This window comes from Garra rufa, chromosome 20, assembly GCF_049309525.1.
Source record: "Garra rufa chromosome 20, GarRuf1.0, whole genome shotgun sequence".
NCBI classification, from domain to species: domain Eukaryota; kingdom Metazoa; phylum Chordata; class Actinopteri; order Cypriniformes; family Cyprinidae; genus Garra; species Garra rufa.
The window spans coordinates 39,974,927-40,119,105 of NC_133380.1; the positions used below are offsets into that span (position 1 = coordinate 39,974,927).

At 37.2% G+C, this 144,179-nt stretch overlaps 7 protein-coding genes across 7 annotated transcripts; 2 read left to right on the forward strand and 5 right to left on the reverse strand.

Moving 5' to 3' along the window:
- Positions 1-14,387: 14,387 nt before the first annotated feature.
- On the reverse strand, positions 14,388-16,233 carry camk2n1a (calcium/calmodulin dependent protein kinase II inhibitor 1a). Its single transcript, XM_073826213.1, has 2 exons — positions 15,630-16,233; positions 14,388-15,393 (listed from the first exon to the last, which is right to left on the reverse strand). The coding sequence occupies exons 1-2, from the start codon at positions 15,793-15,795 to the stop codon at positions 15,329-15,331; spliced, it is 231 nt and encodes a 76-aa protein (XP_073682314.1). The 5' UTR covers positions 15,796-16,233; the 3' UTR covers positions 14,388-15,328.
- Positions 16,234-22,613: 6,380 nt separating this feature from the next.
- Positions 22,614-34,246, reverse strand: LOC141293371 (trypsin). The gene is given in 6 exon segments (XM_073825402.1): positions 22,614-22,891; positions 22,979-23,245; positions 25,295-25,436; positions 25,830-25,989; positions 31,042-31,060; positions 34,184-34,246. Coding segments are annotated over 6 exon segments (846 nt in total). The 3' UTR covers positions 22,614-22,696.
- Positions 34,057-37,496, forward strand: LOC141293372 (trypsin-3). The gene is made up of 5 exons (XM_073825403.1): positions 34,057-34,108; positions 34,225-34,375; positions 34,469-34,610; positions 36,515-36,772; positions 36,883-37,496. Exons 1-5 carry the CDS (start codon positions 34,057-34,059, stop codon positions 37,036-37,038), a joined length of 759 nt encoding a protein of 252 aa, XP_073681504.1. The 3' UTR covers positions 37,039-37,496.
- A 1,069-nt stretch (positions 37,497-38,565) lies between these two features.
- cdab (cytidine deaminase b) lies at positions 38,566-43,841 on the forward strand. The gene is made up of 4 exons (XM_073826010.1): positions 38,566-38,843; positions 42,357-42,468; positions 42,558-42,615; positions 43,576-43,841. Exons 1-4 carry the CDS (start codon positions 38,672-38,674, stop codon positions 43,711-43,713), a joined length of 480 nt encoding a protein of 159 aa, XP_073682111.1. The 5' UTR covers positions 38,566-38,671; the 3' UTR covers positions 43,714-43,841.
- On the reverse strand, positions 43,832-67,725 carry dnajc16l (DnaJ (Hsp40) homolog, subfamily C, member 16 like). Its single transcript, XM_073826009.1, has 15 exons — positions 67,618-67,725; positions 64,136-64,334; positions 63,951-64,017; positions 61,907-62,228; positions 61,546-61,730; positions 58,890-58,994; positions 58,649-58,807; positions 58,429-58,559; positions 58,159-58,336; positions 55,408-55,590; positions 53,263-53,339; positions 51,153-51,233; positions 50,983-51,072; positions 48,621-48,791; positions 43,832-45,107 (listed from the first exon to the last, which is right to left on the reverse strand). The coding sequence occupies exons 2-15, from the start codon at positions 64,309-64,311 to the stop codon at positions 44,666-44,668; spliced, it is 2,367 nt and encodes a 788-aa protein (XP_073682110.1). The 5' UTR covers positions 64,312-64,334; positions 67,618-67,725; the 3' UTR covers positions 43,832-44,665.
- A 4,626-nt stretch (positions 67,726-72,351) lies between these two features.
- On the reverse strand, positions 72,352-95,165 carry itih3a.1 (inter-alpha-trypsin inhibitor heavy chain 3a, tandem duplicate 1). The gene is made up of 22 exons (XM_073826055.1): positions 95,012-95,165; positions 92,437-92,469; positions 92,077-92,100; positions 91,541-91,695; positions 91,361-91,465; positions 90,898-91,060; positions 87,135-87,245; positions 86,887-87,015; positions 86,653-86,769; positions 86,390-86,558; positions 84,808-84,933; positions 84,402-84,583; positions 83,054-83,242; positions 77,904-78,043; positions 77,565-77,722; positions 77,413-77,439; positions 77,207-77,281; positions 77,011-77,124; positions 75,224-75,425; positions 74,966-75,138; positions 72,917-73,028; positions 72,352-72,831 (listed from the first exon to the last, which is right to left on the reverse strand). Exons 1-22 carry the CDS (start codon positions 95,105-95,107, stop codon positions 72,693-72,695), a joined length of 2,739 nt encoding a protein of 912 aa, XP_073682156.1. The 5' UTR covers positions 95,108-95,165; the 3' UTR covers positions 72,352-72,692.
- A 186-nt stretch (positions 95,166-95,351) lies between these two features.
- Positions 95,352-113,503, reverse strand: itih3a.2 (inter-alpha-trypsin inhibitor heavy chain 3a, tandem duplicate 2). The gene is made up of 19 exons (XM_073825666.1): positions 113,349-113,503; positions 113,143-113,247; positions 112,870-113,032; positions 112,666-112,776; positions 107,357-107,485; positions 107,151-107,267; positions 106,902-107,070; positions 106,676-106,792; positions 104,419-104,600; positions 101,013-101,198; positions 100,792-100,931; positions 100,548-100,708; positions 100,352-100,378; positions 100,147-100,236; positions 99,919-100,032; positions 99,608-99,809; positions 99,249-99,421; positions 95,769-95,880; positions 95,352-95,675 (listed from the first exon to the last, which is right to left on the reverse strand). Exons 1-19 carry the CDS (start codon positions 113,486-113,488, stop codon positions 95,537-95,539), a joined length of 2,577 nt encoding a protein of 858 aa, XP_073681767.1. The 5' UTR covers positions 113,489-113,503; the 3' UTR covers positions 95,352-95,536.
- Positions 113,504-144,179: the final 30,676 nt, after the last annotated feature.

Below are 144,179 nucleotides of genomic sequence, written 5' to 3' on the forward strand. Positions count from 1 at the left end.
TGACCAAGAATCTAGAGAAAGTTGTCATGTCCATGGATGTTGGTGCTCAACAACAAACTAAAATAACCACAGCAAGTGCACAACAACCAATCAAATCAGAAACAAAGGGTAAATGCAAACAATGTATATCCCAAAATGTTGACGTGTGTACCCACTGTTTCCTGTGTGGTCAAGCAGGGCACAGAGCGGTGGGCTGTCTCATGAGAAGTCGAGCGTTAAAAGAGAGGAGGTCACTGGGGGGGGACCACCAGTGACCGCAAAAGATCTAGTGTCCCAACCTTCTTCCGGCGCTTCCAGAGGTGAGAAACCTGTAGCACAGAACATATCCAACAGAGCTAATGGGACAGTAGAGAAACGTGTTGCACAACTGATTGGCGGCCGCTGCATGATAACTTGCCATTTAAATGGTGTCCAGACTCAGATGCTTTTGGACAGTGGAGCCCAGGTCAGTATGGTTGGACGGGTCTGGCTAAAGAAAACGTTACCAAAAATCGAAATTCAACCTCTAGAATCTTTACTAGCGGATAGCCAGCTTTCTGTCATTGCAGCAAATGGGACCGCTGTACCCTTTGATGGATGGGTTGAAGTTTTATTAGAAATCTCAAATGGTGAACAAAACAACATTGCCATCCAAGTGCCCCTATTGGTGAGTCAGAAATGTATGGACTGTCCCCTACTTGGATTCAATGTAATTGAAGAGATCATAAGAGAGAATAATGATTGCGCAAACAGCATAAACCTAATTGATCTGCTATCTGAGACCTTGCACATGCAAAAAGATGCCACTGAAATCTTAGTGTCCACCGTGAATTCCAACCTCACCAAAGAATATACTACAAGTTCTAAAGTAAAGACTGGGAAGCTTGGAGTCACCATTCCCAGTGGTAAAGTCTTTGAGGTGAGATGTCGAGTAAAAGCATGGCACAAGGGTGGAACCATGATGTTTGAACCAGATTCAGAAAGTTTCCTCCCAGAAGGATTGGAGTTGTTTCCGGCTGTTGTAAATGTGCCCCCTGGTGCCTCAAAGACAGTGAGAATTCCAGTTCAAAATTCTTCAAATCATAACATTTACCTACCTCAGAGACTTGTGTTAGGTAATGTGGAATCCATCAGTGAAATGAGACCAGTATACTCATCCTCCAGCATTGGACAGTCAGGTAAACAGATCAGCAGTGCATTTCTGTGCTCATCCCAGATGCCGTCAACAGATGAAGTCTGTAATGGAGAAGAACAACATGAGCGAAGAGTGGGAGAAAAATGGCACCCGTCTGTTGATCTTGGACACCTCAATAAACAGGAACAAGATATTGTGCGAAAAATGTTGTTTGAGGAATCAGATGTGTTTGCTCAGGAGGATGGAGATATCGGATGTATTCCTGATCTTCAGCTGAAAATCAGACTATCAGATAACACACCAGTTCAGAGGTGTTATAATGCCATCCCAAAACCTATGTATTTATGTGCAAAACCTATTGAACAGAGGATGGATCAGAAAGTCGTCATCTTCATACTCATCACCAGTGGTATGCGTTCGAAAAAAGGACAACAGCTTGCGGTTGTGTGTTGATTTTCGAGATCTTAACCTTAAGACAATCCCTGATCGGCACCCTCTTCCCAGGATTCAAGATCTGTTAGACAGCTTAGGGGGGAATTCATGGTTTTCCATTCTGGATCAGGGGAGCGCATACCATCAGGGATTTGTGAGCGAGGATTCTCGACATGTTACCGCCTTCAACACCCCATGGGGTTTATACGAGTGGGTGCGTATCCCCTTTGGGTTAACGAATGCCCCAGCTGCATTTCAGCGATGCATGGAAGGAGTGTTGGAGGGTATCCGAGATGAATGCTGCGCTCCCTATTTAGATGATGTACTGTGTTACTCAAAGTCCTTCACTGATCATGTTGACCATCTCCGAAAAGTGTTTCAGAAAATGAGGGAGCATGGAATTAAGCTCCGTCCAAAAAAATGTGAGCTTTTCAAGAGGCAAGTGCGATACATTGGACGCTTGGTGTCAGGAGAGGGAATTCAGATAGACCCAGCAGACTTGGAAGCTGTCAGGACCTTGAAAAACAAAGAACCCCACACAGTGGGAGAAGTGCGGGCACTGCTGGGATTTCTAGGCTATTACAGGTCCTATATCCAAGACTTCTCCAGACTGGCCAAGCCACTCTTTGAGCTCCTCCAAAGGCCTCCTGGGACAAGTGAGGGTACTCAAAATCCTCAGGTGCTCAGGCGTCCGGGTGCATTAACACCAAAAGACAAAGGGCAACTTAACTCCAGGACCCCAGTCGTTTGGACTGCAGAACATCGCAGTGTGGTTTCAAAATTTGTAGACATGTTAACAAGTCCACCAGTGCTAGCTTACCCAAATTTTGACCTACCTTTTGTATTACACACGGATGCTTCCAATGAAGGTCTAGGGGCTGTGCTTTATCAACAACAGGGCAATAAACTCCGTGTCATTGGGTATGGGTCCCGCACGTTAACGCCAGTGGAAAAGAACTACCATCTACACTCTGGTAAACTGGAATTTTTGGCACTCAAATGGGCCATCTGTGATAAATTTAGAGACTATCTCTACTATGCTCCAACATTCACAGTTTACACAGATAACAATCCACTGACCTATGTCCTCAGCACAGCAAGGTTGAATGCGGTAGGGCAGCGCTGGGTGGGTGAGCTAGCGGACTTTCATTTTGACATCAAATACAGACCGGGTAAAGTCAACATTGATGCCGATACACTGTCGAGGTACCCCTTGAAACTGACAGACATTATGGGTGAACACACCGAAATTTTATCACCCGAAACTCTGTCTGCTGTTTGGCAAGGTAGTAAAGCGGTTGCTGACAGTGATGTTCCTTGGATTGCTGCCTTAGAGCTCAACACACCAAATAAAGAGGTGCTGTTCACTGAGGATAGTATCTCCACAGTCACCCCCGAAAAAATTGAAGCAGCACAACGAGATGACCCAGCAATTGGTGAGGTAATCAAGTTGAAGGAACAAGGCTGGACACCAAATGGGAAAGACAAGAGTCCTATGAAAAAAGAAACGAGGAAACTACTCTTTGAATGGACGAAATTGGAGATTGAGGATGGACTTTTGTATAGAAAAACAAGGCAGCACTTGCAGTTAGTTCTCCCTCCGCAGTTTAGAGCAATGGTGCTTAAAAAGTTGCACAATGAAATGGGACATGTAGGAGTCGAGAAAGTGCTCCATCTTGCTCGTGAACGCTTCTATTGGCCCTCAATGAGGAAGGAGATTGAGGAGTACATAACCACAAAGTGTGCCTGTATAAAACAAAAGCATCCGCATGTCCATCAAAGAGCACCCATGGGTTCAATTACTTCCAGTTCCCCATTTGAGCTGGTCAGTGTGGATTACTTGCATCTTGAGGCAAGCAAGGGTGGCTATCAGTATATTCTCCTGCTTGTTGACCACTTTACACGGTTTGCACAGGCATATCCAACGAGAAATAAGTCTGGCAAAACCGCTGCAGAGAAGATCTTCCAGGACTTCATTCCTCGGTTTGGGTATCCTGAAAAACTCCACCACGACCAAGGGAAAGAGTTCGAGAACCACCTGTTTCAGAGGTTACAACAGCTATCAGGAATAGCCCATTCGCGAACCACACCATATCACCCTCAGTGTAACCCTGTGGAGAGGCTAAATCGGACAATTCTGCAAATGCTTAGGACTCTAGAGGAGGAAAAAAAAAATAAATGGAAAGACTACCTGCCTCACGTCGTGCATGCTTATAATTGCACCCGGCACGAATCAACCGGCTACTCTCCATTCTTTCTTCGGTACGGCAGATCACCCCGATTGCCTGTCGACTTATTGTTTAACCTGAAAAACAAGACAGAGAGTTCAAATCAACACACTTTTGCACAACAATGGGAAGACAGAATGAGAGAAGCATATCAGATTGCAAAAGAGAACAGCCAAAGATCTTCAGCAAAGGGCAAGAAATACTATGACCGAGCAGTAAGAGGTGCTATCCTTCAACCAGGAGACCGGGTGTTGGTCAGAAACCTTTCACAGAGAGGCGGTCCGGGAAAGTTGCGTGCATACTGGGAAAGAGATGTACACCGGGTTGTAGAGCGCATTGGTGATGGCCCAGTGTACAAGGTACAACCAGAGACGGGTTCCAAGACTCTTCGAGTGCTTCACCGCAACCTCCTGCTGGCTGTCAATGACTTACCCTTGGAAGAGCCGATGGCTAGAATAAAGGAGACAAAGAAAGTAAAACAAAGCAAGAAAGTGAGAAACCAACCAGAGAATGAGTCTGAATCAGATGCCTCAGATGAGGAGGAACGTACTTACCAATATGACCTTCGTAAGAACATACCTTGCTACAAGTTTGTGACTATCCCACAAATGGAAGAAGAATCTGTAACCCCAACAAACCCAAACAATGCTCACCTTAGTCCAACTGCAATGGAATTCCATCCTAATGAAAGACGTGTTTCTCTGGAGAACCAGATTCAAGAGTTGGACCAGGAACAAGTGGAAATGCAAAGATTTGCTCCAAGCCCAAGGTCTGCGACACCAGATAAAGATGAGGAGAGGCTAAGGAATGAAGTAGAAGTAGTCAGAGATGAAAAAAATGCAACTGAAGTAATGGAGGAAGGAAATATGAGGAGGACACAACGAGTGGGAAAACCACGAGAAATGTTTACGTATGATGCTTTGGGTGAACCATCATATCGACCTTGGAGAGCAGAAGCCAAGGCACTTTGGTCTACCCAGCAATACATTCCCAGTGACAATACTCTTTACTACCAGTGTATGCCCCCTCGTCCTTGCTGTCATTGGTGTCATAATGGGTACTGAGGAGGGTTTAAAAAAAAAGGAGCAATATAACATGGGTTAAACATTCAGATGTCAGGAGCCATCTAAGAAAATAGGGGAGAGTGTAAAGGGTTGAAATCATAAATGTGTGATGTGGGCATGTAGGATGAAAAAAAACTTTTAACCCCCCTCCCAAAGTCCAAATTTTAAAGAGAAACAAGGGTTACTTGATGTCCAATTCAGTATTGACTCTAATGTATTTTTGGGTTTACCCTGAAATTGTTATTATTCGTGCCTCCTGTAGAGGGCGCTCAGCGCTATTGGGATGGTAAAACTGCGCAGCTCAGGTCAGAGTTCATTAAACATCATCAGAGCTCGCAGAGTATTCATGTGTTTCTCTTACTCCTCTGCAGACACTCAACTGTGCGTTCTACTTACCCTTTCGGGTGTCTCCAACCTGAGACGGGTAACACACACAGTGTGCAGATTTCTAAAAAATCCTTTCTTTGTATTGGTCTTAAGTAATATTCTAATTTTCTGAGATACTGAAATGGGGTTTTCATTAGTTGTCAGTTATAATCATCAAAATTAAAAGAAATAAACACTTGAAATATATCAGTCTGTGTGGAATGAATGTATACATTATACAAGTTTCACTTCTTGAATGGAATTAGTGACATCAACTTTTTGAAGATATTCTAATTATATGACCAGCACCTGTACATGAATCCTTTTTAATTTGTGATAATTTTGCACTGATAAGGGACAACACAAGCAACGAAAACATATTTTATTACATAAACAGTTTATACATAGAAAAAAATTAAATTTTTGATTCATCAAAATATCCACCATTAGCAGCTATTACAGCTCTGCATAATCTGGGCATCCGAGCCGTCAGTTTATTCAAACATTGACTTGATATATTACTCCAAGCCTCCTGAAGGATTGCCTAAAGATGATTCACACTATGCTGATATCGTCCAAAACCACACTTTGCCAGGGGTGTTTGCAAACTTTTGGAGGCCAGTGTATAGATTAGTTAAGCAACATGACACAAACAAGAGAGTGCAGATTTCCCTGAAACCCACAATTGTAAATTTGCCATTGATTTTATACAAACGAGTAGTTAATATATATTTTAGTACAATATTGTCAGCATTGACTGTTTTTGCTTGAGTTGGTTAATGAAAATAGAAAAAATAGTGGTTAATGAAAATATTCACTGTGTTTCGTTACTGAATGATTTGGCGTTTCTGAATTAATCACTTGAGTCAATGATTCAGTGGTCCATTCATAAAGACTCATAAAGACTCAAGATTCTTGAATAAACAAGCTTTTTGTGCATATATGAGATGTGTAAAGTTGCAAAGTCTTAAACCCAAAGAGATATTCTTAGCCACGCCTTCCTAAAACGGCTCATTTAACCCCCCCCCCTCTACATGTCTACATCACAGTGTGGGAAGATTTGCATATGTATACGCAAAGGAAAAAGGCATAACTTTTATTCTGTAGTTGTTGCAGCCACCATGTTGTGAAGACGCACTGTGTTTCGGTGCAAAAGTGAAAGTACTTTGTTTGGCCTTCTAAATGAGTACACAACTGAAATCAGTGGGTAAGTTGTATTTACAACATTGTTACAAAACGCAAATATTCGAGTAAATGCAGCGCATTTTACGGAGGACTGTTTCCTGAACCTGGGAGAGTAGCCTACAATGCGTCTTTAAACACTATAAAGTGGGGCAATTCCAACTTTGCAAGGACAGTCTGGCGCGTCTGACTCACAGCCTGTAAGTACGTTTTCATATGCTGGCTATTCATACGTGAGTTTTGAGCAGTGTATACTAGTGCTGCTTGTTTGTCATTTCTATGATCACAAATGCAGATGTGGTGTTATGTTTACACGGCGGGATGTAACGCAACGTGTAAAAAGACAGCATGAGTCATTATAATCAGTAATTATGTCCTCACTGGATACAACAAATACTTATACGTTGTTTTTGTCTTGTCGTATTGTGTCAGGACACGGCATCGCAACATGGTAATGGGCGTAACATCACAATGCAACGGATAGCTGGCCAATCAGAGAACACCTCGCTTTTTAGAGCGATGAGCTTTGTAAAAATCGCTGCGTTTCAGAGGAGCCACAATAATGTACAGTATGTGGAAAACCGTGTGTTTTTTGAACCTCAAACCGCATAAACACATTGCACACATTACAACAAATACAGAAAATAATGTTCTTTTTAGCAACATCATATGACCCCTTTAAGCAACATGACACAACCAAGACCTCAGCTTAACAGTTGCACATCTCTGAGCAACATACAGCGGTGTTGAATTCCTGAATGATTCAGCGTTTCTGAATGAATCATTTGAGTCAATGATTCAGTAGTCCATTCATAAAGATAGGCATTTCCTTCATTCTTGAATCAATCAGCCATCTGAACAAATCATTTGAAGGCATGACTCAATGACTCATTCATTAAGACAGTTCATAAAAACCACCTGTTGGTAGTTTACTTTCATATTTAAAGGGGTCATAGGATGCAAAACTCACTTTAACATGTTGAACATTAATGTGTGTTAGCAGTTTGTGTACACAACCACCCTACAATGATAAAAATCCACCCAGTGGTATATCCCCTTTTTAAAATCAGGTCATTCTCAGCTTTATGTTGGCGTGACGACACACAGACAGAGGCCACTCCCACGATAGTTGATTGACATGAGCGCCTTACCTTAGACCCGCCCTCACCGAGCTGAAACAGTCCGACTCCGATCGCCATTGTGTGACTCAGGTGCAGAGGAAGACAAGAATGTCTCAGATTGAGTGATTGAGGTGTTCTGTTGTTGGATGTAATAATGAACATAGCAGTCGTCATTTACTCCCGACATCTGAGCTGCTGAAGATGCAAAGGATTAATGTTACTTTTGTTTTTGAGAGGAAAGCAATGATCCCGATCTACATATGCTTCTATGTTTGTGCGAATCATTCGTGATGCAGCTTCACCCACAGCAGAAGTGAGGATAAGGGTTTTTATGCATCTTTGCAAATGGCCTTTCTTAATAATGTGCTAGTTAACAAGTTTCGCAGCTAAATGTGGCTAAAGTAAACATTACGGCTCATCATCCCACGGCAGAGAGGGGCGGGGCGAGCAGAGCTCATTAGCATTTAAAGGAACACTACCTCCTTGTTTTTTACACTACCTCTGATAAATTTGATCCAAAGTATGTTATAGACTTCTCATTAAGACCCTAAAGAATAAAAAAAAAATCAACTTGTGAAAAATGGGCATCCAATGATCCCTTTAAAAGTAGCTTATCTTTGCATTTTTTCCAATATTTTATATTTTTTATATATAAATAAAAACTGATTTTAAACAACAAGCTCATAACATTATTTACAGTGTTGCAATTTTGCAATGCAAATGCATTCATGCCACATTTTAGCTTCATTAAACGTATAAATGCATCTAAATGCCACTTCAACTGCTTGTGTTTCTTCTTCAGTGGAAAGATCGGTTTTATCAATACTGATTTCATTTGATTGGTAACAGCCCTATAGTGTCTTAGTAAACTAAGTGAAATTATTAATAAAATATAAGAATTTGAAATGAAAGATGATGCATGCATTTAATACGGTTAGAGAAGAATGCCCTTTAAATAGGCAAAGACCTGGAAATCAACCAAAATAAATTTTAGTTACGCAGTAACCTTAGTCATATTAAAATGTAATTTCCCAAACAAGAAAATTGTGGCCAGTGAAAATGCTGAGTGGCTAGTAATTTTGGAAGCAAGTGAGCAAAAAAAAGTTAATGTCAAGCCCTGATTGTAGTGGACTACTTTTTTTTTAGCAGAGGTTGATCTCCAATGATCTCTGCTGCATAAGGCCTAAATCTAAATGTTTGACATGTCAATCTTAAGAGGCGTTTGCATCAATAACATTGCAGCAATAACATGCATATTCAGACATTTACTCATTTTGCCTGTAAAAGTGAGGCGAACAACATGTACAGAGCTCTGACTGGAGTGACTGGAGCATTTCGTATCCAGCCGTGAGCGCTTTATTGTGTTAGCAGACCGGCAATCATTCTCCAATAACGTGTTTCTAGCACTGCCTTATTACGTTCTTAATAATACATTAGTTTCTTTATTATGCTGATACTCAATAGCTGTTTGGTTCCCTTTCATCTGGAAAAACTGCTTTTGGAATCTTGATTCATCTCTTCAAAATGTGATCATCTAGATGTTTCTTATTTGAAGGACTCGTCAAAACGACAGAGAAACTTTGTGCTTTGATTCGCCCTCCTGAATGAAGTTTAAATCCTGAACGAGTCAGCGTCCTGACGGTCTGAAAGTCCTTTAGACATGTGGGTCTAATCCAGCCACCAATGGTGGATTTCCATCTGGGCCGCCAGCATATTTTATTCAGGAGCTTGACTTACACAGTTACCAGCCATGTTGCCCAGGGCTTTTACACAGTCGCTCCGCGCCGCCGAGAGACAAAGAGCCCACTCTGAAAGCGATCTCTGTGTAATCGCTTGCGAAGTGACCTCTAGTATTGTGCGTCTGCAGAGGAGCGTCGGTGAGGGGCGTGTGTTGAGCTGCGCACGGCTGATGCATTTTAAATGCTTTTCCTCAGAACCTCTGAACTACACAATAGGGTTACATCATCCTCAGCGGAAAGCCAATCGGAGGGCCGCAGTAGGATTTTTTGATATTTTAATTAGCAGCTGTAGCTCTGTTACATCATATCTGCCATCGCAGTTCGGTTTCAGAGACCGGCGGTCGCCGAGACTGAAAGATTTCCACGGAGAGCCGGAGGCGATTATTCGCATTCGAAAACAAATGCAATGCTGCAATTGTTCCGAATGCTTTCTTTTGAAGCCTCTGCACCAAAAATCACTCTCTGAAACATTCTTGTACACTTCCACTGACGACTTTGCGGTAGCAAAGAGAGCAAAAACCTGTAATGGTAACCATGGAAACAGTCCAGTCAGCCAACAGTGTATGTAGCCTTCTGGTGTGCATGGTGTACATACTGAGTGAGGCTCTCTGACTCAGACGCCCAACAAAAACACAAGCAGCCCTCCAAAACAAATGCACAACAACTTCCAGTATATGCAGAATGAACACCAGCGGATCACCTTGATGGCTTTGATAAGAGATTCTATCAGACACATCTGACCTTGTCAATCATTTAACTACTATGATATACTGCACTGTATGATATAATTATATAACAATGCTCAAACTTGATTGAATTATTATTATTATTATTATTATTATTAATAGATAATGTGTTATATATTATTAATAGATAAAAAAAATGATACATATATGTAACCCTATGACCCTGGACCACAAAACTAGTCATAAGGTTGAATTTTTGAGATTTATACATATTTATAGATTTAGATTTATTATGATTAAATAAGCTTTTCATTGATGTATGGTTTGTTAGGATAGGGCAATATTTGGCTGAAATACAACTGGAATCTGGAATCTAAGGGTGCAAAAAAATCTAAATATTGAGAAAATCGCCTTTAAAGTTGTCCAAATGAAGTTCTTAGCAATGCATAATACTAAACAAAATGTTTCGATATATTTATGGTAGTAAATTTACAAAATATCTTAATGGAACCTGATCTTTACTAATGATTTTTGCCATCAAAGAAAAATGAACATTTTTGCCCCAACAATGTATTGTTGGATATTGCTACAAATATACTCATGTTGCTTAAGGTGAGACACTGCAGGTAAATAGGGTAAAAATTAACTAATAGTTATCACCTTACTTACCCAGTTGATTGTAATAATTGCAAACATTGTTTTGTATTACAAGTTTTCTAAAATGTTAGGTTTAAATATGAAAATAATGATTATTTAATGAAATTTCATTTCATTTAAATTTCAAATTCATTATTTAATGAAAAATGCCCTAATTTGCATACATTTCTAGTACAAAAATCTAAACACTGGATGAAGTCAGTTTCAAAATTCTTGTTTAATTTTTTTTAACATATTAGAGTCAAATGTTTTTACAGAGGGGACTTTGGGTATCTCATTTTGTCACTCCATAATTAAAGAACTTTGAATAGACAGAAAACGATGTATTTTTTTTACCATTTTTGTGGGAGTAAAATGTTGTATAAAATCAAGCTAATTATATATGAACAAATCCCTCTGTAAAAACCTTCAGGATATAGACAGGAATAAAAATGTAAAGTGTGGTGTGTGTAAGTGCTACTGAAGTGGAGATTTATGGCTCAGTGTGAAAGAAAAAACTCATTTTGAGAAAATGGCCTTTCAAAATATGTATTGTAATTGAAATCTATTGACACAAATAGATAGAAGTGCTATAAAAGAAACACTTGACAGTGTCTTTCGGGTGTTTTCTTTCCACTAGTCTGAAAAAACAGTTTATGAAAAACCAAAAAGCCCAAAATCTCAAATTTGACAGGTGCATGAAAAAACTGCGATTTTGCCTGCAGTGACTCCCCTTAAGGCTGGTTTTGTGGTTCAGGGTCACACATATATATATATATATATATATATATATATATATATATATATATCATAAGTTGCATATGCATGTATATTTATATATATATATATATATATATATATATAAATGTTAATTTTAACAAATTAAGAAGGATTATGAAAATAACATATTTTTTTATTTAACACTGTCCTGAATAAGCTATTTCACATAATATAACAGATGTTTATATATACTCCACAAGACAAAAAATTACTGAATTTATAAAAATGACTCCATTCAAAAGTTTACATACCCTTGAATCTCAATACTGATGAACAACATTTTATGTTTTGGATAGTTGTCCATGAGTCCCTTGTTTGTCCTGAACAGTTCATCTGCCTGCTGTTCTTCAGAAAAATCTCAAGCTCCTGCATATTCTTTGGTTTTCCAGAAGCATCTGCATATTCAAACCCTTTTCAAAAGTGACTGTATGATTTCGAGATCCATCTTTTCGCACTGAGGACAACTGAGGGACTCATACTTAACTGTTACAAAAGATGAAAACATTCGCTGCTGATCAAGAAAGCAACACAATGCATTAAGAGCCGGGGGTGTAAACTTTCTGAATTGGGTGATCGGGGTAAATTGTACTTATATTGTCTTCTGGGAGACATGTAAATATGTATGTAGCTTCTGAAATGCAATACTATATGAAAAAAAATCTGTAAACTAAATTTAACACAAGTTTACACACCCTGGCTTTTAATGCATTATGTTGCCTTTTTAAGCATCAGTAAATGTTTTCACCTTTTGTAATAGTCATGTATAGTCCCTCAATTGTCTTCAGTGTGGAAAGATGGATCTCTAAATCATACAGTCACACTTGGACACAAGTGTTCAAATATACAGAAGATGCTGGAAAAACCAAAAACTGTGCATGAGCTGGAGGTTTTTTCTTCAGGTAGATGAACTGCTCAGGACAAACAAGGGACTCATGATCTCATATATATATATATATATATATATACAGTGTTGGGGAAAGTTACTTTTAAAAGTAATGCATTACAATATTGAGTTACTCCCTAAAAAAGTAACTAATTACGTTACTTAGTTACTTTTTATGGAAAGTAATGCGTTACGTTACTTTTGCATTAATTTTTAAATCTGGGCAGGGCTTGCTTGTTTGATTTTAATATAAAAAGTTATATTTTTGTCAAATGTAAAAGCCTTTTCACACCAAAAGCCTCAGGCTTAGAGAAAAGTAAATTCATGTCTCTACAGTAGACCACAGAAGAAAAAATGTCAACTCTTCCATAAAAAAAAGGTTAGATGATTGAGTAGATTGAGTAATTTTTGCTTATTAGTATGGATGAAATGGATCTTCGAAAGTCGGCAGCAAAGACATTGTTTAATAAAATGGGATTAAATATATATATATATTTAATTATTGCAGGTTTGTGTTGAATTTCAGTGTTTTTATTCATTTTGAGGAATACTGTATCTGTTTTTTTAGTGAGTGAGATGAATTAATGCATGTTCACATTTATTCTAGAACTAAAGTAACATCTTACTCACAATTTCTCTCAACATGGGGACAGGAGAGCTTTTAATCAATAAATGGGGGGAAAAAGTAACTTGCGTTACCTATTAGAAAAAGTAACTTAGATATTTTCTTGTCAATTAAAAAGTAATATGATACTTTACTAGTTACTTGGAAAAAGTTATATTATTACGTTACTTGTACTGCGTTACCCCCAACACTGTATATATATTCTTTTATTTATAAATAACTACATGTAAATGCATAGTATGATTTAATCATTTATTTAATTGCTGATTAAATCATTTTAATTATTTAAATGTAACAATATTTTAAATGCACTTTAAATGCAGTAAAACATTGTTTATATGTATATATACATCAAATAAAAAAGATAGATTTCAAAATACTTTAAATAAATGTTATCTGTTATATATGTATTATGTAACGTATATGTATTTTATGTAGCCTATATTTTATTATGTACATGTTTAATTATTCACTTTTCATTGACTGTAGTGCTTCACATAATGTCTTTTTTGGTAGTTAGACACTGACTGATCAAACACTGATAAAAAAAAAGTATTTCCATTAGCATAAAAAACAAATGAGAAAGTTTCGGCCTCTGACCAACGACGTCAGCAACTCAAACATTCCAAACGGTCCTTTTCATACGCAACCGATTACAGCAACCTCGGTTTTAGAATTCCAGAGAGCTTCCATTCCCAAAGCCACCACAAAATTTGCCTATTCTGATCATGCACAGGCCTCTGCAGGCATCTATCTGAACACATGTGAGTCATATCGTCTTTGGTTTCGGAGCCCCCTGCCGAAACCAAAGCAAAACATAGAAGCAAAATGCAAATTGCAGCAGGAGCCAGATTATTTGCATGTCTCTACCGAACGCACACCAGGCCGTGCCGCTGACTTCCCTTGTGCGTTACGTAACGCGCTCTGATGCGAGCTAACGTTATTCGACATTTATGTCATGTCTCAATCTGAACTTGCTTTTTAGGAAATGCCTCTTTGTCTCCAACTGGAAGGAGTGTCCTCAAATGCTTTCGGAGGATGGCTTATCTTTGTGCCATAGTGCTGAATAGGTAGGCCAGACTAAATGTGACCAAGTGCTTTCTGTGAGCCGAACAATACATCTGGATAGATGCTGTAATATTCCTCCAGGTTGTCAGATCCTCGGCTGTGGTTTCCCTAGTGGACACAATGGAAATTTCAGAAGGGCTGAATCTGTTTCCATGGCAGCCCATCCGTCCAGCCAGCGTTTCTAATGAGCGTTACCTCCAGACTGGCAGGAGAGGCTCTCCAAAAGCCCCCGGTACAGTTTGCAGATAATATTTGCTCTGACACGCCACGTGATTCCTCGGCGGAGCGGATTTAAAACGGTGCGCTTTGACGAGGCTCGTCCCAAACCATGAATCATTTAAAGCTCGTGGCAGAGGCGGAAATGTCACGTCCCCTGGATTGGAGCACGCGCGCCGATTTAACCCAGGCTAAACGCAGCGTTAGAGATGTGTCGGGGGAAGAGAAAAAAGGAGCGGCGTCTCAGTTGAATGTTTCTCAAAATCTTTATTATAACAGATACTCTGTAGAAATGTTCTGTGAGATAAATACGTATAGTATATTCAAGAAGACGTTCTTGAGGTCTTGAGGTTCGTCATGCATGACTAGAATACATCACAAGTAGTATGAAAGAGCCCTGTAAACATGACCACCGAATATTAATAAACCTGTGCGCGTGAAGAAAGCACAGCAGTATATGTTTCAGTCAGGATCAATTTGGCACATCTACAGTAAATATGCTTTACAACAATAAGGTTAACCGTCCTCAAACTGACATTCCAGATCCAACCCGAACATCGAATGAATGAAATGAAACGAAGCAGATCACGAGAATCACAGTTAAGCTACATACAAAACATTTATCCAAAGCAAAAGTCACTTCTCGTCGTCGTTTCCATATAAAACGGTTGCTCGACCTTCAACACTGCAAAATATGTATCCAAAGATTTAATAAATAGCTTGTGTTTTTTTTCGTTTTACATACATAGTGGATTTGCGGATCCACTCTGGAAGAAAAGCTTGACATTGCTAATATACCATTAACACCTCCAGTGGGCTACTGGGTTAAGCGGGAAGATACTGGTTTGATGTTAATGGTAGTCTTTGCTCAGTCTATCGAATTGCTTCATTAGAACCAAAACCAAAAAACAAAACAAAAATGAGAGTCCGGTCTCTTTCGCGAGACCGGACCCCGTCATTGCACATATCTCGGAGTATAGTTTGGAAAACACAGTATTCCTTCAAGCCCCTGGGCCGCTCTTCCGGACCGCCGCTTCAGTCCCGTCACGCTGTAAACCCTGGACGATGGAGTTTGGGAGATCGAGAGGAGAATGTGTGGAGTGCTTGTCGCCAGATGGGAGAGAGTGCCTCTTCTTCACAACGTCTTTGGATATACACATCAGAGAGGTTAAGAGTCTTTGGCTCCGCTCACGCCGACGACGACTTCTCTGTGCTCTTGTCCAGCGCTTCGCCATCGTTGTCTTCTTCGATGACTGTCAAATGAACACAGACACAATGAGAGAGCAACTCACACATCCTCTCTATTGTCTCTAGCCATGCACTGGCACAAAGATGGAGATTCCATGTTGCCATGAATTTTAATACATCAGAAATGGCGCAATACATCACCGTATCCGTATTATTTTCGTGCGTAAAAGCATAACATGGAATTTCGCATCATGTGCGCATGCATGTTGTTCGCGTGATAAACAAAGGCTTTGCCCCTCACCTCGTTTGCTTCTCCCGATCTGCCCGAGCTTTGGTGGTCGTTTATTCTGGTTGCCACCGAAAAAGTTGTTGGTGTCTTGGAGGCGGCAGGTGAAGGAAAGGTGTTCCTCGTCCCCGTCGTTGCCATAATTCATTTTGTCCTCGTTATACGGTAATACATCCGACATGCTGTATGAAGTGACAGCGGCTACTGTATGTGTGCTGTTGAGTCGATGGCGCGAGTTGGATTTCGTCGAGCGAATCTTTCGGCTGTTTACCTCTCTACCGCACGTGTCTCCGCGAGTGCTTGTCGAGGACGCGGGGCGAATGCATGTAATTTCCTTCGCTCAGCTCTTCGCCCGCTCCACTGAGTCCGAATTTCCCAAACGCTGGAATGCTGGAGACGCGAATGCACGCTGGCGGAGGAATGCGCCTTTGCGCTCTCGGGGCTTTTCGGCGGCTGGAGCGAGCGTCGTATGGAAAACCTGAGAAACAAATGCAAATTGGGAAGCGATGCAAAACAAAGATCCCTGATGGAGAACGAACGTCACTGAGGCGCGGGCTTCCTCTCCAGCTCTTTCATTGCAGCTATCGCCAATATTAATCTTGGGAAATTTCCAAGCTATTTGTACGTGGAACAGAATGCTTCCGTGTGGCATTGACAAATAAAGATGTCTGAGATGATAAATCTTTCATTATTTAATTCTAGTTTGCAATCTATCAAACATGCAACATTTTTTTTAGTCGTTTTCAGACAGCGTTTATAACATTTCACACAACATTTCTTATTTGATGACTTATTAAAACCACTTCCCCACAACTTGAGTGTGCAAAGTCTATTTTTCCAAGTACTTAACCTTAGTAAAACCACCTTAACCTTGAGACATAGTGTCAAGGATCTAAATTTGGTGATAATACCTATTAAAACCTACAAAAACTGGAAAAATAAATAACATTTGTATTATTAGTAGTATTACTATTACTACTATTAACTTTGTTAAGGTGAATAATGCTATTATAGTACATAAAACACATCTAAAGGATTGAGTTATTATTCATATATAGGCTACATTTAATTTCTTGTTAAAAGAAAATCATGTCAATTTATTCCAGTTGCTTTCATATGAGCAGTCATGGTTTGCACCAAAGAGCTAATATTGTTATAGGTTTCTGAGTGCTGAAATCCTGAAGCAGTGAAGTACTGCACATTTTTGATGTCTCTCTTATGTAATACACCTGTGTCCCCGCGTTTGCTCATTTGTAGCGGATCCAAGACCTGAACTGGGTAGACATATGTGAATTTTACAAAGAATTTAATTATTTATGCAACACATTTCATCACCTGTGATCATATACAATGCCTTGCAAAAGTATTCATACCCCTTCATTTTTTTTCACATTTTGTTTTGTTGCAGCATTGTGTTAAACTGCTTTAAATTAGTTTTCCCCCACATCCATTTACACTCCATACACCATAATAATGACTAAGCAAAAGCCAGATTTTACAAATTTATTAAAAATAAAACACTGAAATAAGTACATTGTATAAGTATTCATACCCTTAACTCAGTCCATAGTTGAAGCACCTTTACAGTCTTTTTGGGTCTGATGTGACAAGCTTTGCACATCTGCATTTGGCAATTATCTGCCATTCTTTGCCTCACCTTTTCACCTCTCCATCTCTGTCAGACATTTTCTAGAGTCCTAGTTGTTCCAATCGTCTTCCATTATGGAGAATGCTTCTGTCAACCTTCAATGCAGCAGATTTGTTTCTGAACTCTTCTCTAGATCATTGCCTTAACGCAAGTCTGTCACTGAGCTCTACAGGCAGTTATCTTGGTTTTTGCTCTGATATGCATTTTCAGCTGTTAGACCTTTTCTGAGAGGTGTGTGTCTTTCTAAATCAGACTCATTCAAATGAATTCGCCACAGTTTAACTCCACTCCAAGTGTAGGAACATCTAGAAGCAATATGAATGCTCCTGAGCTAAATTTCGAGTGTCCCAGAAAAGGGTTTGAATACTTATGCAACGGGATCTTTTCAGTTTTTTATTTTTAATACATTTGCACAAATGTTAAAAACCTATTTTTTGCTTTGCCATTATGGAGTAGGGAGTGTAGATTGATGTGGGGAAAAACTAATTTAAAGCAGTTTAAAATAAGGCCACAACATAACAAAATGTGAAAAAAATGAAGGGGTATGAATAATTTTGCAAGGCACTGTATGTAACCCTGGGCCACAAAACTAGTCATAAGGGTCATTTTTTTTAAAAATTGAGATGTATACATAATCTGAACACTGAATAAATAAGCTTTCCATTGATGTATGTTTGTTAGTAGCCTATTTGGCTGACATACAACTATTTGAAAATCTGAAATCTGAGGGTGCAAAAAAATCTAAATATTGAGAAAATCGCCTTGTTCAAATGAAGTTCTTAGCAATGCATATTACTAATCAAATTTTAAGTTTTGATATATTTATGGTACAAAATTTACAAAATGTCTTCATGGAACATGATCTTTACTTAATATCCTAATGATGGCATTAAAAAATGCACAATTTTGACCCATACAATGCATTTCTGGCTATTGCTACAAATATATCCATGTTACTTAAGACTGCTTTTATGGTCCAGGATCACATATATTAGATGATTTCCATCATAGTGAAATTGAGGGGTTATTTAGGAGTCAGAAAATGAGCAAATCAGAGCTAGGCCTGATTTTTAATATGCTAGCAAAATACCCGTTTAGAAAACAGTTAAAGGGTTAAGCCACATAATTGCGTAAATTAAATAAGGACTGACTCGGTTTAATAACATTGAGAGCCATCTGCATTTTGTAAGACTTCATATCCTCATCCTTCATATCATAGTTGCAGAAAGAGCCCATCTGTTATTTTATTCGGTTATTTTATCCTTATTACATTCTTTTTCAGTTAAAACCCAACCAAACAGAATAAGATATTAAAACACGCCTGTAAATCACAAGAGAACGCAATATGGGATGTTTTTCTCCCCTCTCTGTGTATGGGTTTTCATTTCGGAATATCAGAAGCTGGAGTGAGGCTGAACTCATACTGGCACAATCTGGATATATGAGCTGAGGGGGTTTGCTCCTCTGTCCAAGATTTGGAGAGCATAATCTTCTGCACCAGGCACACTCATAACCTTTCCAGGATCGAGCAGCAGACACTGTCACTCGAAACGAGCGGGATGGATGCGAGATGCACCGCTTCCTCCCATCTGTGAATGAGAGGCCATTTTGTTCTGTTCTATCTGATCTGAATAGCTGAAATGGGAAACGCACAGAGACAGTTGAGCTTCGCCTCGGTTTGCTAAAAACCAGCCTGTTTCTTTCAAGACAAGTCATTTGAATGCTTAGGCTTCAGACAGTTAAATATTGGGCGGAATGATGAAGATGAGCTGAGTGTGCTTGGAAATGATGTGTTGACAGACTACAGATGTTTCTGAGAGCGAGACTGAATCTAAACACTGCAAAAAATTATTTTCTTACTTAGATTTTTTGTCTTGTTTCCAGCCAAAATATCTAAAAATTCTTGAATCAGGAAGGATTTTCTAGATGAGTAAAAATGAGTGTTTTGTTTTTAGTAAAAACAGGTCAAAATTAGGTGAGTTTTTGCTTGAAACAAGCAAAATAATCTGCCAATGGGGTAAGAAAAATAATCTAGTTGTCTGCTTCAAATAAGATTTTTTTTCTTACCCCATTGGCAGATTGTTTTGCTTGTTTTAAGCAAAAACTCACTTCATTTTGACTTGTTTTTACTAAAAACAAGATAACAATTTTTACTTGTCTAGAAAATCCTTCCTGATTCAAGATCTTTTAGATATTTTGGCTGGAAACAAGACAAAAAATCTAAGTAAGAAAAGCATTTTTTGCAGTGAAGGCAGCGAATGTGTTTCATCTTTTCTTTTAACCCTCATGTTGTCTTCTGGTCATTTTGATTTAGAGAGGATTTTCTTTTTCCTGAAAAGATACACTCTTAAAAATAAAGGTGCTTCACGATGCCATAGAAGAACGCTTTATGTCTAAATGGTTCCATAAAGAACCTTTAACATCTGAAGAACCTTTCTGTTTCACAAAAGGTCCTTTGTGGCGAAAGAAGGTTCGTCAGATTATAAAAAGATAAGGAAAAGATGGTTCTTTAAAGAACCTTTGACTGAATGGTTCTTCTATGGCATTGCTGTGAAGAACCTTTTAAAGCACCTTCATTTTTAAGAGTGTAGTTAATGTTAACAGACTGGACTAAAACTTACTCAAACTTACTGCCCACTCAATTTTTATACGTTTTTGGGATTTTTCCCCCCACACTGTTACACTTGTGATGTTCTTGGTCAAATAGGGCTTGCCTACAAAAAATGCTTATATATCTCTTACATTCAGTGTAGGGGGTAATGCATTGCAAGTAACGTCCATGACAAGCATACAGTAAGAAAAAAAAATATTTGATCCCCTGCTGATTTTGTATATTTGCCCACTGACAAAGAAATGATCAGTCTATAATTTGAATTGTAGGTTGATTTGAACCGTGAGAGAAATCCTGAAAAATGCATGAAATGATTTGCATTTTAATGAGTGAAATAAATATTCAAACCCCTATCAATGAGCAAGATATCTGGCCCCCAGATGTCTTTTATACAGGTAACAAACTGAGATTAGGAGCACTCTCTTAAAGGAAGAGTACCTGTATAAAAGACACCTGTCCACAGAAGCAATCAATCAATCAGATTCCAAACTCTCCACCATGGCCAAGACCAAAGAGCTGTTCAAGGATGTCAGAGATAAGATTGTAGACCTACACAAGGCTGGAATGAGCTACAAAACCATCGTCAAGCAGCTTGGTGAGAAGGTGACAACAGTTGGTGCGATTATTCGCAAATGGAAGAAACACAGAATAACTGTCGATCTCCTTCGGTCTGAGGCTCCATGCGAGATCTCACCTCGTGGAGTTTCAATGATCATGAAAACGATGAGGAATCAGCCCAGAACTACACGAGAGGATCTCGTCAATGATCTCAAGGCAGCTGGGACCATAGTCACCAAGAAAACAATTGGTAACACACTACACCGTGAAGGACTGAAATCCTGCTCAAGAAAGCACATGTTCAGCCGTCTGAAGTTTGCCAATCAACATCTGAATGATTCAGAGGAGAACTGGGTGAAAGTGTTGTGGTCAGATGAGACCAAAATCCAGCTTTTTGACATCAACTCAACTCGCCGTGTTTGGAGGAGGAGGAATGCTGCCTATGACCCCAAGAACACCATCCCCACCGTCAAAACATTAGACTTTGGGGGTGTTTTTCTGCTAAGGGGACAGGACCATGTATCTTCAAATATTTGGTAAGAACCATTGAAAATGGGTGGTGGATGGGTTTACCAGCATAATAATGACCCAAAACACACAGCTAAGGCAACATAGTGGCTCAAGAAGAAACACATGAAGGTCCTGGAATGGTCTAGCCAGTCTCCAGACCTTAATCCCATAGAAAATCTGTGGAGGGAGCTGAAGGTTGGAGTTGCCAAACATCAGCCTCGAAACCTTAATGACTTGGAGAGGATCTGCAAAGAAGAGTGGGACAAAATCCCTCCTGAGATGTGTGCAAACCTGCTGGACAACTACAACAAACATCTGACACTGTGATTGCCAACAAGGGTTTTGCCACCAGGTTATTTCACTCATTAAAATGCAAATCAATCTATAATGTTTGTGAAATGCGTTTTTCTGATTTTTTTTTTATTCTCGTTATTCTGTCTCTCACTGTTCAACTAAACCTACCATTAAAATTATAGACTGATCCTTTCTTTGTCAGTGGGCAAATGCACAAATGATCCCCAGATCCCAAATGATACTTTAAAAGTAACGTTTCGCAAAACTGCTCATATAGTAAACAAATATTTGATTATTAGATTAAAAGTCAGGTCATTTTTGACCATGAACACCAAACTAGGATTTTAAAGCACAGCACAAGGATTAAAAGTTTAGCATTTAGTATTTGTTTTTTTCCTGTTGACCCTGAACTCAATAAGCACACCAAGATCCTAAATAACTAAATGACAAACAAATATACAAAATATTTCATGGTACAGATAATAAAATGAATCTTGGCCAGCCTAATAAAAGTTATTTACTATTAGCATTGTCCTTTAGTATTTGCTCATTTTTGCATGGCATATTCATTCACAATGCCGTTCCCTGTGGGAACATGCTGTTCCGTGATTTATTTCCCATGAAACTCTATTCAGAGATCCGTCAGATTACTCCTTTACAGCCAGACATGTTAGCAAGCCTCCTCAAAAATGTCATTATTCCCATATGACCTGGATTGTTAGTTGGTTTAACCTTTACACTTAATGTTACCCATTGTTTTTAATTATGTAGGTAATGAACGATGCCCCAGATACATTAAAGTTATTATTATCAAACAGAGCTTTTAGGATGCATTCATAAGATACACGCATAAACCGTGGCGAATCATTGTGTGTAGTTTGTGCGGCGATCATCTTACATGTGGTGTCATGTGCAGGCAGTGAAACCAAAAGCTCCTGGAACTGATGCCACCTTCAGAGAAAAGTAATTGCAGACACACCCAGTCCTATTAGATGTGCAAACATCCTTTGTTGCAAGTGCAGTACAACGTCAAATCTTTTTATGGCTTCCCGTTCGCATCAATTGAACTAAACAAAGGCAGTTTTTCTGTATGTTTTCGTGAAACCTTTTTTCCCTCGTAAACAAGCAATTTGAAGGGAGGCTGTTTATTATTACAACTATGCAGAACGTTTAGCTGCTAACTGATATAAAAGCATGCATTGTCATGCATATTAATCACATTACTTTAAACTTTGTAAGCATATTGTACACTGTAAAATGTAATAAGTTGACTTTACTTAGAAAAAGTAAAGGAGAAAAGAAACCGGAAGTAAAGGAAGTATGGCATCACTGTGAGGAACCTTTTAAAGCACCTTTATTTTTAAGAGTGTATGGCAATCAAGTAAAGATACCTAACTATATCTAAGTAAGGTAAACTATTGGATTTTACAGTGTAGTTTTAAAAGGCATTCACATGGAAATTTAGCCTTCCTTTCTGAAAAGAGCAGCTGACTTAAGGCATCGTGAATATGGGCTGTATATGGTCTGGTCAATCCACCTGCGGAACCTGGAGACAGCCGTATAAACCCCTGGAAACCTAGGATCTCCACAGCCATTTCCCCAAGAGACCAGGCCGTAGACACGTCCATCACACACCAGTGGCCCTCCGGAGTCTCCCTGGAACACCAGAATGCCAACGTCAAGCAACGATAGAGCATTTGAATCATGGAGAATGTCGTTATTGCAAGTGTTTCATCACAGTACCTTACATGCGTCTTTTCCTCCCATGCTGGACCCCGCGCAGATCATGTTCGCTGTGATGTTTCCGCTGAAGGAGCTGCTGCTGTTGCACCTGGAGGTGGAGACGATGGGGAGCTTGACCGTACGCAGGGTGAGGGGCGTCAGACCTCCGCTGTGGCTGGTGGAGCCCCATCCAGAGACCCGACACATCCTGCCCGCCAGTAGCCCTGCGCTCTGTTTGGGGAGTGGGGCGAGGGACACGTACCTGTTCAGCTCTACAGGTGCACTAAGCTGAAAGAAATCACATCCAGAGACAGATATACAGATCAGGGTCTGTAGAAAAGCACTACATCATCTTGCTACATCAAACTCAATATAAGCAACATGTATTTTAGAAATTGTAAATAAAAGATAAAAATTTGTTTTGGAAGAAAATACTATTCCAGTCTTTGTACTTTTCACATTTTGCTAGCAATTTTGGTAACACTTTAGTTTAGGGACCAGTTTAGTTTTCACTATTAACTATTATTATGCATTACTATTAATATCGTACTTTGTGTTTATTAGTACTTAAAAAGCACATATGTGACCCTGGACCACAAAACCAGTCATAAGGTTAAATTTTACAAAACTGAGATTTATACATCATATGAAAGCTCAATAAATAAGCTTTCTATTGATGTATGGTTTGTTAGGATAGGACAATATTTGGCCGAGATACATCTATTTGAAAATCTGAAATCTGAGGGTGCAAAAAAATCAAAATAGTGAGAAAATCACCTTTAAAGTTGTCCAAATTAAGTTCTTAACAATGCATATTACCAATCCAAAATTACATTTTGATATATTTATAGTAGGAATTTTACAAAAAAAATCTTCATGGAACATGATCTTTACTTAATTTCCTAATGATTTTTGGATTATTTTGACCCATACCATGTATTTTTGGCTATTGCTACAAATATACCCCAGCGACTTAAGACTGGTTTTGTGCTCCAGGGTCACATATATTATGCTTAAATTTAACAACTACATTACTAACTGTTAATAAGCAGCAAATTAGGAATTTGAGGCAAAAGTTGTAGTTAATAGTTAGTAAATAGTGAGTATTGGTCCCCAAAATAAAGTGTAGCTGCAATTTCTGAGTGCAAATTGTTTCAACACTTTTCTCAGTGTAATACTGCCAGTTGTTCATGTATTTTTGATCTGTCAAATTGTATGTTAAAAGCAGAATCTACCATATTTCCGAGTAACACACAACAGTGGCATTTGATTCCTGAATGAATTAGTGAACAAACTGACTGAATGAATGATTCAATGACTCATTTCAGACAGAAACAGTCATTTTGAACAAATATGTTGAATGAATGATTCAATAACTAATTTTTGAAGGATATCGCATGCTCTCTGAGTAGGCACTTCTTTTGAATAAATACTTCATGACCATTAAAAAAAGTAGGTTCTATATAATGAAATAATGTAATCCAGAAAATACTTAGGACAGACAAAAAACAATATATTTTTGCAGTTTTTTTGGGGGGAATAAAATGTTGTATGAAATCAAGCAAATTATATATGTGACCATGGACCACAAAACCAGTCTTAAGTCGCTGGGGTATGTTTGTAGCAATAGCCAAAAATACATTGTATGGGTCAAAATGATTGATTTTTCTTTTATGTCAAAAATCATTAGGAAATTAAGTAAAGATCATGTTACATTAAGATTTTTTGTAAAATTCCTACTGTAAACCTATCAAAATGTAATTTTTGATTAGTAATATGCATTAATTTATTACTAAATTTGGACAACTTTAAAGGTGATTTTCTCAGTATTTTGATTTTTTGGCACCCTTAGATTCCAGATTTTCAAATAGATGTATCTCGGCCAAATATTGTCCTATCCTAACAAACCATACATCAATAGAAAGCTTATTTATTGAGCTTTCACATGATGTATATATCTCAGTTTTGTCAAATTTAACCTTATGACTGGTTTTGTGGTCCAGGGTCACATATAAGCAAATCCCTCTGTAAAAACCTTCAGAATATAGACAGAAATAAAAATGTAAAGTTTGGTGTGTGTAAGTGCTACTGAAGTGGAGATTTATGGCTCAGTGTAGGAGAAAAAACTCATTTTAAGAAAACGGCCTTTAAAAATATGTATTGCAATTGAAATCTATTGACACAAATAGATAAAGTGCTATAAAAGAAACACCTAACAGTGTCTTTTGGGTGTTTTCTTACCACTAGTCTGAAAACCCAAAAAGCCCAAAATCTCAAACTTGACAGGTGCATAAGTGAGTGTGTAACTATAAGAGTCAAAGAACCAGAATGTCGTACCTTTATGAGCATGATATCTGCATTATTGGTGCTCCTGTTGTACAAAGGATGTGGAAAAAGCAACAGAGGCTTGGAGTACTGCTCTGTCCCTTCATAAGCACCTAAAGTATAATCTCCAGCCACCACCATCATCTGATCCATCCTTAAAGACAAACAAAAGTACAGTCAAATACTCCAAAACTATATAAATACATAAAGAAAGAGTTGTTCAAATCCTATTCATAAGCTTGATATCTGATTTCTTGATCACTTGTTATACTCAGTGACTCTTTGTAGAGGACATGAGTTGAATGACAATATTTCTCGCTGTTAGCAGCCTGATTCGTGCCAAGCAGAAGATAAGCCAGCATTCATTAAGTCCCACACGGTGATGACGGGTCAAGGTTAGCGCGTGTCCTGTGTGCCTGTCTGCTTGACTCTGGCTTTCGACTCGCCCACGGATTTGGCCATACTGCCATACTGTTTATCCTGTAAGTTTTATAAACAGCCTGTTAGGCAGAGAATGTATTTAAAGACTAGGTGAACAATCACGCACCCAATATTGCAATGGGCCGCTGTAAGCACCCAGTACTTGTGGACCAGAGATCCGCCGCAGAAGTGCCGGCCCTTGGAGCTCTGCAACGACACCATGTACTTGATTGAATTTGGCGAGGGGGTATATCCTCCAACGATGCGCCCCTGAACAAAGTCCAGACCTGGAGAACATTATAACAAACAGTTGAAATAGCTCAGAACTTCAGGTGACAGTGAAAGGACAATGAAATAAACCTCAAATCTCATTTGCATTGAGTTCAAACTGACAGCTGACAAAATCAAGCTCGACACTCTGTGTATCCCTGTTAAATAAAGGTCATGTTTTATTCCAAGACAGGAGATACAGGCTGATAAAGCCTTCTTATGGGTTATAAAGTGATCTGATAATGGCAGTTTATGATTTACAACACACTGCAAAAATGCTTTTCTTACTTAGATTTGTTGTCTTGTTTCCAGCCAAAGTATCTAAAAATTCTTAAATCAAGAAGGATTTTCTAGACAAGTAAAAAATATTTTGTTGTTTTCAGAAAAAACAAGTCAAAATTGAGTGAGTTTTTGCTAAGAAAATCTAAATAAGTGTGGTAATGTGGTAAGCAGAAAATCAAACAGAAAACAAGATAATTTTTTTTATCCCATTGGCAGATTATTTAGCTTGTTCTAAGCAAAAACTCACTTAATTTTGACTTGTTTTTACTGAAAACAAAAAAATAATTTTTACTTGTCTTGAAAATCCTTCTTGATTTAAGAATTTTTAGATATTTTGGCTGGAAACAAGACAAAAATTCAAAGTAAGAAAAGCATTTTTTGCAGTGTACTTGATTTATTTATATACACTGCAAAAAATGCTTTTCTTACTTAGATTTTTTGTCTTGTTTCCAGCCAAAATATCTAAAAATTCTTGAATCAGGAAAGATTTTCTAGACGAGTAAAAATGAGTGTCTTGTTTTTAGTAAAAACAGGTCAAAATTAGGTGAGTTTTTGCTTGAAACAAGCAAAATAATCTGCCAATGGGGTAAGAAAAATAATCTAGTTGTCTGCTTGAAATAAGATTTTTTTTTTCTTACCCCATTGGCAGATTATTTTGCTTGAAAATAAAATCCTTCCTGATTCAAGATCTTTTAGATATTTTGGCTGGAAACAAGACAAAAAATCTAAGTAAGAAAAGCATTTTTGAGTGTAATCAGTAATCATATTTTATATTCAAATACTTGTCTTAAAATTTCTGATCATTTACATTTATTTATAAAAAGTCTAATTGTCTTTTATTTTAAGATTTACCGGCCTTTAAGATATTATATTATTAGCATTTTATTACATATATCAAATATTAATAAATAATGATAAAAGAATGTCCTAAACTACTTTATGCTTCATAATTTAATAAGGCTCAAAGAAAGTTGATTCATCCAGACATTTTTCACTGTTTGCCCCCTGTATTAATGAATGCTCATCATCCCAAAGTTGTATTCATTTAAAGGAAAGGATAAACATCATGCCATCAGACCAAGTAAACGTACAGCTTAAATACTGTAAGAGACAATATTTCCTCATTGGAAAGCTAAAGCTGTAAGTGCAAAGAAGAAATTCAGCTCCTGATATTATTCAGTATACTTACAGTTGGCGGGGATGAGTTTCAGCAGCACCAGAAACAGCAGCATGACCACAGCTAATGTGAGCGTGTAAAGCGGATCTGACGGTCAGCTAGACTGTATCAAGCAAACGCTGAGGAAATCACATCAACACTCTTCCTCAGGTTTCCGACGTTCTGATTTCAGTGCTCATGGGGTGCTAGGAATCAAACAATGTTTGATTCAACTGAACAAGCTGGGCTTTCAGCAGCATTGCCCTCTCTGACCTTCTCATAACACATAAAGTGTTCTCACTGGATCACTTGAAAGTAATGGACATGTATTAAGACAAGTTCAAACACGTTTGGTAGGTCTCCACAACTCTGTATGTGATAATTAGTCAGTCCCTTGTTAAAAATCCTAATGCTAAAATAATGCTAATTATAATATGAAACCATTTTAATACAGGCCTCAAATTAGAATCTTCCAAAGGTCCGTTCACACCAAGACTGATAATGATAACTATATTAGCATTGTTCATAATAATGCTTATATAGTTCTGCTTTGACACAATCTGAATTGTAAAAAGTGCTATATAAATATGGTGACTTGACTTGAATAATGGGTGATAAAGGGTTTAAAGCAGGGCTTCTCAGGTCTGACCCTCAAGGTCCACTTTCCTGCAGAGTTTCACTTCAACCCTAATCAAACACAGCTGAACAAGCTATTCAAGGTTTTGAGGATTGTTAGAAACAAAGCCAATTGACCATATGCACGGATTACTTCCTTGTTTAGACAAGCCAACTCAGTCTTTTCCGGTTAGCTGTACTGTGCTGTAATACGAGTGTCCTTTGCTTGTTTTCTCTACATAAGCCATTCACAATTGAAGAAAAGTTTTGGTTTTGCTAAAACCAGGCTGGATGATCTAAACTGGCTGGGCTGGTTTTAGCTGGTGGTTCCAGTTGGTCTCCCAGACAGACCAGCTAAGAAAGTGGCCAAAACCCCTCTAAGGCTGTGCTGACCAGCTAAGACCAGGCTGGATGACCAGCTAAAACCAGCCTAAACTGGTAGGCTGGCCTTAGCTGGTTTAAGCTGGAACTTGCTGGTTTTAGCTGGTCTCCCAGCCTGGCTAGGCTGGTAAGGCTGGTTTTAGCTGGTTGTTCCAGCTGGTCTCCCAGCCAGACCAGCTAAGAAAGTGGCCAAAACCCCTCTAAAACCAGCCTGCAGACCAGCTAAGACCAGGCTGGATGGCCAGCTAAAACCAGCCTGAGCTGGTTGGCTGGTCTAAGCTAGAATGAGTTGGTTTTAGCTGATCTCCCACCCTGTCTAGGCTGGTCAGGCTGGTCTTAGCTGGAAAGAGCTGGTTTTAGCTGGTCTCCCAGCCTGGCTAGGCTGGTCAGGCTGGTTTTAGCTGGTGGTTCCAGTTGGTCTCCCAGCCAGACCAGCTAAGAAAGTGGCCAAAACCCCTCTAAAACCAGCCTGCTGACCAGCTAAAATCAGGCTGGATGGCCAGCTAAAACCAGCCTAAACTGGTTGGCTGGTCTTAGCTGGTTTAAGCTGGAACTAGCTGGTTTTAGCTGGTCTCCCAGCCTGGCTAGGCTGGTAAGGCTGGTTTTAGCTGGTTGTTCCAGTTGGTCTCCCAGCCAGACCAGCTAAGGAAGTGGCCAAAACCCCTCTAAAACCAGCCTGCTGACCAGCTAAGACCAGGCTGGATGGCCCGCTAAAACCAGCCTGAGCTGGTTGGCTGGTCTAAGCTAGAATGAGTTGGTTTTAGCTGATCTCCCACCCTGTCTAGGCTGGTCAGACTGGTCTTAGCTGGATTTAGCTGGTCTCCCAGCCTGGCTAGGCTGGTCAGGCTGGTTTTAGCTGGTGGTTCCAGTTGGTCTCCCAGCCAGACCAGCTAAGAAAATGGCCAAAACCCCTCTTAAACCAGCCTGCTGACCAGCTAAAATCAGGCTGGATGGCCAGCTAAAACCAGCCTAAACTGGTTGACTGGTCTTAGCTGGTTTAAGATGGAACTAGCTGGTTTTAGCTGGTCTCCCAGCCTAGCTAGGCTGGTAAGGCTGGTTTTAGCTGGTTGTTCCAGTTGGTCTCCCAGCCAGACCAGCTAAGAAAGTGGCCAAAACCCCTCTAAAACCAGCCTGCTGACCAGCTAAAATCAGGCTAGATGGCCAGCTAAAACCAGCCTGAGCTGCTTGGCTGGTCTAAGCTAGAATGAGCTGGTTTTAGCTGATCTCCCAGCCTGGCTATATATAGGCTGGTCAGGCTGGTTTTAGCTGGTGGTTCCAGTTGGTCTCCCAGCCAGACCAGCTAAGAGAGTGTCCAAAACCCCTCTAAAGCCAGCCTGCTGACCAGCTAAGACCAGCTAAAATTACTTGTAAAACTTACAAGTAATTTGCCCCCCCAGCAACTATAGTTGCCACTTGAACTTTTGACTAAGTATACAAAAACTATAGATCTCTTATAAGATTTGTTTTGTTTGGAGGATTCTAGAGACCTTTATGATTATGTATATATATGTCACCAAAAAAAAATAAAAAAAATTAAAAAATACTTCTTAGTAATATGAAAATTAACTTTCTTTGGGAGGGTTTGCCTTGCTTCCTGGAAGTGTAGGGTAGGAAGCTAGCAGTCTCACGTGACGGGAAGGAAGTCAATGCCTTTTTAAAAAAAAATCCTTTATTTGGTTGTTTGCTTGGATGTCATTGAGACATAAAACATGGATACCATCTAGAAAAATACTCACAAAAGGAAAATGACAATTATAAACTTTGGCAACTGTAGTTGCTGGTGGGCTTAAATGAGTTAAGTAGCATGAGAATATTTGTAACCCAATTTTTAATTTTTCTGCCAAAAATCATTAGGATATTAAGTAAAGATCATGTTTCATGAAGATATTGTGTCAATTTCCTACCATAAATATTTCAAAACTTATTTTTTGATTAGTAATATGCATTGCTATAAGAACTTCATCTAGACTTTAAATGCGATTTTCTCAATATTTTAGATTTTCAAATAGTTGTAACTCGGCCAATATTGTCCTATCCTACCAAATCATACACCAATGGAAAATGTATCAGTTTTCAAAAACTTGACTGGTTTTGTGGTCCAGGATCACATTTAGCTTTGACTATGTTCACAATATAGAATGGGCATGTAAATGTAACCTAGATTATGTTACTAACTACAGTTTTCCTCATGTAATCTGTAATCAGTAACGGACTTCAATATGTAAGTACCTAGCTGTGGGTATTAACATTTATATTTTTATATATATATATATATATGTGACCCTGGACCACAAAACCAGTCATAAGGTAAAATTTTACAAAACTGAGATTTATACATCATATGAAAGCTAAATAAATAAGCTTTCTATTGATGCATAGTTTGTTAGGATAGAACAATATTTGGCCGAGATACATCTATTTGAAAATCAGGAATCTGAGGGTGCAAAAAATCAAAATACTGAGAAAATCACCTTTAAAGTTGTCCAAATTAGGTTCTTAACAATGCATATTAATAATCAAAAATTACATTTTGATATATTTACAGTAGGATTTTTACAAAAAATCATCATGGAACATGATCTTTACTTAATTTCCTAATGATTTTTGGCATAAAAGAAAAATCAAAAATTTTGACCCATGCAATGTATTTTTGGCTATTGCTACAAATATACCCCAGCGACTTAAGACCGGTTTTGTGGTCCAGGGTCACATATATACTCCTGTGTCATTCTGTTTATCCTGATGGGAAAATTCATCAACATTCAAGTTTCATTAATTCATAATTTCTTAACTGCTGACATACACTCGCGATGCCATAGAAGAACCCTTTTTTGTCTAAATGGTTCCATAAAGAACCTGTAACATCTGAAGAACCTTTCTGTTTCATAAAAGTTTCTTTGTTGTGACAGAAGGATCTTCAAATTATAGAAAGCTAAGAAAGAGATGGTTCTTTGTGGAACCAAAAATGATTCTTCTATGGCATCGCTGTGAAAAACGTTTTAAAGCACCTTTATTTTTCAAGAGTCTAAAGGTGTGGCTACATTTACTGTTGTTCAGTGCATTTTCCAGTCATTTTAATAGGAATCCATACAATCCAGACTTTTGCATGAGGGCAAAATATTTCCCTACGCAGATTTCGCAACAGGCTTAAATTGGTCATGCATGTTTGCGCCGCTGACCAACAGAAATCTGCTTGAGCTGACAGTGACTGTATGACAAAATTTCATTAATTTTCATCTTAAATGTAAACTCTTATCCTCTATGTTAGCTGCTCTCAAACATTTTCTCCATTCAGTTTTATTTAGGATACAGTACCACACATTTGCCTTCCCTTCGTCTCCCACAAGAGCATTTTGTTTCAGAAATACAAACCATGTTTCTGTGACTGCCCACGTCAAGGGAAAGACACAAAAAATCACAAAAACATGCTCTGGCTGGACTCCACAGTAGATCACGAGTTACATACAATCAAGACAATGTAGCACCAATAATAAGAATTTCATATTTGGTCTCTCAATTGATTTCCAAAGAAGAGAAATCAACATTATTTATTTCTAAACCAATCTCTCGAGGCGCTCTGAGAATACAGATTGAGGGTGGAGCTCTCCCCTGAGGATACAGAGGTGCATTTATACAGTCAAGGGATATTGGAAAGACCTTGTTCGCAGCTGCTTTGGTTACCACCTCCCTATTGCCCTTTCCACCCAATTTCACTGTCACCCGATCTCCTATTCTCTGACACACCGTTTTGTCAAATGAGAGAGTCTATAGGTATTTGATTTCCCCGTAGAGAGCAGCACACTGCGTATGAATCAAAGACAAGGTCTTAGACGTGATAGCTTCAAACAAGAGGAGGCGATCGCAGATATTGAGAGCTTTTGGGTCAGCCCAAGTCCTGCCGTGTTATCGTTTTTGTTCCCGCGAATAGTTAGAGTACAAACAAGACCATAAAACCTAAGGGACAGATGTGGTTACACTATAAAAGCAAAGACAATATCACAGCCAAGTTAGTGCGGGAGGAAGTTAGTGGGATTTAGCTGCTCAGGATTGAGCTTTCGATGCTCAGGGTGAGTTTTTATGCTGTGCATTTATGTTTCGGGTAGAAAACGTCATAAATATCACATATATGTTTTAGATATATATATAAAATAGTCTTTTATGCATAAGAAGTCTCTTATGCTCCCCAAGCCTGTGTTTATTTGTTAAAAAATACATTAAAAACAGTAAAATTCATGAAATATTATTACAATTTAAATTGCGTATTTTAATATTGTAACATATTGTAAAATGTAATTTATTTCTGTGATCAAAGCAGATTTTTCAGCATCATTACTCCAGTCTACAGCGTCACATGAACCTTCAGAAATAATTCTAATATGCTGATTTGCTCAAGAAACATTGATTTTCATATTTACATTTTTAACATTTTCCTGCTCAAAAGTTTGGGATCAGTAAGATTTTTAATGTTTTTTAAAAAAAAAAAGTATCTTATGCTCATCAAAGTTCCATTTATTTGATTAAAAATACAGAAAAAGGAATATTGTGAAATATTATTGCAATTCAAAATATACTTTAAAATATAATTTATTTCTGTGATGCAAAGCCGAATTTTCATCAGCCGTTACTCCAGTCTTTAGTGTCACATGATCCTTCAGAAATCATTCTAATATACTGATTTATTACCAATGTTGGAAACAGTTATGCTGCTTAATATTTTTTTTTAGAGCCTGTGATACTTTTTTCAGGATTCTTTGATCAATAAAAAGTAAAGTTAAGTTTCAAAATAGAAATATCTATTTTAAGTCTTTACTATTACTTTCTATCAATTTAACACATCTTTGCTGAATAAAAGGATTAATTTCTTTCAAAGAGAGAAAGAAAGAAAAAGTTTCATGACCTCAAACTTTGAACAAGGTGTTTATTGTTACAAAAGTCTTCTATATTAAATAAATGCTGTTCTATTTAACGTTTTATTGACCAAATAATCCTGAAAAAACTATCACAGGTTAAAAAAAAAATACTAAGCAGCTGTTTCAAATATTGATAATAAATCAGCATTTTAGAATGATTTCTGAAGAATCATGTAACACTGAATACTGGAGTAATGATGCCGAAAATTCAGCTTTGCATCACAGGAAAAAATTATATTTTAACATACATTAAAACAGAAAACCACTATTTTAAATTGCATTAACATTTCACAATATTACAGTTTTTTTTCTGTATCTTTAATCAAATATTGTAATGTATTAAAAAATCATACTGATCTCAAAGTTTTGCGTGGCAGTGTACAAAAAACAACAACTTTACTGCCCCTTTTGATCAATTAAACACATCCTTGTTGGATAAAAGTAGTGTATGTCATACACATAATTAACATATTAAGTTTAAGACATTTTAAAATCATAATGACTGATTCTTTGAAATAGTTTTATTAATTATTAAAAAAGAAAGTAACAGCTTGCCTAGGCCAGTTAAAGCCGAAACCATAAACCTTTTAGTCTCAGCTTTTAGCAGTTGGAAACTCACTGTGACATTCACTCAATATTTGACCAAGTATTATCTAAAATGTGATGGTTTTCTATTCAGCATCTGTTTGTATTTGTTTCTCGACCTCTAAACGTCCTCTGTTGTTTTAGATCCCTCAAACATGAAGAAATGCCTTGAATACACCTTGCTCCTCATCATCTCTACGCTTCACGGTAAAGCACTGCATTACCTGAGTATCTCATCTAAATATAATGCATATGTAACAGGAGGTTGCTTTCTGCGCATACGTTAGTTTATGTGGCTCTATCATTATTCTCCTCACCGACAGGCTCGCAGCAGCAGAGAATCATCGGAGGACAGGAGGTTGAGCCCTATTCCATAAAGTACCAGGCCTCTATCCAGTACAACAACTATCATTACTGCGGAGGAACACTCATACACCCACAGTGGGTGGTGACTGCTGCCCACTGCTGGAGACCGTGAGTACTGCAGCCAGATTGAAACATGCTTCAGTCTGTGTATAACGCAGGCCATGATGTGATCTTGTTGGATTGTGTCTCATCTGTTTGCAGGAACTACTTAATCAAAGTGGTTTTGAGTGAACATAACCTTTCTGTTAAAGAGGGTGTTGAGCAGGTGTTCAATGTGTCCAGAGTGCTGGTGTATTACCTGTACAACTACAGGACGTTTGATAGCGACATTATGCTCTTGAAAGTAAGTTTATCAAGCTTTAAACATAAATGCTGCATACATATTATTATGCCTGTTTGTAGTATCCTAGTTATGAAGTTTTATCTATCTAACAATCTGAAATAACATTTATTTATTTCACATTATTTATTTTATTTTACGGCAAGTAACACTTTTTTTTTAAAATTATTTATTTAATATGATTTTTGTTTTGTTTTGGGGTTGGTACTGTTTGATTTATCTATCTATCCAATTACAATTAACAATCAGAAATAACATTTATTTATTTATTTATTTCATATTATTAATTGATTGAATTGAATTGCATTTTAGGGCAAGTAACAAACTGAAATAACATTTATTTACTTTTTATTTTTTTAATATTTCTTTTTTCTATCTATCCAACAAGTAACAAACTGAAATAACATTTGTTTATTTAATATTATACATTTAATTCAATTTTATTTTATTTTACGGCAAGTAACAAACTGAAATAAAGTTTATTTATTTAATATTATATTTTTTTTTTTCAAAACAGTACCAACTGCAAAATTTATGACCAATAAAATAAAACTTTTCATCAATTTTTCATCAATTTTAAAAAATTTATTTCATATTATAAATCTTTATTTTATTTTATTTTATATTACAGCAAGCAACAAACTGAAATAACATTTATTTTTTATTTATTTCATATTATACATCTTTATTTTATTTTATGGCAAGCAACAAACTGAAATAAAAAAATTTTATTCCATATTATAAATCTTTATTTTATTTTATTTTATGGCAAGCAACAAAATGAAATAACATTAACTTTTTAAATTTTATTTCATATAATAAATCTTTATTTTATTTTAATTTATTGTATTTTATTTGATTACAATCAGAAATAACATTTATTTATTTCATATTATACATTTAAATTTTTTTTTATTTAATTTTACGGCAAGTAACAAACTGAAATAAAGTTTATTTATTTAATATTATATATTTTTTCTGAAATAACATTTATTTTTTGTATTTATTTCATATTATAAATCTTTATTTTATTTTATATTACGGCAAGTAACAATCAGAAATAATATTTATTTATTTATATTATATTAAAATGTATTTAATTGTATTTTACTGCAAGTAACAATTTAAAATTTATTTTTTTATTTATTTAATATGACTTTTTTTGCCATATGAAGTTTTAGGGTTGGTACGGTTTGATCTATCTATCCAGTTACAAGTAACAATCAGAAATAACATTTATTTATTTATGTATTGATTTAATTTAATTTAATCTTACTTTAAGGCAAGTAACAAACTGAAATAAAGTTTATTTATTTAGTATTATGATTTTTTCTGAAATAACATTTATTTTCTATTTATTCCATATTATAAATCTTTATTTTATTTTATGGCAAGTAAAAATCTGAAATAACGTTTATTTATTTATTTCATAAATTAAATAAAATTAATTATTAAAAAAAAATCTATCTATCCAATTACAAGTAACAATCAGAAATAACATTTATTTATTTATATTATATTTTATTTCATTTTATTTTACAGCAAGTAACAAACTGAAATAACATTTATTTTTTATTTATTTAATATGATTTTTTTTTTTTTTTTTTAAGTTTTGGGGTTGGTACTGTTTAAAATATTTTTTAACATATCTATCTTATTTTATTGTCCATATAAGGTTTTGGAGTCTGCACTGTTTTGAAAAAAAAAAAAAAAAAAAAAAAATTCAACTAAAAAATTATGTGATCAAAGCTGAATTTCCAGCATCATTACTCCAGTCTTCAGTATCACATGATCCTTCAGAAATCATTCTAATATGTTGATTTGCTGCTCATGTCACATTTCTGAACAATTAAAAAATGATTTTATAATATTTATCATTTCCATTCACTGCTGGATGTGTGCATCAGCTGGAAAAGCCTGTAGAGTACAATGCCAACATTCAGCCAGCTGTGCTGCCAACCTCATCCGCTCCTGCTTTAAAAGGGGGCACAATTTGCACGGTGAGCGGCTGGGGCGTCACTCAGGTCTACAGTTATTACCTGTCCCCCGTCCTGCGTGCTGTGGACGTCCAGATCATCCCTCAGTGTCAATACTACTACTACTACAGAATCACAGACAACATGGTGTGCGCCGGCTCCCCGCTGGGTGGCAAAGACTCCTGCCAGGTGAATCCCAGCGGCTGGGAATTGTATCCTGAAACACAAAACAGGAAGATATGCATAGCAAATACACTTTCCATAACACAAACATCATAAAATGCTTTGTTTGGCTGCAGGGCGACTCTGGTGGGCCTCTGGTCTGTAATGGGTATTTCGAGGGGATCGTGTCCTGGGGCATCAGTTGCGCCAACAAGTATTTCCCAGGAGTCTACACCAAAGTCCGCAACTACGTTTCCTGGATCAACTGGATAATCGAAAATGACACCAGCTAGAATGTTCTTTTTACAAAGGTTGTTGAACTGCCACACCGTGACGGTCAAAAAGACCCGGTATACTGAGTACGGCGGTCAGTGTCTGTTAGATAAGATAAATACCAGCATTCAAACTTGGTTTATTTCTTTGCGTTCTCAAACAAGAATGCTCAATTTGTGAATTAAAGAAAAAGCAAAGCAGGTTTTGGATATCACACTGCGAAAAATGATTCTGAAATTCAAACATTCTTGAATCAAGATTGAAGCAAAATTACTTAAGATATTATAAAAATTTAAATTTTGTTAGTTTTTGCTTAAAACAAGTACAAATATCAGACAATGGGCCAAGAAAAAAAAATTCCTTTTGAATTATTATTTGACCCATTGACAGATATTTTTTCTTGTTTTAAGGGGAGACACTGCAGGCAAAAACTGTTTTTTCATGCACCTGTCAAGTTTGAGATTTTGGGCTTTTTGCTTTTTCATGAAGTGTTTTGTCATACTAGTGGAAAGAAAACACCCAAAAGACACTGTTAAGTGTTTCTTTTATCTGTGTGTGTCAATAGATTTCAATTACAATCCATATTTTTAAAGGCTGTTTTCTCAAAATGAGTTTTTTCTCCTACACTGAGCCATAAATCTCCACTTCAGCACTACATTTATATTCCTGTCTATATCCTGAAGGTTTTTACAGAGGGATTTGTTCATATATAATTTGCTTGATTTTATACAACATTTAGTCCCCCTCAAAATTGTAAAAAAAAAAGTAGATTTCTGCCTGTTCTAAGTATTTTCTGAATTATGGAGTGACAAAATGAGACCTAAAATTCCCTCCGTAAAAACATTTGACACTAATATGTCAAAAAAGTTAAACAAGAATTTTGAAACTGACTTCATCCAGTGTTTAGATTTTTGTACTTGAACTGTATGCAAATTAGCACATATTTCATTAAACAATGCCTCATTGTAACATTTTCGAAAACTTGTAATACAAAAAATGTTTGCAATTATCAATGTAATCAATCAACTGGTTAAGTAAGGCGATAACTATTAGTTAATTGTTTTACCTGTTCACCTGTGTCTCACCTTAAGCAAAAACTAATATTTCGATAAATTTTTCAGAAAACAAAACAAGAATTTTGCTTCTGAAGTAAGTGTCTTGTTTAAAGAATGTTTAGATATTTGTAACAGCAAAAAAAAAAAAAAAGACAAAATTACTCAAGAAAATCATATTTTTTGTATCGGTTTAAATCAAAGTCAATTTCTATTCTATTTTTTACATTTTATTTCAAGGCAGAAGATTATAAAATAATAAATCAAATATTTTCCCAGCTTACTACCGCTGTCAGCCTATTTATGTCCAGCTGTCTGTTGTGAAAAGGCAGCACTTTTTCCTGGTTTATTCCATTGGGAATGTTACAGTATTACAGCGCAGTGACCTTTACTCCTCATCCTCGCTGGGGCTAAGGGAAAGGTTGCTAAGTCGACTCTGACTGGAAATGACATAACTTTGCAGCGTGACAGCATCACACACATCAAACACAGGACGTCAGGGAGGTGGGAGATCTAGAAAAAGGGGATTGCATGTGAAAATCTGAAAATATAAAGTCACAGGCAAGCCTGAAGAAACACTAACCACACACAGCACAGCAACATGGCAGATCAAAAGATGAGACACGAGCTTATTAACGGGTTAAATGAGCGCTTGTCAGGAATAAAAGAGTTGATTCGGAAATCCCTCGAGGCCAGAAAGTTCGCCTACTGCCCTTACAGCAAGTTCAGAGTCGGGGCGGCACTCCTGACACACGACGGGACGGTTTTCACAGGTGAGGGAACACCTGAAGGTGTGCTGTGAAAGTCTTTAAGTTCTACCAATTTCACAGTCAGTTCCCAGACTGTTTGTGAACTCAGAACTGATGAATAATGGATGAAGGCTGAATTCTAATGTGTGTTCAATTTGTTTTGCTGACTAATAACAGGAAACACTTCTGACACGTAAATGAGACTTAAAGGAACACTCCACTTTTTTTTTGGAAATAGGCTCATTCTCCAACTCCCCCCGAGTTAATAAGTTGATTTTTACCGTTTTGAAATCCATTCAGCCGTTCTCCTGTTCTGGCGATAGCACTTTTAGCATAGCTTAGCATAGATCATTGAATCCTATTAGACCGATAGCATCGCGTTCAAAAATGACCAACGAGTTTCAATATTTTTCCTATTTAAAACTTGACTCTTTTGCAGTTATATCGTGTACTAAGACCGGCGGAAAATGTTAAAATGCGATTTTCTAGTCCTATTTTCTAGTCATTTTTGAACACGATGCTATTGGTCTAATAGGATTCAATGATCTATGCTAAGCTATGCTTGAAGCCAACGCTATTTTCATGTTTCTCATACACTGCAAAAAAAATAAATAATATTTTCTTACTTGTTTCCAGCTAATATCTACAAATTCTTAAATCAAGAAGGATTTTCTAGACAAAAAAAAAAAAAAAACGGTCTTTTTTTCAGAAAAAACAAGTCAAAATTAAGTGCAATTTGGCTTGAAACAAGCTGAATAATCTGCCAATGTGGTAAGAGAAAAAAATCTTATTTCAAACAGAAAACAAGATTATTTTTCTTACCCCATTGGAAGATTATTTTGCTTGTTTCAAGCAAAAATGCAATTAATTTTGACTTGTTTTTTCTGAAAGCAAGAAAATAATTCTTACTTGTCTAGAAAATCCTTTTTGATTTAAGAACTGTTAGATATTTTGGCTGGAAACAAGTAAGGAAAGCATTTTTTTGCAGTGTATAAACACAACTGGTGTTAAAAATGAGCTCAGAGGACTTTAATATTAATAGGATTTTACTAAAATATTGTTGCAATGCTCATATTGTTAGATCAAGAGTTTTGTGTATTTTAATGGATAATTTTCACTTAGCGGAAGCTTGCTTTAAATGAAGGAAAGGAAGGGAAAGATAATAAGATGAGATAAGATAACATAATATACAAGTAAAATTATACTTAATTTCATTTCTGTGAAGGGTTCTGATGATTTTATTTTCTGAAAATATGGAGCCCCTAAAGTAAGTACACTCTTAAAAATAAAGGTGCTTCACGATGCCACAGAAGAACCTTTTTTTTTGTCTAAATGGTTCCATAAAGAAGCTTTGACATCTGAAGAAGCTTTCTGTTTCACAAAAGGTTCTTTTTGTACATTTCAAATGCTTTTGAAACTTTCATGAGAGAACGCAAAAGTTTTGCAATCTCTTGAGAAACTTTGAGTTTGCTCTCAGAATCTTTAGTTGGATTGTGAGCGAATACCACGTTTCTCAGAGGAATACAAAACTTTTGCCTTCTCTCGCACAAGTATTGCATTCCTATGCGAAACGAATGCAAATATTTATTTTAGAATATATTTGTAAATATATTTCAAAATTGCAAAAAATTGGAAAAAATATATTTAATAAAATACGTTTCAAAACATATTAATGTAAATATATTTTTTCCACAAATATGTTTTTGAAAATATATTTCAAAAATAAAGTTTTAGGTATTTAAAATATATGTATTATTATTATAAAATATTTTTCTCTTCATTTATTTCAATAAAAAAATAATAATAAAAAATACATTAACATGTTATATGCCCCTGAAATATATTTTAATAAATGAAGGTTGAAAGTAAACTTCAAATTTGAAAACTGTATTTCATTGAGCTTCACTAACAACCAGCTAATATATATATATATATATATATATATAAAAACACTGACCAAAACTGGTATTATGGTCAGAGGCAGACAATAAAAAGTATTTTTACTCTGCTTTAAAAGTACTTTCAGAATGTTTTTCTTTAGAAAATATTACTTCACAACATTCCAAAGCATAATATTGTACTTTTTACTGCACTACGTTTCATATTAAAGATAATTTAATATTTAATTACATTAAAAATCAATTACTTTCTTACTTTTACTCAAGTAAAAGTAATTCAAAGATTTACTTGAGTACAAGAAAGTACTTCATTTATAATGTTCTTAAGTATTAAATGTAAAACAAAAACAAACGTTTATGCATGAAAAAAAGTTTTCAAAAGAAAAACACTCTGATAAAAAAACTTATATTTACTTGAGTAAAGTGATAAATACTTTACTTTACCACCTTTGACTGACCTCTGGCATTCAAATGCAACACTGCAAAAAATGCTTTTCTTACTTAGATTTTTTGTCTTGTTTCCAGCCAAAATATCTAAAACTTCTTAAATCAGGAAGGATTTTGTAGAAAAAGTTTTCAGAAAAAGAAAAGTCAAAATTAAGTGTTTTTGCTTACACTGCAAAAAAAATGCTTTTCTTACTTAGATTTTTGTCTTGTTTCCAGCCAAAATATCTAAAAATTCTTAAATCAAGAAGGATTTTCTAGATGAGTACACATTTTTGTCTTGTTTTCAGAAAAAAAAACAAGTCAAAATTAAGTGCAATTTTGCTTGAAACAAGCAAAATAATCTGCCAATGGGGTAAGAAAAAATAATCTTGTTTTCTGTTTGAAATAGGATTTTTTTTTCTTACCCATTGGCAGATTATTTTGCTTGTTCTAAGCAAAAACTCACTTATTTTGACTTGTTTTTTTCTGAAAACAAGAAAATATTTTTTTCTCGTTTAGAAAATCCTTCTTGATTTAAGAATTTTTAGATATTTTGGCTGAAAACAAGGTAAAAAATCTAAGAAAAGCATTTTTTTGCAGTGTAGAACAAGAAAAATAATCTGTCAATGGGGTAAGAAAAATAATCTTATTTCAAATAGAAAACGAGATTATTTTTCTTATCCCATTGGCAGATTACTTTGCTAGTTTCAAGCAAAAACGCACTTTCTTTTTCTGAAAACAAGACAATAATTTTTACTCGTCTAGAAAATCCTTCTTGATTTAAGAATTTGTAGATATTTTTGCTGGAAACAAGACAAAAAATCCAAGTAAGAAAATCATTTTTTTTTTTGCAGTGTGATATCTACTAATAACACTTTGATCCTATTAGATAATGCAGTTGATTATTGCTCTTTCATTTCATGACACAGCCTTGAACTGCAGTGAAACAGCTCTTAGTGTTGTTTAATGGCCATAATGTTATTCACAGCAGTAACACAACAGTATCACGAGAGAGAGAGGAGGTTTTTACGTCGCAGAAAGTAAATAAAAACTTGGCTGCTGAGCTGACAAGCCCCTTCCAGACAAACCAATAGACATTTGGCACAAAACACGGGTACAAGATGTACCTTACATAATATTTGTTGTGTGTTCACAGTGTGATGTAACAAACTTGGACATTTAAACTTATTTTTTTGTTATTTCTCTACATCAGGCTGTAATGTGGAAAACGCGTGCTTCAACTTGGGGATCTGCGCTGAGAGAACCGCCATCTCTAAAGCTGTATCAGAGGGCTACCAGGATTTCAAAGCCATTGCTATTGCCAGGTATATTTTCAGTGAATTCAGCAGGCCATCTAGTGGATGACATTTACAACCAGTGCCATATTTGGAGACTCTTGCTTTCTGCTTTTTAGTGATATGTGTGAGCACTTCATTTCCCCCTGTGGTGGTTGCAGGCAATTCATGAGAGAGGTAAGTTTCATTTACCACTGTACTGCAAAAAATGCTTTTCTTACTTAGATTTTTTGTCTTGTTTCCAGCCAAAATATCTAAAATTTCTTGAATCAGGAAGGATTTTCTAGACGAGTAAAAATGAGTGTCTTGTTTTTAGTAAAAACAGGTCAAAATTAGGTGAGTTTTTGCTTGAAACAAGCAAAATAATCTGCCAATGGGGTAAGAAAAATAATCTAGTTGTCTGCTTGAAATAAGATTTTTTTTCTTACCCCATTGGCAGATTATTTTGCTTGTTTTAAGCAAAAACTCACTTCATTTTGACTTGTTTTTACTAAAAACAAGATAATTTTTACTTGTCTAGAAAATCCTTCCTGATTCAAGATCTTTTAGATATTTTGGCTGGAAACAAGACAAAAAATCTAAGTAAGAAAAGCATTTTTTGCAGTGTGTATTTTTTTTTTTTTAAATGCCTACACATATTTTCAAAACCTTGCCTATTTCTATCAAAACTTTAACCACAAATTCAAGAACTGCACACACAAAATGCCTCACATCTTTTGCAAAATGAAGCACTGCATTCAAAATATCACAAACACGCCTCACACCGCAAAAAAATGCTTTTCTTACTTAATTTTTTTTATCTTGTTTCCAGCCAAAATATCTAAAAATTCTTAAATCGATAAGGATTTTCTAGGCACGTAAAAATTGTCTTGATTTAATTGGCAGATTATTTTGCTTGTTCTAAGCAAAAGCTCACTTACTCTTGACTTGTTTTAACTGAAAACAAGAAAATAATTTTTACTCGTCTAGAAAATCCTTCTTGATTTAAGAATTTTTAGATATTTTGGCTGGAAACAAGAAAAAAAAACTAAGCTAGAAAAGCATTTTGTGCAGTGTAAGCAGTTGAAAAAAACTGTAATTAAACAAGCAGCATACTCAGGTTTCATCAAACATGTTATTTTGCTTTCACCTATACAGTTCGGTGCAAACTGGGACGTGTATTTGTCTAAACCTGACGGTTCCTATGTGGAGATGACTGTTGAGGAACTGCTGCCTGCGTCTTTCGGTCCAGAAGACTTAAAAATGAAAAAAGTGAATATTCATAATGAATTCTGAAATTTTTTGGACAGAAAAAGCTTTATGTAAAATGAATAATGTTGTATATAAATGTGCAAATGATATGTAAAAAAAAAAAAATTCAATTATTATTTTTGAATAAACACAGTCAATACAGTTAAAATGAACGCATGTTGCTACAGTACAAACTTTATTATTTTTAAACAATGCACATATGTAAACCAACCACAAAAAGTGCAACAAAAATAATGCCATTTTCTTAAAAGAAACGTTCTTAAATTCTTATCCTCACGGGGTAGTGATAATTCAGATGCAGTTAGAAAGCTCTATGCAAATAGATATGTTTATGAATGAAGGAATCCTAAGCAAGTCGTCAAAGTGCAAAACATGAAAGAAATGACATTAAAGAAAGTATGGGCTTTGAAGAAAGGCAGCACATGCACAAACGGCAGTAAAATCTAAATATCTTCAAGTCTTCAAAATGTGTTTTTTTTTTTTTTCATGCAGCATGATTTAGTAAATTTGTGTTAGATTTTGCATAAGCAGAGTAGGTTGACTAAACCTTTTCCCCACACTCAAACTTTTTCTAATTTCTCCTAATTATCCACATAGTGACCCTGACTGGAAAAAGGCAGAACGGTAATTCTATTACGAGCAGCTTCTGAAAGCCCTGGACGCATTTCTAAGGGTGGGTTATAGCCGCCACATACCCAGACACATCTAGCCCTGTCCGTAGCTACACAGAGTGGCTTTATCTGGGTATCGGCATCCAAACGATAATGAAACAAGCATACGAACATAAAAACAGTGCATGTTACAGATGGAAAGGAGTTCTGCCCCTAAAGCAGCCGACGAGCACATGGTGCTCTAAATCAAGAAAACCTCTACTCGTCACCAGTGCGTTTCACAGAATAACTTAATATGTTTTAAAGTAAGGATCAAAAGATCTTTCGGGTCACTACAGAACGCCTCTCGCAATGGGCCGTGAGTCTTATTTCTGTGGCGTTATGGTGTCCAGGCCGGGCCAGGCCGGAACATAGTGCCGCGGTAGAGTTCCCTCCATGAGCCTCTCCATCCACAGACCCAGCCGGTCCAGTTTGTGGTGGATCTCCAGAGTGGTGGCCTTCTGTCGGGAACTTGAGCGGGACCTGGAGGGTTTGCTTTGAGAGGCCGTCGCCGCGTCCTCGTCGGACCACCGACTGCGTTCGCCGTCCTCCCCAGTGAAGACGGGTCTGAATATGCAGAAGTACTTCTTGTGGCCGTTGAGCGCCAGGACGTGGCCTGTGTAGTCTGATTTGCTGGAGGGGGAGTCCTCTTCTTCCTCTTCATCCAAACAGTCTGACGGTCTGGCGTCAGGAGCCGACTCCATGAGGGAATCCATCCATTGGCTGTGCTTGTCCACATTTAAAAAGGAGTAGTGAAGAGTCTGAGACCTGCGGAGGAAGCAGGGATAGTTTTCTTTGGATTTGTTGGGTTTAAAGCAAAGGCTTATCAATACAGCTTCTGGAGATCTACTTTCTTGCAACGTTTCATTCCATGTACTGTAATGCTACTTTAGGAACAACTCGAGATCCGACTTGATATTCAAACAATGTTGCATTTGGTTTTCCAAATGGAGGTGAGAAAATTCCAGGTTGAGTTGTCTGGAAAGCAGCATTTTAGGAAATTGAAGTTTTGCAACTTTTTTCATAAGGAATAATTGAGGACGGGCCGTTGAATTTTTAGAAAATAATGCACACCCGAGGTGGTGATGCAGCCACGACACGAAGCACTGCAAAACATGCTTTTCTTACTTAGATTTTTGTCTTGTTTCCAGCCAAAGTATCTAAAAATTCTTAAATCAAGAAGGATTTTCTAGATGAGTACACATTTTTGTCTTGTTTTCAGAAAAAAAAAACAAGTCAAAATTAAGTGCAATTTTGCTTGAAACAAGCTAAATAATCTGCCAATGGGGTAAGAAAAAATAACCTTATTTTCTGTTTGAAATAAGATTTTTTTTCTTACCCCATTGGCAGATTATTTTGCTTGTTCTAAGCAAAAACTCACTTATTTTGACTTGTTTTTTTTTTTTTTTCTGAAAACAAGAAAATATATATATTTTTTTTCTCGTTTAGAAAATCCTTCTTGATTAAAGAATTTTTAGATATTTTGGCTGGAAACAAGGTAAAAAATCTAAGTAAGAAAAGCATTTTATGCAGTGAGCGGAGTAGCCCTTACACCTCGGGTGTTCATTATTTTGGACGAATTTAATGGACCGAAGTAAATTATTCTGCTTATACAAGACATGGATCAGATGATATATTTCAAGACATTCGTCCATTTTTTGTCCTTAAACCGCTATTGTGAGTAGGAATAATTTCGTACGCAGCTCATTCAACGCCTTCCTTGTTATTTCCAAAACGTCATTTTAGACCTTGACAACAACCCTTGAGCCGTTGATAGCAAACGAACGCAGTTAATAATGAAGTTTAGACAGACTGACAGACAGGAGAAGAGAGGGATAGAGACATTAAGTCATTGAGTTCCCTCTCTCAAGTCTGTGCGTCTCTCAAATGTGATTGGCAGCAGTGTTTCTACTAATAGTGAAACTTTACATTCATTTTCTTCAAGACCACGCTGTTGTTACCTCGTGTGTGAGAAATGTCATGTAGTTTTTAAGTGGTTAATCGTCATTACAGCACTAACAACATTAGCGCATATGCTAACGTGTGTGCAAACTCACAACACTTCATCGACCTCTTCATCCTTCAACCTCAAATGTGGCTTACCATTTGAAATACGCAAGTAGTAGCAACTTTACATGGCTGCTCAAACTAATGTTAACCTAGAAAAATGTGCACTATTCAGCGGAATAGTAGTGTGCTCACTTGCTCTTAAAATACTGGTCATACAGATACGATTAATAAATCTTTCGAATCTGTAAAGACTCTGTTTATTTGTGTGCGCTCACAATAACAACAAAAAATTGTGCTTTTGTAAATTAATGAAAGCAAACAGGATGTTTGGTCTCTGTGAACTTGAGCATGTCAAAAAAGAGAGTTTATCAATAAATTAATAAAATGTTAATGCAGCCTCTTTACAGTTTCCCCCTGACATATTCATAATCATTACATCTGCTGGAGTGCTGTGGCAAGCTTTATGCGTGTGCTTGAGCGCTTATTAGGCAGGGCTCTAGAGTGCGACCTAATTTCTCAATGGAAAGAAAAACTACTATGTGCGACTGACCCGATCAGCAATTTAGTATTTGCCTTTAGGGACCTTCAAAGGTTTCTATGTGTTTTTGCAACGTTGAGTAGTGCATCACAGACATATCTTACCAGTCCTTTCATATTGGTTGTGCAGTATAGAGAGCTTCGTTGATTATAATAGAGCTTTGCGAGATTGCGAACTAAGATGAGTGATGAGTGACAGCTTTTAATAATTTTTAAGGGAGTTTGTAAATGAGATATTGATTTAATACAACAGTTAAATAAACAAGAAGTGTCCGACTATAACACTATTGCCATATTTTGCTCTATTTCGTCGTCAAAATTGTCTGAAACTAGTCACAACTGCGATGGCGAATCATTTACAGATCCTGAGCATCACTAACAAGCATCTAAACTTGTCAAATGTGGTAAGTACTGCCGCTGTAGTAAAACGTTACACAGAGCGCGTACGATCGCAAATCTCAAAAGTGAAAGTAAAACGTTATCATGCATTCAAAACGGCAGTTTCAATGCCCCGCATATTAATAGCGGCTCAAGCTCTGTACTTAAATATATATTTTCCCCCATGTGTTTCCTTCCCGCTGTGCTGCTAAATGAGCCGCTCTGTGAAACAGCCAATCAGAGCAGAGCTCCTCATTATTATTCATGAACCTTCCAAATAAGGTAATAACAGACCATTTCATTCTAGGGACAAATCCTAGGGTTGTAAATGGGCTTGTAAAACTGTTTCTGCAGAATTTTTTTTTTATCTTTACCTAAGCCATATACATTCTATGTACATGTCAGAAAACAATTTAAAATATTGTATCAATGCATTCTATGGCACCTAAAAAAAAAAAAAAAAGCGAACATGTAAAACTGAGGTGTTAAATGCGATGCTGTCGAAATTTGGGTGCACCTAACTTTTGCGCTGGTACACCTAAGAAAAAAAAGTTAGGCGCACCAGTGCAACCAGTGCAAAAAGTTACTCTAGAGCCCTGTTAGGCTATGTTGGATTTTCAAATCCAAATGTGACCCTGGACCACAAAACCAGTCATAAGGTTAAATTTTACAAAACTGAGATGTATACATCATATGCGAGCTCAATAAATACGCTTTCTATTGATGTATGGTTTGTTAGGATAGGACAATATTTGGCCGAGATACATCTATTTGAAAATCTGGAATCTGAGGATGCAAAAAAATCTAAATGCTGAGAAAATCACCTTTAAAGTTGTCCAAATTAAGTTCTTAACAATGCATATTACTAATCAGAAATTACATTTTGATATATTTATAGTAGGAATTTTACAAAAAATCTTCATGGAACATAATCTTTACTTAATTTCCTAATGATTTTTGACATAAATGAAAAATCAATAATTTTGACCCATACAATGTATTTTTGGCTATTGCTACAAATATACCCCAGCGACTTAAGACTGGTTTTGTGGTCCAGGGTCACAAATGATTTCAAATGAACCCCATTGGCACAAACGTTCTCAAGGATCTACAGAGGCTCACAATATTTTTGGGAAAAGTTGCTCACAAAAGATTTGGAACATGCCTATGTAGTATCTTTGACTTTGGTTTAGTAGTACTCGATGAATGATGTGTGCATTGCAGGTGTGCTAATCATCAAGTGGCCTTCTAAATTGGGAAGTTTTGAATTAAATGGATCACAGCCTAAACTCTGTAAGAAGGTTGATCTCCAGAAACAGGTGTCAGCATTCTCTCAAACACAAAGGCCTCACTCACCCTGAGAACGAATATACTTCTTTGGCAAACTTCCTGAGCAGCACTTGCTTGGAAGCATCAGTGAGGATCAGCACAACATTGATGTGACCAGGCTTTAACCTGACTAGGTTACTCATGTAGGTGATGTCCGTCAGCTCCGTCACCTCCACAAAATTCTTCTTAGGCGGACGACTGTGACAGAATAAACCACTCTTAGCAATTCAGCTAATGAACATCTTAAAAGAGAAGTTCACTTCCAGAACAAAAAGATAATTTACAGATAATTCACTCACCCCCTTGACATCAAAGATGTTCACACTGCAAAAAATGCTTTTCTAGCTTAGATTTTTTTGTCTTGTTTCCAGCCAAAATATCTAAAAAATTCTTAAATCAAGAAGGATTTTCTAGACGAGTAAAAATCATTTTCTTGTTTTCAGAAAAAAAAAGTCAAAATTAAGTGCATTTTTGCTTAAAACAAGCAAAATAATCTGCCAATGGGGTAAGCAAAAATGCACTTAATTTTGACTTTTTTTTTTTCTGAAAACAAGAAAATAATTTTTACTCGTCTAGAAAATCCTTCTTGATTTAAGAATTTTTAGATATTTTGTCTGGAAACAAGACAAAAAATCTAAGCTAGAAAAGCATTTTTTGCAGTGCATGTCTTTCTTTCTTCAGTCGTTTCAGAATTTCTTTCCATTTGGTGGACTTTTATGGTCCCCCGAGTTTGAACTTCCAAAATGCAGTTTAAATGCAGGGCTCTTAACGATCCCAGCCGAGGAATAAAGTCTTATCTAGCGAAATGATTGGTTATTTTCTAAAAACATTTACAATTTATATACTTTTTAACCTCAAATGCTCGCCTTGTCTAGCTCTGTGTGAACTCTGTGTACTCCGGTTCAATACAGTTAGTGTATGTTGAAAAACTCCCATCTCATTTTCTCCTCCAACTTCAAAATCGTCCTACATTGCTACAGAAATACCGACCCAGTGTTTACAAAGTGAACATGCAAAGAAGATCAAACACCCTTTACAAAAAAAGTAAAAGCGATTAAGGGCGGTTTTGAAGTTGGAGGAGAAAATGAGATTGGAGTTTTTTGACATACCCTACACTGCAAAAAATGCTTTTCTTACTTAAATTTTTTGTCTTGTTTCCAGCCAAAATATCTAAAATTTCTTGAATCAGGAAGGATTTTCTAGACGAGAAAAAATGAGTGTCTGGTTTTTAGTAAAAACAGGTCAAAATTAGGTGAGTTTTTGCTTGAAACAAGCAAAATAATCTGCCAATGGGGTACGAAAAATAATCTAGTTGTCTGCTTGAAATAAGATTTTTTTTCTTACCCCATTGGCAGATCATTTTGCTTGTTTTAAGCAAAAACTCACTTCATTTTGACTTGTTTTTACTACAAAAAAAGGTAATAATTTTTACTTGTCTAGAAAATCCTTCCTGATTCAAGATCTTTTAGATATTTTGGCTGGAAACAAGACAAAAAATCTAAGTAAGAAAAGCATTTTTTTGCAGTGTAACCACACAGTTAATGCAGAGCTAGACAAGATGAGCATTTGAGGTTAAAAAAAGTATATGAACTGTACTTTTTTTATTTATTTTTTTAAATAACCAAGGGTTTCGCTAGATAAGACCCTTCTTCCTCGGCTGGGATCGTTTAGAGCATTTTGAAGCTTCATTTAAGCTGCATTTTGGAAGTTCAAACTTGGGGGCACCATAGAAGTCCATTATATGGAGAGAAATCCTGAAATGTTTTCCTTAAAAAACATAATTTCCTTACAACTGAAGAAAGAAAGACATGAACATGGGGATGACAAAGGGCAAGTGAATTATCTGTAATTTTTTGTTCCAGAAGTGAACTTCTCCTTTAACACATCTGTGATCTCAAAATCTGTTTGACTTGCTGTTATTATATGTGACCCTGGACCACAAAACCAATCATAAGGTTAAATTTTACAAAACTGAGATGTATACATCATATGAAAGCTCAATAAATAAGCTTTCTATTGATATATGGTTTGTTAGGATAGGACAATATTTGGCCGAGATACATCTATTTGAAAATCTGGAATCTAAGGGTGCAAAAAATCAAAATACTGAGAAAAACACCTTTAAAGTTGTCCAAATTAAGTTCTTAGCAATGCATATTACTAATCAAAAATGACATTTGGATAGGTTTACAGTGGGAATTTTACAAAAAATCTTCATGGAACATGATCTTTACTTAATTTCCTAATGATTTTTGACATAAAAGAAAAATCAATAATTTTGACCCATACCATGTATTTTTGGCTATTGCTACAAATATACCCCAGCGACTTAAGACTGGTTTTGTGGTCCAGGGTCACATATTTTATTCTCAAGCAAGCGGCGTCTCACCTTGAAGCGCTCTCTTGTCCTGGAGAGCTCTCTGCTGTCTTTGGTGAATCAGTGGCCTTTTGTTTGGCTGGTTTGTCTTCCCCAGCATCACTATTCATCAAAATAAATAAATAAATAAACATGCAACTCTTGTACAAAAGCACTACGATATAAAAAAAAAAATGTTTTACCTGAAGGCCTGAATGATTACAGTCCCGAAAAGGATGAAAAGAGCTGAGAAAATCAGAGAGAGGACAGGCATCATCTCACGCCTGAGGAAAGCAGAACAAGACATAAAAAAAATGATAGAGCTGCAACAGCTTATCAGTAAATTCAAAGGAAAAAACAATGCTAAAAAGCCATCCACTCATGTCATTTTTATTTAGTTGTGTCTACACTGAAAAAATGCTTTTCTTACTTAGATTTTTTGTCTTGTTTCCAGCCAAAATATCTAAACATTCTTTAATCAAGAAGGATTTTCTAAACAAGTAAAAATTATTGTCTTGTTTTCAGTAAAAACAAGTCAAAATTAAGTGCGTTTTTGTATGAAACAAGCAAAATAATCTGCCAATGGGCAAGGAAAAATAATCTTGTTTTCTGTTTGAAATAAAATTATTTTGCTTACCCCGTTGGCAGATCATTTTGCTTGTTCTAAGCAAAAACGCACTTAATTTTGACTTTTATTTTTTTTGAAAACAAGAAAAGAATTTTTTCTTGTCTACGAAATCCTTCTTGATTTAAGAATCTTTAGATATTATGGCTGGAAACAAGACAAAAAAAATCTATGTAAGAAAAGCATCTTTTGGCCATTTCTATTTAGCTTTTACACTTTTTCAGTCCATTTTATAGTCATTATAGTCTATTGCAGATTATTTCAATGATATTTTTTTATGTAGAATAATGCTTTTAAATAAATCTTTAACTACAAAATGTCTTGAGTCAAGAAATTCTTTAGCGAGTGTACAGTTTATAATGACTTCTATTGAGATGTCTTTGATTAGTTTTATCATAAAACAACATACAGTTTTAGTTTAAATCAATTTAAATCAAATTCTGAATTAGAACATCTTTTTATTTTTAGGAGTTATTACTTGTAACTCAAGACACACCGGGTGTCTAAATATGCCTACTTCCCTACAAAAAACTATGTGAAAAGAGTAGTATCACTGCAAAAAATGCTTTTCTTACTTAGATTTTTTGTCTTGTTTCCAGCCAAAATATCTAAAAGATCTTGAATTAGGAAGGATTTCCTAGACAAGTAAAAATTATTATCTTGTTTTTAGTAAAAACAAGTCAAAATGAAGTGAGTTTTTGCTTAAAACAAGCAAAATAATCTGCCAATGGGGTAAGAAAAAAAATCTTATTTCAAGCAGACAACTAGATTGTTTTTCTTACCCCATTGGCAGATTATTTTGCTTGTTTCAAGCAAAAACTCACCTAATTTTGACCTGTTTTTACTAAAAACAAGACACTCATTTTTACTCGTCTAGAAAATCCTTCCTGATTCAAGATCTTTTAGATATTTTGGCTGGAAACAAGACAAAAAAATCTAAGTTAGAAAAGCATTTTTTGCAGTGATGGCTGAAGCCATTTTTTCATAAAACAGTAGGCCAAAAGTTCTGAAGCATGCAACCCATAAAGCCACAGGTGAGGATTTGCAAATGGTGGTGAAGTGACCAAGCGACTGATCACGTGACAGTGACACAATGGCAAATGTAGTACATCCAAATTTCACTCATACTACACTGAACACACATTTTGAACAAAGTAAGTTTTGAACCAAATGTAGTACAACTGAGTCTGCAATTTTGGACAAGCAAACAAGCAAAATAATCTGCCAATGCGGTAAGAAAAAAAATCTTATTTCAAGTAGACAACTAGATTATTTTTCTTAACCCATTGGCAGATTATTTTGCTTGTTTTAAGCAAAAACACACTTAATTTTGACTTGTTTTTACTAAAAACAAGACAATAATTTTTACTTTTCTAGAAAATCCGTTCTAGTTCAAGAATTTTTAGATATTTTCGCTGGAAACAAGACAAAAAAATCTAAGTTAGAAAAGCATTTTTTGCAGTGCAGTTCAACACTGGAACCGGTTTGTTTTAGACTGGTCATAATAAAGTAAACAACACGTCACTGTGTTTATTTCTCAAATCTGTGGAAACACATGGCAGGATCCAGTTCGCCTGGTCCAGCACTGGTCAAGATTGTCCTCTGGCTTCAGAACGCAAACTATTCCGGCGGAAAAGAGCTAAGAGACTGCATGCAAACAAGACAATGAACTCTTTAGTTGTGCTCACCAGTTAGAGTAGAGAAGATCAAAGTAAAACTGAGCGAGGTAATCATATGCAGAGTTCATCCACTGAATCAGAAACATCTGGAATGAAAAGAAAAAAGTTATACTCAGGGATTGATATTAACTTTTTTTCACTCACCAGCCAATTTGGCTACAAATGTTTAAGTCACCAGCCATTCATAGCTTCTACTAGCCAAACAAAAAAAAAAAAAAAGCAACATTTTGAGGCTGTCTACACTGGACGTGACAAAGCGATAGTTGCAAATCATATCTCAATATTTTCTGGGATTTTATCTATAACGGTATTGATAAAGATAATTTATTATGTGTGGACAACTGACTTCTAAATTCTTTGATATTCATCATATTCTGTGTGGCTGCAGTGATAGAAATTAATCTTTTCCAAAGTTAAAATTTATGTTTACCTTTATAAAGCCATTTTTTTCTAAAAGTGTGCATCTTTTTACCAAACAAATGAAATAAGTATCAACAAAATTAATCTTTGCATAAAATGCATCTAAAGTGGCATTTAGATGTATTTCCACACTGTTTACTGAAGCCCAGAGGGACATGGAATGCTTTAACCTGCAGTTACAAATGCAGAAATAATGTTTTGATATTTTAATCATAAAACGTTAAATATTGATATTTGAAATTAGTTTAAAAATGAAAAGATACTTTAAATGTGAAATTAAAACCTTCAGTAGGTGACAGTAAGGCACTGTTAATAAGTGAGTCATTGCGATTGAAGCGAATCATTTAAACAGTTGATTAATTCAGGAAAGAAACACCGTCATGTTGCTCTGAGACACAAAACAGTGCTGTGGCTGTGTTTAGAATGATTTTTGTTTGCGAAATAGAAATTGAAATTGAAAGTCTCTTATTGTCTACATTTGTAACCATGCTGATTTTCAAAGAAAAATGATACACTGCAAAAATGCTTTTCTTTCTTAGATTTTTTGTCTTGTTTCCAGCCAAAATATCTAAAAATTCTTAAATAAAGAAGGATTTTCTAGATAAGTAAAAATTATTATTAATATTGGCACTGGCCATTCTTTTGCTTGTTCTAAGCAAAAACTCACTAAATTTTTTGTCATTTTTGTTTTGTTTTTACTGAACAAGAACATAATTTTTACTTGTCTAGAAAATGATGCTAGAATTAAGAATTTTTAGATATTTTGGCTGGAAACAAGTGAAAAAAAATCTAAGTAAGAAAAGCAATTTTTGCAGTGTATTAAAATTATATGAACTGATATATATATATATAAAAGTGACCCTGGACCACAAAACCAGTCATAAGGTTAAATTTTACAAAACTGAGATGTATACATAATATGAAAGCTCAATAAATAAGCTTACTATTGATATATGGTTTGTTAGGATAGGACAATATTTGTCTGAGATACAACTATTTGAAAACCTGGAATCTGAGGATGCAAAAAATCTAAATACTGAGAAAATCACCTTTAAAGTTGTCCAAATTAAGTTCTTAACAATGCATTTTACTAATCAAAAATTACATTTTGATATGTTTACAGTAGGAATTTTACAAAAAAAAAATCTATAATTTTGACCCATACAATGTATTTTTGGCTATTGCTACAAATATACCCCAGCAACTTAAGACTGGTTTTGTGGTCCAGGGTCACACACACATATATATATATATACACATTTTCTATGCCATATCTTGAATTATGTGATGGTTCTTAATGCATATTAATAGACTGATTCATGCAGTAAAAGAACACACTGTAAATGCACACACACACACTAAATTGGTCTAACCAGACTTCATCACATAGTCGTGAATGCATGCATTTCTGTAGGAGTGTTTTGTTTGTTTTTTCAACGTACTCCATAATGCCATGATGACTCACGAGTTCAGTATTTCCACTAAACCTGTGCAGATTTGGCGTGCATGAACTTCCCCAATAAATTCATTAGTGAACATACAATGCAACCAGCCAAAATTGGCTAGTAATTTGACAATGTTAGCCGCCACAGCTGATTTTTACCCGCATTTGATGAGTGATAATTTCAAACCTGTTTTAATTATTTCTCTCATTACCATTTTTAATGATTAGATATTTCTGACATCAATTTTGAGGTTGAACATCGCATTAATTTAACCCTTTGCATGACTTACAGAGGCGAACTCATTGTTGAGTTCAGGCAGCATGGCATCGTGGGTAAGATAGGAGGGGTCTCTTTGGAGAAGCTCAAGCTGCTCATGGAGGCGGTGCTTATCATCATCGCTCCCATTCCATCCACCCGTCACTGTCCGATACAACACCCTTCCTGTAGCGCTGCGTCTCTCCAGAATAATCACCTGAAGTCATAAGGACAAAAGCTATAAGTTCATATGACATCAAAGGCTGCGTTTACACTGGCAGAAAAAATCCTATATTTTTGCCCACATCTGACACAGATCGGAATTTGATGCACGCTTATAAACACAAATATTTGCACAAGATCCGTTTTTTCGTATCCGATCTGAGCCGTTTCCATATGTGATTGTAAATCTGATATTTGGACATCCAACCTATGTCTAAACACGCATATCCGATTCTCTGTGTCAATTACATAATCTGACTGTTCCACGACATTGAGGGATATGATTTTTTTAGATTTAGATTTTTTTTTAGTAATACAAATAATTTCGTTTAGTTAGAGAACAGACAGTACAATTAAAAAGTCACATCACAGGTCAGATTTAATTTAGCACTTGCAGAGAATGAGTCAAGCTGACTGACAAAGAAGACAGAGGTTAGAAAGACAAGAGGATAGATGATTTAGTTTCGAAACCAAATGCAAAAGCGCCTGTTTGGCAATATTTTGGATTTTAAAAAGCCTGTTGAGTTTTGCCGTTTAAGTAAGGCGATATTGGAAGATTTTTTTTTAAAACATTTGTTTAATTGGTTTCCCAGTTTTTGCTGATTTTTACTTTTATTTAAACTTAACTTGTCATTTATTTATTTTATTTGACATCAAGGTGTATCTCCAAGCTTTTATAGTTTTTGTTTTGCTGATAAACATTCTACGTTATTTATTTGGCGCCACAGTGTTTGCTTAGTTTTGTACCTATTTACACTTTGTGAAAGTAATTTGTTATTTTAGATTATGCGTAGCCTATAGCAATCATTTTGTTAATAAAAGTTATATGATTTATATATAGGCATAATAGGCTACATATAGGCTGTTGTATTTTGTTGTTGCTTGAATTGCATTAAAAGCGAAGGAAAATGAGGAAAAGAGGGAAAATTCAAACAAACTAAAAATGAACAATTGCTTTACGCCGAGTTGCCGGTCCCCATGGTAAAAGACGAGGGCGACACGTTTGCACACTGGGAACACTTTTCTCAGTTGGGTGTCTTATAACAGAGACTGTCAGGACATAAAAACTATAACCTTGTCTTGTTTATGCAAAAATTGTGTACCCATTCCTTTTCGTCAAAGGAATCAACTTGATTCCACTTCTCCTGTCTCATCATGGCCATAGCCAGCTATGAGGTCACTGAGGTCCGGACCTCGGTCATTTTTTTTCAAAAATAAAATGTTAAGCTCTCTGAATGATTATTTAGCCGTTTAAACCACCTCATATCACATGAGTGTTTGCAATTCATGTTGCTGCGAGAAGCTAAACGCAGTGAACGGGGCTTGAGAACGCAGTTGAGTGAGAGCGCGGGTTTGTTCCGTTTGTTGCCAGATCCACCTATTATACGTGTTTTTTGACTCGTTTTTCCAATTTAGTGTGACACTTTGGGACGTGTATAAAGTGGAAAGTTGAACGTTAGTGTTAGTGATATATTAAACTTATTTACAAAACACAAGCTTTGAACTTATTTCGGATATCTTTTTCTTTCTTTTTGTAATTGCTTGTTTTTCGTAGCAAAATCTGGCAACATTGTACATTCATAAAAAAGCTTATAGACAATCTGTAACTTGCTGACAGGAAGATAGCACAATCGGTAAGACAAACAGTGTTCATTGTTAATATCTGAAATAAATGTATAACACTATCAAAAAGAATAGCATACCAATCTGTTAAAGAATGAAATAGGCTACTATGCCAAATAACGTTAACGCTACTGGCCAGCAGGAAGACGTCTCATGCTCTTTAGTTAACCTTAAGTCGTCAAAAAACATTAATTAAAGAAGTGTTTCTCAACTTTTGGGTCGCAAAAACGTTTGGAGTGGGTCGCGGAGTGTGCAGTCAAAGAAACAACAAACCTAATTCTGTTTTTTTCTGACGCTATACTATTATTTTGAAAGATGTGCGTGAAATTCTAAAATTATTTTTTATAACTTCTTATAAAATAAAAATTCCCTCACCTATTAAAAAAAAAAAAAAAAAAACCTTTCCAGTCCTGTCCGTCATATTGTGCTCGTTGCGCGCACTCTTCAATTACACGAGCAAATTTACCATGATAACAGACCTTATTAGTGCTTTTGTTGGTGTTATTGTAGCACAATTCTTAACACCTTACTTCGGACCTCACTAATTTTCGAACCCTGGATACGGCCTTGTGTCTCATTGGTCTTTAACAGGGTAGCCGTGACACTGATGTAGAAAAAGCATTAACGCCGTCCTTATACTGAAAGCATTAACAGCCGTTTTGCCTTCTTTCTTTAATTATTTGCTGTTGAGATTACTTTTGCCGACTTTGGAAAAGACGAATAAGCAGAAGTCCATCCGGAATTCGAGGGTCAGTGGTTGCGCTCATTGTCATGAAAGCCAGTGGAACGATTTTAATTTGGACATTAGTGTAAACACGGATATCGGATACTAGGTAGGCCAAAAATCGGATATGGTGAAAAGTTTGGATCTGTGCATTAAGACTTGCAGTGTAAACGCAGCCAAAAAGGCGACTAAATGGTGCATGTTTTAGTCTCTGACCTGTGGAGGGGTTGTGTCGTCCTTTTTAAGCAGGGTGTCACAGAGAGGCTGTTGTTGCCTCTGATAAACATAAGCAAACCTAAGAACTTCTTTAGTATTAGAGGAAGCAAAGTCAAAGAAGGCCTCGTTCACAGACACAAACTGCTCCCCTTCGCCGGTAACCAGAAGAACACAGTACCTGTCAATGACAAAGACAAGGAGATGATGATGTTTTCTCAAAGACATAAGACCCCCAATAACAAATCTACAGTTTAAGGTGAGATTTCTTACTTTCTGCGACGGTGGAACTGTTTAACTGGACACAGCTCATCGAACAGTTTCTGATTCACCAGCCGCGACACCAAGAGAAAACGATTATTGGAGACAAACTCGTCAATTATCTGCTTTTTCATCCCTCTTGCCTAGGGAAGAAATTAAAAAAGACTGATTTAGCAAAAACAAAACAGCTGGTAAACAGTTTGTGAGAAAAAATGCAATTGCTGGGCCTCACCTGTATAACGTCAGCTGGTTTTTCTGTGTTCTCTTTGAACAGGAGCATTGTGGGAGCATACGTGTTGATGTTGAACCTCTGCACGACTTCGGAGGTCTCAGTCAGGCCCATGTCCACATAGCCAAACTTTACATAGTCTTTATAGGCAAACGCGGTGAGCTGCGAACAAGAGAATGTGTTTGTGTCAAGAAAGCAGATTTAAATGGCAGATGTTTGAACAGTTAATATAATAAACACTCACCTTATACAAAAGAGGGATATTAGATGCTACATCAAACATTAGCACTCTTGGCTTATTCTCCTCGTGCCAACTGTTCAAAAACCCGAGGTAGCTGCTATCTGTCACCTAAAAAAAAGAGGAAACAGACAAAGAATTAGGGAAAGGGGTCAAGGAAAGGGAATGAAAAGGGGGAGAAGAAAAACAAGGAAAGAAGAGAGACATAGGGAAAGGGGGAAAAGAGAAATGCACAGAAAAAGGGAAAATAGTAAGGGACAGGAAAGAGGGGAAAAAGATGGGAGAAGTCAGAAGGTAATGGGAAAGAAGAAAGAAATAAGGCAGAGGAACAGGAAAGGAAAATAAAAGGTAAAGGGATGATGGAAAGGAAAAAGGGAAAATGGAAAGGAATTGAAAAAGGACAAGAAAATTATAAAAAAAACGGAAAAGACAAGAAAAATGTGGGAGGAGGAAGGATGGAGGGACAAAGGTAAAAGATATGAAGTGGAAGATGAAGGGAAAAGGAAATAAAACAGGTAAAGGAGAAGGAAGGAAAGGGGGAAGCGACAAGGACAAGAAGACAAAAGAGAAAAAAGGAAACCAAGACATTGGAAAAGGAACAGGAATAAAATCAGAAAAAAGACAGGTTAAAAGGAGCAGAAATGGATAAGAAAAAGGATATGGACATGGAAAGAGAAACACAAATGAAAAAGAAAAGAAAGAGAAAAGAAAAAGGGGAAAGGAAAGTGAAATGAGAAGGGAGGAAATGGGAAAAGAGAAAAGTGGGAAAATGGACACAAATGGAAAAGATGAAGAGACAAGAAAAAGGGAAAAGAAAGGGGATAAGGGGAATAGGAAGGAAAAGAAAAGTCAGGAAGGGGAGAGGAAAAAAAATGAAAGAGAAAGAATGGAAAGGGATAAGGGAAAATGGAAAGGAATTGAAAAAGGACAAGAAAATTATAAAAAAAGGAAAAGACAAGAAAAATGTGGGAGGAGGAAGGATGGAGGGACAAAGGTAAAAGATATGAAGTGGAAGATTAAGGGAAAAGGAAATAAAACAGGTAAAAGAGAAGGAAGGAAAGGGGGAAGCGACAAGGACAAGAAGACAAAAGAGGAAAAGGGATACAAAGACATTGGAAAAGGAACAGGAATAAAATCAGAAAAAAGACAGGTTAAAAGGAGCAGAAATGGATAAGAAAAAAGGATATGGACATGGAAAGAGAAACACAAATGAAAAGGAAAAGAAAGAGAAAAGAAAAAGGGGAAAGGAAAGTGAAATGAGAAGGGAGGAAATGGGAAAAGAGAAAAGTGGGAAAATGGACACAAATGGAAAAGATGAAGAGACAAGAAAAAGAAAGGGGACAAAGGGAATAGGAAGAAAAAAGAAAAGTCAGGAAGGGGAGAGGAAAAAAATGAAAGAGAAAGAATGGAAAGGGATAAGGGAAAATGGAAAGGAATTGAAAAAGGACAAGAAAATTATAAAAAAAAAGGAAAAGACAAGAAAAATGTGGGAGGAGGAAGGATGGAGGGACAAAGGTAAAAGATATGAAGTGGAAGATTAAGGGAAAAGGAAATAAAACAGGTAAAGGAGAAGGAAGGAAAGGGGGAAGCGACAAGGACAAGAAGACAAAAGAGAAAAAAAGGAAACCAAGACATTGGAAAAGGAACAGGAATAAAATCAGAAAAAAGACAGGTTAAAAGGAACAGAAATGGATAAGAAAAAAGGATATGGACATGGAAAGAGAAACACAAATGAAAAAGAAAAGAAAGAGAAAAGAAAAAGGGGAAAGGAAAGTGAAATGAGAAGGGAGGAAATGGGAAAAGAGAAAAGTGGGAAAATGGACACAAATGGAAAAGATGAAGAGACAAGAAAAAGAAAGGGGACAAAGGGAATAGGAAGAAAAAAGAAAAGTCAGGAAGGGGAGAGGAAAAAAATGAAAGAGAAAGAATGGAAAGGGATAAGGGAAAATGGAAAGGAATTGAAAAAGGACAAGAAAATTATAAAAAAAAAGGAAAAGACAAGAAAAATGTGGGAGGAGGAAGGATGGAGGGACAAAGGTAAAAGATATGAAGTGGAAGATTAAGGGAAAAGGAAATAAAACAGGTAAAGGAGAAGGAAGGAAAGGGGGAAGCGACAAGGACAAGAAGACAAAAGAGAAAAAAAGGAAACCAAGACATTGGAAAAGGAACATAAAATCAGAAAAAAGACAGGTTAAAAGGAGCAGAAATGGATAAGAAAAAGGATATGGACATGGAAAGAGAAACACAAATGAAAAAGAAAAGAAAGAGAAAAGAAAAAGGGGAAAGGAACGTGAAATGAGAAGGGAGGAAATGGGAAAAGAGAAAAGTGGGAAAATGGACACAAATGGAAAAGATGAAGAGACAAGAAAAAGGGAAAAGAAAGGGGACAAAGTGAATAGGAAGGAAAAGAAAAGTCAGGAAAAAATGAAAGAGAAAGAATGGAAAGGGATAAGGAAATGGGAAAAGAGAAAAGGAAATTCAATATGGAAAAAAAGTTGTATTTTTTAGTTGTATTTATATGAATGTTTAATTGGTAGCCAATATTTGTAGCAGCAAGAGCCAATGCTTGAATGAAGTTGAATATTACAACCTGAAAATGATAATAATACGCCTCAAAGACACTCAAAGATTTTTTTTCCTGGAGAACACAGTACAATCCTACCTTCTCAACCAGTTTCTGGGGCAGAAGGCTTTCCACAAACTGTCTCAAATGTTCCCTGACCACAGCGTAGTGGAAGAACGTGACTTTGCCGTTGATTAAACCGAGTATGGAAGGTGTGCGGTGGGCACCAAGATGATTAGCCAGCTGTCTCTCATAGCCAATGTCCACCACTCCAATACCAACCCCTTAAAAACAAATCAATTGGATATATTCTCAAAAATATTGACATCTATTATGAACCATTAGATTTAGAATTGATTAGATTTTACCCAATATTTGTGTCATGTCTTTATACGCTTATTAGAACATCAGCCAGTCTAACTCGAATGAAGTGTGAGGGTCAAAATCCTGAAGAACCTACCCAGCGGCTCCAGCTCTTGCACAGTGTCCTTCCATATGGGCTCGATATGGATGCAGGTGAAGCACCACTCTGACGTGATCTTGATCAAATAGGGCCTCTTGAAACTATCCGGCAGCACCTCGTTCATGTAGTGGTTGAAGTGAAGGAGGTGCTTGCTGTCTGTGAAATCACGACTCGTCCGAGGGAAGTGAAAGAAAGATTCGTCGAAGTAGAAGCTGTCATGAAAATGTCTGAAGCCCTGCGGAGCTCGCGCAAAGTTTTGATTCTCGTCCATTTGACCAAAACGGTCATAGTTTGCCCTTCTCTCCTCATTAGAAAGGATCTATGGGATGTAAATCACACGCAATTCAATATGCATGCTTATTACTGAGGACATATTCAAAATTGTACATGCACCTTACACTAGTTACTTAAAGGATTGCTTTGCAAATTTTCAACTAGCTTTGTATTGTTACAATATCAGTAGAAAAAGTAAATAAATTGTTTACATTTTTCTGTGTTACCTGCACACAGATATCCCTGTTTATTTTCCAGCAAAAGTCCACCGGATTATACAAATTGTGTCATTTTTCTTTATCTGGCAGACTTTTGACAGCTCTTTGACAGGCTTTTGTTAAAACAACAAATCAAACTTCCTTTTTTTCTTTTTAATATTTGAATCAACAAACGTGCAGCGGCAAAATCAAAAACGGAAAATGCCACAAGTTGTAAACCTTTGAACAAGTCTTTATAATGAGAAGATATTTATTATCAGCATCTGTATACGTTAATGCACATTTTAAGAAAATAGTTAATTTACCAAATTTATTCAATAAAAAAAAATTCAGTCGTAACTTAAAAACTTCAACCACTGGCATGCTACAAATTATAGATATATATTGAATATAAAAAAAAAGGAAATTGTTACTGTAGAAGTGTAACAATGTATTTGCCATAAAATATATGTACAAATACATATATACCTATTTTATTTCATTTTCCATTAATAATTAATTGCATGTGAGTGACTATATACTGTATTTATTTTTTGCCATTTTAGCATTTTGCACAGATAAACATACTCCTCTGAAACTTTGGAATGGTAGTGTATACAGACACATATAGGCTACCAGTCAAGATTTTTATTGTTTATAAACAAGTCTCTTCTGCTCACTAAGCATTCATTTGATCCAAAGTACAGCAAAAACAGTAAAATTCTAAAATATTTCCACTATTTAAAATAACTGTTTTCTATTTGAATATACTTTCGACTGTAATTATTCCTGAGATTTCAAAGCTGAATTTTTACCATCATTATTCCAGTCACATGATCATGAATCATTCTTATATTTTTTTCGCTTCTGAAAAAACATTTATTATTATTATTATTATGTTAAAAACAGCTGAGTAGAACTTCTTCAGGTCGCCTTGATAAATAGTTCAGCAGAACAGCATTTACCTGAAATAGACATCTTTTGCAACAGTCTTTATCACTTTTATTCAATTTAAAGCATCCTTGCTAAATAAAAGTATTAATTTCTATTATTTCTTTCCCAATTATTAATATATTTTTCCCAAAATATACTGATTTGATGAAGCTTTTGGTTGGTATACTGTATAATGTTACAAAAGCTTTTTATTTAGGATAAATGCTGATCTTTGGATCTTTCTATTCATCAAAGAATCCTGAAAAAAAAACTTTTAAATATTGATAATAATAATACATGTTTCTTGAGCAGCAAATCAGCATATTAGAATGACTTCTGAAGGATCATGTGACACTAAAGACTAGAGTAATGATGCTGAAAATGTAACTTTGATGCAATAAATAAATTACATTTTAAAATATATTCAAAAAGAAAGCAGTTATTTTGAATAGTAAAAATATTTCACAATATTACTATTTTTTCTGTATTTTTAGATCAAATAAATGCAGACTTGGTGAGGAGAAAATATTTCTTTAAATCAAATTTTGACTGGTAGTGTATTAGGTCAAAATGACAAAAAAAATAAAGAGTGTTTTTGTCCTTTATTTTATTTTCTATACAAAATGCAACCATCCTACCTCATATGATTTAGTGATCTTAATAAACATGTCCTCTGCCCCTGGACTTTTGTTCTTGTCTGGATGCCTATGGACAAAGCATGAAAAAAAGTTTTTATTCAGACAGATTATGTGTCAGAGAGAAGAAAGCTAACCCAATGATTTCTACACTGTATCTCTATTGCTCTCTGATTGAAATCGCTCACCATTCTCTTGCGAGTCTCTTGTAGACTTTCTTGATTTCGGTCTGGCTGGCATGTCTGGACACTCCCAGAACTTTGTAGGGATCAAACTCAGATGAAGATGCCAGTGAATCTCCAAACAGAGCCACGAGAAGAATCGCCCAAACGCAGCAGGTCACAAACACACTCCAGCCTCCCATCTTGTGGTATGTGAACTGGCAGGCTAGACAAAATAGAGGAGACCGGGGCTAGTTGTCTTGTCACACTTTTTACAACAGTACAAGTTCCTTTGCAGACACAATTCTTCAAATCTGGGCTACAGAAAAAAAAAAAATGGTACTGGACATTTCAACCAGGGAAAAAAACACAGTTCAAAGGCTAGCTGTCAATAAAACATCCTATTTCGATTAACATTTATGAAACATAGAATACATCGTTAGAGCAAAAATATGCAAAGTAAACAAGAATGTCAAACCACTGTCTATCAGTAAACAGTAGTCACAGCTCTCATCCAGACATATGTTAAATATTATATGAAAATATGTTAAGGACCAACACACATCCTCCAAATACATCTACATAAACCCGCGCTTGCTCTGTCACGTTAGACATCATACGATGCCAAATTGGTCGACATCGCCTAACCCTAATATATACATTTATATATTTTTTTATTTACCACGCTGTTCATACTGTAATGCATTTGATAGGAAATGAACAGCAACACATTAAGGTTCTGAAAGCGCTGTAATTGTTTGTGTGACCTCTTGCTTATAGAAGGTTGTAAACAGACCCAAATCATCACTGCTGCATAGTTGCATTGTTTCCAGTTGCCAAATATGTTAAAGTAATAAATGTAGTGATTACCTCCATTTCTTGCACTATGTCAAAGAGGTTGACATGTCTCTAATAAAATCGGTCACAAACATTATCTCTGCACAATCTCACCTGCGGCATCTTATTAACTTACTCCATTGTGTGCAAAATATTTCTTTGCACTCCTCATGTTTTGTCAATGTTCTCCACTGCTAAAGAAACTCTTAAGCATCTCAATAGTCCTCGTCCGTACTCCTAACAATTTTGGATCTTAAGACCTCTTTTAAGGGTTAAGATGCTTTCTGAATTACTTTTTTCTTTAATTTTAAGAGGAAACACCCACATTTCTAAGAATTTTGTCACTAGGAGCCCAGGGCCCGTATTCACAAAACATCTTAAGGCTAAAAGTAGCTCATAACTTGCCGATTTAGGAGAAAATCTTAAAAATAAAGGGCATGTCAATCCTAAATTTAGGACTCCTCAATATTTGCTCTAAGAGTATTTCACAAAGCATTTTAGCACTAAAACTAGCTCTTAAATCTGTGAAATATTAGGAGTAGTGAAGAGGATTTCTAAGTCACTAAGACCAAATCACAAACTAGGCCTATCCTCTCTGCTGAAAAAAACAACCACAATCATCACAGATATTCTAATTGTTTCCACTACAAATACCATTGCAAATATTACAAAACCATTAAAAGCGTTAATAAATGGTCTCCTGTACTGTTTTTTGGGACATATTCCATTAGGATTTAGTGGCTTTAATAAGCCACCGATAGAAGGTGACCAATTATTAGTAGAGATTAACAGGCACCATTACAGTTACAATTAAAACCAGTACAATTTCTAAATTATCCAGTAAAAACCTTTTTTTTTTAGCAGGACTAAAATGGCTGTTGCCGGCTATCTGCCTCGGGACGTAAACATTTTAGGAACATGTTTCCTTTATTGGCACTCATATGTTTTCCTATGCATCTTTTTTGGTTTTGGAGGTTATCCATAATCCAAAATCCTTGTTTTCATTAACAGGTTTGGTAAGAAGCTGTTCTTGAGTCCAGTTCGGTTTTCTTTTGCGTTTGCATGTCTTACTATCCACCATGATTATTCTAGTCAATCAATTAAAATGTTGTTTATATGCATATCAGCTAATTGTTTATAAGAAGCACGCATGTAAGAGGCTGACAATTAGCTGAACATATACTTGTTTAATTAGTGACACTAATTGACATTAGTGGCAAGATCTTTATTTTTAAACCTTTATTTGAATATGGCAACATAATATCACCCCTACAATATTTTATGAATAAATCTCTGACAGAGACTCCTCCCCTATCAGCCAATCACTGTATTCATAGTTAATGAGCAAGCTGACATCATCCATAGCAACGAGGTCAACCTTACTCTTATCTTAAGACTTCTCTTTATTCCTTAAAAAAAGTAAAAGTTGGTCTCAGCAGCTTTGTGAATTGGTTTTAAGAGAAAACTCTTAGCTAAAAACTTTTACTGCTATTTAGGAGAACTCTTAGTGCTAAGATACAATGTTTTGTGAATATGGGCCCTGGTAAACAATTAGCTGATATGCATATAAACAATATTTTAATTGACCGACTAGAATAATCACGGCTGATAGTAAGACATGCAAACGTAAAAGAAAACCGAACTAGACTCAAGAACAGCTTCTTACCCAACCTGTTAATGAAAACAAGGATATGATCAAAGGAAAATTTGGAGTATAAATAACCTCCAAAACCAAAAAAAGATATGTGGGAAAGCATATGCGTGCCAATAAATGCAACATGTTCCTAAAATGTTTACGTTCCGAGACAGATTGCCGGCGACAGACATTTTAGCCATGCTAAAAATAATAATAGTAATAAGAAAAAACCTTAACAAAAATTGTAAATATTTTTACTGGTTATAATAGAAATAGTATTGGTTTTAAAGGTAACTGTAATGGTGCCTGTTAATCTCTACTAATCTCTAATTGGTCACCTTCTATTGGTGGCTTATTAAAGCCACTAAATCCTAATGGAATATGTCCCAAAGAAAACTGTACAGGAAACCATTTATTAATGACTCTAACGGTTAAAAGTTGATGGTTTGTAATATTTGTAATGGTATTTGTAGTGGAAACATTTATAATTTCTGTGATGATTTTTTTTTTTTTTTCAGCAGCGATTTGTTATTTGGTTTTATTGACTTAGGAGTCCTCTTCACTAGGCTACTCCTAATGTTTCACAGATTTAGGAGCTAGTTTTAGTGCTAAAATGCTTTGTGAAATACTCTTAGAAAAAAATTTAGTCCTAAATTTAGGATCGACACACCCATTATTTTTAAGATTTTCTCCTAAATCGCCAAGTTATGACTGAGCTAGTATTATAATTCATTTCATCTAAAGCGTTTCTATGGGAACCGAAGCGATCAATGCAAATAAATCAGCATCAGATCAGCTGCACGGTGTGATCATATGATCAGTGCAGTTCAAAAGCAAAACACATCGACTATTTACAGCGGACAAAAACACTGTCAGCGTCTGATACCACAGATATACTGAGAAAACAGAGTCTGATTTAATGATTTCAACATCAGTTAACAGAAGTCGCAGCTGCACGCCCTACTGAGGATTGACGCTTTAAAGAAACCACAGCAAACACGACATTAAACAGAAGAATCTAGAATCACTGTTATACCTCGGCACGACTCTTGTTGTAATCGTATAAATCCACAATTTAGTAGCAATCCATGTTCTCCCGATGGTAATGGGTGGACCGTTTCCCCGGCCTTCACCTGCCCGCTACTTCCGGTAGTGAGGGATTGTGGAGGAACACTTTCTATAATAAAAGTCCGAACGAATTCATCCCAAAAAGTATAATTTCTCAATTTTATCAGATTATATTTTATATATTTTATAATTTATTTTTTTATTTAAGGCGAGACACTGCAGGTGAATAGGGTAAAAACCTAACTAATAGTTATCACCTTACTTACCCAGTTGATTGATTACATTGATAACTGCAAAAAACCTAATGCAGTACCAGTCAAAAATTTTTCAACTGTTATGTTTTTAAAGAAAACCAAGCCTGCATTTATTTGATCCAAAATACAGAAAAAGATGTAACGTTGTGAAATATTTTTACTATTCAAAATAACTGCTTTCTATTTGAATATATTTTAAAATGTAATTTATTCGTGTCATCAAAGTTACATTTTCAGCGTCATTACTGCAGCCATCAGTGTCACATGATCCTTCAAAAATCATTCTAATATTCTGATTCAGATTTTTTGTATTTCAAGTTTTCTAAAATAGGTTTAAATATGCAAATGATGATTATTTAATGAAATATGCACTGATATGCATACATTTCTAGTACAAAAATATAAACACTGGATGAAGTCACTTTCAAAATTCTTGTTTAATTTTTTTTTGACATATTAGAGTCAAATGTTTTTACAGAGTGGATTTTGTGTATCTCATTTTGTCACTCCATAATTCAGAAAAAACTTACAACAGACAAAAAAACTATGTATTTTTTTTCCATTTTTGGGGGAATAAAATGTTGTATAGACGTTTTTCCTGAACACGGAAGTAAGTCCGACTCTTAACTGAAAGAATGCTTTGCATTTCCGGTCTGCATTGTTTCTAGTCAAATTAGGGTATATTCCGAGCTAATAAACTAATGTTAAACCTATTAAAATGTTTTTAAAAAGCACATGGCTCCATAGCGCCATCACTTGGCAATGTCGCAATGACCGTCATTTGTCAGTGCCTCACTTTAATGAGTGTGTAGATGACACGAAGCAGCGGACGTTAGCTACATTAAAAACAGATGCTATTTGAATGGGTTCCTATGGAAACCGGAACAGAAAAGCATTCAATCTGACGTTAGAATTCGTAATGGCGGCGCTCATCGTTTACTCAGGAAAAAGGTCTATAAAATCAAGCAAATTCTATATGAACAAATCCCTCTGTAAAAACCTTCAAGATATAGACAGGAATAAAAATGTAAAGTTTGGTGTGTGTAAGTGCTACTGAAGTAGAGATTTATGGCTCAGTGTAGGAGAAAAAAACTCTTTTGAGAAAACGGTCTTTAAAAATATGCATTGTAATTGAAATGCATTGACACAAATAGATAAAGTGCTATAAAAGAAACACTTAACAGTGTCTTTAGGATGTTTTTTCACTTTATGAAAAACGAAAAAGCCCAAAATCTCAAACTTGGCAGGTGCATGAAAAAACAGTATTTTTGCCTGCAGTGTCTCTCTTTAAGAGGTCAGTTTGTTTGCTGTAGAGAGGGATAGAGTGATGGGAATTAACAAAAGTAATTCTCTTAACAAAATAAATGATATTTAAGATCTTTATGGTGGACAGACATCAAGGTTATTATAGTTTGGCTTTTTTAAATTCATTTTATTTTAATATAGTTTTCAAATTTGCAATAAAATTTAGTTTCGTTTTTATTAGTTTCATTAACAATTTTTTTTGTTTGTTTTAGTTTTGTTTTTATCTTGTGAACACATTTCTATATCGTTTTTATATAGTTTAGTTTCAGATTAAGTTTTAGTTTTTTTTAGAGATCAAATAGAAATCACAATTCTAAACTAAGCAAAATATTATCTATTTAAAAGTGTTTAATTCATTTGAATAAATGATTCAACTTTTAATACATAATATATGTATTTAAAATATAATATTTTGTATTGGCCTAATGGTTAGAGAGTCAGACTTGCTACGAAATAATGAAGGCAAAGAGGTGTCCAACTGTCTGTGTTTTGAGGTGCAACTAAATCCTAATGTTTAAATGACTGTTGTGTGCTGTTCTGCCTGTATTTAATGAGAAGCTGTGGTCACTCAGTTTTTTACATAAAAAGGTATTTTAACTTCGAGTTATGGAATCCTCAGTGGAAAATTCTGTGTCAACCAAAGTCAGCATAGGAAATGACCAAATGTATTAGGCCTATTCTTATAAAAATTGTGAGCATTGTTATTGAGCGGATTAACATACGAACTAAAACATTTCACGTATAAAACAAATTCCAAGAGTCATTTACTGTACACTAGATTTCACATGCATTTATATTTTATATTTTTTATTTGCTAATTTACATTTTTTTTGTTTGTTTCATATACATTTATTTTAAATGTATATCCGCAATCTCATGTTGAAGTTTTAAAGGATCACTCGACTTTTTTTGGGAAATAGGCTAATTTATTTGTCCTATTTAAAACTTGACTCTTCTGCAGTTATATCGTGTACTAAGACCGGCGGAAAATGTAAAGCTGCGATTTTCTAGGCTGATAAGATTAGGAACTACACTCCCATTCCGGCGTAATAGTCAAGGAAGTTTGCTGCCGTAATATGGCCGAAGAAGGCGGAGTAATATCACGCAGCGCCTGAAGTTCGGTCACAATTTTTAAAAAGCCGGTCACATTGGCAGTTACCTATCTGGGAACTAAGAATTTGCTTTTGGGCAGGTACTCATATGCTATTTAGAGGTATGATAGAGACTATTCTCTCGATTCAGTGTCTTTTGATGTTGCTAAATCTTATATTGGTAAAATATGTTTTTCTTCAAACCTCAAGAATAAAAATAGAGCTATTCGTACCCTTTTCCAAAGAGAAATTGTTACTGTACCTTATGTTTTGTCTCATTGGGTCTCTTCATTGAATGGAAAATTGATTTGCTGGAGAAAAGTATGGTTGTTACCACAGAAATATCATCTTAGAAATAGGATTAAAGAAGTTTCTTATAAGCTTATTCACAGATTTTATCCAGCAAATCATTATTTACAAAAATTTAAAAAAGGAATAAATAGAAATTGTATGTTTTGTAACGAATATGAGGAAACTGCCTTGCACTTATTTTGGCACTGTACATACTCAGTTACACTGTGGTGTAAGGTCCAAAAATTTATTAGTGAAAATATCCAATGTTCAAGACCTTGTTCACTCTTATGGGAAAATGTACTCTTTGGATTTACTGACTATCTTGACAAAGAGGAACAGTACTTTTACTTAATTAACTTACTCATTCTATTGACCAAATTTCACATTCATAAGTGTAAATTTACTAGTAAAAAACCCAATTTTATGGTTTTGTTAACTGAAATAGGTATTTATATTGATAGTATTCGAGACTCTATGAATAATAAAGCTTTAAGAACTCTGAAAGCTTGGGAATTTTACAATATATTTATTTGATTTTGCATATGCATACATGTGTGTGTATTAGGGCTGGGCGATTAATCGAAAAATAATCGAAATCGACATTCAGAACCTATAATCGTTAAAATTTTTCCAGGAAGATTATTTCAATTACTTTCCCTTTAAAAAACACAAGCGCTCCGTTCCGTTATTCCGCCGACATGTCGATGGAGAGCTTAAACAGTATTTATACAGTAAAAAGTATTTACAGGATATACAAGGGTAATTTTATTTAGAGGAGATACTGCTTATTTTCTACTTTTAATATGAAAAACATTGAAAATTATTTATTTTGTTTCCAATAGTGCAAGTTATTTATTTTCACTAATTTAAGAAAAATGTGACTTTTCGTTTTAAGCAATGCTTGCTTTAATTTCAGTTGTTCAACACTGATGTTCAATTAATAATCATAGATCGTAGATAGTGTGTTTCCTTCAATTATTTTAAAATCAAGTAATGCACCCTTCATCCAAAAATCTCTCGCTTGTAATATGTGAACATATTTACTGTACAAAACTTGTCAGTGAACTATGAGGGCAAAAAATAATTATTATATAAATATAATTAAATATAATTTTATTAATAAATAAAATAATCGTTCATTAATCGTAATCGGGTTAAAATGTTCAATTAATCGAGATTTTGATTCTAAGCCAAATTGCCCAGCCCTAGTGTGTATATATATATATATATGTGTGTATTTTGTATTTTGTTTTTGAAGTGTAATACTTTCCTCCCCCTGGCAAGTATTTTTGTTTGTTATTTGTCTTTCTTTCTTTCTTTCTTTTCCTTTTCTTATTTCTGATAACATGTTATATGTTATTGTTCTTTGAATAAAAAAAAAAAAACCTATCTGGGAACTAATTTCAGGCGCTGTGTGATATTACTGCGCCTGCTGCGTCCATATTACGGCAGCAAACTTCCTTGACTATTACGCCGGAATGGAAGTGTAGTTCCTAATCTTATCGGCCTTGAAAATCACAGCTTTCCATTTTCCGCCGGTCTTAGTACACGATATAACTACAGAAGAGTCAAGTTTTAAATAGAACAAATACCGAAACTCGTTGGTCATTTTTGAACGTGATGCTATTGGTCTGATAGGATTCAATGATCTATGCTAAGCTATGCTAAAAGTGATATCTCCAGAACAGGAGAACGGCTGAATGGATCTCATATTTCATAATTATTAGAGTTTTAATTATTTTACTTTACGCTGTGTAGTAAAATTACAGTAAGTATCTTTTATTTTGGTTAAAAGTTATTGTGACAACAGGTTTACAGATGCTTTTCATTACAGATCTAATGAAATACTGTAATCATCTGTCCACAAATGTTACAAATTATGCAAATGTGAAAATAAAGCGTAAGTGGCACACATTACAAAGGTTTCAGAGATTGAGTTAAATGCATTTACAATGAATCAAGCTGCTCTGAGATGCTATATTAATGCATTTGTGATTAAATTAAATTAGTATAGATAGCTTTCCAATATTTTAGTTTTGAAAAATCAATATTTGGACAACACTAATTCCAAGTGTTTTTTCTGGCTTTCAGGCTCATTGTTAGACTGTCTTGAAGAGACCGGAGACGATGTAGTCTGTGTGAACTCCATCAAGCAGTCCGGTGCCATTATTATGAATGAACCAGCAGGGCACTTTTGCTCCTTTCTTCACATCCTGTCTGAAGTCTTTCTGCCAACCCCTGTTGAAACAGAATAACGCAGTATTATGGTATAATCAACCTTTTATGTTCAACCCTGCAAATGATATACAATGTCCTAATTAACCTGGTAACTACAAGCTCTTGTCCCTTCACAAACATCATAGCATCTGGTTTGTTTGGATCCTCTCCTGGAAACGTTTCGCTCACTTCAAACTGCAGTCCATGGTAGAACTGACCTAAAGAGACATCAGACATCAGAGATAATGCACTATAAAAGTAATATTTCAGACTAAAGGTCCTTGCATACTGAGTCTGAAATTACCGAAAATTTCACATGTTAACATATAAAAATGACCTCATTACACACTACTTCTGAAACTTTTTACATCATAAAAATTAAAGACAAATTTTGCTGAATATAAAAAAGCGCATACGAACAAATCTGATTTAGTGTGCATGGACCTTCAGAGTTAAGTGGACAGTATTTATGGCTTTGAGTTACAGTCAGACTCTTTGGTGACTAAACTTAAACTAGATAAGACAAACTTTGAAGTTGGCTTGAGAAAGCTGGACCAGAAAGTTTGAAAAGGTCTGAACAGTTCAAAAAAGTTTAAGAAGTTTAAAAAGTTTTAAATTTGAGGGTTTTCAGTCTGACATAGTTTGAAGTTCAAAGTAGTTTTAAAAGTCTAATGTTTCCTATAGATAGCTAGCTAGATAGATATAGGTATATAGCATGTTTTTAGCATGATTAGCATGATGGTAGCATGTTTTCAACATTAATAACATGTTGTTAGCATGTTTCTAGTATGATTAACATTTTACTAGCATGTTGTTAACACGATTACCAAGTTGCTATCATGTTTTTAACATGATCAGCATGTTTCTAACACAATTAACAAAGTTGCTAGTATGTTTCTAACAATACGCAAGTTGCTAGCATGTTTTTAACATGATTAGCATGTTGCTATCACGTTTCTGGCATGATTAGCAAGTTGCTAGCATGTTTCTAGCATGATTAGGAAATTGCTAGCATGTTTCTAGCATAATTAACAAGTTGCTAGCCTGTTTCTAGCATGATAAGCAAGTTGCTAGCATGTTTCTAACATATTTAACAAGTTGCTCACATGATTACCAAGTTGCTAGCATGTTTCTAGAATTATTAACAAGTTTATAGCATGTTTTAACATGATTAACATGTTGCTAGCATGTTTTTAGCATGATTAGCATGTTCCTAGCATGTTTTTAAGATTATTAGCAATTTGCTACTATGTTTCTAGCATGATTTGCAAGTTACTAGTATGATTCTAGCATGATTAACAATGCTAACAACATGCTAGTAACTTGCTAGCATGATTAATGCATGATTACCAAGTTGCTACCATGTTTCTAACATGATTAGCAAATTTGCTAGTATGTTTCTGACATGATAAGCAAGTTGCTAACATGTTTTTAACACAATTAGCATGTCGCTATCATGTTTCTAGTATGATTAGCAAGTTGCTAACATGTTTCTAGCATGACTAACAATTTGCTAGCATGTTTCTAGCATTATTTACAAGTTGCTAGCATGTTTTAAGCATGATTAACAAGTTGTTAGCATGAATAACAAGTTGCTAACATGATTACCAGGTTGCTGGCATGTTTGTAGCATTATTAACAAGTTGATAGCATGTTTTTAGCATGATTAGCATGTTGCTAGCATGTTTCTAACATTATTATCCCCATTCATTTCCATTGTTAGTGGCTCACTGTAACCATAATTTTGGATTTTAAAGAAGAAGAGGGATGAGTTTAAATTATTTTTGTTTAGCTTAAGTTTAGCTTAACTTCTACTCAACCTGGAATATTCCTTAAACCCTCTGGGCCTCTTCAGTCAAAATTTACAGAAAACTTTTATATTTTACATTTTAAACATTTTTTACTTCATTGGAATGAACACACACACACACACACACACACACACACACACACATAAACATTGGATAAGTTAAAGGGTATATTGCATAGTATCATAAAATCCTGTCAAAACTCTGAACAGTGATCAAAAATATTATTGAACAAAAATATATATCACATTAATTTTTACCATGAAGGGACCAAATGTGACCCAAAAATGAAGAGACCCAGAGGGTTAATGTGACATATCGTGTGGTAAGTTCTTTAGATGTTTTACCAAGCAGGCCGTGGACATTGCTTGAAAAGAGGTGACTGTCCAGAGTGTAGAAGCCGAGGTAGTCTTGATGAAACGGGTGCTTCTGCCAGACCTTGTGCAGGATAATAAGAAACTTGACTGAGTTTCTCAAAGTCACTGTTAAACTACGGCCTTTGATCACCTGCAGATCCATGCTGGAGAAAGAAGGAGAAAGTTCTGTCAGGAGTCTTTCCCCTGTCGATTTTTAAGGGTACACATTTCTGATATCCTACATCTTACTTGGGTCCTTTAACTGTGGCAGTATCAGTCCAGAAGAATTTAGCCTGTTTTCCCTGATCAGACACTGAGATCTCCTTTGTGCTCACCATCAGTCTGATACCAAACTTCTCATGAATGATTCCAAAGCGGCCAAAGTAGGTGTGCATCTTGTTTCCTGGGATGACTTTCTTATCCCCAATGGTTTGGCCATTGACCACGATACCTGTGGAGCACCAAGGAACCGAATATAAACTCTAGAACTGTAGACATTGTGGATATCCGTGATTTAAAATATAAGCAATTATAAGGCATTTACACACCATTTATCTGTTGGTTTCCCTGAAATGTCTCTGTGGTGCTTGACTGTCATTCGACAAATTTACAACGTCTCGTTTCATTTATTAACTATTATTTATTATTATTTATCATTGAGCTGAAGAGCAGCACTGGACAGCTTTAAACACCCTTACCAAAAATAAGTATAATTCAAGTTTATTTTATTATGTATACTTAAGTAAAGTTAAAGTATATTTTAAGTAAACTTTATGTTGTAAGTATACAAATATCTGTGTACAGTTGTACAGTACTTTTAAGTGTACTATTTCAATGCTCATTGGGACTAAATTGACCCACATTCTAGTATATAAAAGTATACTTTTAAGTGTACTATTTCAATACTCGTTGGGACTAAATTGGTCCACTTTCTAGTATATAAAATTATACTTTTAAGTGTACTATTTCAATACTCGTTGGGACTAAATTGGTCCACTTTCTAGTATATAAAAGTATACTCATAAGTTTTCTTTAAGTGAACTTCACATCATACTTTATGTATACTACTATGTCCATATTTAGGTATTAATTTGTATATATTTTGTAAAACAGAAAGGTTCTTTAGAGGTTAAAGGTACACTCCACTTTTTTTGGAAATAGGCTCATTCTCCAACTCCCCCTGAGTTAATAAGTTGAGTTTTACTGTTTTTAAATCCATTCAGCCGTTTGCCTGTTCTGGCGATAACACTTTTAGCATAGCTTAGCATAGATCATTGAATCCTATGAGACCAGTAGCATCGCGTTCAAAATTGACCAACGAGTTTCAATATTTTTTCTATTTAAAACTTGACTCTTCTGTAGTTATATCATGTACTAATACCGGTGGAAAATGTAAAGCTGCGACTTTCTAGGCCGATAAGATTAGGAACTACACTTCCATTATATTCCATAATAGTCAAGGAAGTTTGCTGCTGTAATATGGACGCAGCAGGCGCAGTAATATCACGCAGTGCCTGAAAGTAGTTCCCAGCTAGGTTAGCATTTGCACATGTGCTGCGTGATATTATTGCACCTGCACAATGGGAGTGTAGTTCCTGATCTTATCGGCCTAGAAAATCGCGGCTTTACATTTTCCGCCAGTATTAGTACACGATATAACTGCAGAAGAGTCAAGTTTTAAATAGGACAAATATCGAAACTCGTTGGTCATTTTTGAACGCGATGCTATTGGTCTAATAGGATTCAATGATCTATGCTAAGCTATGCTAAAAGTGATATCGCCAGAACAGGAGAACGGCTGAATGGATTTCAAAGCGGTAAAACTCAACTTATTAACTCGGGGGAAGTTGGAGAATGAGCCTATTTCCAAAAAAAGTGGAGTGTTCCTTTAAGGGTTCTTGATGGAACCATTTAGACCAACAAGGTTCTTCTATGGCATCGTGAAGCACCTTTATTTTTAAGAGTGTATGTTCTTGTGAAGCTATGCTGTGCTGAATATCATGGACTTTTCTGATGAAACAGCAAGTTGTTCTCACCTGTAAGTGGGTCTCTAACCAGGTTGAAGATGGTACCAGGTTTCTCATCGATGTTGAAGCACACAGCGTCGTTCTGATCTGGCATCTCAATGATGAAGTGTGGATCTCCATCAACTGTTAACATTGGCAGATTGTAAGAAGAGCACTGCTGATGTGACTTTACCAACATTTCACATTCAGTAGATGTTACATTTACCGTAATATGTGGGCATACTGCTGCTGGTGTAGCTGGGCGGTGCAAAGTTGTAACTGACCGGTGCGGCGCTGTAACCTGCAAATGTGGCAATGATTGAACTAATGATGTTTATGTATTTGCATTTTTTATTTTAGAAGGAGTGGAAACTGTGACCCGTGATGTCAGACTTTAACAACAATGTTAATATTTGCTAGTGTAAGGCTTACTGTATCTTTGAAGCTTTCCTCGTTCCTCTGTGAATCAATATTGAGAAAAGTGTGAGGGTCATGTAACCAGTTGCAAGTGTTTGTTTTTTCTGCTGTGCCATTTCCATGAGTTTTGGCAAACATCTACTTGCTGTTTGATAGTTTAGCCATACCTTCAGTCAGCTTGTCAGCAATAAAAGTGTCGTTTTTGGTCTCATCTTGAGGTTTAGTGACGACCATGGAGGTGAGCGGTGTAACAAAGTTGTACTTTAACGAAAGACTAAGAGCTTCTTCAGTGGCATTTCCTTTCTCCTCTGGGGTACCCTTGTCTCTGTCAGAAAATAGCCTTGTGTTATAATTGAATTTAATGCAAATGTTCTGGTTAGAAGATCACGAATGAGTAAAATCAAATCAGTAAATATAGACCAATTACAGTCATACTAGTCATTTCCACATTGAATTAAACTATATAGAGAACTGTTGATCACTAAAGAAAGCTATTTCAAGCAGACTTTTTATCCAAGAGCTCCTGGATGGTCAGATACGCCCAGAGACGCTCGGTGAAGTCCCCAAAGATATACTCTTCTTCAGGAAATATGGTTTCCCACTTTGGAGTATTTGCTTGACCCTTCAGCTCAAAGTTATTTTCGAACTGTTGCAAAACAAACAAAGTGGGATTCGTTTTATAAGTCTATTATAAGTTAAGTTAACACACCCCAAGGATATAAATGAAGCTACAGTTTACGGATTCATTGGTGATGCAATGTCTCCATTGTTAAGTTGGCTTGAGAACTTACCGAAATGCTATTTAAACTTACAGTTATTCTTCTTCTTCTGAAACTGAATTGATCAACTCTAACTCCTCCTAGAGCTTTAACTCTATAAACTCCAAACTCAGCCCAGATCTTCAGATTGATCTCACTGAGTGTGCTATATCTTTTCTAACTGATTGGACTAAAAATGACGACTGGAAAGATCCCATCGACTTACACTGAGCGAATGTTCAAATGAGCCAAGACTTTTCAAACTCCAAGAATCCATTGAGACTCAATTAAGCTTCCCTTCTGTGTACTATTTTTCTAATCCATTCAAACTCATTCAAACTGACTTGTTAATCATGTTTACAACATGCCAGTAACTTGCTAATCATGTTAAAAACATGCTAGTAACTTGCTAATTATTCTTGAAACAAGCTAGCAACTTGCTAATCATGCACTTGCTAATCATGTTAAAATCATGCTATCAACTTGTTAATCATGCTAGAAACATGTTCACAACTTGCTAATCATTTTAAAACCATGCTAACAACATGTTAATCATGCTAGAAACATGCTAGCAACTTGGTAATCATGCTAGAATCATGGTAGCAACTTCATAATCATGTTAAAAACATGCTAGTGTAACGCTCTGGCGGTAGAATGGAGGAGAAAGAGGCAAGAATATCAAATAATAGTTGTTTTAATAAAGTCCACGATGACACATACACGGTGATGACGATAAGGGTAGTTCCAATCACACGTAACAAATATGCACGTTCACGTTCACTTCAATAGCAGACAAAGGAAATGGGGATAACACAAGACTTAAATACTAGAAGGAATAATTAGGGAGAACTGAAACAGGTGTGTAGCAATTAATGAATAACCATGGGAACAAATGAGGAACTAAATCAACAGACAGGAACCAAGGTGTGACATGTCGCCCCTCCCGGAAAGGCGCGTCCTCGCGCCGACAAAGAGTCCAACAGAGGAGGGAGGGTGGGGGTTCAGGAGGCGGGCGTGGGGCAGGCGAAGGGCAGGTAATGGGAAAGGGGTAAAGTTCAGGAGGCCAGGGTGGAGTAGATGGAGGAAGGAGCCAGGGAGGAGCCCGAAGCAGGAGGAGCCAGATGGTAGGCCAGAGCCCAGCCAGGAAGACGCCCCAGGGCGGAGTCGAGGGAGGGAGGAGCCATGGTGGAGAGCTGGAGAACGACACCCTGGGGACGAGCGACGGAGAAGAAGCCTCTGGCGGAAGTGAGCCAGGTGCGGCCGAGCAGATGGAGAGGCAGGGTGACACTGCAGGTCTGGAGGGCCAAGGTGACGCAGATGGCTCAGGGGACCGAGGCAGAGCTGGGGTTCCGGAAGACCGCAGTGAAACCGGAGCGACAGAGGACATAGGCGGAGCTGGAGGGAAGGAGGAGCCTGACAGAGCCGGAGGGACAGAGTGACGAGGTGAAGCCGGAGGAATGGAGTCCTGAGGCGGTGGCTGGTCGACGACTGACCCAGGCGGAGCCGGAGAGACGAGGGAGCCCGGTGGAGCTGGTGGGATGACGGGCCACGGTGGAGATGAGGGAGCCAGGAGCCAAGGCGGGGCCGAAGGGTCGGAGGACCGAGGTGGAGTCCCGGACTCGGAAGATGTAGGCAGAGCTTTGGGAACGACACGCCAAGGCGGAGCTGGAGCCTGGATGTCCCATGATGGGTCCACACCCCTAGATGGTGCTGCCTGAGGGTGAGCTGTGGGACAGACTGGCTGTGGCAGAGACAGGGCTGAAGGACTGGCTGGCTTGAGTGGTGGCGGGAGAGGGAGACTGGGTGGGAACTTCGGAGACATTGCAGAACTGGATGGAACCAGCGGAGATTCTGAAGAACTGGATGAGACTGGCGGAGATTCTGGACAGCTGGATGGAGTTTTCGGAGATTCTGGAAGACTGGATGTGACTGGCGGAGATTCTGGACGGCTGGGCGGAACCAGCGGGGACTCAAGACGGCTGGGCGGAACCAGCGGGGGCTCAAGACGGCTGGGCGGAACCAGCGGGGACTCAAGACGGCTGGGCGGAACCAGCGGGGGCTCAAGACGGCTGGGCGGAACCAGCGGGGGCTCAAGACAGCTGGGCGGAACCAGCGGGAATTCGGGAGGACTGGAAATCATCTCCTCAGACCAGTCAATTAAATCCACTTCAAAAATTTCCAACAACTCATAATAGCTACCACAGCGCAGTTGTAACTCACCCTCAGGATTAGGAGTGTGGACGGGGCTTCCATCTAAGCCCTCGATCTCCACGAGAACTCCCTCGGTGATGCTAGCCGGCTCACACACCTGGTCAGTCGCGATGTCCTCTGTCGCTTTAAGTGCGGCAGATCGTGGCGCTGCGGCTGCGGTGGGCTCTGGCTGGTGCTCCGTGCTGCAGGGTGATGATAACTGGCTGGGCTCTGGATCGGGAGTGGGGCTGGAGAAGTCTTCCTGAACGGGACAGACGGAGGAATACAGTCTATTACTCTCCAGCACCCACTCCACGTAGGCGGCGAAATCCTCCCTGGGACCGTTCGCTGGTAGGCGTGCCTTACACGACTCGCTCAGGCTGGTGTGATAGAAAACCCTGAGCGAGCGATCCGGGAAGTGTGTAAGACACGCCAGATCTAAAAAGTCCCTTGTGTGGTCCTCCAGCGAACGGTCCTGTTGCTCCATGCAGAGGAGTTGGACTGCTGGCAGATCCATTCCGGGAGAGGGAAGAAAAACAAAAAGGAAAAAAACTGAAACAAAAGGAGGAAAAAACGCGGCAAATAAACTGTTGTTCGGTCTGCTATTCTGTAACGCTCTGGCGGTAGAACGGAGGAGAAAGAGGCAAGAATATCAAATAATAGTTGTTTTAAAGTCCACGATGACACATACACGGTGATGACGATAAGGGTAGTTCCAATCACACGTAACAAATATGCACGTTCACGTTCACTTCAATAGCAGACAAAGGAAATGGGGATAACACAAGACTTAAATACTAGAAGGAATAATTAGGGAGAACTGAAACAGGTGTGTAGCAATTAATGAATAACCATGGGAACAAATGAGGAACTAAATCAACAGACAGGAACCAAGGTGTGACAGCTAGTAACTTGGTAATCATGCTATAATCATGCTATCAACTTGTTAATCATGATAGAAACGTGCTAGTAACTTGCTAATCATTTTAAAACCATGCTAACAACATGTTAATCATGCTAGAAACATGCTAGCAACTTGGTAATCATGCTATAATCATGCTATCAACTTGTTAATCATGATAGAAACGTGCAAGTAACTTGCTAATCATTTTAAAACCATGCTAACAACATGTTAATCATGCTAGAAACATGCTAGTAACTTGGTAATCATGCTATCAACTTGTTAATCATGATAGAAACATGCTAGTAACTTGCTAATCATTTTAAAACAATGCTAACAACATGTTAATCATGCTAGAAACATGCTAGCAACTTGGTAATCATGCTAGAATCATGGTAGCAACTTCATAATCATGTTAAAAACATGCTAGTAACTTGGTAATCATGCTATAATCATGCTATCAACTTGTTAATCATGACAGAAACGTGCTAGCAACTTGTTAATCATGTTAACAACATGCCCGTAAATTGCTAATCATTTTAGAAACATGCTAGCAACTTGATAATCATGCTAGAAACATGCTAGCAACATGCTAATTATGCTAGAAGCTTGCTAGGAACATGTTAGAAACAAGCTAGCAACTTGCTAGTCATTTTAAAACCATGCTAACAACATGTTAATCATGTTAAAAACATGCTAGTAACTTGGTAATCATGCTATAATCATGCTATCAACTTGTTGATCATGCTAGAAACATGTTCACAATTTGCTAATCATTTTAAAAACATGCTAGCAACTTGGTAATCATGTTAAAATATGCTAGTAACTTGGTAATCATGCTATAATCATGCTATCAACTTGTTAATCATGCTAGAAACATGCTAGCAAGTTGATAATGATGCTAAAACATGTTAGTAACTTGCTAATCATGCTAGAATCATGCTAGCAACTTGTTAATCATGCTAGAAACATGCTAGCAACTTGGATAATGATGGTAATCATGCTAGAATCATGCTAGCAACTTGATAATCATGTTAAAAACATGCTAGTAACTTGGTAATCATGTTAGAATAATGCTAGCAACTTGTTAATCATGCTAGAAACATGCTAGCAACTTGGATAATGATGCTAAAACATGCTAGTAACTTGGCAATCATGCTATCAACTTGTTAATCACACCAGAAACATGCTAGCAACTTGATAATGATGTTAAAAACATGCTAGCAACTTGCTAATCATGTTAACCACATGTTATCAACATACTAATCATGCTAGAAACATGCTAGAAATTTGCTAATCATGCGACAAACCAGCTATTAACTTTCTAATCATGTTAAAACATGCTAGCACCATGTTTATTGTGTTAAAAACATGCTAGCAGCTTGTTATCTAGGCTTTTAAAACTTCTTTAAACTTCAACTTATTTCAGACTGAAACGCCTCAAACTTAAAACTTGGAAATCTTTTTAAACTTCTTAAACTTTTTTTAAACTGTTCAGACTTTTTAATACTTATCAAACTTTCTGGTCCAGCTTTCTCAAGCAAACTCTAAAGTTGGTCTTGACAAACTTTTTAGTCAAAAAACTGCAACAGAGGCTCAACCAATGGTCTGTTTAACAACAGGAGGCACAGAAGTTACGCATTCCTCCTAAATTGTTTGTAATGCTAAAGGCATTTTATTTTTATTTATTTATCAAGGAGATGTTATGCTTTTATGCTCATTTTATACATTGAACCACCAATGTCCACATTTATAATTTAGAGCTTTGAACTATGTGTACATGTGACAGGTTGGAGTATTTACTCACCCCTTGTGCAAATATTTCAATTGCAAAGTTGTCTATTTCATTTAGGTCATTAAGTCGGCCAGCGACCATGATCTCAGAGCCGTTGTATAGCTCTTTAAAACGGCTTCTTGTCAGCGAGTTAACCATGTGGTCTGGATAGCGGAAATGCACATCTGAGAGTAGAGGACTTGACACTTCTTCATAAAATCCCTTAAAAAAACATTAGAAAAACATTAGCAGTATTTTCCTGAAAGTCAGCTTTACTAATAAGGCCAGCATCTTACCATTTAAAGTATAATCACAATTGCACTAGATTGTTATGTGATTGATGGATGCACATTTCCCAATTCGATTCCAATTCACAAGGTTTCGATTTGATTTAATCATTTAATTGAATAATTTCATTTGGGTATATTTCCAAGGAAGCTTGTCACAGGAAAAATTTTTTTTATTGAAAATGACATTTAATGAAAACTTAACTTAAAAAAGGTAATTGCTTTTAACTTGCAGTTTATAACTCTCTCTCTCAAAAAAAAAAAACTTGCTATTTTTATCTCTAGACTGAAATGAGCTTCTATATATATTTCAGTTATAATGTCTATTTTGTTTTTCTGAAATTCTCTGGCAGCTATTCCGTCATTGATTCAGGAACCCTTTATTTTGGTATATTACAAAATACTAAAACATTATTTTCCTTTATTAATTTACATGAATAATAATAATAATAAAACTAAACTAACAACAGGGTCAAAACTATGCAGTTCAAAGGCCATTTATTTAGCAGATACATTAACCAACATTACCAAATTATAAAGTTACATCTCTTAAATGTAAAACCTGATATGTGACCCTGGACCACAAAACCAGTCATAAGGGTCAATTTTTGGAAATTGAGATTTATACATCATCTGACAGCTGAATAAATAAGCTTTCCATTGGTGTATGGTTTGTTAGGATAGGACAATATTTAGCCCAATATACAACTATTTTAAAATGTAAATTCTGAGGGTGCAAAAAAATCTAAATGTTGAGAAAATCACCTTTAAAGTTGTCCAAATGAAGGTCTTAGCAATGCATATTACTATTCAAAAATTAGGTTTTTACAAAATATATTCATGGAACATAATTTTTTACTTAATATTCTAATGATTTTTGCTATAAAAGAAAAATCGATCATTTTGACCCATACAATGTATTTTTAATATTCAATAAATAATAATAATAACAACAGTGGTGGTAACATATTAAAATATTTTGTATCAAAAAGTATTGATGACTAAAAGGTAAAACACTGGAAAAATGGATGTTGAGATTGTTTGAAAAAAAAAATAAAAATAATAATGGCTAAAAAAAGAGCTAGTTTCGCTACCTGCAGCTGAAGTGGAGCATCCGAGTCTTCATAAATCCTGCGAACCAGGCCATTGTTCTGCTTGCTTAAAGTATCCAAAAATCCATAGTTGGCATCTTTACCGAAGGCCAAACTGAACAGAGTGATATTACCATCAATGGCATCACGAATGCTCTCTTGGATCTGAGGAAGTGTTCTTGGAACTAAAAATGAGTAAGATTTGTGATTCCATAACAGAAAACAGAAAGAACAACAGCCTTGAATAACTGATTAACCTAATCTGCTTTTGAGCTAAACTTTTTACTTTAGTTTTAGTCACTAGGGCTGTTTACTGTAGGTTATCTTTGAGGATGTTTCTAGGCAATGTTGTTCCTTAAGAAAAATCATGGAAAGTTTTTGGAAGTTGTTGGTGTGTGCATATACGTACAATTGTTTGGTTCCCCATCAGTCAGCAAAAATATCATCAGCACCATGTTCTTTGGGGCTGTACCGTTACGCCGCTCTTCGTACAGCATCTCAACACCATGTATGACAGCATTATGCAGTTCAGTACCTGAGACAAAAACAAAAGTGCTCACGTCACAACATTTCGTAGTTTATTACAGATAATACAAACATTCCAGACTTTCAGTGTGAACAACTGCACATCGGAAAATGATTGTAAACGTGTTTCATCTGCTTAAAGTAGGGCCAAAATCATAACTGTCGATTATTCCCTTGAAATTGTAATTGCGATTATTAATTACGATTATCACAATTTATATAGATTGATGTTTTAAATAGCTTTACACTATTGTTTGAAGCAACTGCATGCCATAATTTTTTATACAAATAAAAAAAGAAGCTGAAAATACTCTTCCTGAAATACCTTTAGTGCTTTTCTCGTTGCCACAAATGTCAACGATACATTGGATTGGTTTCTTTATATAAAGAAAGTACGAATATGCAATATGCATAGGGATATGCCGGTATCAGTTTTCATGTTGCAATTAATTGATAATCCTTTTGTCACGGTATGCAGTATTATCATGATATTGAAATTTATTTGCAAAAAAAAGTGTTGTCATAATACAGTATAACGGGTTTAATAACTATTTTCATGTAACAAAACATAACTGAACATTTAAATACAATAAAGCAATCCACAGATATTGCACAAATTAAAGTGAAAAAGTGATAAAGACCAATAGGTATCACTTTACAGTAATTTCTTAGTTAATGCGTTAAAATTCACACTGAGCAATAGCTACATTTGCTACATAAGTTATTAATCTTTGTTAAAACTCTTAGTTGATGTTAGCTCATTAAATAACACAGTTGCAACTTTTGATTTGAACAATTTTTTATTAAATATTGGAATTACCTAAAAATAATGAATGTTTAGAAGAATTTTTCAGTGAGCTCCTTCTTAGTCACTCTTAGTACTGTTACAATGCACATGTTTCCGCGTGGATTACGTCAAAGACTATAGAATACCAAAGACATGTCACTCGTGTAGTTTTGAATGGGGAACAATGAAATGGTCATCATGGCCGCGAAGCTCCGCCTTCTTAGTGAAAGGGCCAATCGTTGATTAGTAAAGTCAGCGCGTCACTGCATCTGCCGTTAGAAGTCCCGGTTGCTATAGAAACAGCCGGCGCTCTAAAACGTGCGTTCAGTACTGCGCATGCGCACTGGCTCATCTAGCCGGAAAAATAACGATATTTTTTAACGCTTTTTTAACGCTATTCAACCACAAGGAACAATATTTATGAGGCAGTTCTTGTTGGATTTCTTTGGAGATTTCAAATATGAAATTTAATCGTAAGTTTGGCGAACAGTTTTGGAGAATTTGATGTTTCCCCATTCAAAGAGATAGGAGCTGCACTTTTATGTCCGAGATGCGTTTCAAAGATGGCCGCCGAGTGACGTGACTTGTCTTAAAAGGACTTTGATTACGTACAATTATTCTTTTATAATTTTGTTCAGTGAAAACTTCAAAGCCTTGTGTATTTCATATTCATACTTACTACCAATAACTTCAATTGTTTTGACATACTCCTGTGCTGCTTTCACATTTTCCTGCGTCGCTTTGCTTAAATGTGGCCGCCATACAACGAAGGAGGTTGAAAATACGATGATGGCAAAGTAGTCCTCCTCTGGGAGTTCACCCAGAATGGTCACCAAAGCCTCTTTAGTCTCATTTCGACAACAAACACAGACAAAAGTCCACACTAATGACAATCTGATATTGAAAACCATCCTTCCTCATCAAACAGACCTCAAAACTCACCTGTGCCAATTTATTCCCCACCATAGAGTAGCTGTTGTCTATCACAAAAACAACCATCTTTGGTACTCGTGGAAGGTTAGCTGGTGCGAAAAAATGCACAAAGTATCCGTTCACAATCTGTAGGCGATAAACATATTATGCACAGTTTTTGATTTATTGGAAAAGCACAAAGGAAAAGGAAATGGCATGTTACATGATTTCACACATTTCTTTATCATCTTAATGATATCTGACCTGAATATCACCAATGTCATGAGCACGGTTGACATCATACTTAATGAAGAAATCTCCATCAATTATTGTCCCGTCACACTCTGTGCATTTCCTCTGTTGATCCAGTGTTGGAGAGAAGGACACATGGGCCTGAACAATGGATAAAATTATTAGCATTATTATTACTACCAGTGTTATATAGTATACTAATAATGCTTTCTACTAGTATGAGGTTGTATCCATCCATGAAAAGATACTTGATTACTCACCTTCTTGTCAGTGACAGTTTTCTCCACTAGAGGGAGCAACTCATTGGTCATGAATGTACCATAGGCGTCCACAAATGCAATTCCCTGAGGTTCGTAGATATCTGCTACAATCTGTGGATGAAGGACACAACATATTATGGCTATTTTATTAAAAAATTTCCTAAAAAAATACAGATTTGTTTGTTCCTTCGTCAGATTTGGTGAAATAGAGCATTATATCACTGTCTCACCAATGGATCAGTGAATGGGTGCCGTTAGAATGAGAGTCCAAAAGCTGATAAAAACATCACAATAATCCACAAGTAATCCACACCACTCCAGTCCATCAATTATCGCTTTCCCCCCAAACATTTTTATTTTTATTTTTTAATAAATTGCAAGCCACCACCAGGATTTTTGATCATTTTCACAAACTTTTTCACGGCCCGCAAAATATTTTTTTGTATGAATATCTAAACAATATATCAAGAGAAAGAACATACCCAGATAGCACACATATGTCTATGAGATCTAGCAATGCATATTACGTCTCTTGATCTGGAAAGCATCTGCTGTGTACAAACGTCTGTCAGTTTTACATACAATCTAAAGCAGATACATCTTAAAGACATCTAATAGATGTCTATTTGACATCTGATAGGAACAACCAGTAGACGTATTGCAGATGAGCACACTACGTAAAAAATATGTCTTGCAGATGTAAATGCAGACGTCAAATAGACATCTCCGAGATGTATGTGTGCTACCCTGGTGAAAAAAAAAACAGATAAAACCAGCCTAGGCTGGTTGGCTGGTTTTAGCTGGTCAACCAGTCTGGTTTTAGCTAATCATATCGGGTCAGCAGTCTGGTTTTAGAGGGATTTTGGCCACTTTTCCAGCCTGGCCAGGCTGGTCTTAGCTGGTCAGGGTGGGAAACCACCAGCTAAAACCGGCTTGGCCAGGGTGGGAGACCAGCTAAAACAGCTAAGATCAGCCAACCAGTCTAGGCTGGTTTTAGCAGTTTTTTCCCCTGCAGGGTATCAGGGTAGTCTCTGCTTCTAAACAAACAAACAAATATATATATACCCTGGTTTTAGAGGGGTTTTGGACACTTTTCCAGCCTGGCCAGACTGGTCAGGCTGGGAAACCACCAGCTAAAACCAACCTGACCAGCCTGGCGAGGCTGGGAGACCATCTTAAACCAGCTAAGACCAGCCAACCAGCCTAGGCTGGTTTTAGCTGTTTTTTTTCACCAGGTATTCTACCTTCATTCTTTTTTTTAATCAACACTTGTGTGAGTACATTTCATGAAAAAACAACATTTTGAACAAAAAGATGAGAAAATTGTGTTTTTGTCTCAGACCACATCTGGATCCGGATTAAGAACGGTGATCTATGGATCGCTTCCATCAACACATCTAAAGCTTGAACAGTCCTAAACCACTTCCTGAATCGACATTTCATTCGGTACAGTGAAAACACAGAGAGTCTGTAAAAAGAGTTATGAAAAGAAAGTTAAAGGTCCCATATTGTCAAAACTGAAATTTCTTGTCTTTTTTTCATGATAACTGAGGTCTAGGGGCTATGTAACTACCATATAAGTTTCAAAACAGTCAATCCGCAGTAAAATGCACACAGCCTGCATAAAGTAGCTGTGCCTTTTCCCGAACCGATGTGACTTCTTTAAAAATGTGACGTCCGATCTACTCAGACACCACCCCGAGCACCAACCACAGTCCCACCCTCCTTTTGCCAAACCCCCAGACAACATCGCGTCCATGCAATTGCTGAGCAGCAACAGGGAAACAATTCGAGAAAATCGCTGTTCAGTCGATAGATGTCGAAACTACATCATTGCACAGGCTTCCGAACAACATTAATATAAAAGACCAGTGGCACGTCAACTTCAGCCTCTTTCACACAGCCATTCTGGAAAATACACGGATAATGTGTCCCGTGATTTATTCCGGAATTGTTTGATTTGGTTCATTCACACAGCGGTTTTCCGGAATCTGTGTGTGCTTTACACACAACCCGAAAAGATCCCGTAAAGACATGTGACATTTGGATGTGAGATGTAATGCGATGCATACGTTTTCACTAAACTTAAACTAAACTGGCGAACAATCTGCGCATCAGTGCTGATAGTGAGGAGCTCCCTGATCGCTGCTTCATTCCACTTTGCACATATTTTTTCATTGTGAAGAGTCGCACAATAACATTTGGTTCTGGCTTTTGTTCACACAGCGCTCGTTCCCGTAATTTTCCAGAATCAGTGCGCAGTGTGAAAGGGGCTTTACTAAAGCAATAGTTACGTAGCTTACTGCATTCTGTGTTTGAATTAGAAAAAACATTAATTATCATTCTGAAACATCCTCAGGCTAGGCTACAGCATACATGACCGTAGTTACTTGTGATTGGCCTGGCTGTGCGTCACTCAGAAAACAACAGGCCAATCAGAAGAGAGACTCATGAATATTAATTAGACGAGCCAAAATCGACCTGTTCTTGACAGAGCTCCTAAAAAAGGAGCTGTAATAATATATTGAAATGGATTTTGGCACTTATACCGCAAACATATATTCTTAAGGACATCAACAACTAAAATAAACCTCCAGAAATGTGTACAATATGTGACCTTTAACCTCTTGTGAAGCTAAAAGCTGTGTGTTTCTAGTAAACAAATCCATCAAGACGTTTTTAACCGCAAACAATAGCTTTCAGCTAAAATACGAGTCTTCTACACATAATATGGCTTTCTCAAGTGGTTCCCCATTCATTGGTGAGCAAGTGATGGAATGCTAAATTTATTCAAATCTGTTCCGATGAAGAAACAAACTCATCTACATTTTTGATGGCCTGAGGGTGAGTATATATCAGCAAACTATTCCTTTAACATAAAGATTTTAAGTTTACATTTTAATGCAAAAAATGCTATAGGGTAGACTGGGTACAGTTGGTACAGGGTTACATTTGAGACACCTTTAATAACTTACGTGCTCAACAAGTCTGATCTGTGATATTTACTTCGCCCTCGAAAGCGCCCAGCCAGTTTTTTTCTAAGGTAAGTTATTCACTTCACTACGTCCCTTCCACATTGAGTAGATTCTCATCCTTACATGACTGTTAACATTTTCATAAACCTTAATCTGTGCTCTAAAAACTGACATATTCATTGTATAGTCATTGTAAAATCTAGAGAAATGTTCGAGGTGATCAGCAGGATATAGTTGAGAGACACAACATTTACAGTTGAGTATGAATGATCTATTATGTTTATTGGGTTAGCTATTGTTTGTATTTGATCTGTTTTATTATTGCTGTTTGCAAATTCATTGTTTTTTACTGTTACTTTTCAAGTTCATCTGTTACTTTTAAAATGATGAACTGAAATATTGCATCGCTGTTTGCCAGTATTGTAGAATGTTTTACAAGATAATCAAATAAAATACTGAATGGAAATAAAAACAGCTGAAATTTCATTTTTAAAGGTATTTCACATTTGCAATGAATTGCTTAGGCAGCTTTACAGCATTACAGATAGGTGTCTTAACTGTACTCGGGTGCTGTTTCAGAATAAAACTGTTCATGGATGTACTTATGGATGTTAATAATTATTAACATTTGAATAAAAAAGTAAAGTAAATGTCATATGAGAAATCACTTCTTTTCAGTCCCTAGTTTTGGTGTGGCAATGGAAAAAGCAAAAAGTGCACCAACTGTATCCGGTCTATCCTACTTCGCAGTTATGATGTTATAAAATCTGCTGTGGTTAGTAATGAACCTCAAAGTGCTGGACCAGCTGTTTGGGTTTGACTCTGATCATGAGTTCATATTTGCTAGAATGTCGCTTAAGAAGTTCCTCATGGGTGAGAATAAATATGACACTGCTCTCTGCTGCGACGTTCACGGAAACAGAAAACTTCTCCATTTTTCTACCCGAAGCCCTGGAACAGCAGAACACCAGTTAGTTAAAAATAAAGGTTCTTCACGATGCCATAGAAAAACCTCTTTTGTGTAAATGGTTCCATAGACAACCTTTAACATCCGAAGAACCTTTCTGTGTAACAAAAGGTTCTTTGTGGCAAAGGAAGGTTCTTCAGATTATAAAAAGGTAAGAACCTTTGACTGAATGGTTCTTCTGTGGCATCGCTGTGAAGAACCTTTTAAAGCACCTTTATATTTAAAAGTGTACATTAGCAATAAGCAGTGTAAAGTTCACATTGTCTTTGTTTTTCTAATCTCACTTGACTAAACCAGCAGTCTGGCCAGATGACACGGCCTTCTGATACTGCTGCTTGGCCTTCTCCTTTTCCTTCACCACACCTGTGTATGTCTTGCCATCAATCTCCCTTAAAAAATATGAAAATTATGTCACAACATGTAGAAATAATTTCTGAAGCTGAATCAGATGGGAAAGGACTGACATGCTGAAGTTGGTGATAAAGGAGGTCTTGGGTAACTCCACCTCAAAGGACACTTCCTGTGAGATGTTGGCCTTATTGCGAGCTTTAGTGGTCATGACAGTGTGGGCGAAGCGTGACGTCACTTTGCAGTCCACCTTAATGCTCTGCACCTCTATCTGAAAGGCAGAAGGCATAAAAACACACAGAGGCAAATAAGGAGTTTCAGACCTATCACTTATCCGTCACATGGTAAACTTGCTGTAACAAAAGCATTTTATGTCTTTAGGCAGTCTCTTAAAAAATTTTTTGGAAAGGATGTTGCAACTGTGATTACTTTTATTGACTTACACTGCAGTCACTTCAGAATGAGATTCAGCTTGTAAATTAACTCCTTTTATTCATGTAGAATATAACAATATGACTTCAAATTCATTTATATATGTTGAAATGAATAATAAATAAATTGAATAATCCTTAAATTAATCACTTCAAATAAACCTTCCAATCACACAGTCTTGATAGACAAACTTGTGTAAGATGTAACGAAGAGTTCCCACCTCAGCGCTGCTCACACTTCGCTTCTGTGAGAAGACAATCAGAAAATTCATTTTAGATGTAAGAGATTTTGTATACTAAAGACTAAACACACGAAAAACAGCTGCTGGCTTCTAATTCTTGAAATATAATTTCAGTAGTGTACATCAGTGGTTCTCAACCATTTTGATTTAAAGAGTCTTTTTGGAGATACTTTCTTTGGTATTTCTGTTGTACTTATGACTTTTTTTTATTAACAGAAAATATTTTAAGTAACTGGTCCTTTTGGAAATTTGCTGAGGCCAACTTATTGAAAACCACTGTTTTACATAATCATATAAGACATATGGAATATAAGACTTTTAGCAACATTGTTGCAATACCTTTAAGAGTCTGGTTGTGCTGGAATTGCTGATCTGGAGGGACATAAGAGGACACATTACTGTACGCAAACACATGTACAGATACACCTAAAGTGGTGCTTTTGGCCTCTGACTGAACAGTAAATATATATTTTTAAAATTTATATTTTCGTTTTTATTTAAATTTTTGCCTATGGCAAAAATTCTCCAAAATTAAGTATATGTAAAAAAAATAATTAATAAAGTTCATTTCATTTAAACATAACCAAACAAATATCAGCAGGACTGCATAATTGATATTCATTTTTCAAATAAACAATAGGCTTTATTATAGGTGTATTAAATTAACTGACCATTTTTAGACGCAATATTGTACATTTGGACTGTTTTTACACTATTTGAACAAATTTGGTGAGTCAATGATTCATTGACCTGTGATTTAGCTTCCTATATAATATCATATAATTTTTTTCCCAACATTTCATGTCTGTGTTCAAAATGTTACATTTAGAACATGAATCTCATCACTGTAAAATCCAATAGTTTATCTTACTTAGAAATAGTTGCTTATCTTTACTTAGTTGCTACACTTACTAGGTTTTATTAAGTTACAGCTACTTTCAAGACAAATAAGACAATTTACTTACAGCTTTAAGTAAAGGTTACTTAAAATATTCAGGTAGCCACAAAGGAACCAACAACTTTTATAAAGCAGTGAGAGGCAGCAATGCACTAGTACTGTATGTTGGTAATGTGCAAAATAACAACAGAAGAAGAAGAAAAGAAACGTTTTTGAAGAGTCTTAATACACTAATTTCCTCCATGTTTGCAGTTATCTTTCTTTCACTAGTTTTCCAAAGTCATCTTGAATGTTGAACTTTCAATACAACTGAAATATTTGAGAGCACATCGCTTAAGCTGACTTCATAAATTGATGCTTATTTAAAAAAATAAATAAACTTACTATAATAGTGATTAGTGTTCCCTTTGGTTGGGCACTTGGAACTTTGTTTATTTTGTTAGAACTTTCTATTGATGTAGAAATGCATCATGAAATCAGAGTTATTTGATTTCAAGGGAAGAAAAATAATAAGTACATCGCTTTTAGAAAGTGATCTCTCTTCTAATTAAATCATTATATATATATATATATTATATTTATATATCATTAGCTGTGTTTTACATGCTTACCAGTGATCCTTTATTATTTTATTGTTCTTTATAAACACCTTGAGAAACTTTTAACTGGGTTGATACAGTTTTATACTTTTAATATTTGCGGTAATATGCTTGAGTCACACACAGACTTTAACATTCAGCACGCAAATCACAACAATGGTAACAATTCAGTTTTGTTTATTTTTATTAATTGTAACAATAACCATTGTATTTGCTCTTTTGTTGTGCTGCAAGACAGCAAATAAAATTGGCAAATAAAAACAACAACTTCAGTTATGCCATTGCATAATTTATTAATGCCGCAAGGCATTCTGGAAGTCAGTGAGTAGCTATACTCACTGCAAATTGATATTACAAAACATTTTAAGTTAAATGAACTGATTTGTTTTAAGTTCACATTACTTAATTTTTTTAAGGGCAACTAGTTTCCTCATGTTTTTTAAGTAAATTCAACTTATCTGGGTTTAGAGCTTTGTTTGAGGGCAGGTATTCAAGTAAAAAAAGGCACTCCTCATATTTTTAAACATAAAGTGATATACTCTTAATCATTTAATTCATTACAAGAATTAGCACTATACAGTACACTAAAAGGCTGTTATACCATTGAAATGAAATCAAAATCTTTTTACACTGCAATTACAATTGCATAAACAATCATTTCACTCGCATTTGTGACTAAAAACCACTGCGTGCAACTATGAAAAAATATTTAGGAACACCATGTGGGACTGACCCGATCAGCATCTTTGTGTTTGCACTCAGGGGAGCTTCAAAGGTTTCTATGTGTTTTTGCAACGTTGAGTAATGTATCACGGACATATCTTACCAGTCCTTATTTACACTCTCTCTAAACAAAGTGTAGAGAGAGTGTAAATAAGAGATTGATTGTGCAGTGGAGAAAGCTTTTTTAATAATAAGTTTTATTAAGCTTTATTAATACAGCTTTATTAAGTTTTAAGGAAATTTGTAAATGAGATATTAATTTAACTCGACAGTTAAATAAACAAGAAGTTAATATTAGGTGACTTACATTGTCCGACTATAACACTATTGCTTGGTTTTGCTCTATTTCGTCGTCAAAAATAGTCTGAGGAGGTGCGCATTTCCATTCAAACAAAGCAGTCTTTCGTTTATGAATGAATATGCGTTTTTTTAAACAAATCTAGTGAAATGATTCAATTCCCCATTCATAAAGACACTTGCACAAGTGCTCCTAAAAAAGAGAAGTAAGCATATAGAGCCCTGCCAAAACGTCTGTGCATGGCCCTGACTATACAGATAATTCTATAATGACTACGTTGTCCATTTTTAATACTGAATTGACATTGAAGACTGTAGCTCAGAATGTTACTGATGGTAATAAGCCACTTCATTAATGCAGCCAAACATAAGTGAATGACAACAAAACCAGACTTACCCATTGCTCATTTCCCTTTGAGATGAACAGGGTCTCAAAAGCCCCTGAAGAAAAACATACGCACACAAACACGCAGAATATCCACCCTGCAGACATGCTGAACGTCTACTCGATCGCACCCAGGACTTTCAGACGCTTTAAACCTGTGTACACTTTGAACCAGAACAAATACTTGTTTGAGTGGGAGTGAGGATTTGTGATCTTTGTTCCTAAATTGATCATGAGTGGTATTTTTGTGTAGATATTGTTCTTGCGCAAGCCATTTTTCTTTTTCTTTGTGTATTTATGTTTGTTTTTGGATGTAAAGATGGAGGACAGAAACACAAGACATGTGTGGACAGACAGTTTATTTAGTAGTCAATGAATGCCAATATATATAAATGTAAACAAACTACTATCATTTACAGCTTTGTCAGATTTCGCATTATACCCAAATGAAACCATCACATCTTATATGCTTGAGACCACTTAAAAGCAACGTGCACTTTGTGTGTACAGTAGTGCAAAGGACGCGACAGATGTTGTCTATATTGTTTGAAAGAGACCAGAGACGATGTAGTCTGTGTGAACTCCATCGAGGAGCCCGGTGCCGTTATTATGAATGAACCAGCAGGGCACATTTTCTCCATTCTTCACATCCTGTCTGAAATCTCTCTTCCAGCCCCTGGAGTCGTGTGGGGTTCAATGAAAATCTTAATTAATTTTTCGTCTCTCTTCAGGTGTGAATATAACAATGCCTTTTTATGTTTTCATTTACCTGGTAACCGTGAGCTTGTGTCCTTTCACAAACATGTTGGCATCTTCTTTATCAGGGTCCTTTCCTGGAAACAAGTCACTGACCTCAAAGTTCACGCCATAGTAGAACTGACCTGTAGTAAAAAATCCAAATAAAGCTTGTTAAAGGGATAGTTCACACATTTTTTTTGTAATTTACTTACGCACACAAACGAATACCCGTGCCTCCTGACAACATAATGCAGTCTTATGAATTGAAACAAATTGGTTGGTGCAAGAAACAGAACATTACAGGTATGTGCCAAAAAATTTGAATATCGAGGGAAAGTCCATTTATTTCAATAATTTGTTTCAAAAAGTGAAACTTGTATGTTATATTAGTTCACTACACACAAAGTGAAATATTTCAAGCCTTTATTTGTTTCAATTTTTATGATTATGGATTAAAGACAAAAAAAACCCAAATCCAGTATTTCACAAAATTAGAATATTTCATGTGACCAATAAAAAAAGGATCTTAAATGATGTTTGATTAAACAAGGTTCAGGAGGAGCACGATCAGATAATCAACCCATTCGGCACAGGTGCAACCTGTTTAACCAATCATTCAATCAGCGCATCCTCTATATATTACCAGCCGTCTTACCTCCATCCAGCGACAGTTTCTTGGCATCCCTCCTCCACCCCTACTCCCCACTTCTAATCTGTTTCTATCCTACACTAGCAGGGGGAGTTCTCTGGGTCCGGCCTGTATTCCGGCCGGAACCCTTCCCCCGGACAGCACGCCAAAATATGCTTAATACTCGCTCAAGCAGATTAGATGTAAGGGCGAACTCGTGAAACACATGTTGGCCTTCTGAAAAGTGTGTTATTGTACTGGATTATGTCCTCAGTACTTTGTTGGGCCTCCTTTTGCACTAATTCCAGCATCAAGGCGGCGTGGCATGGAGGCGATCAGCCTTTGACTCAGTTGAGGTGTTATGGAGCCCAAGTTGCTTTGATATTGGCCTTCAGCTCGTCTGCATTTCGGGGTCTCTGTTCCCTCATCTTCCTTTTGACAATACCCCATAGATTTTCAATGGGGTTTAAGTCAGGCGAGTTTGCCGGCCAATCAAGTACAGTTATTCCATGGCTATTAAACCAGGTACTGGTAATTTTGGCTTTGTGGGCAGGTGCCAAATCCCGCAGGACAATAAAATCATCATCTCCAAAAAGCATGAAGTGCTCTAAAATTTCCTGGTAGACAGCTGCGTTGACTGTGGACTTGATAAAAGACAATGGACCCACACCAGCAGATGACATGGCTCCCCAAACCATCGCTGACTGTGGAAACTTCACACTGGACCTCTCCGGTCTTCCTCCAGACTCTAGGACCTTGATTTCCAAATCAAATGCAAAATTTGCTTTCATCTGAAAACAGGACTTGGGACCACTGGGCAAAAGACCAGAACTTTTTCTCTTTAGCCCAGCACAGACGCTTCTGACGTTGTTTTTGGTTCAGGAGTGGCTTGACGCATAATCAAGCTTTTTGGAGATGATGATTTTATTTTCCATCCTCCTTTAGAGCAAAAGGAGGCCCAACAAAGTACTGAGGACATAATACAGTACATTAACACACTTTTCAGCAGGCCAACATGTGTTTACTATCCTTTTTTTATTGGTCACATAAAATATTCTAATTTTGTGAAATACTGGATTTTTTTTTTTTTTTGTCTTTAATCCATAATCATCAAAACTGAAACAAATAAAGGCTTGAAATATTTCACTTTGTGTGTAGTGAACTAATGTAACAAATAAATTATTGAAATAAATAAACTTCCCATCGATATTCAAATTTTTTGGCACATACCTGTATTTACAACATTATTACTATGAATCCAGAAGCTCATATTTAGCATGTCTCTCTTATTTAACACACCTGATTTAGATAACCAGCTTGTTAGAAGAGAGCTATGTGCATGAACTGTGTCCCGAACGACATGACACACTGTTCATTACTCCCTACTCCCTGAGCAGGGGAAATCCATTAAAGTTTACTTCAGAAAGTTCATTCATAGATTTGAGCTGCACTGGTGCCTGTAGCTCCTTCATACACAAACCAAATTGTGAAATGTAACATCATATACCTCTGTAAATAAATACAATTTAAATTCCCGTCTCGCACTCATTAATGCCCTTTTAACAGAACATATACACTCGTTTCGAACTGGAATCATGGCGGAATATATGGTGATGTCCACTTCGAAGGGCACTTCACGGTCGAATAGAACAATTGACGTACGTGATAAGAGACACATACAAAATATGCAGGACTGATGTTGGGAAATGCCGCTGTATGTGATAATGTTGTGGTTCCTAAATTTATTAACATAATATAGAATTTTAAAATTGGTCATTTATTATTTATTGGCCAATGGTATCGATTAGCATTCTGATGTGTAGCTTAACCATAATGCATGTCAGCAAGACTGAAATTATTTTTGAAAAGACAACCTGAAAATTCCAAAAAGAAAATGTGCATTTCAGATGTGTGGATAATGCACTTAATTAACTGAATAAAAGTGTGGAATGTTGGACTTTTCAGTACTCACCCCTTGTCATCCAAGATGTTCATATCTTTCTTTCTTCAGTCATAAAGAAAAGGTGTTTTTTGAGGAGAACATTTCAGGATTTCTCTCCATATAATGGACTTCTATGGTGCCCTGAGTTTGAACTTCCAAAATGCAGTTTAAATGCAGCTTCAAAGGGCTCTAAATGATTCCGATTTGTATGCTTCTTAATATCAAACGCTTGTCTTGCTGAGCTAGACAAGACGAGCATTTGAGGTTAAGAAAGTATATAAATTGTATTTGTTTTTAGAAAATAACCCATCGTTTTGCTAGATAAGACCCTTGTTTCCTCGGCTGTGATCGTTTAGAGCCCTTTGAAGCTGCATTTTGGAAGTTCAAACTCAGGGGCACCATAGAAGTCCATTATAAGGAGGGAAATCCTGAAATATTTTACTCAAAAAACACCATTTCCCTACGACTCAAGAAAGAAAGACATGAACATCTTGGATGACAAGGGGATGAGTACATTATCTGTAAATTTTTGTTCTGAAAGTGAACTACTTGCAATGTAACTTACCAGAGGGAAGGCACTTTCAGACTTTGATGCTGAATCACAAAATAACCTTACAAATTCATGCACTAGACCAGGCATCTCCAACCCTGCTCTTGGAGAACTACCGTCCTGTAGACTTCAGTTCCAACCCTGCTCTAACACAATGCCTCTAATTATTAAGTAACACTGGACACATTGGTAAGCTGGTTCAGGAGTGTTTGATTGAGTTGGAGCTGAAATATGCAGGACGTCAACTCTTCAGGAGTAGCTTTGTAGACAGTATGTAGTGCACCAGTCTATAGTATGTCATTTGGCGCACTAACGATTTGTGAAATGTTTGGAAAGACAAGCAAATTTGAATGTGGGGATGACCAATGATTAATTTTAAAAGTTATTTTACCAAGCAGGCCGTGGACATTGCTTGAAAAGTGGTGACTGTCTAGGGTGTAGAACCCGAGGTAATCTTGATGATACGGGTGCTTCTTCCATATTTTGTGCAGGATAATAAGAAACTTGACTGAGTTCCTTAGGGTCAGTGTTAAACTGCGATCTTTGATCACCTGCAGATCCATGCTGGAGAAAGCGAAAAGATGGAGGATTGTGTTAAAAATGTAATTCTCGTAGAAGAATAGTTAATGTCAAAATGAAAATTCTGCAAAGACTCATATGCTGTTGTTTCTTGTTAATTTTAGTTTAACTTTTAGGGAAATATCCCTTAAGCACTGTTTAATATAAAGTAAAGGTATTTCTTTTACTTACTTCAGTCCTTCTAAAGTCCTGTTGTTATTCCAGGAAAATTTTGCTTGTTTTCTGTCTTCAGACACTGAGATCTCCTTTGTGCTCACCATCAATCTGATACCAAACTTCTTATGAACAATCCCAAAGCGGCCAAAATAGGTGTGCATCTTGCTTCCTGGAATGACTTTCTTATCTCCAATGGTCTGGCCATTAACTACAATGCCTGAATATGATTCAGTATGAGAAGAAAGAGAATAAACCCAGTCACAATTACCCACATCTAAATGTTTTTCTTTCTTTTTTTTTTCTTTTTTTTTGACAGAATGAATCACCTGTAAGTGGGTCTCTAACCAGGTTGAAGATGGTACCAGGTTTCTCATCAATGTTGAAGCACAGAGCGTCATTCTGATCTGGCATCTCAATGATGAAGTGTGGGTCTCCATCAACTGCCCAGAGAACAACAGACAAATATGATCAAGGTAAGATATTTTTCTTTACTTTAAGAGTTCTTTTTAAAATGTATTCTAATTTCACACCACAAAAATGACATCACTTCTCACCAAAATATGAAGAATATAGTTGTTCGGGTTTTAGTTCTTCGCCAGTGCAACCACTGACAAACTTAGGTGGTGCGTGGGAGGCACTTGTAGCTTCAAGTGTGTAGTTGTGAGAAAGAGATGGAGAGTATTCATTCCAGAGATTTTGTAATACAAGACAATGTACTTCTTAATGTTCACAGTGATATACCAATTACATTTCTCTTACCTGATTCTGTTATATCCTCTCGCTGCTCTGTGAATCAAAAGAACACAGTATTAAAAGGGACCTATTATGCCCCTTATTATAATATATAAACTAACCAACAGCAGCAGTGTAGCTATTCCACCAAGACCAAATACATTGTCATATCCATTAACATGCTAAAATCTTCAGAGAGTTGTCATAACAGAACTACAATTACCTTCAGTCAGCTTGTCAGCAATTAATGTTTCATTTTTATCATCTTCAGCCTCTGGTTTGGTGACCACCATGGAGGTAAGCGGCGTGACAAAGTTATACTGTAGAGAAAGGTCTAGAGCTTCAGCTGTGATGTTTTCTTTGTCTTCTGGGGAGCATGTCTCTCTGTTAACAGATGTATTATTTTAACATTGTATTATTTTAGTCATTCTCACATATTTGTTGAATTGTTGGAGTGCATGTTTGACCTTTTATCCAAGAGCTGCTGGATGGTCAGATATGCCCACAGTCGCTCTATGAAATCCCTGAAGACGTACTCCTGATCAGGAAACATGCTGTCCCACTCTTGAGTAATCGCTAGACCTCCAACCACAAACTGTTCTTTCATCTGAAATCAAGCGTATGGCACTAATGAAACACTACAATCAAACTGATTTTAATTCAGTAGCTATTAGTTGGCTTCTCTTACCCCATGTGCTGATACTTCAGTCTGAATCATGTCAGTCTCAGGTTCTTGTAGGCGTCCAGCAACCACTATCTCAGAGCCTTTGAAGAATTGTCTAAAGTGACTTTGTGTCAAGTCAGTTACAGCATTGCCAGGATAATTGAGTCTCACTTCTAAAAGTAGTGGGGTAGCCACTTCCTTATAAAAACCCTATAGAGACAGAAAATCATTCAAAACCTGGATACAGAAACTAGCAGGTTACATTTATTAAACATCCTGCTGAAAAAAAACAGCATATGCTGGTTAAGTATGTTTTGGTGCTGGGATGCTGGTTTTAGCTGGTTTATGCTGGTCCTTTGCTGGTTAATGCTGGTCCTTTGCTGGTTTATGCTGGTCCTTTGCTGGTTAATGCTGGTCCTTTGCTGGTCAATGCTGGTCCTTTGCTGGTTTATGCTGGTCCTTTGCTGGTTAATGCTGGTCCTTTGCTGGTTTATGCTGGTCCTTTGCTGGTTAATGCTGGTCCTTTGCTGGTCAATGCTGGTCCTTTGCTGGTTTATGCTGGTCCTTTGCTGGTTTATGCAGGTCCTTAGCTGGTTTATGCTGGTCCTTTGCTGGTTAATGCTGGTCCTTTGCTGGTTTATGCTGGTCCTTTGCTGGTTAATGCTGGTCCTTTGCTGGTCAATGCTGGTCCTTTGCTGGTTAATGCTGGTCCTTTGCTGGTCAATGCTGGTCCTTTGCTGGTTAATGCTGGTCCTTTGCTGGTCAATGCTGGTCCTTTGCTGGTTTATGCTGGTCCTTTGCTGGTTTATGCTGGTCCTTTGCTGGTTAATGCTGGTCCTTTGCTGGTTTATGCTGGTCCTTTGCTGGTTAATGCTGGTCCTTTGCTGGTCAATGCTGGTCCTTTGCTGGTTTATGCTGGTCCTTTGCTGGTTTATGCTGGTCCTTAGCTGGTTTATGCTGGTCCTTTGCTGGTTAATGCTGGTCCTTTGCTGGTTTATGCTGGTCCTTTGCTGGTTAATGCTGGTCCTTTGCTGGTTTATGCTGGTCCTTTGCTGGTTAATGCTGGTCCTTTGCTGGTTAATGCTAGTCCTTTGCTGGTTAATGCTGGTCCTTAGCTGGTTAATGCTGGTCCTTTGCTGGTTTATGCTGGTCCTTTGCTGGTTAATGCTGGTCCTTTGCTGGTTTATGCTGGTCCTTTGCTGGTTTATGCTGGTCCTTTGCTGGTTAATGATGTTCCTTTGCTGGTTTATGCTGGTCCTTTGCTGGTTTATGCTGGTCCTTTGCTGGTTTATGCTGGTCCTTTGCTGGTTAATGATGTTCCTTTGCTGGTTAATGCTGGTCCTTTTCTGGTTAATGCTGGTCCTTTGCTGGTCCTTAGCTGGTTAATGCTAGTCCTTTGCTGGTTTATGCTGGTCCTTAGCTGGTTTATGCTGGTCCTTAGCTGGTTAATGCTGGTCCTTTGCTGGTTAATGATGTTCCTTTGCTGGTTAATGCTGGTCCTTAGCTGGTTTATGCTGGTCCTTTGCTGGTTTATGCTGGTCCTTTGCTGGTTAATGATGTTCCTTTGCTGGTTAATGCTGGTCCTTTTCTGGTTAATGCTGGTCCTTTGCTGGTCCTTAGCTGGTTAATGCTAGTCCTTTGCTGGTTTATGCTAGTCCTTTGCTGGTTTATGCTGGTCCTTAGCTGGTTTATGCTGGTCCTTAGCTGGTTAATGCTGGTCCTTTGCTGGTTAATGATGTTCCTTTGCTGGTTAATGCTGGTCCTTAGCTGGTTTATGCTGGTCCTTTGCTGGTTAATGATGTTCCTTTGCTGGTTAATGCTGGTCCTTTTCTGGTTAATGCTGGTCCTTTGCTGGTCCTTAGCTGGTTAATGCTAGTCCTTTGCTGGTTTATGCTGGTCCTTAGCTGGTTTATGCTGGTCCTTTGCTGGTTTATGCTGGTCCTTTGCTGGTTAATGATGTTCCTTTGCTGGTTAATGCTGGTCCTTTTCTGGTTAATGCTGGTCCTTTGCTGGTCCTTAGCTGGTTAATGCTAGTCCTTTGCTGGCTAATGCTGGTCCTTTGCTGGTTAATGCTGGTCCTTTGCTGGTTAATGCTGGTCCTTTGCTGGTTTATGCTGGTCCTTAGCTGGTTAATGCTGGTCCTTTGCTGGTTAATGCTGGTCCTTTGCTGGTTTATGCTGGTCCTTAGCTGGTTAATGCTGGTCCTTTGCTGGTTAATGCTGGTCCTTTGCTGGTTAATGCTAGTCCTTTGCTGGTTTATGCTGGTCATTAGCTGGTTAATGCTGGTCCTTTGCTGGTTTATGCTGGTCCTTAGCTGGTTAATGCTGGTCCTTTGCTGGTTAATGCTGGTCCTTTGCTTGTTTATGCTGGTCCTTAGCTGGTTAATGCTGGTCCTTTGCTGGTTAATGCTGGTCCTTTGGTGATTTATGCTGGTCCTTAGCTGGTTAATGCTGGTCCTTTGCTGGTTTATGCTGGTCCTTAGCTGGTTAATGCTGGTCCTTTGCTGGTTAATGCTGGTCCTTTGGTGGTTTATGCTGGTCCTTAGCTGGTTAATGCTGGTCCTTTGCTGGTCATGTTGCTGGTCAAGGGCCAGCATAAACCAGCAAAGGACAAGCATAAACCATCTAAAACCAGCATCCCAGCACCAAAACATACCTAACCAGCATATGCTGTTTTTTTCAGCAGGGATAAGCAGCATTAGGGAGTAACTTACATGTAATGGCGATACATACATGTCTAATTTTTTAAAGAAGGAAAGTCATTGCCTACTCCTGCCTGCTACACCATGCTACTGAAGTGTATTCAAGATGTATTGTAGCTCTTTAATATTTGGTGCATGTCCAGTATTTCATTTAACAAATTTTCATAACACATGAGCTAGTCTGCAAGCTAGATAAAGATATCTTTACCAGCCACAATTCTATTTATGAATCCTTTGAGAGAAAATATGTAGCTAACATTTTTCCTCCTTGAATAAGGTGGGTAACCATGTCAGATATAATATTACAGTTTAGACCCAACCCTAATTAAACACACCTGAACAAGCTGATCAATATTTTCTAGATCACCAAAAAGCTACGGGCAAGTGTGTTTGATCAATGAGTCATTACTAATGACTCACAAGGTCATTGAGTTGTGAAATTCAGAGGATCAACAGATTACTCTGGCCAAAGCAACTTTGAGTGCAAAGTTTGGGGCAAAAGACAACCACGTCTAGTTTAAATGTTTAAAAATGGTGCACAGTTGAAAGCATTCATTAGAAATTTAGAAAAGTGATCCAATGTAATCAGTTACATTAATAAAGCAATCAAAATAGTTTTCGCATTTTAAATAGGTTAACTTGTATTCTGTAACCCATTATATTTCCAAAGTAACCTTCTCAACACTGAATATAAGGTATTTTATTGGCTGAGAGTATGTCTAACTCTACCTGTAGTTGAAGGACAGCATCCGAGGCCTCATAGACTCTTCGAGCGAGTCCATCATTCTGCTTGGCCAGCGCGTCAAGAAGGCCGTAGTCCACATCATAGCCAAAGCCCAAACAAAAGAGACTCATGCTTCCATTAATAGCACTACGGACATTTTCTTGGATTTTGGATAGATCTTGCTGGCCTTAAACACACATTATTGAGGGAAGACTGTTAAATTGATGTAACTGAATGTTTGGATTTTATAAAGCAGGAGTTTTCAGACTTTTTATTGCCACAACCTCCAATATGATGATTCCCTTTATAAGAGACATCTTTCCTAAAACATTAAGACAAGTATATATTGTCATAAACTGTCTAAGACAATTATTAAACATGATCTTTTATAAACATGTTGTTGTTTCCCAAATTTAATATATCCTCCTGACTACCAGGGAAAAAAAAGTTTTGTGATTTTAGTATTTTTTCATGTCATAACTTTGCAAGAAAAAACGGGAAAAATATGATTATTGAAAAATGATAAAGGACACCAGGATTTAAAAAAAAAAAAAAAAGACATGAATAAACATAAAACAATTTTTTTTGTTTTAATCACAGATCAATTCTTATTTTTTATACCAAACTTTATTTTTGCAAACTATATTTTTAAGATGATTCTTAACTGTTTTATGAAACATATAACAGAATGATTTGATATACTATTTTTCTTAATGCAAAATGTGTGTAAAATGGCCATGAATGGCCCATTATAAACAATGTATCTATAAACTGTATCTAATATGCATATTAATGTGTTTTTGGGGCAACATATAATGAAAAAAATAAATGTAATAATTATAATTATTAATTATTAATAATTGGCAATATATTCATAACAATATCTAATTTTTTATAGAAATATTAAAATATAATTTCTTTCCATATTCACTTGTTGTGTATCCTAAAATGTGTAATAAACATGCTTTAAGTCCTGGTGTCCTCTTTAGTAGCAGTTTCATAACAGAAAGTCATATTTTGATTTGAAACCCTATAACATTTTCCTGAGATGTTGTCTTATGACAAATAATTTGAAAATGAGTCAGATTTAAATTTTCATTACAAAATACTATCATATTTCCATAAGGGTGTTAAATTTGATCACTAAATTAATGCCAGCTATTTGTACAGACCAAGGAGAGGGAGAGTCATGGTGAAACTTCCTAACATTTGGTATCTCTGAAAAGCCCTGAATGTGCTCTGTACAGGACATTTAGACCTAAAACTGTGGCATGTAAGGTCAGAGAAACTAATATCCTCTACAGAGGACAAACTCCATAGCTGGTATTCAGGAGGATATAACCTTTTTTATTAGGCCTGGGAATTTTCATATACATACTGATTCAATATTACAACATTTATCTGGCGATTCTGTATGTATAGTGCTTTTTTTTATATATATATGTGTTTAGTATTTTATACATTTTGGCTCTCAAAGTCCAGGATGTTGATTTCTGTTTAACTGGTTAAAAGGATAGTTCACCCATAAATGAAAAGTCTGCCATCATTTATTCCCCCTTAAGTTGTTCCAAACCTGTGTGAATTTCTTTTTTCTGCCAAACACAAAAAAAGAAGATATTCTGTCGAATGTGGGTAACCAAACAGTTTCTGGTCCCCATTGACTTCCATATTATGAAAAAAATACTATGGAAGTCAATGGGGACCAGAAACAGTTTGCTTACCCACATTCCTTAATATATCTGCCTTATGTTTAACAAAAGGAAGAAACTCACACAGGTTTGGAACAAGTTTGGTGATTAATAAAGACAGAATTTACATTTTTGGGTGAACTACCAACAACTTAAAATGTAAACAATTGAAATGAAAAAGTGGAGTGTAAATTAAATAGCTTTCAAAAATACAAATATTGAAGAAGAAAAACATATTTTAAACAATGAAACAAATTGTTTTTTCAATATGCAACTGCGGAAGGCTTAAGCTGCCAGAGTTTTCCAGACAAGATCAGTGAACAGTGTTTTTCTTTTTCTCAACATTACTACTAATCACATAATAAGCATTCATGCTATTATGAAAGGTGCTGTTTAGGCTGCATTTAGATCTATTTTATTTTTATTTTTTTTAATGAAGCCATAGCACTCCCTTGTACGCAGTTTGAAAACTCCTGTTCTACAGCATACAGAATGCCAAACAAAGACAGCATTCATTTATTAATTATTGCCATAGAAAAAGTATTTTAAAACAGTTTTTTTATTAAATACAAACCAAAACTGGGTCGGCCATCAGTTAGTAGAATGATCATGGACATGTCTGCGAAGAAGTCACTTTTTTCTGAGGTAAGCATGTCCACCGCATGCAGAAGGCCGTTGTTTATATCAGTCACTAATGAAAAAAAATATGACAGAAAGTTTAATACAGTAATACTTACAGCTAGTCTATGATTTCAACCTTGTGGAGAATTTACAGTCCTGTTATTTTGCTTCATACTTACAGTGTCTCGCTTCAATAGTCCGGACAAATTCTTTTGCGGCAGTCACATTCTCTGATGTAGCTTTGCTAAGAAATGGTCTCCATGACTCTATAATGTCATCAAACGTGACCAGCCCAAAGTAATCCTCTTCATACAGTTCACTTAATATGGTCATCAGAGCTTCTCGAGTCTGCCAACAGATAATCAGCAGATGATTTAAATGCACAAACTAGGAGGAAAGTGTAGAGGTGTTTTCCTCATATGACTCGCCTGCTGCATCTTCTGTCCCTCCATGGAGCCACTTCGGTCTATCACAAATACCACATTTTTAGGCATTTGTGGCAGATCTTCTGGAGCAAAAAAGTGTACAAAGTAGCCATTTACTGCCTGAAACAGAAACACGAGAACAGCACAATCTAAATAAGACACGGTTAGCAAGAAATTCATTGTGAGAAAAGGCTTTGCTGATATTGTACCTGAATTTCTCCTATGTTATGTGGATGTTTCACATCGTACTTGATTATGAAATCCCCGTCGATCAATGTCTCCTCACAGTCTGAGCATTTCTTCTGCTGAACCAGTGTAGGAGAGAAGTACACATGTGCCTGAGGATTACAGATGATCAATGTTCAATCAGTCGAGCATAGCAGGACTGTTTCCTCTAGTAGTTAAAAAAGTGTTTTAGGCTCATTATAGGCTCATAAAATGAGATGCTTAACGGTGAGCTGGAAACTGTCACCTGGTTAGGACACTGTAAGGTGGAGTGAGTCTACTAAACTAGTCTCCAGGAAGTTGCAATAGTTTAAAATAAACTAAACTTTTTTTTAAGAACTTAAGTTTCAGGTTTTAGTCCCAGTTACAAGATACAAAGTTATGAGTAATACTCACAACTAGTGTTGGGGAAAGTTACTTTTAAAAGTAATGCATTATTGAGTTACTGTCTAAAAAAGTAACTAATTACGTTACTTAGTTAGTTTTGATGGAAAGTAATGCGTTACGTTACTTGTTAAATCTGGGCAGGGCTTGCTTGTTTATTTTTAATATAAAAAGTTCTATTTTTGTCAAATGTAAAAGCCTTTTAGAGAAAAGTTAATTGACGTCTGTACAGTAGACCGCAGAAGAAAAAATGTCAACTCTTCAGCAATAAAAAAAGGATAACAAATGTTAGATTATCTTGAGTAATTTTTGCTTATTAGTATAGATGAACTGAATTATCAAAGGACATAAAGGATATTTGCATTATTTAACATATTTAATTATTTCAGGTTTGCGTTGAATTTCAGTTTTTATTCATTTTGAGGAATACTGTATCTGTTTTTTTTCAGTGAGTGAGATCAATTGATGCATGTTCACATTAATTCTAGAACTAAAGTAACATCTTACTCACAATTTCTCTCAACATGGGGACAGAAGAGCTTTTAATCAATAAATAGGGGGAAAAGTAACTGGCGTTACTTATTTGAAAAAGTAACTCCGATATTTTCTTGTCAATTAAAAAGTAATGCGTTACTTTACTAGTTACTTGGAAAAAGTAATGTTATTACATAACTTGAATTACTTGTAATGCGTTACCCTCAACACTGGTCACCACTGTGAAATAAAGGTGCAATTATGAGAAATAAAAACTAACTGTGTAAGATATAAGGTTTTAATTTGAGAAATAATCCGTCTATCTATGACTGCCATTAATAGTCACTTGTGAAATATTGTGAAAGTCGCAATTACAAGATATAAACTTGCATCTTTAAGATATGTTTGCATTGAGAAATGTTTGTGTTGTTTTGTTAGACTGAGGTATAAATAGTCTTCCAAATCAATTGAACAATGTTGGGGAATTTTGTGTGATTGTGATAGTTGAACATTTTTAGTGAGAAATTAAGTTTTAGGTTTGAGATGCAATAAATGTGGAATTATGAGAAATAAAGTCGCAGTTACAAGATATAAGAATGAATATAGCTGCAAGCAGTGATTCCCGACATTTAAGCACATACGAAAAAAGACATTATGTAGCAAGCCTTTTTTTTTTTTTGCAAATACAGGTAGTTTACCATAAGAATATTATATTTTGTAACGTTTGTGACTGCTGTAGCACCAGCTGTGGTTCAACCTCCTTAAAACTTTGCATGCTTGTTTAGAATCACCTGTCGCATGTGAAGTTTTGAGTTTTCCTTTAGGCTTTATAGGATTTTGGGTAAATTTGGACAGGCCCCCTTTCTAAACGACCCTGTTAAAGCCCACCAAGTTTTGTTCCAATCGGCCTCCGTTAACCTTGTCTAATAGGTGTTCAAACTTCATCAGCCAATTGCGGCCTTTTTTTTTTGAGATACGGAAATGTCCTTATAAACACAAGTGGCACTTTGGACCAGGAGCATGTACAGCGATTTTCATGTTGATAGGACAAATGGTTGCGTAGGTATAGCCATTTTTATGTTTTTTTTTTCCTTCTTATAGCACCACCAAGTGGCCAAACTCAGCAATTTTTGTCTTGTGACCTTAGATTGGGCTCTTACATAAGTTTTGTGAGTTTGGCAAAGATATCTCATTCCGTTTAGGCATTTTACTAAAAGTGGCCCTGCCCCTTTCAAACCTTTTGGTGTTCCTTTGCGATGGTGAGACGAAAGTTAGACTTTGTTTTGATAATAATTGATATTCACTCTTCAGTGAATCTTTCTGCATTGGTTTGATTTCGTTCAGGCGACAAACCTAGGACTAGTTCGCAAATGTAGGTTATGCAAAAAATCCAAAATACCCGAAAATTTCGCTGACTGATGGTTTAGGAGTTATGAGTGGTTTCATACTGTTGATCGCTGTAGTGCCCCCTTTAGGCCGATTGGGGCGAGTCTTGGTGACATTGTCGGCGGTGCGAGTACTACCATCCCTCCAAGTATCAACTCTCTATGACTTACGGTTTGATCTGCACAATCAGTTTTATGTGGAGATCCCTGATCCATGGCCATTCTAGCAATTACAATAGGGTTTCAGTGCTACGCTCTTGAACCCCCAAATATTAGAAATGTTCACAATTGTGACATAAAAGTGCAATTGTGAGAAATGAAAATATTTTTACATATGAAGTCACAATTTAAGAAATACTCTATTTTTGTCATAAAAGTCAATTTGATCAACTTCAAATATGAAGTTGCAAATGGAAGGCAATAACTTACAATTTTGAGAAATAGTTACATTGATTTGGATTGTGTAGAATGTGTTCCCTCTTAACACATGGACTCTTCCAGTCACGCCTGTCATCCAGCACGAAATGGACTATTCCTCAACTTTACGTTGGAGTTCGTGAAGTGATGGAGATGAGAACAGGTGGATGATAACGGGAAAAGTAAATCAGTCAAATAGTATAGATAGATATAAGGTATAGAAATCCAAACCGGAGGAGTTTTATAGTTTGTGCGTGTGGGTGCATTACAACGTAAGTTTTCATATCATTTCTGAGTAATCTCTGCAATTGTACTGCTAAACGCTATTCCGCCTATACAAGTGTTTATATTTCATATTGTTTGATTATATATGTATGTATGATTATACTTCGCTACTATACCGTGACTATCATTACTATTCACGTTATTTACTCATGTAGTTTATGTATATAGTCCTGAGATACAAGGATACACGGGCGCATTTCAGATAACACGCATGCGCTCTAGATTTGTTTACACTGTTCAGCAACAGTGCGTGCACAGCAGCGATGCTCACGTGAACAGTTCATATAAAGGTTAACGCACACACATAGTAGTAGACACTCATTTCTGCCTACTAGTTTAAGACATTGTTTGTGATATTGTCTGTTACATTTATCTACATTGTACAGTTGCTTCAAATAAGCTTTATTAATGTTGTATTGTGCTTTTATATATTTCCTATTAATACTCATGTTTGTATTTTATATTTTCAGAACCACACATTTATGTACATTTAATAAACCCATTTGGATTACTTGAGTAAGACATCATTGTTCTGACCGGACAAACTTTAGCCTTCACCCTAACCTGAACTAGCAGTAGATAAATTGATAAGATTTTTCAGATTGGTTTGCAGTTTGTTATTTGTTTAGTTTTATTTGTCTAAGGTATAAACAGACTTTCATATCAATCAAACAATGGGAGATTGCTGTGCAGTTGCGTAGCTTAAAATAAACTTTTTGTGAGAAATTAAATTTCAGGTTTGATATATACAGTAGATGTGCAATTATGAGAAATTAAGTCAATATATTAGAAAACAAAGTTGTAAGAAATGTGACATAAAGGTGCAATTATGAGAAATAATAACTAAATTTTTTTTAACATATGAAGTCACATTTGATGAATAATCTATTTATGACAGTCATATTAATCAATTGTGAAAAAAGAAATTGCAAATGCAAGGCATTAACTCACAATTTTGAGAAATAGTTACATTGATTAAGTTTGGTTTAGCTTTGCAGTCTCTTTTTTGTTTAGTTTTATTTGTCTAAGGTATAAACAGACTTCCATATCAATCAAACAATGGGAGATTTCTTGCAATTGTGTAGCTTAAAAATTAACTACTTTTTGTGAGAAATTCAGTTTCAGGTTTGAGATATACAGTAAATGTGCACTTATGAGAAATTAAGTCAATATATATGAAAACAAAGTTGTAAGAAATCTGACATAAAGGTGCAATTATGAGAAATAAAAACTAAATTTTTACATATGAAGTCACAATTTAAGAAATAATATATCTATGACAGTCATAATACTCGATTGTGAAATAAGAAGTTACTAATGAAAGGCATTAACTCACAATTTAAAAATAGTTACATTGATTTAGTTTGGTTTGGCTTTGGTTTTTTGTTTAGTTTTATTTGTCTAAGCTATAAGTATACTTTCAAGTTTGTGTTTACAGTAAATGTGCAATTATGAGAAATTAAGTCAATATATTGAGAAATGTGACCTAAAGGTGCAATTATGAGAAAAAAAAGCATTTTTTACATACAAAGTCACAATTGATGAATAATCTATTCATGCCAGTCATAATAACCAGTTGTAATATATAGTTGCAAATGCAAGATATTAACTCAATTTTGAGACATGTTTGCAAAAATAGTTACATTGATTAATTGTTTCATGTAGTTTGGTTTGGCTTTGTGTTTTGTTTGACTAAGGTAAAAAATGAATATAGTCACAATTGACAAATAACCCATTTATGACAGTCATAATAGTCAATTGTGAAATATGAAGTTACTAATGAAAGGCATTAACTCACAATTTAAAAATAGTTACATTGATTTAGTTTGGTTTGGCTTTGGTTTTTTGTTTAGTTTTATTTGTCTAAGCGATAAGTATACTTTCAAGTTTGTGTTTACAGTAAATGTGCAATTATGAGAAATTAAGTCAATATATTGAGAAATGTGACCTAAAGGTGCATTTATGAGAAATAAAAACATTTTTTTACATACAAAGTCACAATTGATGAATAATCTATTTATGCCAGTCATAATAACCAGTTGTAATATATAGTTGCAAATGCAAATTATTAACTCAATTTTGAGACATGTTTGCAATAAAAGTTACATTGATTAAATGTTTCATGTAGTTTGGTTTGGCTTTGTGTTTTGTTTGACTAAGGTAAAAAATGAATATAGTCACAATTGACAAATAACCCATTTATGACAGTCATAATAGTCAATTGTGAAATATGAAGTCGCAAATGGAAGGCAATGAAACTCAAATAGTTGCTACTGTTTTAGTTGTTATATAGGCCTCCATATCAATCAACCAATGTCAGGGGATTGTTGAAAAGTGTTCACTTTAACCTTTTTATCAGTGACAGATTTCTCCACTAGAGGGAGCAGCTCATTGGGGACGAATGTACCGTTGACGTCCACAAATGCAATTCCATAAGGTTCGTAGATATCAACCACGATCTGTGGATGAGATACACAACTGATATAACACAGCGTACAATATTTCAACATTTCACCTGAATATATGTAATAAAACTGTATATAACGACGAACCTCAAAATTCTGAACCAGCTGTTTCGGTCGGACACCAATCATGATTTCATAGCTGCCAAGACGTCGTTGCAGGAGTTCCTCGTAAGTCAGAGTAAATGTGACGCGGCTCTGGGGAGCGATGTTCACGGACACAGAAAACGTCTCCATGTTCCTCCCCGAAGCCCTGAAAAGCAAAAACAACTCTCATTCCTGATAAGTGAGATTAGCAAATACTGCAAAAGTAAATGTGTACTTTGTCAGCATTCCAGAGCTTTGTAGTTGACCTGTACTTACTTAACCAGGCCGGCAGTCTGGCCGGATGACACAGCGCTCTCATACTGCTGCCTGGCCTGCTCTTTTTCCCTCACCTCGCTGACATATATCCTGCCCTCAATCTCTCTGAAACAACAAACAGCTATTTCATGAGGCAGTAGCTGGTTTGGGGCATGATGGCAAGTGGGAATTATATTTATAGCTTGTGTGAAGAAAGAAAGACTAACATGCTAAAGTTGGAGATGAAGGCTGTTTTGGGTAAGTCCACCTCAAAGAACACTTCCTGTGACGCTCTGGCTGTGTTCAGGGCTTCGGTGGTCATCACTGTGTGAGCAAAACGAGACGCGACCTTGCAGTCCACTCGCATACTTTGCACTTCTATCTGAGAGAGAGACTGACAGACAGTAAAAGAAAGTTAGAGAATCTACTGTACAGTTATAGTTATATTGAACTTATATTCAAAATATGTGACCCTGGACCACAAAACCAGTCTTAAGTCGCTGGGGTATGTTTGTAGCAATAGCCAAAAATACATTGTATGGGTCAAAATTATAGATTTTTCTTTTATGCCAAAAATCATTAGGAAATTAAGTAAAGATCATGTTCCATGAAAATTTTTTGTAAAATTCCTACTGTAAAGGTATCAAAATGTAATTTTTGATTAGTAATATGCATTGTTAAGAACTTAATTTGGACAACTTTAAAGGTGATTTTCTCAGGATTTAGATTTTTTTGCACCCTCAGATTCCAGATTTTCAAATAGATGTATCTCGGCCAAATATTGTCCTATCCTAACAAGCAATACATCAATAAAAAGCTTATTTACTGAGCTTTCATATTCTATATGCATCTCAGTTTTGTAAAATTTAACCTTATGACTGGTTTTGTGGTCCAGGGTCACATATGGCACATCTGGTATAACAATTTATATTATTTTATCAATTATGGCATATTCCAAAAAATTGTTGCTTTCAGTGCTGTATGTTTAATTTGTTTTGTATTTTAGCTTTGCAAGTAGGGCTGCAAAAGTAGAGTATTCTACTGATTATTCTATCAATTAATTGAGTAATCGGATAAGGAGTAATTTTTCTTTATTAACACATACATTAATAACTCAAAACTGAATCCATTTAATGCATTTAATTGCCAAACTACATTTAAAATGCAAATACAAATATATCAATAAAAAATAAATACTATAAATATATCAATAAAAAATAATAAAATATTATAAATAATAAAAATATCATATTATATTTTATATTATAAAAAATAATTTCATGTTACTTAAAAAAGGGAAACATAACCTAAAACTAAGGCATAAATCAAGAAATATAAAAATAAATTTTACATTACTCAAAAAAAAAAAAAAAAAAAAAAGATAAACAGTACAAACTAAAACGCCATAAATCAAAATAGTAATAAAAATAATAAAAACCTAAACATTGCATCTACGTTGTGCAACTTAACCAGTGTTGGGAAAGTTACTTAGTAATGCATTACAATATTGCGTTACTCCCTAAAAAAGTAACTAATTACGTTACTTGTTTACTGTTTATGGAAAGTAATGCTTTACTTTACTTTTACGTTACTTTTGCATTACTTTTTAAATCTGGACAGGGCTTGCTTGTTTGCTTTTAATATAAAAAGTTGTTTTTTAGCAAATGTAAAAGCCCTTTCACACCAAAAAGTTTCACATTTCAGCCCAACTAAAGCTCAAGCTAATATAAGCCTTTTCTATAATTTTGGAAGGCTTTGTGGTTTTTGTAAGAGGCAAAAATCATTGGACAGGAAGGTAACTTGGAACAAGAACAAGAGTCCATAAACAATTTCTAAACACATTTTTTCTGCAAAATAAAATTTGAGTTATTTGGAGAATAAACCCTTTTAAAAAAGGTGTAAAACTTGATTTTGTATCCTTCATATTCTGTGTATTGGTCATTTCACAACATTGATAGAATTGTATGTTTTCCAACAAGTGTTCCAATGAGTTTTTATTTTATTTTATGGGCAGTTTTAGCTTTCTAAAGGTTTTTTCTAAAAGTGTGCATCATCTTTTGAGTCAAATTCTTACATTTAATCAGTCAATTAGAATAATAAGACATTTGGGATGCAACAAATTATATCAATATTAACAAAATTCATGCACTGCAGAGCAAACACAGAAGCTGCATCTGAAGAGACATTCAGATGTAGGCCTATTTACACACTATCTAATTCAGCTCAGAGGGACATGAATGCATTTAACCTGCAGTTACAAGTACATAAATACTATTTTGTTATTTTAAACATAAAACAATGAATACTGATATTTACAATTATTTTAAAAATGAGAACTTTAAATGTAAAATTAAAACCACCAGTAGGTGGCAGCAAGTCACTTTTTAATAAGCGAGTCATTTCAATGGTTGATTAATTCAGCAAAAACTAGCTATCTAAAAGAGCAAAAACAGGCAATATGGTGTCTAAAATGCAGGTCTCTTAATATTAAATTATGTTTATTGAACTGTTGCATAAATTCATTATTACGTTTGTAATCATGCTGATTTTTAGAGGTGAAAACTGGCACTCTTTGTGTGATGTTGAACTTTCTGTGGTATTTTTATGCATAACTATATGGCGAGAGTGTATGTGTCACAGAGAGAGAATGACACAATAAACATGAATAGCGCTTTTGACTAGTCTTAGTCAAAAATGCTGTATACTAGGGGCATGTGAGTTTCAACCAAGAAGTTAGTGTTTAGACCTGTTTACACCAAAATAAATGCTTTAGTGTTAAAATTCACTGGAACTTTTTTGCATCGCACTGCAGATAAAGCTGACCATCAATATCACGCTTATGCTCAAATGCCTAGAGCATAGTTCATGAACAGACTATTTTGTAAAGTGACAGTGAATAGGAAGGATCCAGAACCGTCTCTCTCGTCTCTATACTCTGTAATCAGTGTTTTTTGATAAATATCACAGCAAATACTATTTTGAAAGGTTTTTGACTTTCTTTCTTTTTTGTGACAAGTGGGTGTCAGAAACGAAAGCCTAGCACTTTTGAATACTTTTGTGTATCTTTTATATCAACCCTATTTTTTATGTATAAACAGCCATGTTTAACTTGAATGGTTTCCAGTGTCAGCCAATTTTAAGTTATTTTTGCTGTACAAAAACAGCCTGTTATGTTGCTTGATGCTGATTTGTTATCATATTATTTTAATTTAGCTGTGCAATCACGAACACACTGGTTTGTAGGGTGTTTTACTGTTGACTGCACAAGAAAATAGCTTTCTCTTGCGCCACCTACAGTAAGAGGAGTGTGCCATTTTTTCAGCATTATTCTAAACACAAAACAGTTGACCTTAAATGACATTGTACAAAGTGCCTTAGCTAGTCAATATACATCAACTTAGAGTTAGTACAGGTTAGAAATTTCACATGTAGTATGTTTAAAACTATGTGGAACTTCCATTGTACACTAATGGAGAAATTTAGCCAAGAAATTTGGTGCTTGGGCCATTCTACATTCTCTCTCCAGTGAAGCTTGAGCTGGTTTAAAGGATTAGTTCACTTTTAGAACAACAATTCACAGATAATTTACTCACCCCCTTGTCATCCAAAATGTTTGTCTTTTTTTCTTCAGTCGTCAAGAAATTATATTTTTGAGGTAAATATTTCTGGAAATTTCTCCATATAATGGCCGGAATTTGAACCACCAAAATGCAGTAAGGGCTGTAAATGATCTCAGCTGATGAAGAAGGGTCTTGTTTACCGAAATGATCGTCATTTTCTTAGAAAAATATATTTTATAAATCTTTTAAGCACTGAAACTCGTCTAGCACTAGGGCTGTGCTGTGCTTTCGCGATGTTACGTACTACACAATCACGTCGAAAGCGGAACTACAGACCCAGTGTTTACAAAGCGAACTTGCAAAGACAAACGCTCTTTACCAACAAGGTACAACAATGTTGGATGATTTTGAAGCTTGAGGAGAACATGAGATGGAGTTTTTCCGGCGTTCCCTACCTTTTTGAGCCGGAATACACAGACGTGATTACGTAGATTACGTAGAGTCGCGAACGCGCATTACAGCCCTAGTGCTAGACGAGTTTCAGTGCTTAAAAGGTATAATAAAAATATTTTTCGGAGAAAATGGCCGATCGTTTCGGTAGACAAGACCCTTCTTCGTCGGCTGGGATCATTTACAGCCCATTTGAAGCCGCATTTAAACTGCATTTTGGAGGTTCACATTTCAAAGCACCATTTAAGTCCATTATATGGAGAAATTTCCAGAAATGTTTATCTCAAAAAACATAATTTCTGGACGATTGAAGAAAAAAAGACATAAACATCTTGGATGACAAGGGGGTGAGTAAATTATCAGTGAATTGTTGTTCTGAAAGTGAACTAATACTAAGCTTATAACCAGCCCAAACCAGCTGTCATGCCTTAAAATATACCTAATCATCATTTGCTGTTTTTTTTTTTCAATAGGCTTTACACAGAAAAAAATTCTTACATTTAATCAGTCAGTTAGAATAAAAAGACATTTGGGCTGCAACAAATGATATCAATATCAACAAAATTTGTTTTTGCACTGCAGACAACACAGAAACTGCATCTGAAGAGGCATTTAGACGTAGGCCTATTTATACACTATCTAATTCAGTATAGGGCTACTTAAGTATATGACAGATATGATATATCTGAAAAACCTTTTAAGGAAGGAAACAACACTCAACAGTGCTATGCTCTTGATGTAGACTTGAGAAACTAAAAAAAAAACTTACCTGCTGTGCTGAATTACTGTCTCTGATGGTCATATCGTCTTGAGCTTTAGAAGTAAGAATCAGACAAATACACAAACATATCCACAGCATGACTTTCAGTGCAGACATGGTGAAGCCTGGTCTGAACTGACTTCAATGCTGGGTGTAAAGTGTGAGATGAAGAGAGAGAGACGAATGAATGACTGTCTGTGTATGTTGTACAGACACTATAAAGGTTGCCAAAGGGGTGTGTGAATGTGCCCAATAATCTAGTACATTTTCCACTTCCTGCCCACTCCACCCAGAACAGACATCCATCCGTCCATCCATACATATATATCCATATAATTTAATATACATCAAAGTAACAATATATTAAAAAGACCTTGGACCTGACTGAATAAATAAGCTTTTTATTGACGTATGGTTTGTTAGATAGGACAATATTTGGCTGAGAGACAACTTTTTGAAAATCTGGAATCTGAGATTGAAAAAAAATCTAAATATTGAGAAAATTGCCTTTAAAGTTGTCCTAATGATTTTTGGCATAAAAGAAAAAAATATATATAAATTTGAATAAAATTTTTGTTTAGGCTTTTTTATGCTTTTTAATGGACATGACAGTGGAGAATGACAGGAAAGCTTAGGGTGGAAAGTTGGGAACAAGATTGGCAAAGGACCATGAGTCAGGACTCAAACTCGGGTCGCCAGAGGTGCAGTTGCACTATACAGTGCCCTCCACTAGTATTGGCACCCTTGGTAAATATGAGCAAAAGTGGATGTGAAAATAAATTCTGCATAATTTATCCTTTTGATCTTTCATTCAAAAAATTCACAAAATTCTAACCTGTCAATGAAGTAAATCAATAGAACCTAGGGGTGAAATCTCATTATGAAATAAATGTTTTTCTCTAGTTCACGTTGGCCATAATTATTGGCACCCAATTATTGCAACTTCCTTTTCCCAAGATAACAGTTCTGAGTTTTCTCCAACAATGTCTAATGAGTTTGGAAAACACCTGACCAGAGATCAGAGACCATTCCTTCAAACAGACTCTCTCTAGATTCTCCAGAATCTCTTTATTCCCAGCTTCATGTTGGGCTTCTTCTCTTCAGTTTCTATACAGGGTTCAGGTCAGGGAACAGGGACGGCCATGGTAGAAGCTGCATTCTGTGCTCAGAGACACAATTTTGTGTTGATTTTAATGTTTGTTTTGGATCATTGTCTTGCTGGAAGATGCAACCATGGCCCATTATAAGATTTCTAAAAAAGGCAGTCAGGTTTTGATTTTTTATCTGCTGGTATTTGATAGAATCCATGAAGCCATGTATCTAAACAAGATGTCCAGGACCTCAGGCAGAAAAATAGGTCCATAACATTAAAGACATAGCAGTATTTTTAACCGTGGGCATGGGGTACTTTTTTTTTATCCCTGTCTGCACCAAAACCATCTGGAGGGTTAGCTGCCAAAAAGCTCATTTTTAGTTTCATCAAAGCCAGTCCTGTTTGAAGTTCCAATCATGTCTGACAATTGAAAATGCTGGAGTTGTTTTTGGGTGAGACAAAAGGTTTATTTCTTGAAACCCTCTGGAACAACATTGTGATGTAGGGGCAGTTTGATCATTTTATTTTAGGCTTTCTGACCCCTGTGATCCTGACCCTGTGAACTGTGATCCTTGGAGAGTCTTTGGCCACTCAAACTCTCCTCCTTATCGTGCATTAGGATGATATAGAGACACGTCCTCTTCTAGGCAGATTTGTAACATCTTTAGGTGATTGGAACTTCTTAATTATTGCCCTGATGGTGGGAATAGGATTTTCAATGCTTTAGATCTTTTCTTACAGCCACTGTCTATTTTGTGAAGCTCAACAAACTTGTTCTGCACATCAGAACTACATTCTTTGGTTTTACTTCTTGTGATGGATGATTAAGGGAGTTTGGCTTTTGTGTTCCTCATATTTATAATCCTGTGGAACAGAAAGTCATGACTGGACAAATTTATACTCCTAGCCACCCTGGTGTGCTAAAATTGTAATATTAATGGGAATATACTTTAGAGATATTTTACTTAGACAAATTTTTAGGGGTGCCAATAATTGTGGCCAACGTGAACTAGAGAAAAACATTTATTTCATAATGAGATTCCCTCCATTTTCCATCGTTTTACTTCAATGAAAGGTTAGAATTTTGTGAATTTTTCAAATGAAAGATCTAAAGGATAAACAATGCAGATTTATTTTCAAGGTCACCTTTGCTCATATTTACTAAGGGTGCCAATATTAGTGGAGGGCACTGTTTGTCAGTGCAATATATGTAACAATGCTAGTTGTGTAAACATTGTCATACTAACAAATTAATTTGTTCTGACACAGTTTAACTCTGAGTTCTTGCCATATTTTATTACCATTTTCTAAACTATAGCAAATAAACTGTGATAATGTAAGAAATGTTGAAGGTTTTTGAAAAAATTTTGGTTTTCACCAAGCATTTCATCATAACGTTCGTCATAAAGTTGAAATGTTCTGCTGATGTGCTTTGCCTCTAAAGTGCTCTCTTATTAAGTACTCTTGAAAGGACAAATGCTTTTTGTGGTGTGATGAGAAACTCTTCAGTTTGCTCCAGTAATTCGCACAGAACCTCTCATTTATCAGACGTACCTCTTACAAACTGCCTCTATACTGTGAGAGAAAGAGAGAGTAAATGTGCCGTGAGTTGTTGCCCAAGAGTGGCCAAATGACCAGTAATCAAGCTGCTGAGAGAAATAGAGAGAGGAGAGTGATCAAGTGTGAGTCTATTCATGGTTTTCTGGACTCCAGTGTGTCATGTCTGGTCAGCACTGCTAGGGCGCTAGAGTGTTTGTGTACAGTATGTTTTGGTTTTCTCACCACTCCCTCTTTAACAAGGCTGAAGTCAGATATGATGTCATTCTTCAAAAGGCAAACATTTAGTCAGTGCTGAAGCAACACAAATACGGGATGTAAAATGTGCCCTCTATGTGCATGGATAAAAAATGATTGCAGGGACTACCTCTATAGTGCTCATCTCATTCCTTTAATATAGCAAGCATCATATAGGCCAACAGTTTTAAAACTGGGGACCTAATGAGTTTCTAGGGAGAAAACAACTCTCCATTGACCAAGATGACACCAACTCATATTTGAAACCCAATTCAAATGTCACTCAGTAACTATAGGATGACATCAATGACCTACAATAAGAATGGCAAATGACAGCTGGGGTGGAGTGCATGTCAAGGATGGGTTGAAAAAGGCTCCTAGTGCCAGGCCTGAAGTTGAAACTAGAAGCTAGAAAGCTAGCAAAGCTAGAGAATAGCTAGAGAGCTAGACAATTAATGAGAAGCAAAGAAGATCCAATCTGAGGTTTGAAAAAGACCATAAGGATTGGACTGTAGAGAACTGGAGTAAGGGTGATGCTTGAATTTTTGCTCCAGGAGTAGCATAAAGTCACCCAAGAAAAATGTGAAAGACTTGTGAAGAGAGCATGCCAAGATGCATAAAAGCTGTGATTGAAAATCAGGGTTATTCCACCAAATATTGATTTCTGAACTCAAGTTAAAATGTTAGTATTGTGATGTTTAAAAATGAAAATGAACTTGTCTTCTTTGCATTATTTGAGGTCTGAAAACACTTTTTTGATTATTTGTGATGTTTTGATTATTACAATTTTATTAAACCATTAAAATGGAATCCAGAAAAGTAATGGAAAAGAATTAGGTAAAAATAAAACTGTAAAACTCAGTTAATTAGACTTATTTGCTTTTTTTATTAAAAAAAGAAAAATTACAACGGAAAATAATGAATTTGGAAATAAAACAGATTTCATAGGGCCCTATAATTACTTTTTTGTGGTAATAAAAATAGATATAAGTAAACAGCCTTAAAATTACTTAAAATACATATATAATAGCAATGAAACAATAATAATTAGTTAAAAAAAATCTACATTATGCATTACAACGATGGCCTGCAGAGGGCGCCAAAGGCCTGTCGATTGTTTTTACACTTTACTGCGCAATCTAATCCTTGTTTAATACTGACTAAACAACATTTAAGTCAAATGTCCACAGCCACAGCTATAGCCACAGTAATTTAAAGGGGTCATCGGATGCTAAACTAACCTTTCCATGTTGTTTGAACATTAATGTGTGTTGGCAGTTTGTGTACACAAACACCCTACAATGATAAAAATCCAACCAGTGGTATTTTTTTTTACTTTTAAAATTAATATCCCCTTTTTAAATTCAGATCATTCTCAGCTTTTAGTCGTTGTGACGAAACATAGTTGATTGACATGAGCGTTTTACCTTAGACCCGCCCTCACGAGCTGAAACAGTCCGACTCTGATCGCCATTGTGCGACTCAGGTGCAGAGGAAGGCTCTAATTGAGCGATTGAGGTGTTCTGTTGTTGGATGTATCATGAACAGCGCAGTAGTCATTTACTCCCGACATCTGAGCCGCTGAAGAGGCAGAGGACAATGTTACTTTCGTTTTTAAAAGGAAAGTGCCGATCCCTATCTACAAATGCGTCTATGTTTGTGCGAATCATTCGTGATGCAGCTTCACCCACAGCAGAAGTGAGTATAAGGGTTTTTTATGCATCTTTGCAAATGGCCTTTCTTAATAATGTGCTTGTTGGCAAGTTTCGCCGATAAACGTGGCTAAATGCGGCTAAAGTAAACATTACGGCTCATAATCCCACAGCAGAGAGGGGCGGGGCAAGCAGAGCTCGTTTGCATTTAAAGGGCCCATTTTGCAGAGCTCATTTTGAAAATGTAAAAGGGTATTTTTTACACTATTATTGAGAATTTTTAATCAAAGTATATTAGAGACTTTTCATTAAGACCCTAAAAATCATATGAACTTGTGGAAAATGGGAAATCGTGATGACACCAACTCATTCAAATGTCACTTAACAGCTATAGGATGATCAGGGCTCAGCATTAACATTTGTCCGCTTGTCTGGGACAATGATGAGTCAATGAATGAACTGGTTGAATCCGACTCACTCATTAAGACAGTGAAAATGTAAGAATTTGACATAAATGATGACATACATTTAGTAAGGTTAGGAAAATAAAGCTAAAAAGTGTCTAAATCAATTTAAGGCAAATATAACACATATTCTGATTAAAGCAAGACCTTATAGAGTAGTGATGAGACTATTGCTTTAGAATGGATTACATTTACGTCAAAGAAAAAAAGGCACATGTCAAGCGCTGACATCAAGTGACCTACAATAAGAATGGCAAATGACAGCTGGGGTGGAGTGCATGGCAAGGGTGGGTTGAAACAGGCTTCCAGTGCCAGGACTGAAGCCGAAACTAGAAGCTAGAAATCTAGCAAGGCTAGAAAAATCAATGAGAAGCAAAGAAGATCCAAGCTGAGGTTTGCAAAATAACATAAGGATTGGACTGTAGAGGACTGGAGTAAGGGTGATTAGTTCAGTTTTCAGTGTTTCCCAACACCTGGCTGTCTAATGGTTAGACGGACACCTGGATGCACCTACATGCCACACTAGGCACGTTTCCATTACAGACTTGCGCAAAACTTTGACGCTATTTCATAATGTCGATTTAAAAGTATTGCGAAATGACAGCGTTTCCATTAACCGATGATATGCGACTAAAACTTTTTCCTCTCGCGATAAGTCATGACAATAGATTTTTGTAGGATTTTAGCTATATTTAATCAAATGTGACTTGTAAATGTGAAAAAATAAATAAATAAATGTTTCCATTGCTGTTTCGCAAAATATTCCTTTTTCGAACTGCCTGAAAAACCACCACATGTAAGCGTAAAAACGTTTTTTTTTTTTGTGATATAGAGTTTTTGCGCAATTGACGCGTTTCCATTAGGCATGTTTTAATTAGAAATTTCAATTTTGCGCAAAACAGCAATGGAAACTTTTTTTTGTCTTTTTTTTTGTCTCGCATTTACACATTAACATTTGATTAAATATAGCCAAAATCCCACAAAAATCCGTTGCCATGACTCATCGTGAGAGGAAAAAATTAACGTTGGTTAATGGAAACGCTCCTATTGATAATCTGGGTCACAAGGCACATTTGTCTTTGTGAAGGGCACATGAACTAAGACATGTACAAGATTGTCCTGGAAGAAAACTTGCTTCCTTCTGCTCTGACAATGTTCCTCAATTCTGAGGGGGTTGTTTTTTTTCCAGCTTCATGCAACACCAGGACCACCAGATCAATACCCTATCATTGCCAGTCCAATATCTAGACCTGAACCCCATTGGTCACAAGCCATCAAACAAAGCCGAGCTGCTTTAATTTTTGCTCCAGGAGTAGCATAAAGTCACAAGAAATGTGAGAGACTTGTGGAGAGAGCATGCCAAGACGCATAAAAGCTGTGATTAAAAATTATTCCACCAAATATTGAAGTTAAAACGTTAGTATTGTGTTGTTTAAAAATGAATATGAACTTGTGTAACGCAGTACGCGACGACAGCGTGGTAGATCCAATCGCGAGCTTTATTTAGACAGATCGTGGTCAGACAGGCAGGGTCAAAAACCAGCAAACAGTAATACGTAGGCAAGACAAAAGCGTAATCCAGTAAACAGGCAGAACGTCAAAATCCAGTGAGCAGTCCAAAAGTAACAAATAAACAAGGCTATGAAACAAGGCAAAAACTATGGCAAAACTATGACTAGAAACCAAACCGTGAAAATGACAAAATGAAACAAGAGAAACGCTTAGTAGTCCGCACAGCAAAACAATACTTCGCAAGGCCTGTTTTGGTTTAGGCCCTGCTTATATGGCCACCAAACAGGAAGTTAATAAGGAGGCAGCAGAGGGAGCAGCAACAGTCAGTTCATGGGTAAGGGCTCCCTCTGCTGGCTTGGCATTACAACTTGTCTTCTTTGCATTATTTGGGGTCTGAAAACACTGCATCTGTTTGATCATTTGGGATTTTTTCTTAAAATAAACTAAATAAAAGAAAGAAAAACAATTCTATTATATATATTTTAAATCAACAATGTAATCAATATTCTATTTATTAAAGCAAAGAATAACTCTCAAGTTACTGTTTTTAAGCATTTTACAAAATAATAACTCAAGGCAGTAACAATTTAAACAATATATTTCATTTGTGAACTTACGTTCAGCTATTCTTTGTAATAACCTTTAACTATTTTTCACATTTTTAGGATCACCAGTCATCAAAGCTCTGTAAGTATTAGTCACAGCCATGGAGATTAACTTTAAATGTCACCAAGCTGATTACTCACTAAAAGCTCCCACAGATCATGTTTTCAGGCCATTTCAAGCCTTATTTTGAGTTGACACAACAAAGTGGTTATATCTAAATCTTCCCATTAATTCCATCCTATTGTACATTCAGACTGATTTGCAAAAGCACATAAACAAAAGATTTGGAATCTATTGCATGAACCAATCACAGTCAATCATAACCAATCATATGGCAATGGAGGCACTGTCTCCTTTCACGTGACTTTCCTCCATTCATTCTCATTCAATCCCCTGAAAACTTCACTACTGCCGCCCTGACACACAATCCTTTTTTTAACCATATTTAATAATATTGTAATTTGATAGTCAGAAATTGTGAGATTTTCTCTTAAAACCTATGTACAAAGCTGCTGAGACACTGAAACTTTTACTAAGGAATAGAGAGAATTCTAAAGCTAAGAGTAAGGGCTATGGATGAAGTCATCACGCTTATTAACTATGCACACTGTGATTGGCTGAGAGGGGAGGGGTCTCTGTCAGAGATTTATTCATAGATATATTGTAGAGTGCAATGTTATGTTGCCACATTCAAATAAAGGTTTAAAAATAAAAATGTTGCCACATTCAAATAAAGATTTTAAAATGCAGGCTGTCACTAATTAAAGTATGTTTAGCTAATAGTCAGCCTCTTACATGTGTGCTTCTCATAAACAATTAGCGGATATACATATAAGTAGATTAATCATGGCTGATAGTAAGATATGCAAACTTAAAAGAAAACCAAACTGGATGCAAGAACAGCTGTTAATTCTTGCACAACTTGCACAACAAGAATATAATCAAAGGAAAATACAGATTTGGGATAACCTCCAAAACCAAAAAAAAAGATGCAAATACATGCAGCATGTCTCCAAATGTTTACGTTACAAAGGCAGATTGCCGGAAAGAGACATTTTAGCCCTGCTATAAAACAAATTCATAGTGTCACACCCTGTTGGACTGTGTTTGTTGGTTTCTCCCTCTTGTGCCTATATTTGGTCATCATGTGTGCTAATTTTCAATCACTATCACCCGTCATTGTATGATTACCCTGTCTTTATAAGTACAGTTCAGTTCAGTGTTTCTTTGTCGGATCTCAAGGTTACGTTGATGTGTTTACCTGTCTTCCTTGTATGGATTTACCAGTTGTTTTGGATTTATTAAAAGACCTGTTATTGTATTTCATCATCGTGTGCCTTCCTTCTATACACACATCCGTGACACATAGATTTTATTGATTATAATGGGAATTGTACTGGTTTTAATGGAAACTCTAATGGTGTCTATTGATCTCTGCTGGTAATTGGTCGCCTTCCGTTGGTGGCTTGTTAAAACCACTAAATCCTAATGTAACACACTACAGGAAAACATTTTTAATGCAAGTGAATGTTCTAACAGCAGGATTACTTGTAATAAAGATTTAAATGCAAAAGAAAAGGCAGTAGAACTGGTGAGTTTTTAATTTAGAATGTTTGTGATAATATAAGAAAAATAGTTTAATTGTTTGCCAATTGCTTGAGCATCATAAAATATAAGTCTGGAAGTAAATGCAAATGTTAAAAGAACTGAAAGTTGAAATGCTGAAAAAGCATTTTCAAGAACAATGTTTGGATTTTAAATTAAAATAATGGATAAAGGTGTTTGTGGAAATCAGGCTTGTGCTGTGTGTAAGCTATTGTGCCCACTTGGGCATTTCGCAGCTCACTTTCAGAGTTCCTCTGAAACCCTTCACCTTCCCCAGCTCCACCTGTATAGATCTGCTATGGGTTATTTTATGCTATTTATGCAGCAGCAGTATGTCTTAAAGGGGTCATCGGATGCAAAACTAACTTTTACGTGTTGTTTGAACATTAATGTGTACACAACCACCCTACAATGATAAAAATTCACCCAGTGGTATTTTTTTAATCTTTAGAAGTAATATCCCCTTTTGAAAATCAGGTCATTCTCAGCTTCGTGTCGTTGTGACGAAACACAGTTGATTGACATGAGCGTCTTACCTTAGCCCCGCTCTCACCGAGCTGGAACAGTCCCAATACGATCGCCATTGTGTGACTCTTGTGTGATTGAGGTGTTCTGTTGTTGGATGTAATAATGAACATAGCAGTAGTCATTTACTCCCGACATCTGAGCCGCTGAAGATGCAGAGGATTAATGTTACTTTCGGTTTTAAAAGGAAAGCACCGATTCCAATCTACATATGCGTCTCACCCGCAGCAGAAGTGAGTATAAGGTTTTTTTAAGCATCTTTGCAAATGGCCTTTCTTAATAATGTGCTTGTAGGCAAGTTTCGCCGATAAACGCAGCTAAATGCGGCTAAAGTAAACATTACATCTCATAATCCCACATCAGAGAGGGGCGGGGCGAGCAGAGCTCATTTGCATTTATAGGACCCATGCAATAAAATGAGCTGATATTTTGCAGAGCTGATTTTGACAAGGTAAAAGGGTGTTTTTTTTACACTACTATTGAGAGTTTTTAACCAAAGTATATTACAGACTTTTTATTAAGACCATAAAGATTCATATTAACTTGTGGAAAATGGGAAGTTTGGCAGTAGCAAGTTATGTCCTTGCTTGCAGCAGCAGCAGCAGCAGCAGCAATAATCTATAACTACAGCAATAACCAACAGCAGCTTAGCAGATCTATTCCGCCAAGACCAAATACTTTAACATTGTCTTATCCATTACCATGCTAAACTTTTCAGAAATTTGTCATGACAGGACTATACTTTAGCTTCTATGCTTTACCTTGTCTCTAATCTTTATTGTGAGACTTCTGTCTGTCTTTATAACTGTTGACCTTTTTAACACCAGTAAGAGCATTGTGAGTCAGTGTTTAGAAGCCGTGTGCTTTGCACGTTTAGCTCTGTCCCGTGTCTCCTGCGCTCTCACACTGGCACATACTGGGCAGGGGTGAGGATGTGCTGTCAGAATCTCCATTTAGGAGGTGACATCATGACAGAAACATCATCAGACAACACCATCGCCATGGAAGAAATGTAGGCAAGAAGGCGTTTGGTCCAGATGAATATAGGACATGTTAGCGGCATTTCTCACAGCACGTGTCCATGTGTTTAAAGGGTTAGCACCCAAAAAGAAAAATTCTGTCACTAATTACTCACTCTTATTTGATGAAATCCGAGAGCTCTCTGACCCTATAGACAGCAAGCGCCCTTCCACATTCAAGGTCATTCATTCTAGGTCATAATTTTATGAAGCTATGAGAAGCTGGTGATACTCTCCAAAATGGCACTAGGCTGATGCAGAGGAGAAGAATTAGCCTTTTTCACCAAAATCTGAAATTATGTCAGCGCAGGGTAAAGTTCGTTCTGTTACAGGTCTCTACACCTATTTTACTAGTATGCCCTTGTCTCAAATAATGCTTATTACTTTTTCTGTTTTCCAAGTTGTTGTTATATAAATTAACAAACAAGCAACATTTTACTTGTTTAAAATTTATATGGCCGCTCAGACCGCTGACTGCTCAAAATAATATTCTCAACATAGCACCGGATAGTTTCTGTTATCCATCTTCGGTACATTTGAGGGTATTTTCTCAATTTACTCAGTCATATCCCTCGAATCATTACATTATGACAGAGTCATCTCTTGTTTAAAGATCGGATGCAAAACTCACTTTTCCATGTTGTTTGAACATTTAATGTGTGTTGGCAGTTTGTGTACACAATCACCCTGCAATGATAAAAAATCCACCCAGTGGTATTTTTTCGTCTTTAAAAGTAATATCCAGTTTTTAAAATCAGGTCATTCTCAGCCTCGTGTGGGTGTGACGACACACAGACAGAGGCCACTCCCACGATAGTTGATTGACATGAGCGACTGAGGTGTTACAATGAACATAGCAGTAGTCATTTACTCCCGACATCTGAGTCGCTGAAGACACAGAGGATTAATGTTACTTTCGTTTTAAAAAGGAAAGCGTTGATCCCGATCTACATATGCATCTATGTTTGTGCGAATCGTTCCTGATGCAGCTTCACCCACAGCAGAAGTGAGAATAAGGGCTTTTTTTATGCATCTTTGCAAACAGCCTTTCTTAATATTGTGCTTGTTGGCAAGTTTCGCCGCTAAACGCGGTTAAATGCGACTAAATACAGCTAAAGTAAACATTACGGCTCATGATCCCTCAGCAGAGAGGGGCGGGGCAAGCAGAGCTCATTTGCATTTAAAGGGAGCATGCAATAAATGAGTTGATTTTTTGCAGAGCTGATTTTGACAAGGTAAAAGGGTGTTTTATTACATTACTATTGAGAATTTTTAAACAAAATATATTATAGACTTTTCATTAAGACCCTAAAGAATCATATGGACTTGTGGAAAATGGGCATCCGATGACCCCTTTAATATGTATTATATTTCCCAGGGCATGTTAATATCATGTTAATAATGCACAGGAGAGCAAGTAGAAAATACGATATGACTTTAAAAATAATAATATTCGCTCAAAAATGTTATGTGGAGAGTAATAATGCACAGACAGAATGGGAAAACTCAAAACTAACTGAATTATATAGTGCCAACATTCCGAATTAAACAAACATAGTATTTGTGATGACCCGAAACTGACGCAAAAAGTTAGTTGTGAAATGTTTGCTCTTTGTAGAGTAAGACACTGGCAAGTTCGAGCATTTTTATAGTATCTAATTTGTAAAAATAGACTTGGCAAGCGCCAATCCGGAAGCCAGGAACACGGAAGTGTGAAAAGAGTCATTATTTTTTTATTTATTCATGTTTTTATTTTTATTTTTTGCGCACAGAAGTATTCTCGTAGCTTCATAAAACCACGGTTGAACAACTGATTTCACATGGACTGTTTTGTCAGTGTTCTTGGTTATGGCAAGCCGCTTTAGCGTAAAATATACTATGTGTTACTCGTCGTAATTGCATTTTTACTAGTAAGAATTCAATTAGAGAGCTCTATAATTCAATTCCTAATAGTAACAATGCCAATTATAGAGCTCTCTAATTCAATTATTACTAGTAACACTTCCAATCTTTAATGTGCTTTTTTTTTTACTAAAAATTTAATTATAGAGCTCTGTAATTGCATTTTTACTAGTAATAATTAAATTAGAGACCTCTCTAATCGGAATTGTTACTAATAAAAACTGAATTAAAGAGCTTTCTAATTGGAATTGTTGCCAGTAAAAATTCAGTTGTAGAGCTCTCTAATATAATTCCTACTAGTAAAAATTATGTAATAAAAATGAATGGAAGTCAATGGCGATATATGACTATTAAAAATTCATTTGTACAGCTTTCTAATTGGAATTGTTACTTCTAAGAATTTAATTAGAGAGCTCTCTAATTCAATTCTTACTAAAAATGCAATTATGACAAGTAAAGGTCATTGCACACTGAGTCCGAATTTTTTCCGCACGTTAAAAAATAAATACGACCTCACGTTATGTCAATCACATTTGCACACTGCCTCCGAAATTTTCGTCCGTCAAAAAAAAATTCTGATCGGGGTTAAATTTGCGTTTTTCGCTTCAGTGGCAAACATTTTGAGAGGTGTTTTGACAGTTCAGAGCCACCGTACAAGCGAACGCCAAAATACAGAATTGCGCCTGACAAGTTCATCCACTTCATCTCGCAGCACAAAGCACTGTAAAGGTCCTTGTACACTATGTTCACAGAAATTAGAGGCCTTCTTTATAATATGTGGCTCCAGTAACGCTAGCAAAGCATCAAATGTTACTGATATCCTGAAGTAAACTTTGAATCAATTGGGATAATCCCGCAGCTCATTAATAACAACCGATCAATTAATGCGCTTTCTGTGCGTGACGAATTTTTAGGATTACGAATACGAAAAAACGCATACGAAAATTTCGGACTCAGTATGCAATGACCTTAACACTTAGTATATTTTAGGGTAAAACGGCTTGCCATACTTGGTATCTTTCTAAACCTTGATCATGGTAGGAGCCTTGCTGTCTATGGAGGGTTAGAGAGCTCTCGAATATTATCTGAAATATCTTAATTTGTGTTCCAAAGATGAAAGAAGGTCTTACGTATTTGGAACGACATGAACAACATACATTTTTGGGTGAACTATCCCTTTAATAAAGCTAGACTGAGCAGATTTTAAAAAGTTTTTTTTAAAACATTTTCAAAAACATGTCACTTGTGGCGCAAGTTGCTCAAAAAACAGTTAAAGTATATGGTTAGTGTTTCCACTGGATACTAGTTTGATATATACGTGTGAGAGTGCGTTTAAAGTGCGTTTTGCCTCTTTAGACGTGATTAGATGGCTAAAGTGTATTTCCTTGAGGGCGAGGGCAGAGGAATTGACCCAGATCATGTCGGAAGTTCAGGAGTTGAGCTGTATTTGAAAGAGTCTGAGAGGCCAGAGGGAGATCGGGGCGGCTGAGGCCTGTTAACTCACAACAGATGTGCTTCTCAAAGCAGTGAAGAGAGGGATAGATATATAGATAGAGAGAGAGCGTCTACAGAGACATACAGAAGAGACACATAGAACTCACTTCTACCTGTTTTACAGTGCTGCTTTGCATTGTGAAGTGCTATGAAACTGGTATTAGCTGTCATTTTTCTAGATAATCCTACAGTGAAGACTTTTTTCATGTCATGGATGTACTGTATCATGACTGTCTAGTGAATGTTCCAGCATTGAACACTAGATGGCAGTAGAGTCACAGTGTTGATGTAGATGTGTTCTCCACTAGATGGCAATGCAAGCTGATGCTGATTATTAGGTTAATGACATTTTGTGACATTTCTTAATTTTATATAAAATTTTGATTTTGACTAAATACTGTTACTTCTGATACTGCTATGATTATTTATTTAATTATTTGTTCTTAATCTATCTTTCATTGTGTTTGTGCATATAATTAATCTGTAAAAAGCTTTATGTAACTACAAATAAATGTATATTCAGTTTAATTTATTAATACAATTTAGTCAATATTTAATATGTATATACACATATTTCATAAAATAAAAACACTATATAGACATTAAATAGCATTAACTAATAATAATAATAATAATAATAATAAATTAAGCATTTTAGTGTAATACTTTGTTATAATTAAATATAAATTAATTTTAATCCATTTGACATTACATATACATCTTTCTTTATATATTAAACTGTCTTTGTTTTATATTGTTAGACAGGCAGTACTACTTCAGGGTATTGGCTTGAAAATTTGACATGCATCCAGATGAATACGTGGGCTGTGTAATTACGTAGATTAGGCATGTTCACAAAAAAAATATATATATAAATCTCGGTCATTAACCACGAGATGTAGCACACATTGCCTATCTCTGTTCTCACAATTAATATTCTAATTCTAATTTAGAATAAAAACCTAAAATCTCTCAGTTCTGTTTCAGCTATAACTGTGGTATCGGTTAAGAAAAAAGTCCATGGCCTTAAGTGACTCTTCCATTATTGTCCTATAGTATCCAGTTGTGTGTTTGAACTAATATATTTTTAAAGTGTAGTATGTGTAAATTGCATCATGGGCACAATCTAAGATGGTATATTTATCTTATTTTCTGATATTTCTCAGACTATTGTATGTACAGTTACATGCAGTTGTATTCAGTCATCAGAACAGGAGCTTTTATTTTATTTGACTTTATTTTATAAATCTGTATATCTTGTACAATACAGTTCTTGGCCTCATGTAAAAAGTCTATAAAACAACAACAAAACAATGATGTGAAATACCTTTGTCTTGAGAGTAAGCCTATAACATTTTATACAGTAGTTGGACCCTTGTCTGAATGTATGTGGTATTATTGTGTTCACCTGTTTATCCAAAAGCTATTAAAAAATATATTATATTTTTATTTTGAAGTCTGATTTTAGTCTGATTTTATCGTCCCTCTAGTCTGAGGGTGTATTGATATTGCTCTTGTTAGTATATTACAGTTTTTTTCAATCGCTAACAAGCGCTTACCCATACTTCAGATACTTTTTCTAAACTCTTAACACAGACTCGCACCTACAAAACACAATTGGCCAAATGGATCATTTTCTTCTCAAAAATACATTTAGTTAAATATATACTAACTCTTCATTTCAAACTAGAACACATCTTTCTCTGCACACACTAACTTTACCAAAACACTGGAAATCTGACTCAAAATGAAATTATTCTGTCAAAGAATAACACTTGTTTTCACTTCACAAGGTACATGCAGTCAATCAAAGTACACCAGGTTTCAAAATACTGGCTATTGTTGACATTACAAAAACTGCATAGACTTTTTATGTTTCAGTTTTACAGGTATTTGCATGCAAAACATGCAATCCACCGTTTTGACACTAAATTTCTTGGTTGGGAACTGTCTGTCCACATGTACAGTAATGTTCACATTCAAAAGCATTCCAGTAAAAAGCAAATAAGTTTCTTTTTCTGTTTATTACAGGAGGTACAGCAGAAACATGATATGACAGAACAGAAAAAGTTGTACCGTATTGCTTACAGTGAACAAAATATCCATGAAACACACAAGAGCATTCTGAACAAAAAATAAAATAAAAATAACAACAGCAGAAAACCCAGATAAAAAAAGGAGGGGGGGTATCTGTATCTAATCTCTGCGATCTTGAAATGAATTGAATTGAGAATGAATGGTAAATTCCAATTCACTTCCTGGAATGGAATTGGAATGTCAGGAAACAGAGTTGAAATCAGATAAATTCCAAAAAATTCCACTTGAGTTGCTAGTTTATAATACATTATTGTAAATCAAATAAACAACAAACATATAAAAGAAATACAAAGTACTGCATGTTTAGTTGGTTAAGCATGATCATTTCACATGCCAAATTTCAGGAAATGATGATAATTCGATGCAATAAAAAGTGAATGAAATACATGAATGAACATGACAAATTTTTTTTTATGAGTTGAGACATATATATTATGTGGTAATCATATATTGAATGTATAGTACATCCAGAAACTTATCACCACTGTCATTCAATTATTAATTCATAATGTACAGTTCTCATTTTTATTTACTTGCATTTGATCAACTCTATTTCGTACATTACTTGGTATTTGTAAAGCATCATAAATAAAGTTAAAATGTATGTCTCTAAATGCAATCACACATAGATGCTCAGAAACAGCAATAAATGGAATTCAGTGGAATTTCCCTGAATTGAATTCCACTTCCTGTAATTCCAATTAAATTCCAACTCTGTTTCCTGTAATTGTTGTTGAATTCCAATTCCAATTCCATTCCAATTCCATTTCCTTCTTTGAATTGGAATTGTTGAGTTCATTCCTGAATTGACCCCAACCCTGTTTCCAAAACATCACTCCTCAAAGTCCTCATTTTACTGTATAAGTGTAAATGTAATAGAAAAAAATAACCACTGCCTCTGAGTCTAAGCCAGACTGGAATCAGCTGTGGTTGGCCCAATTTACCCAACATAAATCAGCTGTGTGTCAATTATTCAATTGTTTGTTTATTATCAGCTGAGATATATTTTTGATATTGATATTGTTTTTGAACTGATATCATTGCAGAAGCAGAGGTTTTATACTGTATCTAAGGTTTGGAATTTTTTTTTTGCTATTGTGGGATGTTGTGTGTTAACATTTGTAAAGACTACAAAAACAATCCATAATTTTGTTGGAAGGTACGGCTTGTCTGTTAAGAAAATGTAAGCATTGTGGAAATGTGTTCACTGACTGCATATTGGGTGAAAACAACATGAAATGTGTGAATGGTATGGCCACAAAAGACCGATGCTGTGCTAATTGTGTTTAGAGTTTTGAAAATGTGACAACTGTTTGGACAAACGCTTGTTAGCGACTGAAAAAAACTGTAATGTCACTCCAGTTAGTCAGTATCTTATTGTCACTCTAGTATGTCAGTATTTTAATTTCATTCTTGTCTGTCAATATCTAGTCTGATGGTATTTTTTATGTCGCTCTAGTATGTCAGTATTTTAAAGACACTGTAGACTGACTGTATTTCTATGTCACTTTAGCGTGGCAATGCTTTAATGTCGCTCTAGTCTGACTATTTTTATGGTGCTCTAGTTTGGCAATTATTTAATGTTGCTCTAGTCTGACATTTTTAATATTTCTCTTGTTGCATTTTGTTTTTCTTAATGCTCTAATGTTGCTCTAGTCTGTTAGTATCTTAATGTCATTCTTGTCTATCAGTATCGTCTAGGTTACGAAGGTAACCCTCGTTCCCCGAAGGAGGGAACGGAGACGTTACATTGGGATCTCGCCTGAGAGACCGATCACCTCTGAGCCTTATTAAAAAGGCCAATTGAAAATTGGCGAGTGGACGTGCGCGCCGGCCACGCCCCCGTACATACGGGTATATAAGATGGCTGCGCGCACCACTCAGTCAGGCTTTTGCTGAAGAGCCGGGAGAGCCCGGCGTCAGCGCGACGCCAGGGGCGTGGCAGGGGAATGTAACGTCTCCGTTCCCTCCTTCGGGGAACGAGGGTTACCTTCGTAACCTAGACGTTACCCCTTCAGTCGAATCACTTCGACGTTACATTGGGAACAAACCCATGGAAAAGGCCACGACCCTGACGCCGCGTTACGCAACAGCTTCACGTGCTGACAAGTATACGTGCCGGCAGGCGAAGAGTAACGTAACCTTCCCAACGCCCTGGGGCCCAATAAGGGGGCCCCTCCAGGGATGCCAGTTGTACTGAAGCATGGGTTGGGGGGGCGGAGCACATGAAATTTACATGTGGAAATAAGAATAATTCAATATATCCATAAAAAGTTTTTTGGGGATATACGAGGGAAACAGCGGTCTCCTCCGCTGGAATAATAAAAAACTAAGCCACAACCTGCGGGGCGAAGGAAACCCAGGCAGGATCACAGTGCAGGACTACTCCGCGCCTAGCCCTGACTGCGGGGCAGGAGGACCCAGGGTTCGCCGGAGGGAACATTCTGGGAAATAGCGCACGGATCCACGTGGGAATGGCGCAGCAAGCCGACACCAGCCGGTCTTCCCGCTCGCCTGAGAGTCCCTAAGTTAGGACACGGGAGAACGGCCTCTACGCAAGGTTGGAGAACCAAGCGAAGGTAGGGTGTCGCCCAGCCCGCAGCTTCCGATTTTTACATCTGCTGGTGAGGTGCCATGAACCAAGGATCACGGCTGTCCCTGGGTATAACAGGGAGGGGCATCTACCACCATTTAGCCAACCTCAGTTCGGGGAGCATTCCCTTTCTGCGAATCCCGAGGCAGAAGCTGCTGGTGCGGCTGAAGTGCCGAGTGATTCAGTCTCACATATTTAACGACACAACATCGCACGACTGGGTCTGCCTCCTCCAGAGCAGAGCTTGCAGGTCTACCACCTGGTCGCGGAAAGGCGTGGTGGGGACCTTGGGCACCGAGCCGGGGTCTCGACGGTAACGTGGAGAACGCCGGGCCCGAATTCTCGACACACTTTGCTGGCAGAGAAGCTTATAGGCCCTCTTGATGGGAGCCAGGGCAGTCAGGAGCGCTGTCTTAATGACAGGAACTTTAGCTCGACTGAGGCCCGTGGCTCCAACGGAGCGACCCGCGGCCCTGAAAGGCGACGGGGAGGCCCACGAGGTATGAGGTGCGTGCTAAGCACCTCTGAGGAACCTGAGCTTGTCGGTAACTTACCCTCTTAAGGAAGCCGGGGCAGTCAGGAGTGCTGTCTTAATGACAGAAATTCTAGCTCGACTGAGGCCCGAGGCTCCTGAGGAGCACCCCGCGGCCCCGAAGGCGACGGGGGGGTCCCAGAGGGTATGAGGCGTTACTTGACAGAGAAAACTTTTAGGTCTCCTGCCCTCTTAACGGGAGCCAGGGCGGTCAGGAGCGCTGTCTTGATGACAGGAATGCTAGCTCGACTGAGGCCAGTGGCTCAATTGGAGCGTCCCGCGGCTCTGAAGGCGACGGAAAGGCCCCAAGAGGGTGTGGGGTGCGTTCTGGGCACCTCTGGGAAACCTCACGGCCAGTGAATGCTTACCTACTTAGCTCCATCTACTGCATGTGATACGCGGCGAAGCAGCTGCATATACTTAGAGTGAGGGGACAGTCTGCGCTCAACTCTCCTGCAGGAAGGGAAGCATACTGCAACCGTGTAACTCTGTGGAAAGCCAGCAAATAGACCTCATCTCAGTGCGAGCCTGCCTAGTCAAGGGAGCTCGGTACTGAGTGATAATTGTATCACGGCCTGCGAAGGCCGGAGAGGTCTGGGTGTCATCCCGTGCCCTACAGGGAGGGACTGCCGCGAGGGAACGGTTACTAGACCTGAGTCTGGGTGGGCCATTCTTGTAGCGCAACCAACAGACTTACTCCTCGTCCTCCCTGGACTTGCACAGAGTCTGTGCAAGGAGGCTCGCTGGGGAAGGGCGTACTTGGGCCCCGGAGGACAGCTGAGTGCCAGCGCTGCTCTGAAAGAGGCAGCTGGTAATGGGAGCAATCGGGGGCGAGCGGATGTGGCTGGCCTACCGATATGCTCCAAACTAGCTGCGTCACGGGGTGGAGTCGCCATCCTGCAGGTGGTGGACTGCCGTGAGAGCCGATAGGCTGCACGGTTGAGTTTACCTGCTTCGAGTGAATGGCCAGTAGCAAAATCTGCCACATACTCCCTGGGAGCAGATGGAGAGGCTGTAAGCCTCTGTCGTACATGGCAACCCAACCCGTGGTGAGCCACGGGCTGGCTTGTCGGCCAAACTGCGGGAAAACGCCAGTCCGGAGTGGGCCGAGATGCCATGCCCATCATGGGACTCGATCGTGCTGAAGCGGTCTCACATGAACAAGCTTAGCGGCTCTTAGCGGCTAGAGCTGTCATGTGCCCCAGGAGCCTCAGTTTGAGAGAACCGCTGTGTTGTGCCTGATTGATTCAGGAACTACAGCACTGACTGCGCGCTCTTGGTAGTAAGGCGGGCTGTCTTGAGGACCGAGTCGGGCTCCCGACCGAGGAAACGAATTTCCTCGGTTGGCCTGAAGGACCAGATGGCGGGGGTGCCGAGGCACCAGGTCCCAATGTTCGCACAACGGAACTCACGAGTGGGCTGGTAAAGCACCAGTCGAAGAGACGGTTGAAGACGCGAATACCTGTCTGCCGAAGAGGGGACAGGGGAGCTCCCATGGCCTAAGAAGGCAGGAAGGAGAGGGACTAGCCAAATGGAAGCACCTCGCGCTGAGCGCTCGATCCCCGGGGCAGACCGCCGAAGGGGTGTGCGCCGGGGAGATCGAGACGCGACAGCGGGTGCCCTTCAGGCAGATGGCTGCAACCCAGCCCTGGAGACGGAACATACTTGTATGTGCGTCGTCGTGAGCATGTGTGCCGACAGCCTAAAAAGGGATCGGAACAGAGCTCCATCCAGGGCGGATGTTAACCCACCACTCTAACTGGACACGTGAAGTCAGGACTCTTATCAAACCCCGACCTCGTCCCGGCTGGAGAGACAGGCTGGATCGCGTCCTTCGCCAGTAGGAACGCGACCTCCGCAGGCAGAACAGAGGCACGCCTGTTTCTGAATAAAGAATGTAAGGGGTACCTGTGAGTCTGGGCGGACGCCTGGAGCCGGGCCGTACCGTCCGTATCAACCAGTGTAGTGGTATCAAGGGAACGTTGACCGGCGTGACCGTGGTGGGGCAGCCTGGGGAAAGACAGGGAAGGAGACAAAACCCAGAAGGATAACGTCCTGGAGAAGTGTCTAACTGCACTAAGCAGTGCTTACCTACTTCCCTGGTTCCCGCGCTGGCGACATCCGGTCCCGAGTCTGGTTCCGAGGAGTGGAAGTGCTGCTCAGGAAGGAAACTCGGGGCCGGGGCCCCAGAGGTGAGAAGGCTGGGTCTTTCTGTGATTTCAAATGACCGGCTAAGTCCCGCTTCCAGCGGGAGTGCCGACAGAGTAGCTCTCTCCACCTCCGGGGGTGCTCGCATCAGGGACGCTTCGAAGCTCGCCTGCGAGGGTCTTCCGTCGCAGGACCCTGAGAGGCGAGCGGCGTCCCTCTCCCACGGGCGGCTCGACGTCGGCTGCGAGCCTGGATCGTGTGGCTCAGCAGGGGACGGAGCTGCGGGGGGACGCCCTCGGCGACGGGCAGGCGGAGGCGGGGGCCCAGGCGGCGGAATGGTAACTTCGCGGCGGGGCAGGATATGTTGGACGGCCTCCGTCTGCCTCTGGACCGTTGGAGCGCCAGAGGAGATGCCCAGCCCGAACGACGGGGAGGCGTACTGCTCTGGCATCTCGACGGGGTATGCTGATGGGCGGAGGATCGCAGGCTTTTGGGGGCCGGCGATACGTTCGACGCCGCTGAGCAAAAACCCTTCACGGTGTCGCCGAATAGGCCGCTCTGGGGAATGGGAGAGTCGAGAAAGCGAACTTTGTCGGCCTCTGCCATCCGGGCCAGAGTCAGCCATAGGTGGCGTTCCTGGACCACACAGGTGGACATCACCTGACCAAGGGGACACGCCGCGACCTAGTAGCCCGAAGGGCGAAGTCAGTGGCGGCGCGGAGTTCTTCAAGTACCCCCTGGTCAGGACCACTCTCGTGCAGGCCTTAAGGTGCCTGCACCTGGCACTTTTGCAGTGTTGCCATGGCCTGCAGGGCGGGGCAGCGTGTCGGGGGGCGCAGAAAAGGCCCAGCCGATGAGGGCGGAAGAATTTCACATGCCCAAAAAGGGAGACGCGGAGGGCCCCACCAGGCGGCCGCGCCTGCGGGCAAAGGTGCACCGCGATGGCGCGCCCGACCCGGGGGACCGCCACGTACCCCTTGGCTGCCCCGCCATGGAGAGTGGCGAGGGGAGAGGAGCTGGAAGCGCGTCAAATGAATAGGGCGCCGTAGATTTTGTCAGCTCCTCATGCACATCCGGTCAGAACGGGACCGGGGGGGAGCGCGGCGCTGCCGCCGGGCCCCCCCCAGGAACCAGTCGTCCAGCCTAGAAGGATCGGCCGGGCCCCCTGAGGAACCTTCAAACCGATCCCCCCCGGCCGCCCGGAGAAGCATAGCCTACAGTTCGACATCAACCTCCGGGGGGGCAGCGACCATGGGTGGGCGCCGCGCCGCGGGAAGAGATGTGTCACCGTCTGACTCTCCCTCTGATGCTGTGACAGACATCTCATCCTCTGCAGGAGCACCGAAGGAGACGCTCAGCCCGCCAGGCGGGGAAGCGTCTGCTGCGGAAACTCAACGGGACCGCGCTGAGATAGAGAGGTCCGCAGGGCTTTTTGAGCCGGCGGAATGCTGTCTATCGTAATTTGAATGTCCCCCCCCGCGCCCCACCGCGGTGGCCGAAGAGCATAGGCGGCTCAACGGCTGACCACGGGAGGGAGGCGGGGGGAGCCAGCTCGCGAACGAGCGGCGGGACTTCAGCGTGGTCATGGTCATGCTTTCACCGCATGAACCATTCATGAGCACCACCCCAGTGTGCTCAAAGCCTAAACACGTGAGGCAGCGCTCATGTCCGTTTGCTGAGGAGAGGAAACTACCACATCCAGAAACGCACGGCCGAAAAGACATCCTGAAAAGAACGTCTAAAACGGCCGCTAGAAATTGCTCTTTTGTGATCCCGGTTTGCCCAGGGAGGCGCCGCGGGGCAATGCACTCGCCGGGGCTGCTCGCTGGAATGCAAAAAGGCTTTATATGGCCGTGAAAACGGCCGCCCGCGGGACCGCGCTGGCGGCTGCCAAACAATGCTCTTTCTGTGAAACACTCTTTTAGTTATGGCAGCGCAGCAGCAGGAGGGAGCATGAACTCTGAAGAACTCTTCTCGGCTGTTTAGAGGCTCGACACATCGGCTCTGAAAGCAAAAGTCTGACTGAGTGGTGCGCGCAGCCATCTTATATACCCGTATGTACGGGGGCGTGGCCGGCGCGCACGTCCACTCGCCAATTTTCAATTGGCCTTTTTAATAAGGCTCAGAGGTGATCGGTCTCTCAGGCGAGATCCCAATGTAACGTCGAAGTGATTCGACTGAAGGGGTAACTTAATGTCGCTCTAGTCTGTCGATATCACTCTCAAGGCTTTTTGCTCCTGTTAATATTTTAAAGTTGAAACCTCGCTGTAGTGTGCCGGAGCTTTGTCTCAATCTAGTCTGCGTATATTAATGTTGCTCTAACCTGTCAGTCTTTTAATGTTGCTCTAGTCTGACATTGTTATAATAGTATCATCTTTTTCTTGTTAGTATTTTAATGTTGTTCTAATCTGTTAGTATCTTAATGTCATACTGTCCATCAGTATCTTAATGCTGCTCTAGTTTGTATTTTTATGTCTCTTCAGTGTTTTTACTTCAATCTAATTTGTGAGTATTTTAAAGTTGGTCTAGTCAGACTGTATTTTTGTCACTTTAATATATCAGCGTTTTAACTTTTATTTAGTTAGTGAGTATTTTAAAGTTGATCTAGCCTGATTAAATGTTGTGCTAGTTTGTCAATTTTTCAATGTCGCTCTAGTCTGACATTGTTAATATTTATTTTGTAGACTTTTGCTGCCGTAATATGGCCGAAGCAGGCGGAGTATTATCAGAAATGAGTTCCCAGCTAGTTTAGCATTTGCACATGTGCTGCGTGGTATTACTGCTCCTGCTTCGGCCATATTACGGCAGCAAACTTCCTTGACTATTACGCCGGAATGGAAGTGTAGTTCCTAATCTTATCAGCTTAGAAACTCGCAGCTTTGCATTTCCACCGGTCTCAGTACACTACAGAAGAGTCAAGTTTTAAATAGGACAAATATCGAAACTCGTTGGTCATTTTTGAACGTGATGCTATTGGTCTCATAGGATTCAATGATCTATGCTAAGCTATGCTAAAAGTGATATCGCCAGAACAGGAGAACGGCTGAATGGATTTCAAAACGGTAAAACTCAACTCATTAACTCGGGGGGAGTTGGAGAATGAGCCTATTTCCAAAAAAAAGTGGAGTGTTCCTTTAACCCTCTGGGGTCTGAGGGTGTTTTGGGGCCCTGAAGAAGTTTTGACAAGCCCTGACATTTGTGCTTTTTTCAGTATCTTAACAACATATGAATGGCCTAAATCTGATCACATTGTAATCAGCACAAATTGGGCTTGCTCTAGTTTGTCAGCATCTAAATGTCTGACTATTTTTGTGGTGCTCTAGTATGGCAATGCTTTAATGTCGCTCTAGTCTGACATTGTTAACATTTCTCTTGTAGCATTTAGTTTTTCTTAATACTTTAATGTTGCTCTAGTCTGTTAGTATCTTAATGTCATTTTTGTCTATCAGTATCTTAATGTCACTCTGTATGTCGCTTTGCGTTTCAACATCAATCTAGTTAGTCAATATCTTAATGTGACTATAGTGTGTCAGTATCTTATTGCTGCTCTAGTCTGTCAATTTGTCTCTGTCAGTTTGTCAGTGCTTCAATGTCGCTCTAGTCTGTCGATATTGCTCTCATGGCTTTTTGCTCCTGTTAATATTTTAAAGTTGAAAGTCTGACAGTAGTCTGTCAGAGCTTTGTCTCAATCTAGTCTGAGTATATTAATGTTGCTCTAACCTGTCTGTATAAACGTTGCTCTAGTCTGTCAGTACTTTGGGTCACGCTCGTCTGCACCCGTCATATGTAACAGGATCTGTTTCATTATCATTCAAGCGGCTGAAGTACTGAATGTAATGAAAACTCTAAACACGGCGTGTCACTGAACGTGACCTCTGACCCAATTTCTCTTGAACTGTATCTAATGGTCCCGACCCTAACCCTTAATGGTCCCAGCCCCATCAAAGCGCTGTAAAGTTGCTCCGTCGTGTCATCTCCGCTCTGATCTCCGTGTCCAGGTCTCGTTCTCCACCCGTCACCCCTTCCTCGCCCCTCCGCCACGATCCCCTCACACCCCTCCTGTGCCGTACCTTTGTCCCTGTTTGAATATTTCACATTGCTGTTGCCGCTGGTGCGTGATGCAGGACTGAGCTCTCATTGTGTACACGCGTGTGGGAGCGCTGGTATGCGGGCCCTTGGCGTGTGGTGCGACGGGGCATGCGTGTGGCCGCTGACGCCAGTCTGCCCGCCTGTGCCCGCCTGTCTGTCTCAGCACGCCGCTGTTTGGACACACCTGACCGAGGCTGGAATCACCCACATGGCCGCCCGGGTTTTATCTCTTCCTCGTCTCCTTCGTTCTCCGCTCGTACGTCGAGTCCTTCGAGCTCTGTCCTCGTTTCTCCCCCTGCTCCTTAGTGTGCTCTTTGTATTTTACTGTCTCCCTCTTTCACTAATTTTTCTTTCATGTCTGGAGTGGTTAAAGAAAGACTTCATTTATTTCTCGCGTCGCTTTCTGAGCCTTGTGAATCGTATCATGTGATTTTGGGCTTCATTCAATCAGATTTGCTTGAATCGCTTATGCTAGTACCTTCATTTTAGGTTTGTTTTCGAATAGGCTCATGGAAAAATATTCAAACGTGAGCATTTTAGAGCTTTAGGTTTAGATTTGTCCAAGATTCGTAATATCTTGAATTACGTTTGGCACCTCAGAGGAACATTTATTTTCTTTTTTTTTTTTTTTTAAAGCTTTTCACATTTTACAAAACAATCCCCCAAACCCCATGCCAGCAAATAAGGGGGGAAAATAATACAGACATCTCTATATATACACACACACACACACACACACACACACACACACACACACACACACACACACACACACACACACACACAAAAAAGGGGAACAAAAACACACAACATCTTAACAATACCAATACCAATACCAATAAATACCCAATTATGGAAAAATACAATTGTTACACACTTCTATACATTGTCAACTTAACCACCCTACTTAAAGAAAAAAGGTTAAATTCAGTTACCCCTGATCATCTTCCAAATATTCAAAGAAGGGCTTCCAGATCTGTAAAAATCTCTTTGGTTTACATGCAATCTCATATTTAATCTTTTCCCCATACTGAGTTCTCTAAGCCACGTCTCAAATTTAGGTGCAAACTCTTTGTTCCATGTCAACAAAATTGTCTTTTTTGCTATGGTCATTCCATATTGAACTGTTTGGATTGATAAGGAAGGGGCCCAGCCTGATATTG

Excerpts from the sequence above, each read along its gene's own strand:
- camk2n1a (XM_073826213.1), bottom strand. The coding sequence starts at position 15,795 with ATGTCGGATGTATTACCGTATAACGAGGACAAAATGAATTATGGCAAC. Across the intron at positions 15,394-15,629 it reads GATCGGGAGAAGCAAACGAG|TCATCGAAGAAGACAACGAT; the intron begins GTGAGGGGCAAA and ends TTCATTTGACAG.
- LOC141293372 (XM_073825403.1), top strand. The coding sequence starts at position 34,057 with ATGAAGAAATGCCTTGAATACACCTTGCTCCTCATCATCTCTACGCTT. Across the intron at positions 34,376-34,468 it reads GCTGCCCACTGCTGGAGACC|GAACTACTTAATCAAAGTGG; the intron begins GTGAGTACTGCA and ends ATCTGTTTGCAG. Across the intron at positions 34,611-36,514 it reads GCGACATTATGCTCTTGAAA|CTGGAAAAGCCTGTAGAGTA; the intron begins GTAAGTTTATCA and ends TGTGTGCATCAG.
- cdab (XM_073826010.1), top strand. The coding sequence starts at position 38,672 with ATGGCAGATCAAAAGATGAGACACGAGCTTATTAACGGGTTAAATGAG. Across the intron at positions 38,844-42,356 it reads CGACGGGACGGTTTTCACAG|GCTGTAATGTGGAAAACGCG; the intron begins GTGAGGGAACAC and ends TCTCTACATCAG. Across the intron at positions 42,616-43,575 it reads GCAGGCAATTCATGAGAGAG|TTCGGTGCAAACTGGGACGT; the intron begins GTAAGTTTCATT and ends TCACCTATACAG.
- dnajc16l (XM_073826009.1), bottom strand. The coding sequence starts at position 64,311 with ATGGGAGGCTGGAGTGTGTTTGTGACCTGCTGCGTTTGGGCGATTCTT. Across the intron at positions 62,229-63,950 it reads AGATCACTAAATCATATGAG|ATCCTTTCTAATGAGGAGAG; the intron begins GTAGGATGGTTG and ends TACATCCCATAG. Across the intron at positions 58,337-58,428 it reads CAGTTCCACCGTCGCAGAAA|GTACTGTGTTCTTCTGGTTA; the intron begins GTAAGAAATCTC and ends TGTCATTGACAG.
- itih3a.1 (XM_073826055.1), bottom strand. The coding sequence starts at position 95,107 with ATGTCTGCAGGGTGGATATTCTGCGTGTTTGTGTGCGTATGTTTTTCT. Across the intron at positions 87,016-87,134 it reads AAACTGTCACTGACAAGAAG|GCCCATGTGTCCTTCTCTCC; the intron begins GTGAGTAATCAA and ends TCCATTGTTCAG. Across the intron at positions 75,426-77,010 it reads GGTTAGAGACCCACTTACAG|GTATCGTGGTCAATGGCCAA; the intron begins GTGAGAACAACT and ends GGTGCTCCACAG.
- itih3a.2 (XM_073825666.1), bottom strand. The coding sequence starts at position 113,488 with ATGCGAGTGGACTGCAAGGTCGCGTCTCGTTTTGCTCACACAGTGATG. Across the intron at positions 107,071-107,150 it reads AGGGACAGAAGATGCAGCAG|ACTCGAGAAGCTCTGATGAC; the intron begins GCGAGTCATATG and ends ATCTGTTGGCAG. Across the intron at positions 100,709-100,791 it reads CAGCAGCTCTTGGATAAAAG|AGAGACATGCTCCCCAGAAG; the intron begins GTCAAACATGCA and ends ATCTGTTAACAG.